The following is a 142,718-nucleotide window of genomic DNA, read 5'->3' as shown; positions in this document are numbered from 1 at the left end:
GTGTAACTCGCCAGTTCAGGTTCCTGATGGCAGATTGCTGGGCCCATTTGGGACCTTCAAACCAGCCTGACTTTGCGGTGGTGGCAGCTTTGGTCGGGGAGGCATCCTGCGCAATCTTAAATTGCAGAAGACAGCCGGCCCCTCCGGTCCCCAGGCTCCTGAACAGTCATGCTGACCCTTTCCCCACGTAAGCAAAAGTCAGCAGCCCAAGTTCCTGGTGGCATATTCCTCGAGGCGCTTGGGACTCTCAATCGAGCTCAACTCGGCTGTGGCAGCAGCTTGGGTCTGGGAGGCATCCTGCGCAATGTGGAATTTCAGAAGTCAGCCGGCCACTAAGGGCCCCAGGACCCTGAAAATCAAAGCCGCCCTTTACACAGGGAAGTGTAACTCACCAGCTCAGGTTCCTGATGGCAGATTGCTGGGCCCATTTGGGACCTTCAAACCAGCCAGACTTTGCGGTGGTGGCAGCTGGGGTCGGGGAGGCATCCTGCGCACTGCAGAATATGAAGAGCCAGCCGGCCACTAAGGGCCCCTGGGCCCTGAAAACCAAAGCCGCCCTTTACACAGGGAAGTGTAATTCACCAGCTCAGGTTCCTGATGGCAGATTGCTGGAGTTACGTGGGACTCCCCAACCAGCCTGACTTTACGGTGGGGGCAGCTTGGGTCTGGGAGGCATCCTGCGCAATCCTAAATTTCAGAAGGCAGCCGGTCCCTCTGGTCTCCAGGCTCCTGAACTGTCATGCTGACCCTTTCCCCAGGTAAGCAAAAGTCAGCTGCCCAAGTTCCTGGTGGCATATTCCTCGAGGCGCTTGGGACTCTCAATCGAGCTCAACTCAGCTGTGGCAGCAGCTTGGGTCTGGGAGGCATCCTGCGCAATGGAGAACTTCAGCAGGCAGACGGCCGGCCACTCCAGACCACAGGCCCCTGATCATTAGGGCTGACCCTTTCCCCACGTAAGCAAAAGTCAGCAGTCCAAATTCCTGGTGGCAGATTGCTCAAGGCGCTTGGGACTCTCAAATGAGCTTGACTCAGGTGAGGTGGCAGCTTGGGTCTGGGAGGCATCCTGCACAATGTGGAATTTCAGAAGTCAGCCGGCCACTAAGGGCCCCTGGGCCCTGAAAACCAAAGCCGCCCTTTACACAGGGAAGTGTAACTCACCAGCTCAGGTTCCTGATGGCAGATTGCTGGGCCCATTTGGGACCTTCAAACCAGCCTGACTTTGCGGTGCTGGCAGCTTTGGTCGGGGAGGCATCCTGCGCACTGCAGAATATGAAGAGCCAGCCGGCCACTAAGGGCCCCTGGGCACTGGAACCAAATGCCGCCCATTACACAGGGATGTGTAACTCACCAGCACAGGTTCCTGATGGCAGATTGCTGGAGTTACTTGGGACTCTCAAATCAGGCTGACTTTACGGTGGGGGCAGCTTGGGTCTGGGAGGCATCCTGCGCAATGTGGAATTTCAGAAGTCAGCTGGCCACTAAGGGCCCCTGGGCCGTGAAAACCAAAGCTGCCCTTTACACAGGGAAGTGTAACTCACCAGCTCAGGTTCTTGATGGCAGATTGCTGGAGGCACTGGGGACCCTCAAACCAGCTTGACTTTGCGGTCGTGGTAGATTTGGTCGGGGAGGCATCCTGCGCAATCCTAAATTTCAGAAGACAGCCGGCCCCTCCGGTCCCCAGGCTCCTGAACAATAATGCTCACCCTTTCCCCAGGTAAGCAAAAGTCAGCAGCCCAAGTTCCTGGTGGCATATTCCTCGAGGCGCTTGGGACTCTCAATCGAGCTCAACTCGGCTGTGGCAGCAGCTTGGGTCTGGGAGGCATCCTGCGCAATGTGGAATTTCAGAAGTCAGCCGGCCACTAAGGGCCCCTGGGCCCTGAAAAGCAAAGCCGCCCTTTACACAGGGAAGTGTAACTCACCAGCTCAGGTTCTTGATGGCAGATTGCTGGAGGCGCTGGGGACCCTCAAACCAGCCTCACTTTGCAGTGGTGGCAGCTTTGGTCGGGAAGGCATCCTGCGCAGTCTTAAATTTCAGAAGACAGCCGGCCCCTCTGGTCCCCAGGCTCCTGAACTGTCATGCTGACCCTTTCCCCAGGTAAGCAAAATCAGCAGCCCAAGTTCCTGGTGGCATATTCCTCGAGGCGCTTGGAACTCTCAATCGAGCTCAACTCGGCTGCGGCAGCAGCTTGGCTCTGGGCGGCATCCTGCGCAATGTGGAATTTCAGAAGTCAGCCGGCCACTAAGGGCCCCTGGGCCCTGAAAACCAAAGCCGCCCTTTACACAGGGAAGTGTAACTCACCAGCTCAGGTTCCTGATGGCAGATTGCTGGGCCCATTTGGGACCTTCAAACCAGCCTGACTTTGCGGTGGCGGCAGCTGGGTTCGGGGAGGCATCCTGCACACTGCAGAATATGAAGAGCCAGCCGGCCACTAAGGGCCCCTGGGCACTGGAACCAAATGCCGCCCATTACACAGGGAAGTGTAACTCACCAGCTCAGGTTCCTGATGGCAGATTGCTGGAGTTACTTGGGACTCTCAAACCAGCCTGACTTTGCGGTGGTGGCAGCTTTGGTCGGGGAGGCATCCTGCGCAATCCTAAATTTCAGAAGACAGCCAGCCCCTCCGGTCCCCAGGCTCCTGAACACTAATGCTGACCCTTTCCCCAGGTAAGCAAAAGTCAGCCGCCCAAGTTCCTGATGGCATATTCCTCGAGGCGCTTGGGACTCTCAATCGAGCTCAACTCGGCTGTGGCAGCAGCTTGGGTCTGGGAGGCATCCTGCGCAATGGAGAACTTCAGCAGTCAGACGGCCGGCCACTCCAGACCACAGGCCCCTGATCATTAGGGCTGACCCTTTCCCCACGTAAGCAAAAGTCAGCAGTCCAAGTTCCTGGTGGCAGATTGCTCAAGGCGCTTGGGACTCTCAAATGAGCTTGACTCAGGTGAGGTGGCAGCTTGGGTCTGGGAGGCATCCTGCATAATGTGGAATTTTAGAAGTCAGCTGGCCACTAAGGGCCCCTGGGCCCTGAAAACCAAAGCCGCCCTTTACACAGGGAAGTGTAACTCACCAGCTCAGGTTCCTGATGGCAGATTGCTGGGCCCATTTGGGACCTTCAAACCAGCCTGACTTTGCGGTGCTGGCAGCTGGGGTCGGGGAGGCATCCTGCGCACTGCAGAATATGAAGAGCCAGCCGGCCACTAAGGGCCCCTCGGCCCTGAAAACCAAAGCCGCCCATTACACAGGGAAGTGTAACTCACCAGCACAGGTTCCTGATGGCAGATTGCTGGAGTTACTTGGGACTCTCAAACCAGCCTGACTTTACAGTGGGGGAAGCTTGGGTCTGGGAGGCATCCTGCACAATCTTAAATTTCAGAAGACAGCCGGCCACTCTGGTCCCCAGGCTCCTGAACAGTAATGCTGACACTTCCCCCAGATAAGCAACACTCAGATGCCCAGGTTCCTTGTTGCAGATTGCTGGTGGTGCTTGGACTCTCAAACGAGCTCGACTCGGCTTAGGTGGCAGCTTACGTCTGGGAGGCATCCTGCGCAATGCGGAATTTCAGAAGGCACACAGACAGCCACTCCGGGCCACAGGCTCCTGAAAACTAATGATGACCCTTTCACCGGGAAAGCAAAAGTCAGCAGCCCAAGTTCCTGGTGGCATATTCCTCGAGGCGCTTGGGACTCTCAAACAAGCTCGACTCAGCTGAGGTGGCAGCTTGGATCCGGGAGGCATCCTGCGCACTGGAGAACTTCAGCAGGCAGACGGCCAGCCACTCCAGACCACAGGCCCCTGATCATTAGGGCTGACCCTTTCCCCACGTAAGCAAAAGTCAGCAGCCCAAGTTCCTGGTGGCAGATTGCTCAAGGCGCTTGGGACCCTCAAATGAGCTTGACTCAGGTGAGGTGGCAGCTTGGCTCTGGGAGGAATCCTGCGCCATGTGAAATTTCAGCAGGCAGCCGGCCCCTCCAGGCCGCAGGTTCCTGAAAACTAATGCTGCCCCTTACCCAGGTAAGAAAATCTGAGCCCCCCATGTTCCTAGTTGCAGATTGGTGGAGGCGCTTGGGATTCTCAAACGAGCTCGACTCGGCTGAGGTGGCAGCTTGGCTCTGAGAGGCAGCCTGCGCAATGCAGAATTTCAGCAGACAGCCTGTCACTAAGGGCCCCTGAGTCCTCAACACCAATGCTGCCCTTTACACAGGTAAGTGTAACTCACCAGCTCAGGTTCCTGATGGCAGATTGCTGGACACATTTGGGGGCCCTCAAAGCAGCCTGACTCTCCAGTGCTGGCAGCTTGGGTCTGGGAGGCATACTGCGCAATGCAGAATTTCAGCAGGCAGACGGCTGGCCACTCCGGGCCACAGGCTCCTGAACACTAGTGCTGTCCCTTTTCTCAGGTAAGCAAAACTCAGCCGCCCAGGTTCCTTGTTGCAGATAGCTGGTGGTACTTGGGACTCTCAAATGAGCTCGACTTGGCTGAGGTGGCAGCTTATATCTAGGAGGCATCCTGTGCAAGGCAGAATATCAGAAGGCACACAGACAGCCACTCCGGGCCACCGGCTCTCTAAAACTAATGCTGACCCTTTGCCCAGGTAAGCAAAACTCAGCCCCCCCAGGTTCCTTGTTGCAGATTGATGGAGCCGCTTGGGACTCTCAAACGAGCTCGTCTCAGGTGAGGTGGCAGCTTGGGTCTGGCAGGCATCCTGCGCAATGCGGAATTTCAGAAGGCACACAGACAGCCACTCCGGTCCCCAGGCTCCTGAACACTACTGCTGAGCCTTTCCTCAGGAAAGCAAAACTTAACAGGCCAAGTTCCTGGTGGCATATTGCTCGAGGCGCTTGGGTCTCTCAAACAAGCTCAACTCGGCTGAGGCGGCAGCTGGGGTCTGGGAGTCATCCTGCACAATGAGAAATTTCAGCAGACAGCCGGCCACTACGGGCCCCTGGGCACTGGACACAAGTGCCGCCCATTACACAGAGAAGTGTAACTCAGCTTTCCAGGTTCCTGATGGCAGATGGCAGGACACGTGCCGAGGCAAAAGCCCCTTGAGTTGCCACTGGTGCCAGCTTGGGTCTGGGAGGCACATTTGGCAATGCAGAATTTCAGCAGGCAGCCAGCCAGTCCAGGCGAGGCCTCCTGAACACAAATGCCAGCCCTTTCCCAGAAGAAGAAAACTCAGCATTCCAGGTTCCTGATGGCAGATTGCTGGAGCCATTTGGGACCTTCAAACCGGCCAGACTTTGCAGTGGGGGCAGCTTGCGTCCAGGAGGCATCCTGCACAATGCAGAATTTCAGCAGACAGCCGTCCACTAAGGGCCCCTGCGCCCTGGACACAAATGCCACCTATTACCCCAGGTAAGTGTAATTCACCAGCTCAGCTTCCTGATGGCAGATTGATGGGGCCATTTGGGACCTTCAAACCAGCCTGACTTTGCGGTGCTGGCAGCTGGGGTCTGGGAGGCATCCCGTGCAATGCAGAATTTCAGATGGCAGACAGCCGGCCCCTCTGGACCAGAGGCTCCTAAACACTGGTGCTGTCCCTTTTCCCAGGTAAGCAAAACTCAGCCGCCCAAGTTCCTGGTGGCATATTGTTCGAGGCGCTTGGGACTCTCAAAGAAGTTCAACTAGGCACAGGTGGCAGCTTGGGGCTGGGACGCATCCAGACCAATGCAGAATTGCAGGACACAGCAGGCCACTACGGGCCACTAAAGGCCCTGGACACCAATGCCACCCTTTCCACAGGTAAATATAACTCAGCAGCACAGTTTCCTGATGGCAGATTGCTGGAGCCACTTGGGACTCTCAAATCAGCCTGACTTTATGCTGGTGGCAGCTGGGGTCTGGGAGGCATCCTGCACAATGCAGAATTTCAGAAGGCAAACAGACAGCCACTCCGGGCCACGTGCTCCTGAAAATTAATGCTGACCCTTTCCCCAGGTAAGCAAAACTCAGCCCCCCAGGTTCCTTGTTGCAGATAGCTGGAGGTGCCTGGGACTCACAAACGAGCCAGACACGGCAGAGGCAGCAGCTTGGGTCTCTGAGGCATCCTGTGCAATGCAGAATTTCAGATGACCGACAGCCGGCCCCTCTGGACCAGAGGCTCCTAAACACTAGTGCTGTCCCTTTTCCCAGGTAAGCAAAACTCAGCAGCCCAAATTCCTACTTTCAGATTGCTGGAGGTGCTTCGGAGTCTCAAACGAGATCAACTAGGCACAGGTAGCAGCTTGGGGCTGGGAGGGATCATGAGCAATGCAGAATTTCAGCTGACAGGAGGTCACTATGGGCCACTAAGGGCCCTGGACACCAATGCTGCCCTTTACACAGGTAAGTGTAACTCACCAGCTCCAGTTCCTGATGGCAGATTAATGTGCCCATTTGGGACCCTCAAAGCAGCCTGACTCTGCGGTGGTGAGAGCTTGGGTCTGGGAGGCATCCTGTGCAATGTAGAATTTCAGCAGGCAGCCTGCCACTAAGGGCCCCTGGGCTCTGGACCGAAATGCTGCCCTTTACACACGTAAGTGTAACTCACCAGCTCAGATTCCTCATGGCAGGTGGCTGGAGCCACTTGGGACTCTCAAACCTGCCTGACTTTACAGAGGTGGCAGCTTGGGTCTTGGAGGCATCCTGCACAATGGGGAATTTCTGCAGGCAGCCGTCCCCTAAGGGCCCTTGGGCCTGAAGACCAAGGCTAGTCCTTTAACAAGGTAAGTGTAACTCAGTGGCCCAGGTTCCTGATGGCAGGTAGCAGGGGACACGTGCCGAGGACAAAGCAGCGGGAGTTTGAACTGGTGCCGGCTTGGGCCTGGCCTCGCACCGGCTCGCACCGGTGCGGCTCCGCCACTGCCACCCTTGGCTGGCCCAGCCGCGCCAAAACCCCATGCGCCCCGGCAGCTGCCCAGGCCGTGCCAGCAGCGCTCGTGAGCGGGAACATTCCGGGCCGGGAACGTTCCGGGCCGGGCTGCGGGCACGAGGAGCGCCCTCCAATGCAGCTGCACAGCCCCATTGCAGCCCTGCAAACGCTGCCGGAGCTGCGGCTTCCCGCAAGCCAACCCCGAAACCTACGCCGCAGGCGGGGCTCACCTCACTTCAACAAGGGCAAAGAAATGTGTTCTCCCCTCCAATTTCACCCCCTAGGAGAGCAGAAAAGAAGGGGCGCTCCCCAAATGAAAGCCTTCGACTGATGGGAAAGGGCGATTTCGACCTCCATTCAAACCCTTGAAAAGGAGGGACACCAGAGCTGCCCCCTCCATTTAAACCCGAGGGTGATGAAAATGGGGTGGCTGCCTTCAAATCAAACCCATAATACCACAAGAATACTTTTCCTATTCCCCTTAGAATAGAACGCAGGGATTCCCTGTCACCCCCGGGATACCCCTAACAGCCGGGAAAAGGCAGCTTTTCCTGCAATCAACACCCTTAAAACCACAAGTCAAGAGGGATCCCCTCAGGTCAAACGCAGACAATAAAAGAAGAACAGCTGCTTCCTTCTCCTTAATTCCTTTTGTCTTCACAAGCTCCATTTTTGTTCCTGGGGAACCGGGGAGGGACTGGCAAGATGAAATTGCAAAGGGGAAGGAGAAAATTCCCCGCTCCAAACCCACACGGGCTCACCTGTTCAGCTGCTGCTCCCCGGCACAAAGATTCGTCCCTCGGCACCTCCTTTAAGCGATGCTCCACGTATCCAAGCGCGGATCCAGGTGTCCCCCCGACCCTGTGAGAAGCTCTCGCAGTCCTTCCATGAGACAGCGCCGGGAGCGCCCCATAAACCCCTCCACTCAGCAGCTCCATGCAAAAGGGAGCTGAGGCAAAGCCTCCCCCTAAAACAGCCTCGCCCTGGCAGGAGCCGGCCCCTCATCATCCTCACACTCACACCTGGGCTGCTCCAAGCCCCCATCATCCTAACAGCTCATACCTGGGCTGCTCCGAGCCCCCATCATCCTCACACTCACACCTGGGCTGCTCCGAGCCCCCATCATCATTACAACTCACACCTGGGCTGCTCTGAGCCCCCATCATATATTTTTCACAATTATATTCGCATTTATATTTAGAATTTATATTACTGTATAATAAAAATTATATTATCTATTGCATCTCTTCATGTTACTTACATAGATTTCTCTTCATAGTTTGGTATTATATCTTTATATCTCTATATATTTATTATATATTTCTGTATGTCGATTTACATTTCTATAGTACTTATATTATTTAAAATAAAACCCCTGCCTCTAACGAAATGAAAAGCAAAGACACCCCTTTATTTAAAACACATTTAAAATTTTAAAAATAATTTTGTTTGTCAAAATTCTATTCACATCTATATTTGTAATTTTCATTTGTTATATTTATAGGTATTATATATATTGGAGTGAATACCTTTTTCTATAATAATAAATATATTCTTTTGACACAATAGATTTCTTTTACTTCTATTTATATTTATTAAATATTTATTGATATCGACATATATATATGTGCATTTCTAGTTTTATATTTTTTATGAAATCTCCAGCCCATACCCCAACAAAAGCCAAACAATCCCCAATTTATTTAAACTATATTTAAACATAAATCCTGTCACGGTTGCATTGCACAGCAGTGCCCCAAGCTAATCTGACACTTGTTCATCTCCTGGACCTGAATCTGAACCCGCTCACCCTGATCGCACCTGGCTGAACCATTTTCGTACCTTTTTCTGGCATGTCTTGTTTTTGTTTTTTTTTTGTCTTGAGTTTTTGTGGCCTTTATTGCCTCTCTTTCTTGCCTTGTTTCTTGGGGCTTTTACTCCCTTTTTCCTTGAATTTTTTCTGGCATTTCTTGGGGTTTTTTCTTCGTTTCTTCTTGCCCATTTTGGTGTTTTTTCTGGTTTTTCCTTGCCCCCCTTGGGGGTTTTTTTTCCTGTTTTTTTTTTTCCTGGGTTTTTCTTTGCCATTTTGGTTGTTTTTTTTTTTTTCCTGGATTTTTCTTCCCCGTCTTGGTTTTTTGCTCTGATTTTATGTCTTGCCCATCTTGGGTTTTTTCTCTGGTCTGTTTTCAGGGATTTTTCTTGCCCATCTTCGGTTCTTTTCTGTTTTTTTTTTTCTGGGTTTTCTTAGGGTTTTTTTCCGTTTTTTTTTTTTTCTGGGATTTTTCTCGCCCATCTTGGGGTTTTTTTCTGCGATTTTTTCTTGCCCATCTTGTTGTTGTTTGGGTTTTTTTGTTTGCTTGTTTTTGGTTTCGGGTTTTTTTTTCCTGTTTTTTTTTTTTTTTTCTGTGGTATTTCTGGGATTTTTCTTGCCCATCTTGGGGTTTTTTTTGGGGGGGGGGTGGTTTTCTCGCCCATCTCGAGGTTTTTTTTCTGTGGGTTTGTTTTTTGTTGGGTTTTTTTCTTTTCTTTTTCTTTTTTTTCCCCCTAGGTTTCTCCTTGCCCCTCCTGGTTTTTGTTTTTTTTTTTTTGTCTGTCTTCCTTCCTTCCTTCTTTCTTCCTTTCAGTTCTTTCCTTATTTTCTTTTTTTCTTTCTCTTCCTTTCTTTCTTTCTTTCCCTGTATTTCTAATCTTGGTTTTCCTTTCTAGCTTTAGAATAAAAAAGCAGCAGTAGTAACTTTCAGGCTACCTGGGAGTAAAAAAAACTCCAAAACGAAAATGATTGCAAGAAAACTATTTATTCCCTAGGAGCCTGAAATTTTCTACTGCTGCACATGACATAGAGCTTTTACTCCTTCTTATAGATAGTTGATATTTTATACTTTATACAGTGGCTCCTGCCGTCTGCACAGGCGCACTGCAGGCACAGCGCTGTGGTGTCGTTTGGTTCTGTTTAATGAAACTCGGCTGAATTCGGCTTGGTTTGGCTCTTGGTCTAAACTCGTTTCAGTTCGGCTCTTCGGCTGAACTCCCCACGGTTGGGCTAAACTCGGTCATATTCGGCACATTGTCTAAATGCGGCTCAAGTTGGCTACACTCGGCTATCAGTTCCCGTCGGCTATCATCGGCTCTTGGTGTAAACTCGGCTATTTCCAGCCACACTCGGCTCTTCAGTGAAGCTCGGCTGTTTTCAGCCACACTCGGCTCTTCGGAACAATTCGCACAGTCGCGCTTTACGACCGGCATTATGGCAGTGCTGCTTTACGGCACCGCTGCTTTACGGCAGTCTCTACGACAGTTCCGCTTTACGGCACCTTTTTACGACAGTCATGCTTTACGGCACCTTTTACGACAGTCGCGCTTTACGACACCTTTTACGACAGTCGCGCTTTACGGCAGTCGCGCTTTACGACACCTTTTACGACAGTCGCGCTTTACGGCAGTCTTTACGACAGTCGCGCTTTACGGCACTTTTTACGACAGTCGCGCTTTACGGCAGTCTTTACGACAGTCGCGCTTTACGACACCTTTTACGACAGTCGCGCTTTACGGCAGTCTTTACGACAGTCGCGCTTTACGGCACCTTTTACGACAGTCGCGCTTTACGGCAGTCTTTACGACAGTCCCGCTTTACGACACCTTTTACGACAGTCGCGCTTTACGGCACCTTTTACGTCAGTCGCGCTTTACGGCACCTTTTACGACAGTCGCGCTTTACGGCACCCTTTACGACAGTCGCGCTTTACGGCACCTTTTACGACAGTCGCGCTTTACGACACCTTTTACGACAGTCGCGCTTTACGGCGCCTTTTACGACAGTGGCGCTTTACGGCACCTTTTACGACAGTCGCGCTTTACGGCAGTCTTTACGACAGTCCCGCTTTACGGCACCTTTTACGACAGTCGCGCTTTACGGCAGTCTTTACGACACCTTTTACGACAGTCGCGCTTTACGACAGCTTTTACGACAGTCGCGCTTTACGGCACCTTTTACGACAGTCGCGCTTTACGGCAGTCTTTACGACAGTCGCGCTTTACTGCACCTTTTACGACAGTGGCGCTTTACGGCACCCTTTACGACAGTCGCGCTTTACTGCACCTTTTACGACAGTGGCGCTTTACGGCACCCTTTACGACAGTCGCGCTTTACGGCACACTTTACGACAGTGGCGCTTTACGGCACCTTTTACGACAGTTTTTTCTTGCCGATCTTGGCGCTTTTTCTGTTTTTTTCTTGCCAGTCTTGCGGGGTTATTTCCAGATTTCTTCTTGCCCTCTTGGGGTTTTTTTTCTTGGTTTTTTCTGGGTTTTTTCTTGCCCATCTTGGGATTTTTTTCCGGGTTTTTTTTCCCTGTTTTTTTTTTTTTTCCTGGTTTTTCTGGGGTTTTTTCTGGTCCATGTAGCATTTTTTGTCTGGGATTCTTCTTGCCCATCTTGGTGTTTTTTCTGGTTTTTCCTTGTCCCCCTTGGGGGTTTTCTTTCAGGTTTTTTTTTTTTCCTGGGTTTTTCTTTTCTGGATTTTTTCTTCCACATCTTGGTTTTTTGTTGTGATTTTTTTTCTTGCCCATCTTGGGATTTTTCGGGGGGGGGGGGGTTTCTCGCCCATCCCGAGGTTTTTTTCTGTGGGTTTTTTTTCTTTTCTTTTTCTTTTTTTTTTTTTTCCTTAGGTTTCTCCTTACCCTCCTGGTTTATGGGTTTTTTTGTCTGTCTTCGTTCCTTCCTTCCTTTCTTCCTGTCCTTCCTTCTTTCTTCCTTTCATTTCCTTTCCTTCGTTTCTTTTTTTTTTTTCTTTCTTTTTTTCTTTCCCTGCATTTCTAATCTTGGTTTTCCTTTCTAGCTTTAGAATAAAAAAGCAGCAGTAGTAACTTTCAGGCTACCTGGGAGTTAAAAAAAAACTCCAAAACGAAAATGATTTAAAGAAAACTATTCATTCCCTGGGAGCCTGATTTAAAGAAAACTATTCATTCCCTGGGAGCCTGAAATTTTCTACTGCTGCACATGACATAGAGCTTTTATTCCTTCTTATACATAGCTGATATTTTATACTTTATACAGCGGCTCCTGCCGTCTGCACAGGCGCACTGCATGCACAGCACTGCGGCGTCATTCGGTTCTGTTTAATGAAACTCGGCTGAATTCGGCTTGGTTCGGCTCTTGGTCTAAACTCGTTTCAGTTCGGCTCTTCGGCTAAACTCAGTTGTATTCGGCACGTTGTCTAAATGCAGCTCCAGTCAGCTACACTCGGCTATCGGTTCCAGTCGGCTATCATCGGCTCTTGGTGTAAACTCGGCTATTTTCGGCCGCACTGGGCTCTTCAGTTCAAGTAGGCTGTTTCCGCACTCGGCTCTTCGGGGAAACTCTGCTGTTTCCGGCCACACCCGGCTCTTCGGGGAAACTCGGCTGTTTCCGGCCACACTCGGCTCTTCGGAACAATTCGGCCCGGCTTGGCTCCCTCAGGGCGGGAAAGTGGATGCGAGAGGACCCCGGCACAGCGAGGCGTTTACCCAGATGCCTGTCACAAACCCGCCAAAATACGCTTGCCCACGGTGCCCCTGAGCCCACAGCATGTCTCGAGTACACATGAAACGCCACAGAAAAAACCGTCGGGGCTGCCATGAGGTCGGTATTCCGTGCAGGCAGTCCAGTTACACCCACCCAGTCCTCCGCTTCCCCGTCCTTTTCGCCGCCATCTTGAGAAGGTCAACCAAAAGTCCGCGACATCAGCCACGCGCCACTCCCAAGGTGGCGGCCTCTCGGTGCAGGGCTGCAGTACCGCACTCTGCCCACAAGGCAGCAGCACTGCCGCCCGCCCAAGCCGGGGGCGCAGCACGCCTCGGGGCTGCGGGCAGCGAAGGCGGCAAAAAAGAACAGGGGCGACCCCCGCCGAAAACTGCTCTGAAATAAATGCCCCAAAACAACCGGGAAGAGGAAAAAAAAACCGTCTGCCTCTAATCCAATAGGATAAAAGACAAAAAAAAATTTAAATATTTTTCAAATAAATTGATGTCTTTTTTTTTTTTTTTGTGTAGTGTTTTGTTTTAAGTATTTTTTCATATTAATATGACATTTCTATTTACGATGTATATTGATGTAAACTGTCCATTTATACATTTCTTTTTATAAATACATTTCTATTCCATATTGCATATATCCCTAAAACTTAAATAGATACTTACTATGTAAAAATATGTATAAAAATATACAAATAAATTTCTGTTACGATTTTTACTTCTGTAACACTTGGATGATTTAAAATAAAACCTTTACCTCCATCCAAATTAAAGCCAAAAAGAACCCCTTTTTTCTAAAGTGTATTTAAATATTTTTTTAAATTTTATTTTTCAGGTTCATATTCACATGTACATTTAAAATGTATACTTACGAATACTGTTATTTGTATTCTTCATTACATCTCTTCCTATTATTTGTGTTTCTTTGTATTTTGTGTTTATATATTTTATATCTTGTTTGTATATCTCAATATTTAGAAATATGAGAATAATATCTACATTCATATTATTTAAAATAAAAACCATGCCTCTAACACAATAAGAATAAAAAAACCCCAACCCTTTATTTTAAACAAAATTGAAATAGGTTTTATCCTAATGCTCAATTTTTCTATTCATATTTGTATATATAATGTATATTAATGTATATTGCTTACTTACACATTTATCTTTACCAATGTCAATTTAAAACTAAATTTCTATTCTTTATTAGATCTGATGCGAGTAGTTTTTAAAATTTTTTATATCTTTTTATTCATATTTTTTTATATTTGATTAAATATTTCTGCGTCAAGATTTTTACTTCTGGAATATTTACTACGGCAGCAGGCCATGCAGCAGGGCAGAACAGCTCCAGCACAAAGGTGTGCACACACCCGTGACACAGAACGTGACAAACAGGGGGACATGAAACACAACACATCATGCTTGTGGTGAGGGGATTGAGGTGGGAAGGGAAAAGGGACCCCAAAGACACACCAGGTAACAAGGCACACGAGACAACACCAGACAGACCAGAGCTGTTCTGCACTGCGTACCTGACTTCTGCCATCAAAAGTAGAGCCTCTCCCTTTAGCTGTCCTAAGAGGCCCTTGGAAAAGATTGCTTTTCCTACAGCCAATTTTTAAATCTGGTGCAAGAACTCCCACCCTGATACACTCCCATCTCCAGGCTGTGGCCCGCGACTTATCTTTTGGATGATCGGTGATGGGAATCCACGCTGCACCTGAAATGCGTCTGCCTCGGAAGGCTCTGTGATGGCCTGTGAGCCTCTCGGTCAGCTGCAATAAAGAAAACCAAAACCAAAGTGTGAGTCCAGAGTTATGTGGGCCAAATCCCTGCAAGTCAGCTACTTGCCCTTTCCTAAGTGTGCCTGGGTCCTTCAGGCTCCAGCTTCATCCTGATTCCAAGGCTGTGGCCTTCCTTAGGAGTGGCACCTGGGTTAGAGAAAGGCAAAGTTAAATGGCATTGTTGTGAGTGCAGTGGAGGACCTTGTGTGCTCTAAGACACGTCAATGCCTTTGCTAGGCTTCTGAACAGACTTGTGAGGGGGGGGCCCTCAAATACACAAATAAACACCCTTACTCACCCTGCTGCCTGCAAACCCCCTCCAAGAACTCCTAACTGGATACCTGAACACCCCCCCTCTCCCAGTCACCATCCTCAACTCACCTGAAGCCTCAATCTCAAACATCATCCTTGACACTGGGCAGATCCCTCTTGTGTCATGATGAAAAATTGTTGTGCTTGAGAGCTGAGCAATAACAACCACTTCTCCCCGCTGCCCACCTTGACTGCTAGCATCCAGATTGACTTCCTAAAAGAAAGACAAAGAACAGAGCTGTAACACAGTCACCATACACACTTCTGCTGCAGAGACAAATGGGGCCTCACCTGCTCGGGGCAATCCCCTCACCCGGGATGGGGGCCTCTGGCACAGATTTAATCCATCTCAATCTGAAAAAAAAGTTAGGACAAGAGTCAAACTGTTGCAGGACAACTGAAGAGCTCCAGATATGATGTGTCCATCTACAAATCCCATCTAGAGTCCAACTACACCCCACATTACAAATTCCAAGTCCCCGGGCCCTCTCCTATCGCACCAGGCTATGCGGCAGGGCAGAGCAGCCCCGGCACTAATGTGTGCAGACACCCGTGACACAGGACAGGCAGGACAGGACAGGACAGACAACGGGGACACAACAGGAACAGAAATCTCTTGGCAAGGAAAATGGCTCAAAGGACTGAGAGAATGCAAAAGGAGATGACCGAGCTGAGACCGATGGTGAGCTGATGAGGCTCAGAGAACCCTGGAGGAAGAATGCTAACTGAATGCAGTTATTGGAATAAATCAAAGATGGATGCCTAGGAATCCTACAGTCAAAACCCTCTACCTCACTTCGTAATATTACAAGTCCTAATCCACCATAATGGAACCAGGTGGTGCATAGCTGTCCGTAAAGCTCAGAAGAAGATCTGACAAGACACCTGACTGGATGCTTCCAAAGACAGAAGAGAGTCTGATGCCTGCCTGAGCTCCCGAGTCAAAAGTTCTGTGGCCCGGGTGCCAGGCCAAGGAATGCAGAGATCACAGATGCTAACAAGGATGCCAAGGTTTCTGACAGGCCCCCCTAAGATAAAGATATGGGATACACAAACAACACATAATGCACAATAGACAAGTGACACGAGACACACCGGGACTGCTCTGCCCTGCACACCTCAGCACTGTGATCAAAAGTGAGACGTGGCTTTTATGGGGCCTAAGGGGCCACTCCATTAAAACACTACCCCACCCCCAAAATTGGACTCAAAAACCCCTCCCAGTAATTCCCAAACCAGCACCATGCCTTCATCCCCACTGTGGGCCACAGCCCTCTACTTATCTCTCAGACATCTGCGGATGCCGGTCCCTGTCAGGTGCAAAGAAAGGCCACCTCGTCACCTGGGAAGGTCCTGCTGGCACCGGGCTGGTGTCTCTCAGACAGCTAGATTAAAGAGAACCAAACATCAGGGCCTGATCTTGGCACCGCATCGCCCAAAACCCCACCACTCTGCTACTCACCGCGCTCCTAAGAAGGCCCGGCACCTCCTAACCCTGACTCTGCCACACATGGAATGCATCTGCACCTGAAAGAAAGTTACAACATATGTCAAACACCACCAGGATAACTCACAAGCTGCAAACACCTTATGCCAACCTAGGAATAGCATCTAGAGCCCAAGTCCAGCCCACATGACAAATTCCCACTCCCTAGTGTTTGTCCTACTGCAGCAGGCCATGGGCAGGGCAGAACAGCTCCGGCACAAATGTGTGCACACACCCGTGAAACAGAACGTGACAAACAGGGGGACATGAAACACAACACATCATGCTTGTGGTGAGGGCCTCGAGGGGAGAAGGGAAAAGGGAGCCCAAAGACACACTAGGGAACACGGCACACCGGTCAACAGGATACAGACCGGAGCTGTTCTGCCCTGCCCGCCTGAAAGCTGCCATCAAAAGTAGAGCTTTTCCCTTTAGCTGTCCTAAGAGGCCCTTGGAGAAGATTGCTTTTCCCTCTGCTCATTTTTAAATCTGCCCCATGAACTCCCAACCTGCTACTCCGCCATCCCAAGGCCGTGGCCCCCGACTTATCTTTTGGATGATCGGTGATGGGAATCCACGTTGCACCTGAAATGAGTCTGCCTCGGAGGGCTCTGTGATGGCCTGTGAGCCTCTCGGTCAGCTGCAATAAAGAAAACCAAAACCAAAGTGTGAGTCCAGAGTTATGTGGGCCAAATCCCTGCAAGTCAGCTACTTGCCCTTTCCTGAGCATGCCTGGCTCCTTCAGGCTCCAGCTTCATCCTGACTCCAAGGCTGCGGCCTTTATTAAGGGTGGCACCTGGGTTAGAGAAAGGCAAAGTTAAATGGCATTGCTGTGAGTGCAGTGGAGGACCTTGTGTGCTCTAAGACATGGCAATGCCTCTGCTAGGCTTCTGAACAGCCTTGTCGGGGGGAGCCCTCAAATAAACACCCTTTCTCACCCTGCTGCCTGCAAACCCCCTCCCAAGAGCTCCTAACTGGATACCTGAACACCCTCCCTCTCCCAGTCACCATCCTCAACTCACCTGAAGCCTCAATCTCAAACATCATCCTTGACACTGGGCAGATCCCTCTTGTGACACGATGAAAAATTGTTGTGCTTGAGAGCTGAGCAATAACAACCACTTCTCCCTGCTGCCCACCTTGACTGCTGGCATCCAGATTGACTTCCTAAAAGAAAGACAAAGAACAGAGCTGTAACACAGTCACCATACACACTTCTGCTGCAGAGACAAATGGGGCCTCACCTGCTCGGGGCAATCCCCTCACCCGGGATGGGGGCCCCCTGGCACAGATTTAATCCATCTGAATCTGAAAAAAGAGTTAGGACAAGAGTCAAACTGTTGCAGGACAACTGAAGAGCTCCAGATATGATGTGTCCATCTACAAATCCCATCTAGAGTCCAACTACACCCCACATTACAAATTCCAAGTCCCCGGGCCCTCTCCTATCGCACCAGGCTATGCGGCAGGGCAGAGCAGCCCCGGCACTAATGTGTGCAGACACCCGTGACACAGGACAGGCAGGACAGGACAGGACAGACAACGGGGACACAACAGGAACAGAAATCTCTTGGCAAGGAAAATGGCTGCAAGGACTGAGAGAATGCAAAAGGAGATGACCGAGCTGAGACCGATGGTGAGCTGATGAGGCTCAGAGAACCCTGGAGGAAGAAGATGCTAACTGAATGCAGTTATTGGAATAAATCAAAGATGGATGCCTAGGAATCCTACAGTCAAAAACCTCTACCTAACCTCGTAATATTACAAGTCCTAATCCACCATAATGGAACCAGGTGGTGCATAGCTGTCCGTAAAGCTCAGAAGAAGATCTGACAAGACACCTGACTGGATGCTTCCAAAGACAGAAGAGAGTCTGATGCCTGCCTGAGCTCCCGAGTCAAAAGTTCTGTGGCCCGGGTGCCAGGCCAAGGAATGCAGAGATCACAGATGCTAACAAGGATGCCAAGGTTTCTGACAGGCCCCCCTAAGATAAAGATATGGGATGCACAAACAACACATAATGCACAATAGACAAGTGACACAAGACACACCGGGACTGCTCTGCCCTGCACACCTCAGCACTGTGATCAAAAGTGAGACGTGGCTTTTATGGGGCCTAAGGGGCCACTCCATTAAAACACTACCCCACCCCCCCCCCCCCAAAATTGGACTTAAAAACCCCTCCCAGTAATTCCCAAACCAGCACCATGTCTTCATCCCCACTGTGGGCCACAGCCCTCTACTTATCTCTCAGACATCTGGGGATGCCAGTCCCTGTCAGGCGCAAAGAAAGGCCACCTCGTCACCTGGGAAGGTCCTGCTGGCAGCGGGCTGGTGTCTCTCAGACAGCTAGATTAAAGAGAACCAAACATCAGGGCCTGATCTTGGCACCGCATCGCCCAAAACCCCACCACTCTGCTACTCACCGTGCTCCTAAGAAGGCCCGGCACCTCCTAACCCTGACCCTCTGCCACACATGGAATGCATCTGCACCTGAAAGAAAGTTACAACATATGTCAAACACCACCAGGATAACTCACAAGCTGCAAACACCTTATGCCAACCTAGGAATAGCATCTAGAGCCCAAGTACAGCCCACATGACAAATTCCCACTCCCTAGTGTTTGTCCTACTGCAGCAGGCCATGGGCAGGGCAGAACAGCTCCGGCACAAATGTGTGCACACACCCGTGAAACAGAACGTGACAAACAGGGGGACATGAAACACAACACATCATGCTTGTGGTGAGGGCCTCGAGGGGAGAAGGGAAAAGGGAGCCCAAAGACACACTAGGGAACACGGCACACCGGTCAACAGGACACAGACCGGAGCTGTTCTGCCCTGCCCGCCTGAAAGCTGCCATCAAAAGTAGAGCCTCTCCCTTTAGCTGTCCTAAGAGGCCCTTGGAGAAGATTGCTTTTCCCTCTGCTCATTTTTAAATCTGCCCCATGAACTCCCAACCTGCTATTCTGCCATCCCAAGGCCGTGGCCCCCGAGTTATCTTTTGGATGATCAGTGATGGGAATCCACGTTGCACCTGAAATGAGTCTGCCTCGGAAGGCTCTGTGATGGCCTGTGAGCCTCTCGGTCAGCTGCAATAAAGAAAACCAAAACCAAAGTGTGAGTCCAGAGTTATGTGGGCCAAATCCCTGCAAGTCAGCTACTTGCCCTTTCCTGAGCGTGCCTGGCTCCTTCAGGCTCCAGCTTCATCCTGATTCCAAGGCTGTGGCCTTTATTAAGGGTGGCACCTGGGTTAGAGAAAGGCAAAGTTAAAGGGCATTGCTGTGAGTGCAGTGGAGGACCTTGTGTGCTCTAAGACATGTCAATGCCTCTGCTAGGCTTCTGAACAGCCTTGTGAGGGGGGGGCCCCTCAAATAAACAAATAAACACCCTTTCTCACCCTGCTGCCTGCAAACCCCCTCCCAAGAACTCCTAACTGGATACCTGAACACCCCCCCTCTCCCAGTCACCATCCTCAACTCACCTGAAGCCTCAATCTCAAACATCATCCTTGACACTGGGCAGATCCCTCTTGTGACACGATGAAAAATTGTTGTGCTTGAGAGCTGAGCAATAACAACCACTTCTCCCCGCTGCCCACCTTGACTGCTGGCATCCAGATTGACTTCCTAAAAGAAAGACAAAGAACAGAGCTGTAACACAGTCACCATACACACTTCTGCTGCAGAGACAAATGGGGCCTCACCTGCTCGGGGCAATCCCCTCACCCGGGATGGGGGCCTCTGGCACAGATTTAATCCATCTCAATCTGAAAAAAAAGTTAGGACAAAAGTCAAACTGTTGCAGGATAACTGAAGAGCTCCAGATATGATGTGTCCATCTACAAATCCCATCTAGAGTCCAACTACACCCCACATTACAAATTCCAAGTCCCCGGGCCCTCTCCTATCGCACCAGGCTATGCGGCAGGGCAGAGCAGCCCCGGCACTAATGTGTGCAGACATCCGTGACACAGGACAGGCAGGACAGGACAGACAACGGGGACACAACAGGAACAGAAATCTCTTGGCAAGGAAAATGGCTGCAAGGACTGAGAGAATGCAAAAGGAGATGACCGAGCTGAGACCGATGGTGAGCTGATGAGGCTCAGAGAACCCTGGAGGAAGAAGATGCTAACTGAATGCAGTTATTGGAATAAATCAAAGATGGATGCCTAGGAATCCTACAGTCAAAAACCTCTACCTAACTTCGTAATATTACAAGTCCTAATCCACCATAATGGAACCAGGTGGTGCATAGCTGTCCGTACAGCTCAGAAGAAGACCTGACAAGACACCTGACTGGATGCTTCCAAAGACAGAAGAGAATCGGACGCCTGCCTGAGCTCCCGAGTCAAAAGTTCTGTGGCCCGGGTGCCAGGCCAAGGAATGCAGAGATCACAGATGCTAACAAGGATGCCAAGGTTTCTGACAGGCCCCCCTAAGATAAAGATATGGGATACACAAACAACACATAATGCACAATAGACAAGTGACACAAGACACACCGGGACTGCTCTGCCCTGCACACCTCAGCACTGTGATCAAAAGTGAGACGTGGCTTTTATGGGGCCTAAGGGGCCACTCCATTAAAACACTACCCCACCCCACCCCCGCCCGCAAAATTGGACTCAAAACCCCCTCCCAGGAATTCCCAAACCAGCACCCTGCTTTCATCCCCTCTGTGGGTCACAGCCCTCTACTTATCTCTCAGACATCTGGGGATGCCGGTCCCTGTCAGGTGCAAAGAAAGGCCACCTCGTCACCTGGGAAGGTCCTGCTGGCACCGGGCTGGTGTCTCTCAGACAGCTAGATTAAAGAGAACCAAACATCAGGGCCTGACCTTGGCACCACATCGCCCAAAACCCCACCACTCAGCTACTCACCGCGCTCCTAAGAAGGCCCGGCACCTCCTAACCCTGACCCTCTGCCACACATGGAATGCAATGCATCTGCGCCTGAAAGAATGTTAGAACATATGTCAAACACCACCAGGATAACTGAAAAGCATCAAACACCTTATGTCAATCTAGGAATAGCATCCAGAGCCCAAGTACCGCCCACATTACAAATTCCAACTCCCCATGGTTTCTCCTACTGCAGCATGCCATGCAGCAGGGCAGAAGAGCTCTGGCATAAACGTGTGCACACACCCGTGACACAGAACGTGACAAACAGGGGGGACAAGAAACACGACACATCATGCTTGTGGTGAGGGCCTCGAGGGAAGAAAGCAAAAGGGACCCCAAAGACACACTAGGGAACACGGCACACTGGACAACACGGCACACACCGGAGCTGTTCTGCACTGCCCGCCTGAAAGCTGCCATCAAAAGTAGAGCCTCTCCTCTCCTCCTAAGAGGCCCTTGGAGAAGATTGCTTTTCCTGCTGCCAATTTTCAAATCTGCCCCAAGAACTCCCAAACCCACTATTCTCTCATCTCCAGGCCGTGGCCCCCGACTTATCTTTTGGATGATCGGTGATGGGAATCCACGTTGCACCTGAAATGAGTCTGCCTCGGAGGGCCTCGTGATGGCCTGTGAGCCTCTCGGTCAGCTACAATAAAGAAAACCAAAACCAAAGTGTGAGTCCTGAGTTATGTGGGCCAAATCCCACCAAGGCAGCTACTTGCCCTTTCCTGAGTGTGCCTGGCTCCTTCAGGCTCCAGCTTCATCCTGATTCCAAGGCTGTGGCCTTCATTAGGGGTGGTACCTGTGTATGAGAAAGGCAAAGTTAAACGGCATTGCTGTGAGTGCAGTGGAGGACCTTGTGTGCTGTATGACATGGCAATGCCTCTGCTAGGCTTCTGAGAAGCCTTGTGTGGGGGAGGCCTCAAATAATATAAAGACCCTTTCTCACCCTGCTGCCTGCAAACCCCCTCCCAAGAACTCCTAAACTGGATACCTGATCACCCTCCCTCTCCCAATCACAATCCTCAACTCACCTGAAGCCTCAATCTCAAACATCATCTTGGACACTTGGCAGATCCCTCTTGTGACATGATCAATCTGCTGAAAAAAATGTCGTGCTTGATACAGCTTGGAATTTCAGGGAGTTGCACTCCTCAATTAAAAAAAAAAAAAACAAAAAAAACCAAAAAAAAAACCAAAATCCAAAACAAATCCCAAAAACAAACAAATAAAAAAAAAAAAGAAATAAACAAAAACCTAAAAAAACAATAAAACCCAAAACACCTAACTCCCCACAGAAACCAAAAAAACCACAGAAAACATCAAAAAATCCACAAACCCCACGAAAACCAACTAAAAACCCCAAAATGAAAACCAAAAATTCCACCAAAAGAAATCCAACCAAAAAAACAACCAGAGCAAAATTAAAAGTTACAAAAGCACCTTACCACTCCTAAACACAAAACCCAAAATCACAAACCTAAATACTCCCTGTATTCCATGCTGTTTTCTTCACAGAATCTTCCAAGCCTCTGCGCTTTAGATGCTCAGAAACACCTGCTGAAAACAAGCTGAGACGAGCTGAAAGAGCCTCTTCACTGAAATGATAGGAGAGCTCTTACCCCAGCACATCCCCGAGAGGGAATGAAGCCCCTCAGCCACGGCTGGGGTTAATATACCCCTGATTGTGCCCGCCTCTCGTTCCCATGGCACCCAGGAAAAGGGAGGGGGCCAATCCCACCAAGCCCTCAGAGCAGCTGCAGCTGTTTGGCTCCTCTGACTCACATTTAAGGGCAGTAGAGGGCTTGTTATAGAAGAAAACTCTTCAGAAAAGTAACCGTGTTTTCTTTTTTGCAACAACTACTTGGAGCAGAAGAACAGAAAACTGGCAAGATATAAAACTTTGTGGTAAGGTTACATAGCTGGATAAATTGGGTAATTGAGTAATTTGCTGTTACCTTACATAATTATTCTGTGTTTAACAAAAGCCATCTAATAAATTCACACCCAAAACTCCAGCAGCCCAGCTGGCCCTACCAAAGCTCTATGTTTATGCATACAGTAAACAAAACCAAAATCCCAGTAATACCTATCAGAAGTCTGTGAAAGAAATCTATTGAAATTGATCCTACCTCAAATACAAAACAACCGATGCAAAGTTAGCTTCACTCAAAAAACAATTTACACAGAGCTAATAACACCAAGAAATAAAACAACACACCATATACCAGCAAAGAATATAATAGTGAAGAAAAAAGAAACCACTTTTTTTTTTTTTTTAATTTAAACTAACTTATTTTATTAGCTAGAACAAAAGCTTTTGCCAGGACTGCAACAACAACTTCTTCTCCTTCTGAAATGTCCCTTCTCCTTCCTAAATTCCTTACAACTTCTGAGTTTCCATCCAAGCAAAAAGCAAAATTCGTGCACTTGTGCATTCGATGCTCCTGTCAGATTCTCTGTTTCTCTCCACATCTTCTTACACTTTCAGTCTTCACGCTGTCCTGCCGTGATGAGTTTGACGGAAGAATTGGTAAACGTTAGGAGAGGATTTCCCTGCCTCCCTCCCCAAAGCTGGCTTCCTTAGTGCATTTCACTCAATCCCAAGCCGGCAATGATGCACGCTCACCTCAAGGCTCACAGCTGCTCGGCTAAACTCGGCTGTAATCGGCTAAACTCGGCCACTGTCATCTGCATTCGGCCAGACTCGACCCTTCGGCACAGCTCGGCTCGCTTCGGCCGAACTCGGAGCCGCTCTCTGCGCTCGGCGCGGCTCGGCTCGCTTCGGCCGAACTCGGAGCCGCTCTCTGCGCTCGGCGCGGCCCGGCTCGCTTCAGCCGAACTCGGAGCCGCTCTCTGCGCTCAGGCCACCTCGGCTCGCTTCGGCCGAACTCGGTACGGCTCTGCAGTGATTTTAGCTCCCACCGAGCAGTCCCCAGTCACTTTGCACACCCCTGCATAAGTCGTCCTGGATGCCCACGGCCCCGTTCACAGGTCTAGTGCCTTTGCCATTTTCATTCAAATTGCCAGCCCCGCCGTCCACTTCCCAGCCCCACAGAGATTTCAGCCGCACCCCAAGAGGTGCCATCACAGGCGCAGGCAATATTCTAGCATCGACGGGGTTTTCAGGCGCGAGCTTGCCGCCCCCTTTCCCCACTCCACACATCCTGTTCTACTATTAGCGGCAATACCCAGCCCCTGCATCCATGTCACAGGCCTACAGTGACCTCGGCGCAAGAACAATACACTGCCTTTACCAGCCCTAAGGTTGCTGTCATGTGTTAAGCTGCAATGCCAGTCCCACAGTGATTAAGACCAGGCCCAGTGATTTCAGCTCTTGACCCACAAGCTTTATTTTACTGCCAGCTCTCTTCTTCCAGCTCCAGCTCTGTGTTTCTCCAGCTTCAAATGGCAGCATCTGGCTCTTGGCTCCAGCTGGGCAACAATTCAGCTCTGGCACGAGCCTCTGGAAGCCCACCCCACCATCCATATGCTAGCCCTGCAGTGATTTTAGCTCCCACCGAGCAGTCCCCAGTCACTTTGCACACCCCTGCATAAGTCGTCCTGGATGCCCACGGCCCCGTTCACAGGTCTAGTGCCTTTGCCATTTTCATTCAAATTGCCAGCCCCGCCGTCCACTTCCCAGCCCCACAGAGATTTCAGCCGCACCCCAAGAGGTGCCATCACAGGCGCAGGCAATATTCTAGCATCGACGGGGTTTTCAGGCGCGAGCTTGCCGCCCCCTTTCCCCACTCCACACATCCTGTTCTACTATTAGCGGCAATACCCAGCCCCTGCATCCATGTCACAGGCCTACAGTGACCTCGGCGCAAGAACAATACACTGCCTTTACCAGCCCTAAGGTTGCTGTCATGTGTTAAGCTGCAATGCCAGTCCCACAGTGATTAAGACCAGGCCCAGTGATTTCAGCTCTTGACCCACAAGCTTTATTTTACTGCCAGCTCTCTTCTTCCAGCTCCAGCTCTGTGTTTCTCCAGCTTCAAATGGCAGCATCTGGCTCTTGGCTCCAGCTGGGCAACAATTCAGCTCTGGCACGAGCCTCTGGAAGCCCACCCCACCATCCATATGCTAGCCCTGCAGTGATTTTAGCTCCCACCGAGCAGTCCCCAGTCACTTTGCACACCCCTGCATAAGTCGTCCTGGATGCCCACGGCCCCGTTCACAGGTCTAGTGCCTTTGCCATTTTCATTCAAATTGCCAGCCCCGCCGTCCACTTCCCAGCCCCACAGAGATTTCAGCCGCACCCCAAGAGGTGCCATCACAGGCGCAGGCAATATTCTAGCATCGACGGGGTTTTCAGGCGCGAGCTTGCCGCCCCCTTTCCCCACTCCACACATCCTGTTCTACTATTAGCGGCAATACCCAGCCCCTGCATCCATGTCACAGGCCTACAGTGACCTCGGCGCAAGAACAATACACTGCCTTTACCAGCCCTAAGGTTGCTGACATGTGTTAAGCTGCAATGCCAGTCCCACAGTGATTAAGACCAGGCCCAGTGATTTCAGCTCTTGACCCACAAGCTTTATTTTACTGCCAGCTCTCTTCTTCCAGCTCCAGCTCTGTGTTTCTCCAGCTTCAAATGGCAGCATCTGGCTCTTGGCTCCAGCTGGGCAACAATTCAGCTCTGGCACGAGCCTCTGGAAGCCCACCCCACCATCCATATGCTAGCCCTGCAGTGATTTTAGCTCCCACCGAGCAGTCCCCAGTCACTTTGCACACCCCTGCATAAGTCGTCCTGGATGCCCACGGCCCCGTTCACAGGTCTAGTGCCTTTGCCATTTTCATTCAAATTGCCAGCCCCGCCGTCCACTTCCCAGCCCCACAGAGATTTCAGCCGCACCCCAAGAGGTGCCATCACAGGCGCAGGCAATATTCTAGCATCGACGGGGTTTTCAGGCGCGAGCTTGCCGCCCCCTTTCCCCACTCCACACATCCTGTTCTACTATTAGCGGCAATACCCAGCCCCTGCATCCATGTCACAGGCCTACAGTGACCTCGGCGCAAGAACAATACACTGCCTTTACCAGCCCTAAGGTTGCTGACATGTGTTAAGCTGCAATGCCAGTCCCACAGTGATTAAGACCAGGCCCAGTGATTTCAGCTCTTGACCCACAAGCTTTATTTTACTGCCAGCTCTCTTCTTCCAGCTCCAGCTCTGTGTTTCTCCAGCTTCAAATGGCAGCATCTGGCTCTTGGCTCCAGCTGGGCAACAATTCAGCTCTGGCACGAGCCTCTGGAAGCCCACCCCACCATCCATATGCTAGCCCTGCAGTGATTTTAGCTCCCACCGAGCAGTCCCCAGTCACTTTGCACACCCCTGCATAAGTCGTCCTGGATGCCCACGGCCCCGTTCACAGGTCTAGTGCCTTTGCCATTTTCATTCAAATTGCCAGCCCCGCCGTCCACTTCCCAGCCCCACAGAGATTTCAGCCGCACCCCAAGAGGTGCCATCACAGGCGCAGGCAATATTCTAGCATCGACGGGGTTTTCAGGCGCGAGCTTGCCGCCCCCTTTCCCCACTCCACACATCCTGTTCTACTATTAGCGGCAATACCCAGCCCCTGCATCCATGTCACAGGCCTACAGTGACCTCGGCGCAAGAACAATACACTGCCTTTACCAGCCCTAAGGTTGCTGACATGTGTTAAGCTGCAATGCCAGTCCCACAGTGATTAAGACCAGGCCCAGTGATTTCAGCTCTTGACCCACAAGCTTTATTTTACTGCCAGCTCTCTTCTTCCAGCTCCAGCTCTGTGTTTCTCCAGCTTCAAATGGCAGCATCTGGCTCTTGGCTCCAGCTGGGCAACAATTCAGCTCTGGCACGAGCCTCTGGAAGCCCACCCCACCATCCATATGCTAGCCCTGCAGTGATTTTAGCTCCCACCGAGCAGTCCCCAGTCACTTTGCACACCCCTGCATAAGTCGTCCTGGATGCCCACGGCCCCGTTCACAGGTCTAGTGCCTTTGCCATTTTCATTCAAATTGCCAGCCCCGCCGTCCACTTCCCAGCCCCACAGAGATTTCAGCCGCACCCCAAGAGGTGCCATCACAGGCGCAGGCAATATTCTAGCATCGACGGGGTTTTCAGGCGCGAGCTTGCCGCCCCCTTTCCCCACTCCACACATCCTGTTCTACTATTAGCGGCAATACCCAGCCCCTGCATCCATGTCACAGGCCTACAGTGACCTCGGCGCAAGAACAATACACTGCCTTTACCAGCCCTAAGGTTGCTGTCATGTGTTAAGCTGCAATGCCAGTCCCACAGTGATTAAGACCAGGCCCAGTGATTTCAGCTCTTGACCCACAAGCTTTATTTTACTGCCAGCTCTCTTCTTCCAGCTCCAGCTCTGTGTTTCTCCAGCTTCAAATGGCAGCATCTGGCTCTTGGCTCCAGCTGGGCAACAATTCAGCTCTGGCACGAGCCTCTGGAAGCCCACCCCACCATCCATATGCTAGCCCTGCAGTGATTTTAGCTCCCACCGAGCAGTCCCCAGTCACTTTGCACACCCCTGCATAAGTCGTCCTGGATGCCCACGGCCCCGTTCACAGGTCTAGTGCCTTTGCCATTTTCATTCAAATTGCCAGCCCCGCCGTCCACTTCCCAGCCCCACAGAGATTTCAGCCGCACCCCAAGAGGTGCCATCACAGGCGCAGGCAATATTCTAGCATCGACGGGGTTTTCAGGCGCGAGCTTGCCGCCCCCTTTCCCCACTCCACACATCCTGTTCTACTATTAGCGGCAATACCCAGCCCCTGCATCCATGTCACAGGCCTACAGTGACCTCGGCGCAAGAACAATACACTGCCTTTACCAGCCCTAAGGTTGCTGTCATGTGTTAAGCTGCAATGCCAGTCCCACAGTGATTAAGACCAGGCCCAGTGATTTCAGCTCTTGACCCACAAGCTTTATTTTACTGCCAGCTCTCTTCTTCCAGCTCCAGCTCTGTGTTTCTCCAGCTTCAAATGGCAGCATCTGGCTCTTGGCTCCAGCTGGGCAACAATTCAGCTCTGGCACGAGCCTCTGGAAGCCCACCCCACCATCCATATGCTAGCCCTGCAGTGATTTTAGCTCCCACCGAGCAGTCCCCAGTCACTTTGCACACCCCTGCATAAGTCGTCCTGGATGCCCACGGCCCCGTTCACAGGTCTAGTGCCTTTGCCATTTTCATTCAAATTGCCAGCCCCGCCGTCCACTTCCCAGCCCCACAGAGATTTCAGCCGCACCCCAAGAGGTGCCATCACAGGCGCAGGCAATATTCTAGCATCGACGGGGTTTTCAGGCGCGAGCTTGCCGCCCCCTTTCCCCACTCCACACATCCTGTTCTACTATTAGCGGCAATACCCAGCCCCTGCATCCATGTCACAGGCCTACAGTGACCTCGGCGCAAGAACAATACACTGCCTTTACCAGCCCTAAGGTTGCTGTCATGTGTTAAGCTGCAATGCCAGTCCCACAGTGATTAAGACCAGGCCCAGTGATTTCAGCTCTTGACCCACAAGCTTTATTTTACTGCCAGCTCTCTTCTTCCAGCTCCAGCTCTGTGTTTCTCCAGCTTCAAATGGCAGCATCTGGCTCTTGGCTCCAGCTGGGCAACAATTCAGCTCTGGCACGAGCCTCTGGAAGCCCACCCCACCATCCATATGCTAGCCCTGCAGTGATTTTAGCTCCCACCGAGCAGTCCCCAGTCACTTTGCACACCCCTGCATAAGTCGTCCTGGATGCCCACGGCCCCGTTCACAGGTCTAGTGCCTTTGCCATTTTCATTCAAATTGCCAGCCCCGCCGTCCACTTCCCAGCCCCACAGAGATTTCAGCCGCACCCCAAGAGGTGCCATCACAGGCGCAGGCAATATTCTAGCATCGACGGGGTTTTCAGGCGCGAGCTTGCCGCCCCCTTTCCCCACTCCACACATCCTGTTCTACTATTAGCGGCAATACCCAGCCCCTGCATCCATGTCACAGGCCTACAGTGACCTCGGCGCAAGAACAATACACTGCCTTTACCAGCCCTAAGGTTGCTGTCATGTGTTAAGCTGCAATGCCAGTCCCACAGTGATTAAGACCAGGCCCAGTGATTTCAGCTCTTGACCCACAAGCTTTATTTTACTGCCAGCTCTCTTCTTCCAGCTCCAGCTCTGTGTTTCTCCAGCTTCAAATGGCAGCATCTGGCTCTTGGCTCCAGCTGGGCAACAATTCAGCTCTGGCACGAGCCTCTGGAAGCCCACCCCACCATCCATATGCTAGCCCTGCAGTGATTTTAGCTCCCACCGAGCAGTCCCCAGTCACTTTGCACACCCCTGCATAAGTCGTCCTGGATGCCCACGGCCCCGTTCACAGGTCTAGTGCCTTTGCCATTTTCATTCAAATTGCCAGCCCCGCCGTCCACTTCCCAGCCCCACAGAGATTTCAGCCGCACCCCAAGAGGTGCCATCACAGGCGCAGGCAATATTCTAGCATCGACGGGGTTTTCAGGCGCGAGCTTGCCGCCCCCTTTCCCCACTCCACACATCCTGTTCTACTATTAGCGGCAATACCCAGCCCCTGCATCCATGTCACAGGCCTACAGTGACCTCGGCGCAAGAACAATACACTGCCTTTACCAGCCCTAAGGTTGCTGACATGTGTTAAGCTGCAATGCCAGTCCCACAGTGATTAAGACCAGGCCCAGTGATTTCAGCTCTTGACCCACAAGCTTTATTTTACTGCCAGCTCTCTTCTTCCAGCTCCAGCTCTGTGTTTCTCCAGCTTCAAATGGCAGCATCTGGCTCTTGGCTCCAGCTGGGCAACAATTCAGCTCTGGCACGAGCCTCTGGAAGCCCACCCCACCATCCATATGCTAGCCCTGCAGTGATTTTAGCTCCCACCGAGCAGTCCCCAGTCACTTTGCACACCCCTGCATAAGTCGTCCTGGATGCCCACGGCCCCGTTCACAGGTCTAGTGCCTTTGCCATTTTCATTCAAATTGCCAGCCCCGCCGTCCACTTCCCAGCCCCACAGAGATTTCAGCCGCACCCCAAGAGGTGCCATCACAGGCGCAGGCAATATTCTAGCATCGACGGGGTTTTCAGGCGCGAGCTTGCCGCCCCCTTTCCCCACTCCACACATCCTGTTCTACTATTAGCGGCAATACCCAGCCCCTGCATCCATGTCACAGGCCTACAGTGACCTCGGCGCAAGAACAATACACTGCCTTTACCAGCCCTAAGGTTGCTGACATGTGTTAAGCTGCAATGCCAGTCCCACAGTGATTAAGACCAGGCCCAGTGATTTCAGCTCTTGACCCACAAGCTTTATTTTACTGCCAGCTCTCTTCTTCCAGCTCCAGCTCTGTGTTTCTCCAGCTTCAAATGGCAGCATCTGGCTCTTGGCTCCAGCTGGGCAACAATTCAGCTCTGGCACGAGCCTCTGGAAGCCCACCCCACCATCCATATGCTAGCCCTGCAGTGATTTTAGCTCCCACCGAGCAGTCCCCAGTCACTTTGCACACCCCTGCATAAGTCGTCCTGGATGCCCACGGCCCCGTTCACAGGTCTAGTGCCTTTGCCATTTTCATTCAAATTGCCAGCCCCGCCGTCCACTTCCCAGCCCCACAGAGATTTCAGCCGCACCCCAAGAGGTGCCATCACAGGCGCAGGCAATATTCTAGCATCGACGGGGTTTTCAGGCGCGAGCTTGCCGCCCCCTTTCCCCACTCCACACATCCTGTTCTACTATTAGCGGCAATACCCAGCCCCTGCATCCATGTCACAGGCCTACAGTGACCTCGGCGCAAGAACAATACACTGCCTTTACCAGCCCTAAGGTTGCTGTCATGTGTTAAGCTGCAATGCCAGTCCCACAGTGATTAAGACCAGGCCCAGTGATTTCAGCTCTTGACCCACAAGCTTTATTTTACTGCCAGCTCTCTTCTTCCAGCTCCAGCTCTGTGTTTCTCCAGCTTCAAATGGCAGCATCTGGCTCTTGGCTCCAGCTGGGCAACAATTCAGCTCTGGCACGAGCCTCTGGAAGCCCACCCCACCATCCATATGCTAGCCCTGCAGTGATTTTAGCTCCCACCGAGCAGTCCCCAGTCACTTTGCACACCCCTGCATAAGTCGTCCTGGATGCCCACGGCCCCGTTCACAGGTCTAGTGCCTTTGCCATTTTCATTCAAATTGCCAGCCCCGCCGTCCACTTCCCAGCCCCACAGAGATTTCAGCCGCACCCCAAGAGGTGCCATCACAGGCGCAGGCAATATTCTAGCATCGACGGGGTTTTCAGGCGCGAGCTTGCCGCCCCCTTTCCCCACTCCACACATCCTGTTCTACTATTAGCGGCAATACCCAGCCCCTGCATCCATGTCACAGGCCTACAGTGACCTCGGCGCAAGAACAATACACTGCCTTTACCAGCCCTAAGGTTGCTGTCATGTGTTAAGCTGCAATGCCAGTCCCACAGTGATTAAGACCAGGCCCAGTGATTTCAGCTCTTGACCCACAAGCTTTATTTTACTGCCAGCTCTCTTCTTCCAGCTCCAGCTCTGTGTTTCTCCAGCTTCAAATGGCAGCATCTGGCTCTTGGCTCCAGCTGGGCAACAATTCAGCTCTGGCACGAGCCTCTGGAAGCCCACCCCACCATCCATATGCTAGCCCTGCAGTGATTTTAGCTCCCACCGAGCAGTCCCCAGTCACTTTGCACACCCCTGCATAAGTCGTCCTGGATGCCCACGGCCCCGTTCACAGGTCTAGTGCCTTTGCCATTTTCATTCAAATTGCCAGCCCCGCCGTCCACTTCCCAGCCCCACAGAGATTTCAGCCGCACCCCAAGAGGTGCCATCACAGGCGCAGGCAATATTCTAGCATCGACGGGGTTTTCAGGCGCGAGCTTGCCGCCCCCTTTCCCCACTCCACACATCCTGTTCTACTATTAGCGGCAATACCCAGCCCCTGCATCCATGTCACAGGCCTACAGTGACCTCGGCGCAAGAACAATACACTGCCTTTACCAGCCCTAAGGTTGCTGACATGTGTTAAGCTGCAATGCCAGTCCCACAGTGATTAAGACCAGGCCCAGTGATTTCAGCTCTTGACCCACAAGCTTTATTTTACTGCCAGCTCTCTTCTTCCAGCTCCAGCTCTGTGTTTCTCCAGCTTCAAATGGCAGCATCTGGCTCTTGGCTCCAGCTGGGCAACAATTCAGCTCTGGCACGAGCCTCTGGAAGCCCACCCCACCATCCATATGCTAGCCCTGCAGTGATTTTAGCTCCCACCGAGCAGTCCCCAGTCACTTTGCACACCCCTGCATAAGTCGTCCTGGATGCCCACGGCCCCGTTCACAGGTCTAGTGCCTTTGCCATTTTCATTCAAATTGCCAGCCCCGCCGTCCACTTCCCAGCCCCACAGAGATTTCAGCCGCACCCCAAGAGGTGCCATCACAGGCGCAGGCAATATTCTAGCATCGACGGGGTTTTCAGGCGCGAGCTTGCCGCCCCCTTTCCCCACTCCACACATCCTGTTCTACTATTAGCGGCAATACCCAGCCCCTGCATCCATGTCACAGGCCTACAGTGACCTCGGCGCAAGAACAATACACTGCCTTTACCAGCCCTAAGGTTGCTGACATGTGTTAAGCTGCAATGCCAGTCCCACAGTGATTAAGACCAGGCCCAGTGATTTCAGCTCTTGACCCACAAGCTTTATTTTACTGCCAGCTCTCTTCTTCCAGCTCCAGCTCTGTGTTTCTCCAGCTTCAAATGGCAGCATCTGGCTCTTGGCTCCAGCTGGGCAACAATTCAGCTCTGGCACGAGCCTCTGGAAGCCCACCCCACCATCCATATGCTAGCCCTGCAGTGATTTTAGCTCCCACCGAGCAGTCCCCAGTCACTTTGCACACCCCTGCATAAGTCGTCCTGGATGCCCACGGCCCCGTTCACAGGTCTAGTGCCTTTGCCATTTTCATTCAAATTGCCAGCCCCGCCGTCCACTTCCCAGCCCCACAGAGATTTCAGCCGCACCCCAAGAGGTGCCATCACAGGCGCAGGCAATATTCTAGCATCGACGGGGTTTTCAGGCGCGAGCTTGCCGCCCCCTTTCCCCACTCCACACATCCTGTTCTACTATTAGCGGCAATACCCAGCCCCTGCATCCATGTCACAGGCCTACAGTGACCTCGGCGCAAGAACAATACACTGCCTTTACCAGCCCTAAGGTTGCTGTCATGTGTTAAGCTGCAATGCCAGTCCCACAGTGATTAAGACCAGGCCCAGTGATTTCAGCTCTTGACCCACAAGCTTTATTTTACTGCCAGCTCTCTTCTTCCAGCTCCAGCTCTGTGTTTCTCCAGCTTCAAATGGCAGCATCTGGCTCTTGGCTCCAGCTGGGCAACAATTCAGCTCTGGCACGAGCCTCTGGAAGCCCACCCCACCATCCATATGCTAGCCCTGCAGTGATTTTAGCTCCCACCGAGCAGTCCCCAGTCACTTTGCACACCCCTGCATAAGTCGTCCTGGATGCCCACGGCCCCGTTCACAGGTCTAGTGCCTTTGCCATTTTCATTCAAATTGCCAGCCCCGCCGTCCACTTCCCAGCCCCACAGAGATTTCAGCCGCACCCCAAGAGGTGCCATCACAGGCGCAGGCAATATTCTAGCATCGACGGGGTTTTCAGGCGCGAGCTTGCCGCCCCCTTTCCCCACTCCACACATCCTGTTCTACTATTAGCGGCAATACCCAGCCCCTGCATCCATGTCACAGGCCTACAGTGACCTCGGCGCAAGAACAATACACTGCCTTTACCAGCCCTAAGGTTGCTGTCATGTGTTAAGCTGCAATGCCAGTCCCACAGTGATTAAGACCAGGCCCAGTGATTTCAGCTCTTGACCCACAAGCTTTATTTTACTGCCAGCTCTCTTCTTCCAGCTCCAGCTCTGTGTTTCTCCAGCTTCAAATGGCAGCATCTGGCTCTTGGCTCCAGCTGGGCAACAATTCAGCTCTGGCACGAGCCTCTGGAAGCCCACCCCACCATCCATATGCTAGCCCTGCAGTGATTTTAGCTCCCACCGAGCAGTCCCCAGTCACTTTGCACACCCCTGCATAAGTCGTCCTGGATGCCCACGGCCCCGTTCACAGGTCTAGTGCCTTTGCCATTTTCATTCAAATTGCCAGCCCCGCCGTCCACTTCCCAGCCCCACAGAGATTTCAGCCGCACCCCAAGAGGTGCCATCACAGGCGCAGGCAATATTCTAGCATCGACGGGGTTTTCAGGCGCGAGCTTGCCGCCCCCTTTCCCCACTCCACACATCCTGTTCTACTATTAGCGGCAATACCCAGCCCCTGCATCCATGTCACAGGCCTACAGTGACCTCGGCGCAAGAACAATACACTGCCTTTACCAGCCCTAAGGTTGCTGTCATGTGTTAAGCTGCAATGCCAGTCCCACAGTGATTAAGACCAGGCCCAGTGATTTCAGCTCTTGACCCACAAGCTTTATTTTACTGCCAGCTCTCTTCTTCCAGCTCCAGCTCTGTGTTTCTCCAGCTTCAAATGGCAGCATCTGGCTCTTGGCTCCAGCTGGGCAACAATTCAGCTCTGGCACGAGCCTCTGGAAGCCCACCCCACCATCCATATGCTAGCCCTGCAGTGATTTTAGCTCCCACCGAGCAGTCCCCAGTCACTTTGCACACCCCTGCATAAGTCGTCCTGGATGCCCACGGCCCCGTTCACAGGTCTAGTGCCTTTGCCATTTTCATTCAAATTGCCAGCCCCGCCGTCCACTTCCCAGCCCCACAGAGATTTCAGCCGCACCCCAAGAGGTGCCATCACAGGCGCAGGCAATATTCTAGCATCGACGGGGTTTTCAGGCGCGAGCTTGCCGCCCCCTTTCCCCACTCCACACATCCTGTTCTACTATTAGCGGCAATACCCAGCCCCTGCATCCATGTCACAGGCCTACAGTGACCTCGGCGCAAGAACAATACACTGCCTTTACCAGCCCTAAGGTTGCTGTCATGTGTTAAGCTGCAATGCCAGTCCCACAGTGATTAAGACCAGGCCCAGTGATTTCAGCTCTTGACCCACAAGCTTTATTTTACTGCCAGCTCTCTTCTTCCAGCTCCAGCTCTGTGTTTCTCCAGCTTCAAATGGCAGCATCTGGCTCTTGGCTCCAGCTGGGCAACAATTCAGCTCTGGCACGAGCCTCTGGAAGCCCACCCCACCATCCATATGCTAGCCCTGCAGTGATTTTAGCTCCCACCGAGCAGTCCCCAGTCACTTTGCACACCCCTGCATAAGTCGTCCTGGATGCCCACGGCCCCGTTCACAGGTCCAGTGCCTTTGCCATTTTCATTCAAATTGCCAGCCCCGCCGTCCACTTCCCAGCCCCACAGAGATTTCAGCCGCACCCCAAGAGGTGCCATCACAGGCGCAGGCAATATTCTAGCATCGACGGGGTTTTCAGGCGCGAGCTTGCCGCCCCCTTTCCCCACTCCACACATCCTGTTCTACTATTAGCGGCAATACCCAGCCCCTGCATCCATGTCACAGGCCTACAGTGACCTCGGCGCAAGAACAATACACTGCCTTTACCAGCCCTAAGGTTGCTGTCATGTGTTAAGCTGCAATGCCAGTCCCACAGTGATTAAGACCAGGCCCAGTGATTTCAGCTCTTGACCCACAAGCTTTATTTTACTGCCAGCTCTCTTCTTCCAGCTCCAGCTCTGTGTTTCTCCAGCTTCAAATGGCAGCATCTGGCTCTTGGCTCCAGCTGGGCAACAATTCAGCTCTGGCACGAGCCTCTGGAAGCCCACCCCACCATCCATATGCTAGCCCTGCAGTGATTTTAGCTCCCACCGAGCAGTCCCCAGTCACTTTGCACACCCCTGCATAAGTCGTCCTGGATGCCCACGGCCCCGTTCACAGGTCCAGTGCCTTTGCCATTTTCATTCAAATTGCCAGCCCCGCCGTCCACTTCCCAGCCCCACAGAGATTTCAGCCGCACCCCAAGAGGTGCCATCACAGGCGCAGGCAATATTCTAGCATCGACGGGGTTTTCAGGCGCGAGCTTGCCGCCCCCTTTCCCCACTCCACACATCCTGTTCTACTATTAGCGGCAATACCCAGCCCCTGCATCCATGTCACAGGCCTACAGTGACCTCGGCGCAAGAACAATACACTGCCTTTACCAGCCCTAAGGTTGCTGTCATGTGTTAAGCTGCAATGCCAGTCCCACAGTGATTAAGACCAGGCCCAGTGATTTCAGCTCTTGACCCACAAGCTTTATTTTACTGCCAGCTCTCTTCTTCCAGCTCCAGCTCTGTGTTTCTCCAGCTTCAAATGGCAGCATCTGGCTCTTGGCTCCAGCTGGGCAACAATTCAGCTCTGGCACGAGCCTCTGGAAGCCCACCCCACCATCCATATGCTAGCCCTGCAGTGATTTTAGCTCCCACCGAGCAGTCCCCAGTCACTTTGCACACCCCTGCATAAGTCGTCCTGGATGCCCACGGCCCCGTTCACAGGTCTAGTGCCTTTGCCATTTTCATTCAAATTGCCAGCCCCGCCGTCCACTTCCCAGCCCCACAGAGATTTCAGCCGCACCCCAAGAGGTGCCATCACAGGCGCAGGCAATATTCTAGCATCGACGGGGTTTTCAGGCGCGAGCTTGCCGCCCCCTTTCCCCACTCCACACATCCTGTTCTACTATTAGCGGCAATACCCAGCCCCTGCATCCATGTCACAGGCCTACAGTGACCTCGGCGCAAGAACAATACACTGCCTTTACCAGCCCTAAGGTTGCTGTCATGTGTTAAGCTGCAATGCCAGTCCCACAGTGATTAAGACCAGGCCCAGTGATTTCAGCTCTTGACCCACAAGCTTTATTTTACTGCCAGCTCTCTTCTTCCAGCTCCAGCTCTGTGTTTCTCCAGCTTCAAATGGCAGCATCTGGCTCTTGGCTCCAGCTGGGCAACAATTCAGCTCTGGCACGAGCCTCTGGAAGCCCACCCCACCATCCATATGCTAGCCCTGCAGTGATTTTAGCTCCCACCGAGCAGTCCCCAGTCACTTTGCACACCCCTGCATAAGTCGTCCTGGATGCCCACGGCCCCGTTCACAGGTCTAGTGCCTTTGCCATTTTCATTCAAATTGCCAGCCCCGCCGTCCACTTCCCAGCCCCACAGAGATTTCAGCCGCACCCCAAGAGGTGCCATCACAGGCGCAGGCAATATTCTAGCATCGACGGGGTTTTCAGGCGCGAGCTTGCCGCCCCCTTTCCCCACTCCACACATCCTGTTCTACTATTAGCGGCAATACCCAGCCCCTGCATCCATGTCACAGGCCTACAGTGACCTCGGCGCAAGAACAATACACTGCCTTTACCAGCCCTAAGGTTGCTGTCATGTGTTAAGCTGCAATGCCAGTCCCACAGTGATTAAGACCAGGCCCAGTGATTTCAGCTCTTGACCCACAAGCTTTATTTTACTGCCAGCTCTCTTCTTCCAGCTCCAGCTCTGTGTTTCTCCAGCTTCAAATGGCAGCATCTGGCTCTTGGCTCCAGCTGGGCAACAATTCAGCTCTGGCACGAGCCTCTGGAAGCCCACCCCACCATCCATATGCTAGCCCTGCAGTGATTTTAGCTCCCACCGAGCAGTCCCCAGTCACTTTGCACACCCCTGCATAAGTCGTCCTGGATGCCCACGGCCCCGTTCACAGGTCTAGTGCCTTTGCCATTTTCATTCAAATTGCCAGCCCCGCCGTCCACTTCCCAGCCCCACAGAGATTTCAGCCGCACCCCAAGAGGTGCCATCACAGGCGCAGGCAATATTCTAGCATCGACGGGGTTTTCAGGCGCGAGCTTGCCGCCCCCTTTCCCCACTCCACACATCCTGTTCTACTATTAGCGGCAATACCCAGCCCCTGCATCCATGTCACAGGCCTACAGTGACCTCGGCGCAAGAACAATACACTGCCTTTACCAGCCCTAAGGTTGCTGTCATGTGTTAAGCTGCAATGCCAGTCCCACAGTGATTAAGACCAGGCCCAGTGATTTCAGCTCTTGACCCACAAGCTTTATTTTACTGCCAGCTCTCTTCTTCCAGCTCCAGCTCTGTGTTTCTCCAGCTTCAAATGGCAGCATCTGGCTCTTGGCTCCAGCTGGGCAACAATTCAGCTCTGGCACGAGCCTCTGGAAGCCCACCCCACCATCCATATGCTAGCCCTGCAGTGATTTTAGCTCCCACCGAGCAGTCCCCAGTCACTTTGCACACCCCTGCATAAGTCGTCCTGGATGCCCACGGCCCCGTTCACAGGTCCAGTGCCTTTGCCATTTTCATTCAAATTGCCAGCCCCGCCGTCCACTTCCCAGCCCCACAGAGATTTCAGCCGCACCCCAAGAGGTGCCATCACAGGCGCAGGCAATATTCTAGCATCGACGGGGTTTTCAGGCGCGAGCTTGCCGCCCCCTTTCCCCACTCCACACATCCTGTTCTACTATTAGCGGCAATACCCAGCCCCTGCATCCATGTCACAGGCCTACAGTGACCTCGGCGCAAGAACAATACACTGCCTTTACCAGCCCTAAGGTTGCTGTCATGTGTTAAGCTGCAATGCCAGTCCCACAGTGATTAAGACCAGGCCCAGTGATTTCAGCTCTTGACCCACAAGCTTTATTTTACTGCCAGCTCTCTTCTTCCAGCTCCAGCTCTGTGTTTCTCCAGCTTCAAATGGCAGCATCTGGCTCTTGGCTCCAGCTGGGCAACAATTCAGCTCTGGCACGAGCCTCTGGAAGCCCACCCCACCATCCATATGCTAGCCCTGCAGTGATTTTAGCTCCCACCGAGCAGTCCCCAGTCACTTTGCACACCCCTGCATAAGTCGTCCTGGATGCCCACGGCCCCGTTCACAGGTCTAGTGCCTTTGCCATTTTCATTCAAATTGCCAGCCCCGCCGTCCACTTCCCAGCCCCACAGAGATTTCAGCCGCACCCCAAGAGGTGCCATCACAGGCGCAGGCAATATTCTAGCATCGACGGGGTTTTCAGGCGCGAGCTTGCCGCCCCCTTTCCCCACTCCACACATCCTGTTCTACTATTAGCGGCAATACCCAGCCCCTGCATCCATGTCACAGGCCTACAGTGACCTCGGCGCAAGAACAATACACTGCCTTTACCAGCCCTAAGGTTGCTGTCATGTGTTAAGCTGCAATGCCAGTCCCACAGTGATTAAGACCAGGCCCAGTGATTTCAGCTCTTGACCCACAAGCTTTATTTTACTGCCAGCTCTCTTCTTCCAGCTCCAGCTCTGTGTTTCTCCAGCTTCAAATGGCAGCATCTGGCTCTTGGCTCCAGCTGGGCAACAATTCAGCTCTGGCACGAGCCTCTGGAAGCCCACCCCACCATCCATATGCTAGCCCTGCAGTGATTTTAGCTCCCACCGAGCAGTCCCCAGTCACTTTGCACACCCCTGCATAAGTCGTCCTGGATGCCCACGGCCCCGTTCACAGGTCCAGTGCCTTTGCCATTTTCATTCAAATTGCCAGCCCCGCCGTCCACTTCCCAGCCCCACAGAGATTTCAGCCGCACCCCAAGAGGTGCCATCACAGGCGCAGGCAATATTCTAGCATCGACGGGGTTTTCAGGCGCGAGCTTGCCGCCCCCTTTCCCCACTCCACACATCCTGTTCTACTATTAGCGGCAATACCCAGCCCCTGCATCCATGTCACAGGCCTACAGTGACCTCGGCGCAAGAACAATACACTGCCTTTACCAGCCCTAAGGTTGCTGTCATGTGTTAAGCTGCAATGCCAGTCCCACAGTGATTAAGACCAGGCCCAGTGATTTCAGCTCTTGACCCACAAGCTTTATTTTACTGCCAGCTCTCTTCTTCCAGCTCCAGCTCTGTGTTTCTCCAGCTTCAAATGGCAGCATCTGGCTCTTGGCTCCAGCTGGGCAACAATTCAGCTCTGGCACGAGCCTCTGGAAGCCCACCCCACCATCCATATGCTAGCCCTGCAGTGATTTTAGCTCCCACCGAGCAGTCCCCAGTCACTTTGCACACCCCTGCATAAGTCGTCCTGGATGCCCACGGCCCCGTTCACAGGTCTAGTGCCTTTGCCATTTTCATTCAAATTGCCAGCCCCGCCGTCCACTTCCCAGCCCCACAGAGATTTCAGCCGCACCCCAAGAGGTGCCATCACAGGCGCAGGCAATATTCTAGCATCGACGGGGTTTTCAGGCGCGAGCTTGCCGCCCCCTTTCCCCACTCCACACATCCTGTTCTACTATTAGCGGCAATACCCAGCCCCTGCATCCATGTCACAGGCCTACAGTGACCTCGGCGCAAGAACAATACACTGCCTTTACCAGCCCTAAGGTTGCTGACATGTGTTAAGCTGCAATGCCAGTCCCACAGTGATTAAGACCAGGCCCAGTGATTTCAGCTCTTGACCCACAAGCTTTATTTTACTGCCAGCTCTCTTCTTCCAGCTCCAGCTCTGTGTTTCTCCAGCTTCAAATGGCAGCATCTGGCTCTTGGCTCCAGCTGGGCAACAATTCAGCTCTGGCACGAGCCTCTGGAAGCCCACCCCACCATCCATATGCTAGCCCTGCAGTGATTTTAGCTCCCACCGAGCAGTCCCCAGTCACTTTGCACACCCCTGCATAAGTCGTCCTGGATGCCCACGGCCCCGTTCACAGGTCTAGTGCCTTTGCCATTTTCATTCAAATTGCCAGCCCCGCCGTCCACTTCCCAGCCCCACAGAGATTTCAGCCGCACCCCAAGAGGTGCCATCACAGGCGCAGGCAATATTCTAGCATCGACGGGGTTTTCAGGCGCGAGCTTGCCGCCCCCTTTCCCCACTCCACACATCCTGTTCTACTATTAGCGGCAATACCCAGCCCCTGCATCCATGTCACAGGCCTACAGTGACCTCGGCGCAAGAACAATACACTGCCTTTACCAGCCCTAAGGTTGCTGACATGTGTTAAGCTGCAATGCCAGTCCCACAGTGATTAAGACCAGGCCCAGTGATTTCAGCTCTTGACCCACAAGCTTTATTTTACTGCCAGCTCTCTTCTTCCAGCTCCAGCTCTGTGTTTCTCCAGCTTCAAATGGCAGCATCTGGCTCTTGGCTCCAGCTGGGCAACAATTCAGCTCTGGCACGAGCCTCTGGAAGCCCACCCCACCATCCATATGCTAGCCCTGCAGTGATTTTAGCTCCCACCGAGCAGTCCCCAGTCACTTTGCACACCCCTGCATAAGTCGTCCTGGATGCCCACGGCCCCGTTCACAGGTCTAGTGCCTTTGCCATTTTCATTCAAATTGCCAGCCCCGCCGTCCACTTCCCAGCCCCACAGAGATTTCAGCCGCACCCCAAGAGGTGCCATCACAGGCGCAGGCAATATTCTAGCATCGACGGGGTTTTCAGGCGCGAGCTTGCCGCCCCCTTTCCCCACTCCACACATCCTGTTCTACTATTAGCGGCAATACCCAGCCCCTGCATCCATGTCACAGGCCTACAGTGACCTCGGCGCAAGAACAATACACTGCCTTTACCAGCCCTAAGGTTGCTGTCATGTGTTAAGCTGCAATGCCAGTCCCACAGTGATTAAGACCAGGCCCAGTGATTTCAGCTCTTGACCCACAAGCTTTATTTTACTGCCAGCTCTCTTCTTCCAGCTCCAGCTCTGTGTTTCTCCAGCTTCAAATGGCAGCATCTGGCTCTTGGCTCCAGCTGGGCAACAATTCAGCTCTGGCACGAGCCTCTGGAAGCCCACCCCACCATCCATATGCTAGCCCTGCAGTGATTTTAGCTCCCACCGAGCAGTCCCCAGTCACTTTGCACACCCCTGCATAAGTCGTCCTGGATGCCCACGGCCCCGTTCACAGGTCTAGTGCCTTTGCCATTTTCATTCAAATTGCCAGCCCCGCCGTCCACTTCCCAGCCCCACAGAGATTTCAGCCGCACCCCAAGAGGTGCCATCACAGGCGCAGGCAATATTCTAGCATCGACGGGGTTTTCAGGCGCGAGCTTGCCACCCCCTTTCCCCACTCCACACATCCTGTTCTACTATTAGCGGCAATACCCAGCCCCTGCATCCATGTCACAGGCCTACAGTGACCTCGGCGCAAGAACAATACACTGCCTTTACCAGCCCTAAGGTTGCTGTCATGTGTTAAGCTGCAATGCCAGTCCCACAGTGATTAAGACCAGGCCCAGTGATTTCAGCTCTTGACCCACAAGCTTTATTTTACTGCCAGCTCTCTTCTTCCAGCTCCAGCTCTGTGTTTCTCCAGCTTCAAATGGCAGCATCTGGCTCTTGGCTCCAGCTGGGCAACAATTCAGCTCTGGCACGAGCCTCTGGAAGCCCACCCCACCATCCATATGCTAGCCCTGCAGTGATTTTAGCTCCCACCGAGCAGTCCCCAGTCACTTTGCACACCCCTGCATAAGTCGTCCTGGATGCCCACGGCCCCGTTCACAGGTCTAGTGCCTTTGCCATTTTCATTCAAATTGCCAGCCCCGCCGTCCACTTCCCAGCCCCACAGAGATTTCAGCCGCACCCCAAGAGGTGCCATCACAGGCGCAGGCAATATTCTAGCATCGACGGGGTTTTCAGGCGCGAGCTTGCCGCCCCCTTTCCCCACTCCACACATCCTGTTCTACTATTAGCGGCAATACCCAGCCCCTGCATCCATGTCACAGGCCTACAGTGACCTCGGCGCAAGAACAATACACTGCCTTTACCAGCCCTAAGGTTGCTGTCATGTGTTAAGCTGCAATGCCAGTCCCACAGTGATTAAGACCAGGCCCAGTGATTTCAGCTCTTGACCCACAAGCTTTATTTTACTGCCAGCTCTCTTCTTCCAGCTCCAGCTCTGTGTTTCTCCAGCTTCAAATGGCAGCATCTGGCTCTTGGCTCCAGCTGGGCAACAATTCAGCTCTGGCACGAGCCTCTGGAAGCCCACCCCACCATCCATATGCTAGCCCTGCAGTGATTTTAGCTCCCACCGAGCAGTCCCCAGTCACTTTGCACACCCCTGCATAAGTCGTCCTGGATGCCCACGGCCCCGTTCACAGGTCTAGTGCCTTTGCCATTTTCATTCAAATTGCCAGCCCCGCCGTCCACTTCCCAGCCCCACAGAGATTTCAGCCGCACCCCAAGAGGTGCCATCACAGGCGCAGGCAATATTCTAGCATCGACGGGGTTTTCAGGCGCGAGCTTGCCGCCCCCTTTCCCCACTCCACACATCCTGTTCTACTATTAGCGGCAATACCCAGCCCCTGCATCCATGTCACAGGCCTACAGTGACCTCGGCGCAAGAACAATACACTGCCTTTACCAGCCCTAAGGTTGCTGACATGTGTTAAGCTGCAATGCCAGTCCCACAGTGATTAAGACCAGGCCCAGTGATTTCAGCTCTTGACCCACAAGCTTTATTTTACTGCCAGCTCTCTTCTTCCAGCTCCAGCTCTGTGTTTCTCCAGCTTCAAATGGCAGCATCTGGCTCTTGGCTCCAGCTGGGCAACAATTCAGCTCTGGCACGAGCCTCTGGAAGCCCACCCCACCATCCATATGCTAGCCCTGCAGTGATTTTAGCTCCCACCGAGCAGTCCCCAGTCACTTTGCACACCCCTGCATAAGTCGTCCTGGATGCCCACGGCCCCGTTCACAGGTCTAGTGCCTTTGCCATTTTCATTCAAATTGCCAGCCCCGCCGTCCACTTCCCAGCCCCACAGAGATTTCAGCCGCACCCCAAGAGGTGCCATCACAGGCGCAGGCAATATTCTAGCATCGACGGGGTTTTCAGGCGCGAGCTTGCCGCCCCCTTTCCCCACTCCACACATCCTGTTCTACTATTAGCGGCAATACCCAGCCCCTGCATCCATGTCACAGGCCTACAGTGACCTCGGCGCAAGAACAATACACTGCCTTTACCAGCCCTAAGGTTGCTGACATGTGTTAAGCTGCAATGCCAGTCCCACAGTGATTAAGACCAGGCCCAGTGATTTCAGCTCTTGACCCACAAGCTTTATTTTACTGCCAGCTCTCTTCTTCCAGCTCCAGCTCTGTGTTTCTCCAGCTTCAAATGGCAGCATCTGGCTCTTGGCTCCAGCTGGGCAACAATTCAGCTCTGGCACGAGCCTCTGGAAGCCCACCCCACCATCCATATGCTAGCCCTGCAGTGATTTTAGCTCCCACCGAGCAGTCCCCAGTCACTTTGCACACCCCTGCATAAGTCGTCCTGGATGCCCACGGCCCCGTTCACAGGTCTAGTGCCTTTGCCATTTTCATTCAAATTGCCAGCCCCGCCGTCCACTTCCCAGCCCCACAGAGATTTCAGCCGCACCCCAAGAGGTGCCATCACAGGCGCAGGCAATATTCTAGCATCGACGGGGTTTTCAGGCGCGAGCTTGCCGCCCCCTTTCCCCACTCCACACATCCTGTTCTACTATTAGCGGCAATACCCAGCCCCTGCATCCATGTCACAGGCCTACAGTGACCTCGGCGCAAGAACAATACACTGCCTTTACCAGCCCTAAGGTTGCTGACATGTGTTAAGCTGCAATGCCAGTCCCACAGTGATTAAGACCAGGCCCAGTGATTTCAGCTCTTGACCCACAAGCTTTATTTTACTGCCAGCTCTCTTCTTCCAGCTCCAGCTCTGTGTTTCTCCAGCTTCAAATGGCAGCATCTGGCTCTTGGCTCCAGCTGGGCAACAATTCAGCTCTGGCACGAGCCTCTGGAAGCCCACCCCACCATCCATATGCTAGCCCTGCAGTGATTTTAGCTCCCACCGAGCAGTCCCCAGTCACTTTGCACACCCCTGCATAAGTCGTCCTGGATGCCCACGGCCCCGTTCACAGGTCTAGTGCCTTTGCCATTTTCATTCAAATTGCCAGCCCCGCCGTCCACTTCCCAGCCCCACAGAGATTTCAGCCGCACCCCAAGAGGTGCCATCACAGGCGCAGGCAATATTCTAGCATCGACGGGGTTTTCAGGCGCGAGCTTGCCGCCCCCTTTCCCCACTCCACACATCCTGTTCTACTATTAGCGGCAATACCCAGCCCCTGCATCCATGTCACAGGCCTACAGTGACCTCGGCGCAAGAACAATACACTGCCTTTACCAGCCCTAAGGTTGCTGTCATGTGTTAAGCTGCAATGCCAGTCCCACAGTGATTAAGACCAGGCCCAGTGATTTCAGCTCTTGACCCACAAGCTTTATTTTACTGCCAGCTCTCTTCTTCCAGCTCCAGCTCTGTGTTTCTCCAGCTTCAAATGGCAGCATCTGGCTCTTGGCTCCAGCTGGGCAACAATTCAGCTCTGGCACGAGCCTCTGGAAGCCCACCCCACCATCCATATGCTAGCCCTGCAGTGATTTTAGCTCCCACCGAGCAGTCCCCAGTCACTTTGCACACCCCTGCATAAGTCGTCCTGGATGCCCACGGCCCCGTTCACAGGTCTAGTGCCTTTGCCATTTTCATTCAAATTGCCAGCCCCGCCGTCCACTTCCCAGCCCCACAGAGATTTCAGCCGCACCCCAAGAGGTGCCATCACAGGCGCAGGCAATATTCTAGCATCGACGGGGTTTTCAGGCGCGAGCTTGCCGCCCCCTTTCCCCACTCCACACATCCTGTTCTACTATTAGCGGCAATACCCAGCCCCTGCATCCATGTCACAGGCCTACAGTGACCTCGGCGCAAGAACAATACACTGCCTTTACCAGCCCTAAGGTTGCTGTCATGTGTTAAGCTGCAATGCCAGTCCCACAGTGATTAAGACCAGGCCCAGTGATTTCAGCTCTTGACCCACAAGCTTTATTTTACTGCCAGCTCTCTTCTTCCAGCTCCAGCTCTGTGTTTCTCCAGCTTCAAATGGCAGCATCTGGCTCTTGGCTCCAGCTGGGCAACAATTCAGCTCTGGCACGAGCCTCTGGAAGCCCACCCCACCATCCATATGCTAGCCCTGCAGTGATTTTAGCTCCCACCGAGCAGTCCCCAGTCACTTTGCACACCCCTGCATAAGTCGTCCTGGATGCCCACGGCCCCGTTCACAGGTCTAGTGCCTTTGCCATTTTCATTCAAATTGCCAGCCCCGCCGTCCACTTCCCAGCCCCACAGAGATTTCAGCCGCACCCCAAGAGGTGCCATCACAGGCGCAGGCAATATTCTAGCATCGACGGGGTTTTCAGGCGCGAGCTTGCCGCCCCCTTTCCCCACTCCACACATCCTGTTCTACTATTAGCGGCAATACCCAGCCCCTGCATCCATGTCACAGGCCTACAGTGACCTCGGCGCAAGAACAATACACTGCCTTTACCAGCCCTAAGGTTGCTGTCATGTGTTAAGCTGCAATGCCAGTCCCACAGTGATTAAGACCAGGCCCAGTGATTTCAGCTCTTGACCCACAAGCTTTATTTTACTGCCAGCTCTCTTCTTCCAGCTCCAGCTCTGTGTTTCTCCAGCTTCAAATGGCAGCATCTGGCTCTTGGCTCCAGCTGGGCAACAATTCAGCTCTGGCACGAGCCTCTGGAAGCCCACCCCACCATCCATATGCTAGCCCTGCAGTGATTTTAGCTCCCACCGAGCAGTCCCCAGTCACTTTGCACACCCCTGCATAAGTCGTCCTGGATGCCCACGGCCCCGTTCACAGGTCTAGTGCCTTTGCCATTTTCATTCAAATTGCCAGCCCCGCCGTCCACTTCCCAGCCCCACAGAGATTTCAGCCGCACCCCAAGAGGTGCCATCACAGGCGCAGGCAATATTCTAGCATCGACGGGGTTTTCAGGCGCGAGCTTGCCGCCCCCTTTCCCCACTCCACACATCCTGTTCTACTATTAGCGGCAATACCCAGCCCCTGCATCCATGTCACAGGCCTACAGTGACCTCGGCGCAAGAACAATACACTGCCTTTACCAGCCCTAAGGTTGCTGTCATGTGTTAAGCTGCAATGCCAGTCCCACAGTGATTAAGACCAGGCCCAGTGATTTCAGCTCTTGACCCACAAGCTTTATTTTACTGCCAGCTCTCTTCTTCCAGCTCCAGCTCTGTGTTTCTCCAGCTTCAAATGGCAGCATCTGGCTCTTGGCTCCAGCTGGGCAACAATTCAGCTCTGGCACGAGCCTCTGGAAGCCCACCCCACCATCCATATGCTAGCCCTGCAGTGATTTTAGCTCCCACCGAGCAGTCCCCAGTCACTTTGCACACCCCTGCATAAGTCGTCCTGGATGCCCACGGCCCCGTTCACAGGTCTAGTGCCTTTGCCATTTTCATTCAAATTGCCAGCCCCGCCATCCACTTCCCAGCCCCACAGAGATTTCAGCCGCACCCCAAGAGGTGCCATCACAGGCGCAGGCAATATTCTAGCATCGACGGGGTTTTCAGGCGCGAGCTTGCCGCCCCCTTTCCCCACTCCACACATCCTGTTCTACTATTAGCGGCAATACCCAGCCCCTGCATCCATGTCACAGGCCTACAGTGACCTCGGCGCAAGAACAATACACTGCCTTTACCAGCCCTAAGGTTGCTGACATGTGTTAAGCTGCAATGCCAGTCCCACAGTGATTAAGACCAGGCCCAGTGATTTCAGCTCTTGACCCACAAGCTTTATTTTACTGCCAGCTCTCTTCTTCCAGCTCCAGCTCTGTGTTTCTCCAGCTTCAAATGGCAGCATCTGGCTCTTGGCTCCAGCTGGGCAACAATTCAGCTCTGGCACGAGCCTCTGGAAGCCCACCCCACCATCCATATGCTAGCCCTGCAGTGATTTTAGCTCCCACCGAGCAGTCCCCAGTCACTTTGCACACCCCTGCATAAGTCGTCCTGGATGCCCACGGCCCCGTTCACAGGTCTAGTGCCTTTGCCATTTTCATTCAAATTGCCAGCCCCGCCGTCCACTTCCCAGCCCCACAGAGATTTCAGCCGCACCCCAAGAGGTGCCATCACAGGCGCAGGCAATATTCTAGCATCGACGGGGTTTTCAGGCGCGAGCTTGCCGCCCCCTTTCCCCACTCCACACATCCTGTTCTACTATTAGCGGCAATACCCAGCCCCTGCATCCATGTCACAGGCCTACAGTGACCTCGGCGCAAGAACAATACACTGCCTTTACCAGCCCTAAGGTTGCTGACATGTGTTAAGCTGCAATGCCAGTCCCACAGTGATTAAGACCAGGCCCAGTGATTTCAGCTCTTGACCCACAAGCTTTATTTTACTGCCAGCTCTCTTCTTCCAGCTCCAGCTCTGTGTTTCTCCAGCTTCAAATGGCAGCATCTGGCTCTTGGCTCCAGCTGGGCAACAATTCAGCTCTGGCACGAGCCTCTGGAAGCCCACCCCACCATCCATATGCTAGCCCTGCAGTGATTTTAGCTCCCACCGAGCAGTCCCCAGTCACTTTGCACACCCCTGCATAAGTCGTCCTGGATGCCCACGGCCCCGTTCACAGGTCTAGTGCCTTTGCCATTTTCATTCAAATTGCCAGCCCCGCCGTCCACTTCCCAGCCCCACAGAGATTTCAGCCGCACCCCAAGAGGTGCCATCACAGGCGCAGGCAATATTCTAGCATCGACGGGGTTTTCAGGCGCGAGCTTGCCGCCCCCTTTCCCCACTCCACACATCCTGTTCTACTATTAGCGGCAATACCCAGCCCCTGCATCCATGTCACAGGCCTACAGTGACCTCGGCGCAAGAACAATACACTGCCTTTACCAGCCCTAAGGTTGCTGTCATGTGTTAAGCTGCAATGCCAGTCCCACAGTGATTAAGACCAGGCCCAGTGATTTCAGCTCTTGACCCACAAGCTTTATTTTACTGCCAGCTCTCTTCTTCCAGCTCCAGCTCTGTGTTTCTCCAGCTTCAAATGGCAGCATCTGGCTCTTGGCTCCAGCTGGGCAACAATTCAGCTCTGGCACGAGCCTCTGGAAGCCCACCCCACCATCCATATGCTAGCCCTGCAGTGATTTTAGCTCCCACCGAGCAGTCCCCAGTCACTTTGCACACCCCTGCATAAGTCGTCCTGGATGCCCACGGCCCCGTTCACAGGTCTAGTGCCTTTGCCATTTTCATTCAAATTGCCAGCCCCGCCGTCCACTTCCCAGCCCCACAGAGATTTCAGCCGCACCCCAAGAGGTGCCATCACAGGCGCAGGCAATATTCTAGCATCGACGGGGTTTTCAGGCGCGAGCTTGCCGCCCCCTTTCCCCACTCCACACATCCTGTTCTACTATTAGCGGCAATACCCAGCCCCTGCATCCATGTCACAGGCCTACAGTGACCTCGGCGCAAGAACAATACACTGCCTTTACCAGCCCTAAGGTTGCTGACATGTGTTAAGCTGCAATGCCAGTCCCACAGTGATTAAGACCAGGCCCAGTGATTTCAGCTCTTGACCCACAAGCTTTATTTTACTGCCAGCTCTCTTCTTCCAGCTCCAGCTCTGTGTTTCTCCAGCTTCAAATGGCAGCATCTGGCTCTTGGCTCCAGCTGGGCAACAATTCAGCTCTGGCACGAGCCTCTGGAAGCCCACCCCACCATCCATATGCTAGCCCTGCAGTGATTTTAGCTCCCACCGAGCAGTCCCCAGTCACTTTGCACACCCCTGCATAAGTCGTCCTGGATGCCCACGGCCCCGTTCACAGGTCTAGTGCCTTTGCCATTTTCATTCAAATTGCCAGCCCCGCCGTCCACTTCCCAGCCCCACAGAGATTTCAGCCGCACCCCAAGAGGTGCCATCACAGGCGCAGGCAATATTCTAGCATCGACGGGGTTTTCAGGCGCGAGCTTGCCGCCCCCTTTCCCCACTCCACACATCCTGTTCTACTATTAGCGGCAATACCCAGCCCCTGCATCCATGTCACAGGCCTACAGTGACCTCGGCGCAAGAACAATACACTGCCTTTACCAGCCCTAAGGTTGCTGTCATGTGTTAAGCTGCAATGCCAGTCCCACAGTGATTAAGACCAGGCCCAGTGATTTCAGCTCTTGACCCACAAGCTTTATTTTACTGCCAGCTCTCTTCTTCCAGCTCCAGCTCTGTGTTTCTCCAGCTTCAAATGGCAGCATCTGGCTCTTGGCTCCAGCTGGGCAACAATTCAGCTCTGGCACGAGCCTCTGGAAGCCCACCCCACCATCCATATGCTAGCCCTGCAGTGATTTTAGCTCCCACCGAGCAGTCCCCAGTCACTTTGCACACCCCTGCATAAGTCGTCCTGGATGCCCACGGCCCCGTTCACAGGTCCAGTGCCTTTGCCATTTTCATTCAAATTGCCAGCCCCGCCGTCCACTTCCCAGCCCCACAGAGATTTCAGCCGCACCCCAAGAGGTGCCATCACAGGCGCAGGCAATATTCTAGCATCGACGGGGTTTTCAGGCGCGAGCTTGCCGCCCCCTTTCCCCACTCCACACATCCTGTTCTACTATTAGCGGCAATACCCAGCCCCTGCATCCATGTCACAGGCCTACAGTGACCTCGGCGCAAGAACAATACACTGCCTTTACCAGCCCTAAGGTTGCTGTCATGTGTTAAGCTGCAATGCCAGTCCCACAGTGATTAAGACCAGGCCCAGTGATTTCAGCTCTTGACCCACAAGCTTTATTTTACTGCCAGCTCTCTTCTTCCAGCTCCAGCTCTGTGTTTCTCCAGCTTCAAATGGCAGCATCTGGCTCTTGGCTCCAGCTGGGCAACAATTCAGCTCTGGCACGAGCCTCTGGAAGCCCACCCCACCATCCATATGCTAGCCCTGCAGTGATTTTAGCTCCCACCGAGCAGTCCCCAGTCACTTTGCACACCCCTGCATAAGTCGTCCTGGATGCCCACGGCCCCGTTCACAGGTCCAGTGCCTTTGCCATTTTCATTCAAATTGCCAGCCCCGCCGTCCACTTCCCAGCCCCACAGAGATTTCAGCCGCACCCCAAGAGGTGCCATCACAGGCGCAGGCAATATTCTAGCATCGACGGGGTTTTCAGGCGCGAGCTTGCCGCCCCCTTTCCCCACTCCACACATCCTGTTCTACTATTAGCGGCAATACCCAGCCCCTGCATCCATGTCACAGGCCTACAGTGACCTCGGCGCAAGAACAATACACTGCCTTTACCAGCCCTAAGGTTGCTGTCATGTGTTAAGCTGCAATGCCAGTCCCACAGTGATTAAGACCAGGCCCAGTGATTTCAGCTCTTGACCCACAAGCTTTATTTTACTGCCAGCTCTCTTCTTCCAGCTCCAGCTCTGTGTTTCTCCAGCTTCAAATGGCAGCATCTGGCTCTTGGCTCCAGCTGGGCAACAATTCAGCTCTGGCACGAGCCTCTGGAAGCCCACCCCACCATCCATATGCTAGCCCTGCAGTGATTTTAGCTCCCACCGAGCAGTCCCCAGTCACTTTGCACACCCCTGCATAAGTCGTCCTGGATGCCCACGGCCCCGTTCACAGGTCTAGTGCCTTTGCCATTTTCATTCAAATTGCCAGCCCCGCCGTCCACTTCCCAGCCCCACAGAGATTTCAGCCGCACCCCAAGAGGTGCCATCACAGGCGCAGGCAATATTCTAGCATCGACGGGGTTTTCAGGCGCGAGCTTGCCGCCCCCTTTCCCCACTCCACACATCCTGTTCTACTATTAGCGGCAATACCCAGCCCCTGCATCCATGTCACAGGCCTACAGTGACCTCGGCGCAAGAACAATACACTGCCTTTACCAGCCCTAAGGTTGCTGTCATGTGTTAAGCTGCAATGCCAGTCCCACAGTGATTAAGACCAGGCCCAGTGATTTCAGCTCTTGACCCACAAGCTTTATTTTACTGCCAGCTCTCTTCTTCCAGCTCCAGCTCTGTGTTTCTCCAGCTTCAAATGGCAGCATCTGGCTCTTGGCTCCAGCTGGGCAACAATTCAGCTCTGGCACGAGCCTCTGGAAGCCCACCCCACCATCCATATGCTAGCCCTGCAGTGATTTTAGCTCCCACCGAGCAGTCCCCAGTCACTTTGCACACCCCTGCATAAGTCGTCCTGGATGCCCACGGCCCCGTTCACAGGTCTAGTGCCTTTGCCATTTTCATTCAAATTGCCAGCCCCGCCGTCCACTTCCCAGCCCCACAGAGATTTCAGCCGCACCCCAAGAGGTGCCATCACAGGCGCAGGCAATATTCTAGCATCGACGGGGTTTTCAGGCGCGAGCTTGCCGCCCCCTTTCCCCACTCCACACATCCTGTTCTACTATTAGCGGCAATACCCAGCCCCTGCATCCATGTCACAGGCCTACAGTGACCTCGGCGCAAGAACAATACACTGCCTTTACCAGCCCTAAGGTTGCTGTCATGTGTTAAGCTGCAATGCCAGTCCCACAGTGATTAAGACCAGGCCCAGTGATTTCAGCTCTTGACCCACAAGCTTTATTTTACTGCCAGCTCTCTTCTTCCAGCTCCAGCTCTGTGTTTCTCCAGCTTCAAATGGCAGCATCTGGCTCTTGGCTCCAGCTGGGCAACAATTCAGCTCTGGCACGAGCCTCTGGAAGCCCACCCCACCATCCATATGCTAGCCCTGCAGTGATTTTAGCTCCCACCGAGCAGTCCCCAGTCACTTTGCACACCCCTGCATAAGTCGTCCTGGATGCCCACGGCCCCGTTCACAGGTCTAGTGCCTTTGCCATTTTCATTCAAATTGCCAGCCCCGCCGTCCACTTCCCAGCCCCACAGAGATTTCAGCCGCACCCCAAGAGGTGCCATCACAGGCGCAGGCAATATTCTAGCATCGACGGGGTTTTCAGGCGCGAGCTTGCCGCCCCCTTTCCCCACTCCACACATCCTGTTCTACTATTAGCGGCAATACCCAGCCCCTGCATCCATGTCACAGGCCTACAGTGACCTCGGCGCAAGAACAATACACTGCCTTTACCAGCCCTAAGGTTGCTGTCATGTGTTAAGCTGCAATGCCAGTCCCACAGTGATTAAGACCAGGCCCAGTGATTTCAGCTCTTGACCCACAAGCTTTATTTTACTGCCAGCTCTCTTCTTCCAGCTCCAGCTCTGTGTTTCTCCAGCTTCAAATGGCAGCATCTGGCTCTTGGCTCCAGCTGGGCAACAATTCAGCTCTGGCACGAGCCTCTGGAAGCCCACCCCACCATCCATATGCTAGCCCTGCAGTGATTTTAGCTCCCACCGAGCAGTCCCCAGTCACTTTGCACACCCCTGCATAAGTCGTCCTGGATGCCCACGGCCCCGTTCACAGGTCCAGTGCCTTTGCCATTTTCATTCAAATTGCCAGCCCCGCCGTCCACTTCCCAGCCCCACAGAGATTTCAGCCGCACCCCAAGAGGTGCCATCACAGGCGCAGGCAATATTCTAGCATCGACGGGGTTTTCAGGCGCGAGCTTGCCGCCCCCTTTCCCCACTCCACACATCCTGTTCTACTATTAGCGGCAATACCCAGCCCCTGCATCCATGTCACAGGCCTACAGTGACCTCGGCGCAAGAACAATACACTGCCTTTACCAGCCCTAAGGTTGCTGTCATGTGTTAAGCTGCAATGCCAGTCCCACAGTGATTAAGACCAGGCCCAGTGATTTCAGCTCTTGACCCACAAGCTTTATTTTACTGCCAGCTCTCTTCTTCCAGCTCCAGCTCTGTGTTTCTCCAGCTTCAAATGGCAGCATCTGGCTCTTGGCTCCAGCTGGGCAACAATTCAGCTCTGGCACGAGCCTCTGGAAGCCCACCCCACCATCCATATGCTAGCCCTGCAGTGATTTTAGCTCCCACCGAGCAGTCCCCAGTCACTTTGCACACCCCTGCATAAGTCGTCCTGGATGCCCACGGCCCCGTTCACAGGTCTAGTGCCTTTGCCATTTTCATTCAAATTGCCAGCCCCGCCGTCCACTTCCCAGCCCCACAGAGATTTCAGCCGCACCCCAAGAGGTGCCATCACAGGCGCAGGCAATATTCTAGCATCGACGGGGTTTTCAGGCGCGAGCTTGCCGCCCCCTTTCCCCACTCCACACATCCTGTTCTACTATTAGCGGCAATACCCAGCCCCTGCATCCATGTCACAGGCCTACAGTGACCTCGGCGCAAGAACAATACACTGCCTTTACCAGCCCTAAGGTTGCTGACATGTGTTAAGCTGCAATGCCAGTCCCACAGTGATTAAGACCAGGCCCAGTGATTTCAGCTCTTGACCCACAAGCTTTATTTTACTGCCAGCTCTCTTCTTCCAGCTCCAGCTCTGTGTTTCTCCAGCTTCAAATGGCAGCATCTGGCTCTTGGCTCCAGCTGGGCAACAATTCAGCTCTGGCACGAGCCTCTGGAAGCCCACCCCACCATCCATATGCTAGCCCTGCAGTGATTTTAGCTCCCACCGAGCAGTCCCCAGTCACTTTGCACACCCCTGCATAAGTCGTCCTGGATGCCCACGGCCCCGTTCACAGGTCTAGTGCCTTTGCCATTTTCATTCAAATTGCCAGCCCCGCCGTCCACTTCCCAGCCCCACAGAGATTTCAGCCGCACCCCAAGAGGTGCCATCACAGGCGCAGGCAATATTCTAGCATCGACGGGGTTTTCAGGCGCGAGCTTGCCGCCCCCTTTCCCCACTCCACACATCCTGTTCTACTATTAGCGGCAATACCCAGCCCCTGCATCCATGTCACAGGCCTACAGTGACCTCGGCGCAAGAACAATACACTGCCTTTACCAGCCCTAAGGTTGCTGTCATGTGTTAAGCTGCAATGCCAGTCCCACAGTGATTAAGACCAGGCCCAGTGATTTCAGCTCTTGACCCACAAGCTTTATTTTACTGCCAGCTCTCTTCTTCCAGCTCCAGCTCTGTGTTTCTCCAGCTTCAAATGGCAGCATCTGGCTCTTGGCTCCAGCTGGGCAACAATTCAGCTCTGGCACGAGCCTCTGGAAGCCCACCCCACCATCCATATGCTAGCCCTGCAGTGATTTTAGCTCCCACCGAGCAGTCCCCAGTCACTTTGCACACCCCTGCATAAGTCGTCCTGGATGCCCACGGCCCCGTTCACAGGTCTAGTGCCTTTGCCATTTTCATTCAAATTGCCAGCCCCGCCGTCCACTTCCCAGCCCCACAGAGATTTCAGCCGCACCCCAAGAGGTGCCATCACAGGCGCAGGCAATATTCTAGCATCGACGGGGTTTTCAGGCGCGAGCTTGCCGCCCCCTTTCCCCACTCCACACATCCTGTTCTACTATTAGCGGCAATACCCAGCCCCTGCATCCATGTCACAGGCCTACAGTGACCTCGGCGCAAGAACAATACACTGCCTTTACCAGCCCTAAGGTTGCTGTCATGTGTTAAGCTGCAATGCCAGTCCCACAGTGATTAAGACCAGGCCCAGTGATTTCAGCTCTTGACCCACAAGCTTTATTTTACTGCCAGCTCTCTTCTTCCAGCTCCAGCTCTGTGTTTCTCCAGCTTCAAATGGCAGCATCTGGCTCTTGGCTCCAGCTGGGCAACAATTCAGCTCTGGCACGAGCCTCTGGAAGCCCACCCCACCATCCATATGCTAGCCCTGCAGTGATTTTAGCTCCCACCGAGCAGTCCCCAGTCACTTTGCACACCCCTGCATAAGTCGTCCTGGATGCCCACGGCCCCGTTCACAGGTCCAGTGCCTTTGCCATTTTCATTCAAATTGCCAGCCCCGCCGTCCACTTCCCAGCCCCACAGAGATTTCAGCCGCACCCCAAGAGGTGCCATCACAGGCGCAGGCAATATTCTAGCATCGACGGGGTTTTCAGGCGCGAGCTTGCCGCCCCCTTTCCCCACTCCACACATCCTGTTCTACTATTAGCGGCAATACCCAGCCCCTGCATCCATGTCACAGGCCTACAGTGACCTCGGCGCAAGAACAATACACTGCCTTTACCAGCCCTAAGGTTGCTGTCATGTGTTAAGCTGCAATGCCAGTCCCACAGTGATTAAGACCAGGCCCAGTGATTTCAGCTCTTGACCCACAAGCTTTATTTTACTGCCAGCTCTCTTCTTCCAGCTCCAGCTCTGTGTTTCTCCAGCTTCAAATGGCAGCATCTGGCTCTTGGCTCCAGCTGGGCAACAATTCAGCTCTGGCACGAGCCTCTGGAAGCCCACCCCACCATCCATATGCTAGCCCTGCAGTGATTTTAGCTCCCACCGAGCAGTCCCCAGTCACTTTGCACACCCCTGCATAAGTCGTCCTGGATGCCCACGGCCCCGTTCACAGGTCCAGTGCCTTTGCCATTTTCATTCAAATTGCCAGCCCCGCCGTCCACTTCCCAGCCCCACAGAGATTTCAGCCGCACCCCAAGAGGTGCCATCACAGGCGCAGGCAATATTCTAGCATCGACGGGGTTTTCAGGCGCGAGCTTGCCGCCCCCTTTCCCCACTCCACACATCCTGTTCTACTATTAGCGGCAATACCCAGCCCCTGCATCCATGTCACAGGCCTACAGTGACCTCGGCGCAAGAACAATACACTGCCTTTACCAGCCCTAAGGTTGCTGTCATGTGTTAAGCTGCAATGCCAGTCCCACAGTGATTAAGACCAGGCCCAGTGATTTCAGCTCTTGACCCACAAGCTTTATTTTACTGCCAGCTCTCTTCTTCCAGCTCCAGCTCTGTGTTTCTCCAGCTTCAAATGGCAGCATCTGGCTCTTGGCTCCAGCTGGGCAACAATTCAGCTCTGGCACGAGCCTCTGGAAGCCCACCCCACCATCCATATGCTAGCCCTGCAGTGATTTTAGCTCCCACCGAGCAGTCCCCAGTCACTTTGCACACCCCTGCATAAGTCGTCCTGGATGCCCACGGCCCCGTTCACAGGTCTAGTGCCTTTGCCATTTTCATTCAAATTGCCAGCCCCGCCGTCCACTTCCCAGCCCCACAGAGATTTCAGCCGCACCCCAAGAGGTGCCATCACAGGCGCAGGCAATATTCTAGCATCGACGGGGTTTTCAGGCGCGAGCTTGCCGCCCCCTTTCCCCACTCCACACATCCTGTTCTACTATTAGCGGCAATACCCAGCCCCTGCATCCATGTCACAGGCCTACAGTGACCTCGGCGCAAGAACAATACACTGCCTTTACCAGCCCTAAGGTTGCTGTCATGTGTTAAGCTGCAATGCCAGTCCCACAGTGATTAAGACCAGGCCCAGTGATTTCAGCTCTTGACCCACAAGCTTTATTTTACTGCCAGCTCTCTTCTTCCAGCTCCAGCTCTGTGTTTCTCCAGCTTCAAATGGCAGCATCTGGCTCTTGGCTCCAGCTGGGCAACAATTCAGCTCTGGCACGAGCCTCTGGAAGCCCACCCCACCATCCATATGCTAGCCCTGCAGTGATTTTAGCTCCCACCGAGCAGTCCCCAGTCACTTTGCACACCCCTGCATAAGTCGTCCTGGATGCCCACGGCCCCATTCACAGGTCTAGTGCCTTTGCCATTTTCATTCAAATTGCCAGCCCCGCCGTCCACTTCCCAGCCCCACAGAGATTTCAGCCGCACCCCAAGAGGTGCCATCACAGGCGCAGGCAATATTCTAGCATCGACGGGGTTTTCAGGCGCGAGCTTGCCGCCCCCTTTCCCCACTCCACACATCCTGTTCTACTATTAGCGGCAATACCCAGCCCCTGCATCCATGTCACAGGCCTACAGTGACCTCGGCGCAAGAACAATACACTGCCTTTACCAGCCCTAAGGTTGCTGTCATGTGTTAAGCTGCAATGCCAGTCCCACAGTGATTAAGACCAGGCCCAGTGATTTCAGCTCTTGACCCACAAGCTTTATTTTACTGCCAGCTCTCTTCTTCCAGCTCCAGCTCTGTGTTTCTCCAGCTTCAAATGGCAGCATCTGGCTCTTGGCTCCAGCTGGGCAACAATTCAGCTCTGGCACGAGCCTCTGGAAGCCCACCCCACCATCCATATGCTAGCCCTGCAGTGATTTTAGCTCCCACCGAGCAGTCCCCAGTCACTTTGCACACCCCTGCATAAGTCGTCCTGGATGCCCACGGCCCCGTTCACAGGTCTAGTGCCTTTGCCATTTTCATTCAAATTGCCAGCCCCGCCGTCCACTTCCCAGCCCCACAGAGATTTCAGCCGCACCCCAAGAGGTGCCATCACAGGCGCAGGCAATATTCTAGCATCGACGGGGTTTTCAGGCGCGAGCTTGCCGCCCCCTTTCCCCACTCCACACATCCTGTTCTACTATTAGCGGCAATACCCAGCCCCTGCATCCATGTCACAGGCCTACAGTGACCTCGGCGCAAGAACAATACACTGCCTTTACCAGCCCTAAGGTTGCTGTCATGTGTTAAGCTGCAATGCCAGTCCCACAGTGATTAAGACCAGGCCCAGTGATTTCAGCTCTTGACCCACAAGCTTTATTTTACTGCCAGCTCTCTTCTTCCAGCTCCAGCTCTGTGTTTCTCCAGCTTCAAATGGCAGCATCTGGCTCTTGGCTCCAGCTGGGCAACAATTCAGCTCTGGCACGAGCCTCTGGAAGCCCACCCCACCATCCATATGCTAGCCCTGCAGTGATTTTAGCTCCCACCGAGCAGTCCCCAGTCACTTTGCACACCCCTGCATAAGTCGTCCTGGATGCCCACGGCCCCGTTCACAGGTCCAGTGCCTTTGCCATTTTCATTCAAATTGCCAGCCCCGCCGTCCACTTCCCAGCCCCACAGAGATTTCAGCCGCACCCCAAGAGGTGCCATCACAGGCGCAGGCAATATTCTAGCATCGACGGGGTTTTCAGGCGCGAGCTTGCCGCCCCCTTTCCCCACTCCACACATCCTGTTCTACTATTAGCGGCAATACCCAGCCCCTGCATCCATGTCACAGGCCTACAGTGACCTCGGCGCAAGAACAATACACTGCCTTTACCAGCCCTAAGGTTGCTGTCATGTGTTAAGCTGCAATGCCAGTCCCACAGTGATTAAGACCAGGCCCAGTGATTTCAGCTCTTGACCCACAAGCTTTATTTTACTGCCAGCTCTCTTCTTCCAGCTCCAGCTCTGTGTTTCTCCAGCTTCAAATGGCAGCATCTGGCTCTTGGCTCCAGCTGGGCAACAATTCAGCTCTGGCACGAGCCTCTGGAAGCCCACCCCACCATCCATATGCTAGCCCTGCAGTGATTTTAGCTCCCACCGAGCAGTCCCCAGTCACTTTGCACACCCCTGCATAAGTCGTCCTGGATGCCCACGGCCCCGTTCACAGGTCTAGTGCCTTTGCCATTTTCATTCAAATTGCCAGCCCCGCCGTCCACTTCCCAGCCCCACAGAGATTTCAGCCGCACCCCAAGAGGTGCCATCACAGGCGCAGGCAATATTCTAGCATCGACGGGGTTTTCAGGCGCGAGCTTGCCGCCCCCTTTCCCCACTCCACACATCCTGTTCTACTATTAGCGGCAATACCCAGCCCCTGCATCCATGTCACAGGCCTACAGTGACCTCGGCGCAAGAACAATACACTGCCTTTACCAGCCCTAAGGTTGCTGACATGTGTTAAGCTGCAATGCCAGTCCCACAGTGATTAAGACCAGGCCCAGTGATTTCAGCTCTTGACCCACAAGCTTTATTTTACTGCCAGCTCTCTTCTTCCAGCTCCAGCTCTGTGTTTCTCCAGCTTCAAATGGCAGCATCTGGCTCTTGGCTCCAGCTGGGCAACAATTCAGCTCTGGCACGAGCCTCTGGAAGCCCACCCCACCATCCATATGCTAGCCCTGCAGTGATTTTAGCTCCCACCGAGCAGTCCCCAGTCACTTTGCACACCCCTGCATAAGTCGTCCTGGATGCCCACGGCCCCGTTCACAGGTCTAGTGCCTTTGCCATTTTCATTCAAATTGCCAGCCCCGCCGTCCACTTCCCAGCCCCACAGAGATTTCAGCCGCACCCCAAGAGGTGCCATCACAGGCGCAGGCAATATTCTAGCATCGACGGGGTTTTCAGGCGCGAGCTTGCCGCCCCCTTTCCCCACTCCACACATCCTGTTCTACTATTAGCGGCAATACCCAGCCCCTGCATCCATGTCACAGGCCTACAGTGACCTCGGCGCAAGAACAATACACTGCCTTTACCAGCCCTAAGGTTGCTGTCATGTGTTAAGCTGCAATGCCAGTCCCACAGTGATTAAGACCAGGCCCAGTGATTTCAGCTCTTGACCCACAAGCTTTATTTTACTGCCAGCTCTCTTCTTCCAGCTCCAGCTCTGTGTTTCTCCAGCTTCAAATGGCAGCATCTGGCTCTTGGCTCCAGCTGGGCAACAATTCAGCTCTGGCACGAGCCTCTGGAAGCCCACCCCACCATCCATATGCTAGCCCTGCAGTGATTTTAGCTCCCACCGAGCAGTCCCCAGTCACTTTGCACACCCCTGCATAAGTCGTCCTGGATGCCCACGGCCCCGTTCACAGGTCTAGTGCCTTTGCCATTTTCATTCAAATTGCCAGCCCCGCCGTCCACTTCCCAGCCCCACAGAGATTTCAGCCGCACCCCAAGAGGTGCCATCACAGGCGCAGGCAATATTCTAGCATCGACGGGGTTTTCAGGCGCGAGCTTGCCGCCCCCTTTCCCCACTCCACACATCCTGTTCTACTATTAGCGGCAATACCCAGCCCCTGCATCCATGTCACAGGCCTACAGTGACCTCGGCGCAAGAACAATACACTGCCTTTACCAGCCCTAAGGTTGCTGACATGTGTTAAGCTGCAATGCCAGTCCCACAGTGATTAAGACCAGGCCCAGTGATTTCAGCTCTTGACCCACAAGCTTTATTTTACTGCCAGCTCTCTTCTTCCAGCTCCAGCTCTGTGTTTCTCCAGCTTCAAATGGCAGCATCTGGCTCTTGGCTCCAGCTGGGCAACAATTCAGCTCTGGCACGAGCCTCTGGAAGCCCACCCCACCATCCATATGCTAGCCCTGCAGTGATTTTAGCTCCCACCGAGCAGTCCCCAGTCACTTTGCACACCCCTGCATAAGTCGTCCTGGATGCCCACGGCCCCGTTCACAGGTCTAGTGCCTTTGCCATTTTCATTCAAATTGCCAGCCCCGCCGTCCACTTCCCAGCCCCACAGAGATTTCAGCCGCACCCCAAGAGGTGCCATCACAGGCGCAGGCAATATTCTAGCATCGACGGGGTTTTCAGGCGCGAGCTTGCCGCCCCCTTTCCCCACTCCACACATCCTGTTCTACTATTAGCGGCAATACCCAGCCCCTGCATCCATGTCACAGGCCTACAGTGACCTCGGCGCAAGAACAATACACTGCCTTTACCAGCCCTAAGGTTGCTGTCATGTGTTAAGCTGCAATGCCAGTCCCACAGTGATTAAGACCAGGCCCAGTGATTTCAGCTCTTGACCCACAAGCTTTATTTTACTGCCAGCTCTCTTCTTCCAGCTCCAGCTCTGTGTTTCTCCAGCTTCAAATGGCAGCATCTGGCTCTTGGCTCCAGCTGGGCAACAATTCAGCTCTGGCACGAGCCTCTGGAAGCCCACCCCACCATCCATATGCTAGCCCTGCAGTGATTTTAGCTCCCACCGAGCAGTCCCCAGTCACTTTGCACACCCCTGCATAAGTCGTCCTGGATGCCCACGGCCCCGTTCACAGGTCCAGTGCCTTTGCCATTTTCATTCAAATTGCCAGCCCCGCCGTCCACTTCCCAGCCCCACAGAGATTTCAGCCGCACCCCAAGAGGTGCCATCACAGGCGCAGGCAATATTCTAGCATCGACGGGGTTTTCAGGCGCGAGCTTGCCGCCCCCTTTCCCCACTCCACACATCCTGTTCTACTATTAGCGGCAATACCCAGCCCCTGCATCCATGTCACAGGCCTACAGTGACCTCGGCGCAAGAACAATACACTGCCTTTACCAGCCCTAAGGTTGCTGTCATGTGTTAAGCTGCAATGCCAGTCCCACAGTGATTAAGACCAGGCCCAGTGATTTCAGCTCTTGACCCACAAGCTTTATTTTACTGCCAGCTCTCTTCTTCCAGCTCCAGCTCTGTGTTTCTCCAGCTTCAAATGGCAGCATCTGGCTCTTGGCTCCAGCTGGGCAACAATTCAGCTCTGGCACGAGCCTCTGGAAGCCCACCCCACCATCCATATGCTAGCCCTGCAGTGATTTTAGCTCCCACCGAGCAGTCCCCAGTCACTTTGCACACCCCTGCATAAGTCGTCCTGGATGCCCACGGCCCCGTTCACAGGTCCAGTGCCTTTGCCATTTTCATTCAAATTGCCAGCCCCGCCGTCCACTTCCCAGCCCCACAGAGATTTCAGCCGCACCCCAAGAGGTGCCATCACAGGCGCAGGCAATATTCTAGCATCGACGGGGTTTTCAGGCGCGAGCTTGCCGCCCCCTTTCCCCACTCCACACATCCTGTTCTACTATTAGCGGCAATACCCAGCCCCTGCATCCATGTCACAGGCCTACAGTGACCTCGGCGCAAGAACAATACACTGCCTTTACCAGCCCTAAGGTTGCTGTCATGTGTTAAGCTGCAATGCCAGTCCCACAGTGATTAAGACCAGGCCCAGTGATTTCAGCTCTTGACCCACAAGCTTTATTTTACTGCCAGCTCTCTTCTTCCAGCTCCAGCTCTGTGTTTCTCCAGCTTCAAATGGCAGCATCTGGCTCTTGGCTCCAGCTGGGCAACAATTCAGCTCTGGCACGAGCCTCTGGAAGCCCACCCCACCATCCATATGCTAGCCCTGCAGTGATTTTAGCTCCCACCGAGCAGTCCCCAGTCACTTTGCACACCCCTGCATAAGTCGTCCTGGATGCCCACGGCCCCGTTCACAGGTCTAGTGCCTTTGCCATTTTCATTCAAATTGCCAGCCCCGCCGTCCACTTCCCAGCCCCACAGAGATTTCAGCCGCACCCCAAGAGGTGCCATCACAGGCGCAGGCAATATTCTAGCATCGACGGGGTTTTCAGGCGCGAGCTTGCCGCCCCCTTTCCCCACTCCACACATCCTGTTCTACTATTAGCGGCAATACCCAGCCCCTGCATCCATGTCACAGGCCTACAGTGACCTCGGCGCAAGAACAATACACTGCCTTTACCAGCCCTAAGGTTGCTGTCATGTGTTAAGCTGCAATGCCAGTCCCACAGTGATTAAGACCAGGCCCAGTGATTTCAGCTCTTGACCCACAAGCTTTATTTTACTGCCAGCTCTCTTCTTCCAGCTCCAGCTCTGTGTTTCTCCAGCTTCAAATGGCAGCATCTGGCTCTTGGCTCCAGCTGGGCAACAATTCAGCTCTGGCACGAGCCTCTGGAAGCCCACCCCACCATCCATATGCTAGCCCTGCAGTGATTTTAGCTCCCACCGAGCAGTCCCCAGTCACTTTGCACACCCCTGCATAAGTCGTCCTGGATGCCCACGGCCCCGTTCACAGGTCTAGTGCCTTTGCCATTTTCATTCAAATTGCCAGCCCCGCCGTCCACTTCCCAGCCCCACAGAGATTTCAGCCGCACCCCAAGAGGTGCCATCACAGGCGCAGGCAATATTCTAGCATCGACGGGGTTTTCAGGCGCGAGCTTGCCGCCCCCTTTCCCCACTCCACACATCCTGTTCTACTATTAGCGGCAATACCCAGCCCCTGCATCCATGTCACAGGCCTACAGTGACCTCGGCGCAAGAACAATACACTGCCTTTACCAGCCCTAAGGTTGCTGTCATGTGTTAAGCTGCAATGCCAGTCCCACAGTGATTAAGACCAGGCCCAGTGATTTCAGCTCTTGACCCACAAGCTTTATTTTACTGCCAGCTCTCTTCTTCCAGCTCCAGCTCTGTGTTTCTCCAGCTTCAAATGGCAGCATCTGGCTCTTGGCTCCAGCTGGGCAACAATTCAGCTCTGGCACGAGCCTCTGGAAGCCCACCCCACCATCCATATGCTAGCCCTGCAGTGATTTTAGCTCCCACCGAGCAGTCCCCAGTCACTTTGCACACCCCTGCATAAGTCGTCCTGGATGCCCACGGCCCCGTTCACAGGTCTAGTGCCTTTGCCATTTTCATTCAAATTGCCAGCCCCGCCGTCCACTTCCCAGCCCCACAGAGATTTCAGCCGCACCCCAAGAGGTGCCATCACAGGCGCAGGCAATATTCTAGCATCGACGGGGTTTTCAGGCGCGAGCTTGCCGCCCCCTTTCCCCACTCCACACATCCTGTTCTACTATTAGCGGCAATACCCAGCCCCTGCATCCATGTCACAGGCCTACAGTGACCTCGGCGCAAGAACAATACACTGCCTTTACCAGCCCTAAGGTTGCTGTCATGTGTTAAGCTGCAATGCCAGTCCCACAGTGATTAAGACCAGGCCCAGTGATTTCAGCTCTTGACCCACAAGCTTTATTTTACTGCCAGCTCTCTTCTTCCAGCTCCAGCTCTGTGTTTCTCCAGCTTCAAATGGCAGCATCTGGCTCTTGGCTCCAGCTGGGCAACAATTCAGCTCTGGCACGAGCCTCTGGAAGCCCACCCCACCATCCATATGCTAGCCCTGCAGTGATTTTAGCTCCCACCGAGCAGTCCCCAGTCACTTTGCACACCCCTGCATAAGTCGTCCTGGATGCCCACGGCCCCGTTCACAGGTCCAGTGCCTTTGCCATTTTCATTCAAATTGCCAGCCCCGCCGTCCACTTCCCAGCCCCACAGAGATTTCAGCCGCACCCCAAGAGGTGCCATCACAGGCGCAGGCAATATTCTAGCATCGACGGGGTTTTCAGGCGCGAGCTTGCCGCCCCCTTTCCCCACTCCACACATCCTGTTCTACTATTAGCGGCAATACCCAGCCCCTGCATCCATGTCACAGGCCTACAGTGACCTCGGCGCAAGAACAATACACTGCCTTTACCAGCCCTAAGGTTGCTGTCATGTGTTAAGCTGCAATGCCAGTCCCACAGTGATTAAGACCAGGCCCAGTGATTTCAGCTCTTGACCCACAAGCTTTATTTTACTGCCAGCTCTCTTCTTCCAGCTCCAGCTCTGTGTTTCTCCAGCTTCAAATGGCAGCATCTGGCTCTTGGCTCCAGCTGGGCAACAATTCAGCTCTGGCACGAGCCTCTGGAAGCCCACCCCACCATCCATATGCTAGCCCTGCAGTGATTTTAGCTCCCACCGAGCAGTCCCCAGTCACTTTGCACACCCCTGCATAAGTCGTCCTGGATGCCCACGGCCCCGTTCACAGGTCTAGTGCCTTTGCCATTTTCATTCAAATTGCCAGCCCCGCCGTCCACTTCCCAGCCCCACAGAGATTTCAGCCGCACCCCAAGAGGTGCCATCACAGGCGCAGGCAATATTCTAGCATCGACGGGGTTTTCAGGCGCGAGCTTGCCGCCCCCTTTCCCCACTCCACACATCCTGTTCTACTATTAGCGGCAATACCCAGCCCCTGCATCCATGTCACAGGCCTACAGTGACCTCGGCGCAAGAACAATACACTGCCTTTACCAGCCCTAAGGTTGCTGACATGTGTTAAGCTGCAATGCCAGTCCCACAGTGATTAAGACCAGGCCCAGTGATTTCAGCTCTTGACCCACAAGCTTTATTTTACTGCCAGCTCTCTTCTTCCAGCTCCAGCTCTGTGTTTCTCCAGCTTCAAATGGCAGCATCTGGCTCTTGGCTCCAGCTGGGCAACAATTCAGCTCTGGCACGAGCCTCTGGAAGCCCACCCCACCATCCATATGCTAGCCCTGCAGTGATTTTAGCTCCCACCGAGCAGTCCCCAGTCACTTTGCACACCCCTGCATAAGTCGTCCTGGATGCCCACGGCCCCGTTCACAGGTCTAGTGCCTTTGCCATTTTCATTCAAATTGCCAGCCCCGCCGTCCACTTCCCAGCCCCACAGAGATTTCAGCCGCACCCCAAGAGGTGCCATCACAGGCGCAGGCAATATTCTAGCATCGACGGGGTTTTCAGGCGCGAGCTTGCCGCCCCCTTTCCCCACTCCACACATCCTGTTCTACTATTAGCGGCAATACCCAGCCCCTGCATCCATGTCACAGGCCTACAGTGACCTCGGCGCAAGAACAATACACTGCCTTTACCAGCCCTAAGGTTGCTGTCATGTGTTAAGCTGCAATGCCAGTCCCACAGTGATTAAGACCAGGCCCAGTGATTTCAGCTCTTGACCCACAAGCTTTATTTTACTGCCAGCTCTCTTCTTCCAGCTCCAGCTCTGTGTTTCTCCAGCTTCAAATGGCAGCATCTGGCTCTTGGCTCCAGCTGGGCAACAATTCAGCTCTGGCACGAGCCTCTGGAAGCCCACCCCACCATCCATATGCTAGCCCTGCAGTGATTTTAGCTCCCACCGAGCAGTCCCCAGTCACTTTGCACACCCCTGCATAAGTCGTCCTGGATGCCCACGGCCCCGTTCACAGGTCTAGTGCCTTTGCCATTTTCATTCAAATTGCCAGCCCCGCCGTCCACTTCCCAGCCCCACAGAGATTTCAGCCGCACCCCAAGAGGTGCCATCACAGGCGCAGGCAATATTCTAGCATCGACGGGGTTTTCAGGCGCGAGCTTGCCGCCCCCTTTCCCCACTCCACACATCCTGTTCTACTATTAGCGGCAATACCCAGCCCCTGCATCCATGTCACAGGCCTACAGTGACCTCGGCGCAAGAACAATACACTGCCTTTACCAGCCCTAAGGTTGCTGTCATGTGTTAAGCTGCAATGCCAGTCCCACAGTGATTAAGACCAGGCCCAGTGATTTCAGCTCTTGACCCACAAGCTTTATTTTACTGCCAGCTCTCTTCTTCCAGCTCCAGCTCTGTGTTTCTCCAGCTTCAAATGGCAGCATCTGGCTCTTGGCTCCAGCTGGGCAACAATTCAGCTCTGGCACGAGCCTCTGGAAGCCCACCCCACCATCCATATGCTAGCCCTGCAGTGATTTTAGCTCCCACCGAGCAGTCCCCAGTCACTTTGCACACCCCTGCATAAGTCGTCCTGGATGCCCACGGCCCCGTTCACAGGTCCAGTGCCCTTGCCATTTTCATTCAAATTGCCAGCCCCGCCGTCCACTTCCCAGCCCCACAGAGATTTCAGCCGCACCCCAAGAGGTGCCATCACAGGCGCAGGCAATATTCTAGCATCGACGGGGTTTTCAGGCGCGAGCTTGCCGCCCCCTTTCCCCACTCCACACATCCTGTTCTACTATTAGCGGCAATACCCAGCCCCTGCATCCATGTCACAGGCCTACAGTGACCTCGGCGCAAGAACAATACACTGCCTTTACCAGCCCTAAGGTTGCTGTCATGTGTTAAGCTGCAATGCCAGTCCCACAGTGATTAAGACCAGGCCCAGTGATTTCAGCTCTTGACCCACAAGCTTTATTTTACTGCCAGCTCTCTTCTTCCAGCTCCAGCTCTGTGTTTCTCCAGCTTCAAATGGCAGCATCTGGCTCTTGGCTCCAGCTGGGCAACAATTCAGCTCTGGCACGAGCCTCTGGAAGCCCACCCCACCATCCATATGCTAGCCCTGCAGTGATTTTAGCTCCCACCGAGCAGTCCCCAGTCACTTTGCACACCCCTGCATAAGTCGTCCTGGATGCCCACGGCCCCGTTCACAGGTCCAGTGCCTTTGCCATTTTCATTCAAATTGCCAGCCCCGCCGTCCACTTCCCAGCCCCACAGAGATTTCAGCCGCACCCCAAGAGGTGCCATCACAGGCGCAGGCAATATTCTAGCATCGACGGGGTTTTCAGGCGCGAGCTTGCCGCCCCCTTTCCCCACTCCACACATCCTGTTCTACTATTAGCGGCAATACCCAGCCCCTGCATCCATGTCACAGGCCTACAGTGACCTCGGCGCAAGAACAATACACTGCCTTTACCAGCCCTAAGGTTGCTGTCATGTGTTAAGCTGCAATGCCAGTCCCACAGTGATTAAGACCAGGCCCAGTGATTTCAGCTCTTGACCCACAAGCTTTATTTTACTGCCAGCTCTCTTCTTCCAGCTCCAGCTCTGTGTTTCTCCAGCTTCAAATGGCAGCATCTGGCTCTTGGCTCCAGCTGGGCAACAATTCAGCTCTGGCACGAGCCTCTGGAAGCCCACCCCACCATCCATATGCTAGCCCTGCAGTGATTTTAGCTCCCACCGAGCAGTCCCCAGTCACTTTGCACACCCCTGCATAAGTCGTCCTGGATGCCCACGGCCCCGTTCACAGGTCCAGTGCCTTTGCCATTTTCATTCAAATTGCCAGCCCCGCCGTCCACTTCCCAGCCCCACAGAGATTTCAGCCGCACCCCAAGAGGTGCCATCACAGGCGCAGGCAATATTCTAGCATCGACGGGGTTTTCAGGCGCGAGCTTGCCGCCCCCTTTCCCCACTCCACACATCCTGTTCTACTATTAGCGGCAATACCCAGCCCCTGCATCCATGTCACAGGCCTACAGTGACCTCGGCGCAAGAACAATACACTGCCTTTACCAGCCCTAAGGTTGCTGTCATGTGTTAAGCTGCAATGCCAGTCCCACAGTGATTAAGACCAGGCCCAGTGATTTCAGCTCTTGACCCACAAGCTTTATTTTACTGCCAGCTCTCTTCTTCCAGCTCCAGCTCTGTGTTTCTCCAGCTTCAAATGGCAGCATCTGGCTCTTGGCTCCAGCTGGGCAACAATTCAGCTCTGGCACGAGCCTCTGGAAGCCCACCCCACCATCCATATGCTAGCCCTGCAGTGATTTTAGCTCCCACCGAGCAGTCCCCAGTCACTTTGCACACCCCTGCATAAGTCGTCCTGGATGCCCACGGCCCCGTTCACAGGTCTAGTGCCTTTGCCATTTTCATTCAAATTGCCAGCCCCGCCGTCCACTTCCCAGCCCCACAGAGATTTCAGCCGCACCCCAAGAGGTGCCATCACAGGCGCAGGCAATATTCTAGCATCGACGGGGTTTTCAGGCGCGAGCTTGCCGCCCCCTTTCCCCACTCCACACATCCTGTTCTACTATTAGCGGCAATACCCAGCCCCTGCATCCATGTCACAGGCCTACAGTGACCTCGGCGCAAGAACAATACACTGCCTTTACCAGCCCTAAGGTTGCTGTCATGTGTTAAGCTGCAATGCCAGTCCCACAGTGATTAAGACCAGGCCCAGTGATTTCAGCTCTTGACCCACAAGCTTTATTTTACTGCCAGCTCTCTTCTTCCAGCTCCAGCTCTGTGTTTCTCCAGCTTCAAATGGCAGCATCTGGCTCTTGGCTCCAGCTGGGCAACAATTCAGCTCTGGCACGAGCCTCTGGAAGCCCACCCCACCATCCATATGCTAGCCCTGCAGTGATTTTAGCTCCCACCGAGCAGTCCCCAGTCACTTTGCACACCCCTGCATAAGTCGTCCTGGATGCCCACGGCCCCGTTCACAGGTCTAGTGCCTTTGCCATTTTCATTCAAATTGCCAGCCCCGCCGTCCACTTCCCAGCCCCACAGAGATTTCAGCCGCACCCCAAGAGGTGCCATCACAGGCGCAGGCAATATTCTAGCATCGACGGGGTTTTCAGGCGCGAGCTTGCCGCCCCCTTTCCCCACTCCACACATCCTGTTCTACTATTAGCGGCAATACCCAGCCCCTGCATCCATGTCACAGGCCTACAGTGACCTCGGCGCAAGAACAATACACTGCCTTTACCAGCCCTAAGGTTGCTGTCATGTGTTAAGCTGCAATGCCAGTCCCACAGTGATTAAGACCAGGCCCAGTGATTTCAGCTCTTGACCCACAAGCTTTATTTTACTGCCAGCTCTCTTCTTCCAGCTCCAGCTCTGTGTTTCTCCAGCTTCAAATGGCAGCATCTGGCTCTTGGCTCCAGCTGGGCAACAATTCAGCTCTGGCACGAGCCTCTGGAAGCCCACCCCACCATCCATATGCTAGCCCTGCAGTGATTTTAGCTCCCACCGAGCAGTCCCCAGTCACTTTGCACACCCCTGCATAAGTCGTCCTGGATGCCCACGGCCCCGTTCACAGGTCCAGTGCCTTTGCCATTTTCATTCAAATTGCCAGCCCCGCCGTCCACTTCCCAGCCCCACAGAGATTTCAGCCGCACCCCAAGAGGTGCCATCACAGGCGCAGGCAATATTCTAGCATCGACGGGGTTTTCAGGCGCGAGCTTGCCGCCCCCTTTCCCCACTCCACACATCCTGTTCTACTATTAGCGGCAATACCCAGCCCCTGCATCCATGTCACAGGCCTACAGTGACCTCGGCGCAAGAACAATACACTGCCTTTACCAGCCCTAAGGTTGCTGACATGTGTTAAGCTGCAATGCCAGTCCCACAGTGATTAAGACCAGGCCCAGTGATTTCAGCTCTTGACCCACAAGCTTTATTTTACTGCCAGCTCTCTTCTTCCAGCTCCAGCTCTGTGTTTCTCCAGCTTCAAATGGCAGCATCTGGCTCTTGGCTCCAGCTGGGCAACAATTCAGCTCTGGCACGAGCCTCTGGAAGCCCACCCCACCATCCATATGCTAGCCCTGCAGTGATTTTAGCTCCCACCGAGCAGTCCCCAGTCACTTTGCACACCCCTGCATAAGTCGTCCTGGATGCCCACGGCCCCGTTCACAGGTCTAGTGCCTTTGCCATTTTCATTCAAATTGCCAGCCCCGCCGTCCACTTCCCAGCCCCACAGAGATTTCAGCCGCACCCCAAGAGGTGCCATCACAGGCGCAGGCAATATTCTAGCATCGACGGGGTTTTCAGGCGCGAGCTTGCCGCCCCCTTTCCCCACTCCACACATCCTGTTCTACTATTAGCGGCAATACCCAGCCCCTGCATCCATGTCACAGGCCTACAGTGACCTCGGCGCAAGAACAATACACTGCCTTTACCAGCCCTAAGGTTGCTGACATGTGTTAAGCTGCAATGCCAGTCCCACAGTGATTAAGACCAGGCCCAGTGATTTCAGCTCTTGACCCACAAGCTTTATTTTACTGCCAGCTCTCTTCTTCCAGCTCCAGCTCTGTGTTTCTCCAGCTTCAAATGGCAGCATCTGGCTCTTGGCTCCAGCTGGGCAACAATTCAGCTCTGGCACGAGCCTCTGGAAGCCCACCCCACCATCCATATGCTAGCCCTGCAGTGATTTTAGCTCCCACCGAGCAGTCCCCAGTCACTTTGCACACCCCTGCATAAGTCGTCCTGGATGCCCACGGCCCCGTTCACAGGTCTAGTGCCTTTGCCATTTTCATTCAAATTGCCAGCCCCGCCGTCCACTTCCCAGCCCCACAGAGATTTCAGCCGCACCCCAAGAGGTGCCATCACAGGCGCAGGCAATATTCTAGCATCGACGGGGTTTTCAGGCGCGAGCTTGCCGCCCCCTTTCCCCACTCCACACATCCTGTTCTACTATTAGCGGCAATACCCAGCCCCTGCATCCATGTCACAGGCCTACAGTGACCTCGGCGCAAGAACAATACACTGCCTTTACCAGCCCTAAGGTTGCTGTCATGTGTTAAGCTGCAATGCCAGTCCCACAGTGATTAAGACCAGGCCCAGTGATTTCAGCTCTTGACCCACAAGCTTTATTTTACTGCCAGCTCTCTTCTTCCAGCTCCAGCTCTGTGTTTCTCCAGCTTCAAATGGCAGCATCTGGCTCTTGGCTCCAGCTGGGCAACAATTCAGCTCTGGCACGAGCCTCTGGAAGCCCACCCCACCATCCATATGCTAGCCCTGCAGTGATTTTAGCTCCCACCGAGCAGTCCCCAGTCACTTTGCACACCCCTGCATAAGTCGTCCTGGATGCCCACGGCCCCGTTCACAGGTCTAGTGCCTTTGCCATTTTCATTCAAATTGCCAGCCCCGCCGTCCACTTCCCAGCCCCACAGAGATTTCAGCCGCACCCCAAGAGGTGCCATCACAGGCGCAGGCAATATTCTAGCATCGACGGGGTTTTCAGGCGCGAGCTTGCCGCCCCCTTTCCCCACTCCACACATCCTGTTCTACTATTAGCGGCAATACCCAGCCCCTGCATCCATGTCACAGGCCTACAGTGACCTCGGCGCAAGAACAATACACTGCCTTTACCAGCCCTAAGGTTGCTGTCATGTGTTAAGCTGCAATGCCAGTCCCACAGTGATTAAGACCAGGCCCAGTGATTTCAGCTCTTGACCCACAAGCTTTATTTTACTGCCAGCTCTCTTCTTCCAGCTCCAGCTCTGTGTTTCTCCAGCTTCAAATGGCAGCATCTGGCTCTTGGCTCCAGCTGGGCAACAATTCAGCTCTGGCACGAGCCTCTGGAAGCCCACCCCACCATCCATATGCTAGCCCTGCAGTGATTTTAGCTCCCACCGAGCAGTCCCCAGTCACTTTGCACACCCCTGCATAAGTCGTCCTGGATGCCCACGGCCCCGTTCACAGGTCTAGTGCCTTTGCCATTTTCGTTCAAATTGCCAGCCCCGCCGTCCACTTCCCAGCCCCACAGAGATTTCAGCCGCACCCCAAGAGGTGCCATCACAGGCGCAGGCAATATTCTAGCATCGACGGGGTTTTCAGGCGCGAGCTTGCCGCCCCCTTTCCCCACTCCACACATCCTGTTCTACTATTAGCGGCAATACCCAGCCCCTGCATCCATGTCACAGGCCTACAGTGACCTCGGCGCAAGAACAATACACTGCCTTTACCAGCCCTAAGGTTGCTGTCATGTGTTAAGCTGCAATGCCAGTCCCACAGTGATTAAGACCAGGCCCAGTGATTTCAGCTCTTGACCCACAAGCTTTATTTTACTGCCAGCTCTCTTCTTCCAGCTCCAGCTCTGTGTTTCTCCAGCTTCAAATGGCAGCATCTGGCTCTTGGCTCCAGCTGGGCAACAATTCAGCTCTGGCACGAGCCTCTGGAAGCCCACCCCACCATCCATATGCTAGCCCTGCAGTGATTTTAGCTCCCACCGAGCAGTCCCCAGTCACTTTGCACACCCCTGCATAAGTCGTCCTGGATGCCCACGGCCCCGTTCACAGGTCTAGTGCCTTTGCCATTTTCATTCAAATTGCCAGCCCCGCCGTCCACTTCCCAGCCCCACAGAGATTTCAGCCGCACCCCAAGAGGTGCCATCACAGGCGCAGGCAATATTCTAGCATCGACGGGGTTTTCAGGCGCGAGCTTGCCGCCCCCTTTCCCCACTCCACACATCCTGTTCTACTATTAGCGGCAATACCCAGCCCCTGCATCCATGTCACAGGCCTACAGTGACCTCGGCGCAAGAACAATACACTGCCTTTACCAGCCCTAAGGTTGCTGACATGTGTTAAGCTGCAATGCCAGTCCCACAGTGATTAAGACCAGGCCCAGTGATTTCAGCTCTTGACCCACAAGCTTTATTTTACTGCCAGCTCTCTTCTTCCAGCTCCAGCTCTGTGTTTCTCCAGCTTCAAATGGCAGCATCTGGCTCTTGGCTCCAGCTGGGCAACAATTCAGCTCTGGCACGAGCCTCTGGAAGCCCACCCCACCATCCATATGCTAGCCCTGCAGTGATTTTAGCTCCCACCGAGCAGTCCCCAGTCACTTTGCACACCCCTGCATAAGTCGTCCTGGATGCCCACGGCCCCGTTCACAGGTCTAGTGCCTTTGCCATTTTCATTCAAATTGCCAGCCCTGCCGTCCACTTCCCAGCCCCACAGAGATTTCAGCCGCACCCCAAGAGGTGCCATCACAGGCGCAGGCAATATTCTAGCATCGACGGGGTTTTCAGGCGCGAGCTTGCCGCCCCCTTTCCCCACTCCACACATCCTGTTCTACTATTAGCGGCAATACCCAGCCCCTGCATCCATGTCACAGGCCTACAGTGACCTCGGCGCAAGAACAATACACTGCCTTTACCAGCCCTAAGGTTGCTGTCATGTGTTAAGCTGCAATGCCAGTCCCACAGTGATTAAGACCAGGCCCAGTGATTTCAGCTCTTGACCCACAAGCTTTATTTTACTGCCAGCTCTCTTCTTCCAGCTCCAGCTCTGTGTTTCTCCAGCTTCAAATGGCAGCATCTGGCTCTTGGCTCCAGCTGGGCAACAATTCAGCTCTGGCACGAGCCTCTGGAAGCCCACCCCACCATCCATATGCTAGCCCTGCAGTGATTTTAGCTCCCACCGAGCAGTCCCCAGTCACTTTGCACACCCCTGCATAAGTCGTCCTGGATGCCCACGGCCCCGTTCACAGGTCTAGTGCCTTTGCCATTTTCATTCAAATTGCCAGCCCCGCCGTCCACTTCCCAGCCCCACAGAGATTTCAGCCGCACCCCAAGAGGTGCCATCACAGGCGCAGGCAATATTCTAGCATCGACGGGGTTTTCAGGCGCGAGCTTGCCGCCCCCTTTCCCCACTCCACACATCCTGTTCTACTATTAGCGGCAATACCCAGCCCCTGCATCCATGTCACAGGCCTACAGTGACCTCGGCGCAAGAACAATACACTGCCTTTACCAGCCCTAAGGTTGCTGTCATGTGTTAAGCTGCAATGCCAGTCCCACAGTGATTAAGACCAGGCCCAGTGATTTCAGCTCTTGACCCACAAGCTTTATTTTACTGCCAGCTCTCTTCTTCCAGCTCCAGCTCTGTGTTTCTCCAGCTTCAAATGGCAGCATCTGGCTCTTGGCTCCAGCTGGGCAACAATTCAGCTCTGGCACGAGCCTCTGGAAGCCCACCCCACCATCCATATGCTAGCCCTGCAGTGATTTTAGCTCCCACCGAGCAGTCCCCAGTCACTTTGCACACCCCTGCATAAGTCGTCCTGGATGCCCACGGCCCCGTTCACAGGTCTAGTGCCTTTGCCATTTTCATTCAAATTGCCAGCCCCGCCGTCCACTTCCCAGCCCCACAGAGATTTCAGCCGCACCCCAAGAGGTGCCATCACAGGCGCAGGCAATATTCTAGCATCGACGGGGTTTTCAGGCGCGAGCTTGCCGCCCCCTTTCCCCACTCCACACATCCTGTTCTACTATTAGCGGCAATACCCAGCCCCTGCATCCATGTCACAGGCCTACAGTGACCTCGGCGCAAGAACAATACACTGCCTTTACCAGCCCTAAGGTTGCTGTCATGTGTTAAGCTGCAATGCCAGTCCCACAGTGATTAAGACCAGGCCCAGTGATTTCAGCTCTTGACCCACAAGCTTTATTTTACTGCCAGCTCTCTTCTTCCAGCTCCAGCTCTGTGTTTCTCCAGCTTCAAATGGCAGCATCTGGCTCTTGGCTCCAGCTGGGCAACAATTCAGCTCTGGCACGAGCCTCTGGAAGCCCACCCCACCATCCATATGCTAGCCCTGCAGTGATTTTAGCTCCCACCGAGCAGTCCCCAGTCACTTTGCACACCCCTGCATAAGTCGTCCTGGATGCCCACGGCCCCGTTCACAGGTCTAGTGCCTTTGCCATTTTCATTCAAATTGCCAGCCCCGCCGTCCACTTCCCAGCCCCACAGAGATTTCAGCCGCACCCCAAGAGGTGCCATCACAGGCGCAGGCAATATTCTAGCATCGACGGGGTTTTCAGGCGCGAGCTTGCCGCCCCCTTTCCCCACTCCACACATCCTGTTCTACTATTAGCGGCAATACCCAGCCCCTGCATCCATGTCACAGGCCTACAGTGACCTCGGCGCAAGAACAATACACTGCCTTTACCAGCCCTAAGGTTGCTGTCATGTGTTAAGCTGCAATGCCAGTCCCACAGTGATTAAGACCAGGCCCAGTGATTTCAGCTCTTGACCCACAAGCTTTATTTTACTGCCAGCTCTCTTCTTCCAGCTCCAGCTCTGTGTTTCTCCAGCTTCAAATGGCAGCATCTGGCTCTTGGCTCCAGCTGGGCAACAATTCAGCTCTGGCACGAGCCTCTGGAAGCCCACCCCACCATCCATATGCTAGCCCTGCAGTGATTTTAGCTCCCACCGAGCAGTCCCCAGTCACTTTGCACACCCCTGCATAAGTCGTCCTGGATGCCCACGGCCCCGTTCACAGGTCTAGTGCCTTTGCCATTTTCATTCAAATTGCCAGCCCCGCCGTCCACTTCCCAGCCCCACAGAGATTTCAGCCGCACCCCAAGAGGTGCCATCACAGGCGCAGGCAATATTCTAGCATCGACGGGGTTTTCAGGCGCGAGCTTGCCGCCCCCTTTCCCCACTCCACACATCCTGTTCTACTATTAGCGGCAATACCCAGCCCCTGCATCCATGTCACAGGCCTACAGTGACCTCGGCGCAAGAACAATACACTGCCTTTACCAGCCCTAAGGTTGCTGTCATGTGTTAAGCTGCAATGCCAGTCCCACAGTGATTAAGACCAGGCCCAGTGATTTCAGCTCTTGACCCACAAGCTTTATTTTACTGCCAGCTCTCTTCTTCCAGCTCCAGCTCTGTGTTTCTCCAGCTTCAAATGGCAGCATCTGGCTCTTGGCTCCAGCTGGGCAACAATTCAGCTCTGGCACGAGCCTCTGGAAGCCCACCCCACCATCCATATGCTAGCCCTGCAGTGATTTTAGCTCCCACCGAGCAGTCCCCAGTCACTTTGCACACCCCTGCATAAGTCGTCCTGGATGCCCACGGCCCCGTTCACAGGTCTAGTGCCTTTGCCATTTTCATTCAAATTGCCAGCCCCGCCGTCCACTTCCCAGCCCCACAGAGATTTCAGCCGCACCCCAAGAGGTGCCATCACAGGCGCAGGCAATATTCTAGCATCGACGGGGTTTTCAGGCGCGAGCTTGCCGCCCCCTTTCCCCACTCCACACATCCTGTTCTACTATTAGCGGCAATACCCAGCCCCTGCATCCATGTCACAGGCCTACAGTGACCTCGGCGCAAGAACAATACACTGCCTTTACCAGCCCTAAGGTTGCTGACATGTGTTAAGCTGCAATGCCAGTCCCACAGTGATTAAGACCAGGCCCAGTGATTTCAGCTCTTGACCCACAAGCTTTATTTTACTGCCAGCTCTCTTCTTCCAGCTCCAGCTCTGTGTTTCTCCAGCTTCAAATGGCAGCATCTGGCTCTTGGCTCCAGCTGGGCAACAATTCAGCTCTGGCACGAGCCTCTGGAAGCCCACCCCACCATCCATATGCTAGCCCTGCAGTGATTTTAGCTCCCACCGAGCAGTCCCCAGTCACTTTGCACACCCCTGCATAAGTCGTCCTGGATGCCCACGGCCCCGTTCACAGGTCTAGTGCCTTTGCCATTTTCATTCAAATTGCCAGCCCCGCCGTCCACTTCCCAGCCCCACAGAGATTTCAGCCGCACCCCAAGAGGTGCCATCACAGGCGCAGGCAATATTCTAGCATCGACGGGGTTTTCAGGCGCGAGCTTGCCGCCCCCTTTCCCCACTCCACACATCCTGTTCTACTATTAGCGGCAATACCCAGCCCCTGCATCCATGTCACAGGCCTACAGTGACCTCGGCGCAAGAACAATACACTGCCTTTACCAGCCCTAAGGTTGCTGTCATGTGTTAAGCTGCAATGCCAGTCCCACAGTGATTAAGACCAGGCCCAGTGATTTCAGCTCTTGACCCACAAGCTTTATTTTACTGCCAGCTCTCTTCTTCCAGCTCCAGCTCTGTGTTTCTCCAGCTTCAAATGGCAGCATCTGGCTCTTGGCTCCAGCTGGGCAACAATTCAGCTCTGGCACGAGCCTCTGGAAGCCCACCCCACCATCCATATGCTAGCCCTGCAGTGATTTTAGCTCCCACCGAGCAGTCCCCAGTCACTTTGCACACCCCTGCATAAGTCGTCCTGGATGCCCACGGCCCCGTTCACAGGTCTAGTGCCTTTGCCATTTTCATTCAAATTGCCAGCCCCGCCGTCCACTTCCCAGCCCCACAGAGATTTCAGCCGCACCCCAAGAGGTGCCATCACAGGCGCAGGCAATATTCTAGCATCGACGGGGTTTTCAGGCGCGAGCTTGCCGCCCCCTTTCCCCACTCCACACATCCTGTTCTACTATTAGCGGCAATACCCAGCCCCTGCATCCATGTCACAGGCCTACAGTGACCTCGGCGCAAGAACAATACACTGCCTTTACCAGCCCTAAGGTTGCTGTCATGTGTTAAGCTGCAATGCCAGTCCCACAGTGATTAAGACCAGGCCCAGTGATTTCAGCTCTTGACCCACAAGCTTTATTTTACTGCCAGCTCTCTTCTTCCAGCTCCAGCTCTGTGTTTCTCCAGCTTCAAATGGCAGCATCTGGCTCTTGGCTCCAGCTGGGCAACAATTCAGCTCTGGCACGAGCCTCTGGAAGCCCACCCCACCATCCATATGCTAGCCCTGCAGTGATTTTAGCTCCCACCGAGCAGTCCCCAGTCACTTTGCACACCCCTGCATAAGTCGTCCTGGATGCCCACGGCCCCGTTCACAGGTCTAGTGCCTTTGCCATTTTCATTCAAATTGCCAGCCCCGCCGTCCACTTCCCAGCCCCACAGAGATTTCAGCCGCACCCCAAGAGGTGCCATCACAGGCGCAGGCAATATTCTAGCATCGACGGGGTTTTCAGGCGCGAGCTTGCCGCCCCCTTTCCCCACTCCACACATCCTGTTCTACTATTAGCGGCAATACCCAGCCCCTGCATCCATGTCACAGGCCTACAGTGACCTCGGCGCAAGAACAATACACTGCCTTTACCAGCCCTAAGGTTGCTGACATGTGTTAAGCTGCAATGCCAGTCCCACAGTGATTAAGACCAGGCCGTGATTTCAGCTCTTGACCCACAAGCTTTATTTTACTGCCAGCTCTCTTCTTCCAGCTCCAGCTCTGTGTTTCTCCAGCTTCAAATGGCAGCATCTGGCTCTTGGCTCCAGCTGGGCAACAATTCAGCTCTGGCACGAGCCTCTGGAAGCCCACCCCACCATCCATATGCTAGCCCTGCAGTGATTTTAGCTCCCACCGAGCAGTCCCCAGTCACTTTGCACACCCCTGCATAAGTCGTCCTGGATGCCCACGGCCCCGTTCACAGGTCTAGTGCCTTTGCCATTTTCATTCAAATTGCCAGCCCCGCCGTCCACTTCCCAGCCCCACAGAGATTTCAGCCGCACCCCAAGAGGTGCCATCACAGGCGCAGGCAATATTCTAGCATCGACGGGGTTTTCAGGCGCGAGCTTGCCGCCCCCTTTCCCCACTCCACACATCCTGTTCTACTATTAGCGGCAATACCCAGCCCCTGCATCCATGTCACAGGCCTACAGTGACCTCGGCGCAAGAACAATACACTGCCTTTACCAGCCCTAAGGTTGCTGACATGTGTTAAGCTGCAATGCCAGTCCCACAGTGATTAAGACCAGGCCCAGTGATTTCAGCTCTTGACCCACAAGCTTTATTTTACTGCCAGCTCTCTTCTTCCAGCTCCAGCTCTGTGTTTCTCCAGCTTCAAATGGCAGCATCTGGCTCTTGGCTCCAGCTGGGCAACAATTCAGCTCTGGCACGAGCCTCTGGAAGCCCACCCCACCATCCATATGCTAGCCCTGCAGTGATTTTAGCTCCCACCGAGCAGTCCCCAGTCACTTTGCACACCCCTGCATAAGTCGTCCTGGATGCCCACGGCCCCGTTCACAGGTCTAGTGCCTTTGCCATTTTCATTCAAATTGCCAGCCCCGCCGTCCACTTCCCAGCCCCACAGAGATTTCAGCCGCACCCCAAGAGGTGCCATCACAGGCGCAGGCAATATTCTAGCATCGACGGGGTTTTCAGGCGCGAGCTTGCCGCCCCCTTTCCCCACTCCACACATCCTGTTCTACTATTAGCGGCAATACCCAGCCCCTGCATCCATGTCACAGGCCTACAGTGACCTCGGCGCAAGAACAATACACTGCCTTTACCAGCCCTAAGGTTGCTGTCATGTGTTAAGCTGCAATGCCAGTCCCACAGTGATTAAGACCAGGCCCAGTGATTTCAGCTCTTGACCCACAAGCTTTATTTTACTGCCAGCTCTCTTCTTCCAGCTCCAGCTCTGTGTTTCTCCAGCTTCAAATGGCAGCATCTGGCTCTTGGCTCCAGCTGGGCAACAATTCAGCTCTGGCACGAGCCTCTGGAAGCCCACCCCACCATCCATATGCTAGCCCTGCAGTGATTTTAGCTCCCACCGAGCAGTCCCCAGTCACTTTGCACACCCCTGCATAAGTCGTCCTGGATGCCCACGGCCCCGTTCACAGGTCTAGTGCCTTTGCCATTTTCATTCAAATTGCCAGCCCCGCCGTCCACTTCCCAGCCCCACAGAGATTTCAGCCGCACCCCAAGAGGTGCCATCACAGGCGCAGGCAATATTCTAGCATCGACGGGGTTTTCAGGCGCGAGCTTGCCGCCCCCTTTCCCCACTCCACACATCCTGTTCTACTATTAGCGGCAATACCCAGCCCCTGCATCCATGTCACAGGCCTACAGTGACCTCGGCGCAAGAACAATACACTGCCTTTACCAGCCCTAAGGTTGCTGACATGTGTTAAGCTGCAATGCCAGTCCCACAGTGATTAAGACCAGGCCCAGTGATTTCAGCTCTTGACCCACAAGCTTTATTTTACTGCCAGCTCTCTTCTTCCAGCTCCAGCTCTGTGTTTCTCCAGCTTCAAATGGCAGCATCTGGCTCTTGGCTCCAGCTGGGCAACAATTCAGCTCTGGCACGAGCCTCTGGAAGCCCACCCCACCATCCATATGCTAGCCCTGCAGTGATTTTAGCTCCCACCGAGCAGTCCCCAGTCACTTTGCACACCCCTGCATAAGTCGTCCTGGATGCCCACGGCCCCGTTCACAGGTCTAGTGCCTTTGCCATTTTCATTCAAATTGCCAGCCCCGCCGTCCACTTCCCAGCCCCACAGAGATTTCAGCCGCACCCCAAGAGGTGCCATCACAGGCGCAGGCAATATTCTAGCATCGACGGGGTTTTCAGGCGCGAGCTTGCCGCCCCCTTTCCCCACTCCACACATCCTGTTCTACTATTAGCGGCAATACCCAGCCCCTGCATCCATGTCACAGGCCTACAGTGACCTCGGCGCAAGAACAATACACTGCCTTTACCAGCCCTAAGGTTGCTGTCATGTGTTAAGCTGCAATGCCAGTCCCACAGTGATTAAGACCAGGCCCAGTGATTTCAGCTCTTGACCCACAAGCTTTATTTTACTGCCAGCTCTCTTCTTCCAGCTCCAGCTCTGTGTTTCTCCAGCTTCAAATGGCAGCATCTGGCTCTTGGCTCCAGCTGGGCAACAATTCAGCTCTGGCACGAGCCTCTGGAAGCCCACCCCACCATCCATATGCTAGCCCTGCAGTGATTTTAGCTCCCACCGAGCAGTCCCCAGTCACTTTGCACACCCCTGCATAAGTCGTCCTGGATGCCCACGGCCCCGTTCACAGGTCTAGTGCCTTTGCCATTTTCATTCAAATTGCCAGCCCCGCCGTCCACTTCCCAGCCCCACAGAGATTTCAGCCGCACCCCAAGAGGTGCCATCACAGGCGCAGGCAATATTCTAGCATCGACGGGGTTTTCAGGCGCGAGCTTGCCGCCCCCTTTCCCCACTCCACACATCCTGTTCTACTATTAGCGGCAATACCCAGCCCCTGCATCCATGTCACAGGCCTACAGTGACCTCGGCGCAAGAACAATACACTGCCTTTACCAGCCCTAAGGTTGCTGACATGTGTTAAGCTGCAATGCCAGTCCCACAGTGATTAAGACCAGGCCCAGTGATTTCAGCTCTTGACCCACAAGCTTTATTTTACTGCCAGCTCTCTTCTTCCAGCTCCAGCTCTGTGTTTCTCCAGCTTCAAATGGCAGCATCTGGCTCTTGGCTCCAGCTGGGCAACAATTCAGCTCTGGCACGAGCCTCTGGAAGCCCACCCCACCATCCATATGCTAGCCCTGCAGTGATTTTAGCTCCCACCGAGCAGTCCCCAGTCACTTTGCACACCCCTGCATAAGTCGTCCTGGATGCCCACGGCCCCGTTCACAGGTCTAGTGCCTTTGCCATTTTCATTCAAATTGCCAGCCCCGCCGTCCACTTCCCAGCCCCACAGAGATTTCAGCCGCACCCCAAGAGGTGCCATCACAGGCGCAGGCAATATTCTAGCATCGACGGGGTTTTCAGGCGCGAGCTTGCCGCCCCCTTTCCCCACTCCACACATCCTGTTCTACTATTAGCGGCAATACCCAGCCCCTGCATCCATGTCACAGGCCTACAGTGACCTCGGCGCAAGAACAATACACTGCCTTTACCAGTCCTAAGGTTGCTGTCATGTGTTAAGCTGCAATGCCAGTCCCACAGTGATTAAGACCAGGCCCAGTGATTTCAGCTCTTGACCCACAAGCTTTATTTTACTGCCAGCTCTCTTCTTCCAGCTCTGTGTCCCATTCCGCGTTTAGTCCTGAGATCCACAGTGAGTATCCCTTGTAGCAGTGACTGTTTCTGCAGCACTGCAGTCCCCACCCCGTCCCCAGTGATTTCAACTCCAGTCCCACAAGCTTTATTTAACTGCCAGCTCTTCTCTTGCACTTCCTGCTCAACATCTTCACAGTAGTGCCACACGATACTACTTGTGCTTCTCAGGACAGGATCTTTGTTTTAGCTCTAGTTCTTGAGCTCAGATCACAGCCCTCACAGCAATTTCAATTCCAACCATGCAGTTCACCTCCCCACTCCACAATCCCTATCCCAGGCCCACAGAGGTTTTACATCAAACCCTACCATATTTCTGTCTCCTCCAGCTCTGCTGCCTCAGCTCCAGCTCCTCAGCTTCCTACTGGCTGCAGTTAAAAGCTGCTCATGCTTCTCACTGCACCTTGGGGCTGTTGATAAGGCCACAAATCAGTTACTGCCATCATTACAATTTCAGTATCTCTAGAAGCTGTCCCATCCACCCACCCAGCCCTAAGTGGCAACCCTAAGTGGCATCCCAACTCTGGGGACACTGGAAGCCTGAAGCTCAACATCCATCCTCCCCCTCACCCTGGCTCTCAGCCCAGCACCTGCACAAAGGCCCCCTCACCTCCCCTCAGGCAGCTCCGGGGGCTGGGAACAGCCACTGGACTCCTGCCCCCCCATCCCAAAAGGCACTCTTGGGCTGGTTCTTGAGCCCTAGAACCCTCTGAGTCCCCACACCCTCAGCCCCTCGTTGGTACCATAGGGCAGGGGCTGGGAACCCCCAGGCATAACCTGCAGGCCCTGTGCTGCAGCTCCATGCCTTCCTCCCAATGCATTTATCTAGCCTCAGCATTTCCACCCCTCCACATTGTTTTGGGCCTGACTCATGCCAAAATCATTATTCCACACCCTGGGGTTTCATGTCCCCACTGCTCTCACAACTGGTGTTTCAGCCCCAGTCCCACAACCCTTACCGAATTAACATGAGATATCTAGTAAAGAAAACAAATCAAACCAAAAAATGTATTAAAACGGGCAACAATAAAATAACACAATTAAGAAAAAAAACATTACAAGTAAAAAGAAAATAAAGTAATAAAAATACAAAAAGCAAGCTTTATTCCTCGTATTCTGAACATTTCTTTAAATCCAGAAACCGCGAAGCAGCTACTTCCCAGCCCCCAGTGACAGCAGACGGTGCCCCTCCCCCCCCACCGCGCCACTCCAGGCCCCACACCAGCCGCCGGCTACCCGAGCCACGCAGGGCGCGGCAGAAAGAACTGGACACGGCCGGCCCCAGATACGGCCGCAGGCATCGCGTCCGTGCTCACCAGCGCTCCCCGGATCAGCTGCCGCGGGGGTCCCGTCCTGCCGCAGCGCCGCTCCTCGGACCGCGCATCCGCAGCTCCCGCCTCTCCCAGCTTCACCGCCGAACTGACGGCGCTGCCTCTCCAACGCCCGCTATTTATGGCCCACGGGCGGACAGCCAGCCAATCACAACCCGAGCAGCGCCTGCCGGCTCCACCAATCCCAGCCCGCCAATTCCCGCCGCGCTCGGATCCGCGACTCCCCGCGGTCCCCTCAAGCGCTGCTCCCGCCGCCGCCATTGCTGTGGCCGCGTCCGCCCGCTCCCCGCCGCCTGCCCGCTTCCCTGGACCAGAACCTGATCCCGACCAGGACCTGAACTGGAAGCTACCGGCCGCCCTTCCCGTCCGCAACAGCGCCTGCCGAGGCAGCGGCAGCGGGGACGCTGCTCCGCCGGCTCCCAAAGCGGCGGTGGCGGGAGCGGCGCCTCAGACGTACGGGCGAGCGGGGCCAGTCTGAGGCGGCGAGCCGCGACTGAGGGGGCTGAGATTGGCGGGACCGCTTCCCGTTTGAAAGGGCGGCTGTGATTGGACAGGGCGGACGGAGAAAGGCGGGCCGTGATTGGCAGGTTTAGGAGCCGTCAGGCTGAGGCCGGTGGGAGCGTAGGGCGGAGCTCGCAGGCGGCGGCGGCGGCGGCGGCGGCGGCGGCTCAGACGTACGGGCGAGCGGGGCCAGTCTGAGGCGGCGAGCCGCGACTGAGGGGGCTGAGATTGGCGGGACCGCTTCCCGTTTGAAAGGGCGGCTGTGATTAGACAGGGCGGACGGAGAAAGGCGGGCCGTGATTGGCAGGCTTAGGAGCCGTCAGGCTGAGGCCGGTGGGAGCGTAGGGCGGAGCTCGCAGGCGGCGGCGGCGGCGGCGGCGGCGGCGGCGGCTCAGACGTACGGGCGAGCGGGGCCAGTCTGAGGCGGCGAGCCGCGACTGAGGGGGCTGAGATTGGCGGGACCGCTTCCCGTTTGAAAGGGCGGCTGTGATTGGACAGGGCGGACGGAGAAAGGCGGGCCGTGATTGGCAGGGTTAGGAGCCGTCAGGCTGAGGCCGGAGGGAGCGTAGGGCGGAGCTCGCAGGCGGCGGCGGCGGCGGCGGCGGCGGCGGCGGCGGCGGCTCAGACGTACGGGCGAGCGGGGCCAGTCTGAGGCGGCGAGCCGCGACTGAGGGGGCTGAGATTGGCGGGACCGCTTCCCGTTTGAAAGGGCGGCTGTGATTGGACAGGGCGGACGGAGAAAGGTGGGCCGTGATTGGCAGGGTTAGGAGCCGTCAGGCTGAGGCCGGTGGGAGCGTAGGGCGGAGCTCGCAGGCGGCGGCGGCGGCGGCGGCGGCGGCGGCGGCGGCGGCTCAGACGTACGGGCGAGCGGGGCCAGTCTGAGGCGGCGAGCCGCGACTGAGGGGGCTGAGATTGGCGGGACCGCTTCCCGTTTGAAAGGGCGGCTGTGATTGGACAGGGCGGACGGAGAAAGGCGGGCCGTGATTGGCAGGGTTAGGAGCCGTCAGGCTGAGGCCGGTGGGAGCGTAGGGCGGAGCTCGCAGGCGGCGGCGGCGGCGGCGGCGGCGGCGGCGGCGGCTCAGACGTACGGGCGAGCGGGGCCAGTCTGAGGCGGCGAGCCGCGACTGAGGGGGCTGAGATTGGCGGGACCGCTTCCCGTTTGAAAGGGCGGCTGTGATTGGACAGGGCGGACGGAGAAAGGCGGGCCGTGATTGGCAGGGTTAGGAGCCGTCAGGCTGAGGCCGGTGGGAGCGTAGGGCGGAGCTCGCAGGCGGCGGCGGCGGCGGCGGCTCAGACGTACGGGCGAGCGGGGCCAGTCTGAGGCGGCGAGCCGCGACTGAGGGGGCTGAGATTGGCGGGACCGCTTCCCGTTTGAAAGGGCGGCTGTGATTGGACAGGGCGGACGGAGAAAGGCGGGCCGTGATTGGCAGGCTTAGGAGCCGTCAGGCTGAGGCCGGTGGGAGCGTAGGGCGGAGCTCGCAGGCGGCGGCGGCGGCGGCGGCGGCGGCGGCGGCGGCTCAGACGTACGGGCGAGCGGGGCCAGTCTGAGGCGGCGAGCCGCGACTGAGGGGGCTGAGATTGGCGGGACCGCTTCCCGTTTGAAAGGGCGGCTGTGATTGGACAGGGCGGACGGAGAAAGGCGGGCCGTGATTGGCAGGCTTAGGAGCCGTCAGGCTGAGGCCGGTGGGAGCGTAGGGCGGAGCTCGCAGGCGGCGGCGGCGGCGGCTCAGACGTACGGGCGAGCGGGGCCAGTCTGAGGCGGCGAGCCGCGACTGAGGGGGCTGAGATTGGCGGGACCGCTTCCCGTTTGAAAGGGCGGCTGTGATTGGACAGGGCGGACGGAGAAAGGCGGGCCGTGATTGGCAGGGTTAGGAGCCGTCAGGCTGAGGCCGGTGGGAGCGTAGGGCGGAGCTCGCAGGCGGCGGCGGCGGCGGCGGCGGCGGCTCAGACGTACGGGCGAGCGGGGCCAGTCTGAGGCGGCGAGCCGCGACTGAGGGGGCTGAGATTGGCGGGACCGCTTCCCGTTTGAAAGGGCGGCTGTGATTGGACAGGGCGGACGGAGAAAGGCGGGCCGTGATTGGCAGGGTTAGGAGCCGTCAGGCTGAGGCCGGTGGGAGCGTAGGGCGGAGCTCGCAGGCGGCGGCGGCGGCGGCGGCGGCGGCGGCGGCGGCTCAGACGTACGGGCGAGCGGGGCCAGTCTGAGGCGGCGAGCCGCGACTGAGGGGGCTGAGATTGGCGGGACCGCTTCCCGTTTGAAAGGGCGGCTGTGATTGGACAGGGCGGACGGAGAAAGGCGGGCCGTGATTGGCAGGCTTAGAAACCGTCAGGCTGAGGCCGGTGGGAGCGTAGGGCGGAGCTCGCAGGCGGCGGCGGCGGCGGCGGCGGCGGCCGCGCTCGCCAAACCCCCGTCCCCTTCTCCGGCCTTCTCTCGTGCCCAGGTCCCGGCGAAAAGACTCCCGCAGAGCCCCTACCGGAGAGCCCCATCGGCACTCGGGGCAGGAGGCGGAGAGGAGTGTAGCCCGGGAGGGGTTCCGTGTCGTCTTTGCGACAGCAGGGCGGACTAGGGAGCGGCGGCGATTTGGTGAGGAGAGGGCTCGGGAGAGGGGAGGGCGTGCAGCGCCCGCTGCGGGCTCTGGGTGCCTCTTCTACCGCAGTGCTTCCGCTTCTGCGGGGACTTGGCCTGCCCCGACTGGCCGAGATCAGCACCCTGGCCAAATTTAAGTGCCCGCGTCCCCCTGCCCGCCCTCCGCCTGCTGCGGGCCCGCTGCTCACCCTCGTCGTCGGATGTTATAGATGATAAAACAATATTGGCTTTCACATTCATAGATTAGCTTTTTGCATTACAAGTATTTTGATATGGTAAAACTTATACTTACTTTTAACTGCTTTGTATAGTGTAATATGCCAGTTTATGTATGCACTGTATATTTCATATGAATTGTAGCCTGATAAATATATCGTAGGCTTTAGCAAAATGTTGAAATAGAAACTAAAGTACTTCTATGTAACTAACTCAGAAAATGGTGTAAAGCAATTATTCTGTTTCTTATAACTGCAGACTGCCCCTACCAAGTGATAATAGTGACAAAAAGAGCTTAAGCATCCAGGAAGCATTTATCGACTCTTATCGGTATTATCAGGGAGTGTGAAGCAACAGGATAAAACTACAGGAAGAAATAAAATGTGTAGACCTCATTTACAGAACGTTCTGCAGACAAGTCAGAGGTTAAAACCAAACAAGAGAGTTCCTGGAACATCAAAAAGTCAAAGGAATGTTTGAATAATGTGTAAGTTAATGAATATGCATGTAACCTCAGCAATGTAACAGTATATAGTGAACATGTTTTTAAGCTACCTCTGTGCTCTTTGGCTGTGTGCTAAAAGCATCCCAGTGCTGGATTATTTTGTCCTTTTATCCTTTAATAAACTTTTAAAAATTTTAAAGAATGAACTCTGTTTATCACATCAGTGAAGCTTAAGCTGATCTGCATCCAGGTGTTTTGGGACCTGCTGGGGCAGGCCATCGAGGTAAGTGTGGGGCTACTGCAGTGGAGGCCAAGTATTTCAACACAATAGCATAATCAGCAACGTTAATTAATTTTGTGTTCTTCATGCAAGCCTCAGCCTTAAGAACTCTACCAGCCTCTAATAATACGCATAGTGTTACTAGTATTAATATTTAGGTAAGGATTGTTAGTGTTAACACTGGTACTAAGTATGTTAGCTGGTATTTACTGTGAAGCTCTGCTCTCCCACAGTATGACAAGGTCCTGAAGCTGTCCTCAGGTGCACAGTTAGGTGAGCACTGCTGTCCTTACCACGATCCCCCGATGGAGCCATGCTCCAGAGACGGGCAGCAATGAATCTGCAGATGCGTTCCCAAGGTGACAGAGCTTGCCCTCCTTCCCATCTGCAGTCAGGGGATGTGAAGGCAACCATTGCTGTCCTCGGCTTCATCATCTCCAGTGCAGCCAAGCACAGTATAGACAATGAGTCTCTGTCAAGTGAGCTGCAGCAGCTGGGACTGCCCAAAGGCAGGGGAAGCCCTCAGGGTGGCACCATCAGCCAGACCTGCTGGGATGTTGCTTAGTTCCCAGCCCTGCCTTCTTCACACCCAGATGGAGGGCAGGCTGCCTGCTGTGCTGTCCTCCATCACCTCCCTTCTGTACCATCAGTCCCTGGGGGCTCCTCAGGTGCTTTGGTGAGGTTTGGCAGCTGCAGGTCTGGTGTGAGCAGAGGGATTCTTCTCTTGTCTCCCCTCATAAGCAAAGCATGCCAGCCAGCTGTGCTGTTTTACATGTCACTGACCCACAAAATTGCAGGAGACTGAGGACTCGTAACAGGTGCAAGACAGGTTCAAAAGGAACTTGGGACAAAACCTCTGCCTTTGTCAGTCCAAAGGGACAGCAGAGCTCACATCTGCTCACAATAATCCTCTGGAGAGCGGAGCAATGTTTGTATGGAAAGATGACTGGGGGTAAAATCAGTGGAAACCGAGTTACATTTGTATCCTAACAGGAGCTATAATGGGACAGAAATTTTAGGGTAAAATACAGGTGCTGTTCCCAGGATGGAGCTGGGTTGGCATGTTCCACAATGATTCCCCATACAACCATAAGGACCTGCTAACGGGGGTGGAGTGGAATGGGGCACCACAACCAGGCTCTGCCAAAATCTTTGCAGGGGCAGCAACTCCATGGTACTTTGAAGCTTATTAACTGCCTAACAAGGGCTATTTGGCATATGTAGGAACACTTTCCAACCTAGCATCTGAAGACCAATTTAGAGGAGGCGCCTCTAAGTCGAAAGCCAGCCAGACCTTATGTTCTTAGCACCATTCATTTAGAAGAAATCCTGTTACATTTGCAAATTTAAGAGGTGACACCCCCATTCAGACCATGGCTCCTGGGTGCCAACAATAGCTCTTTTCAACAGCAAGGAAATCTGCATGCCCTAGTGTCTCAAGGTCACTTCACCTGAGAGTCCAGAGACCCTAATCCAGCCAGAGTCCTAGCTCCCAGAAAACTACTGCTATAAGAAATCCTTCAAAGTGTGCAATTCTAGGAGTGGAAATCCTACAGGAAACACGAGGCTTCAGGCTCCAAATGGGATCTCTTTTCCACACAGTGGAAAACTCAGCAAGCCCTTCTGGCAAGACCAGTTCACAGGAGGCCTAGCTGGGTATGATAACAAGTAGACAGAGAGACATGGGAAATGGGGAATCTAGGCCCAAAGGAATGAGGAAGAGTTGATGGTATAGTTTAACCAGTAGATCGCTTGGCTTACAGAATTTCATGAAACATTAAGTACAAAAAAAGTCAAACAAGTATCAGACCTGCCTATTTTCTCACCATTGCATAAGAAAATCCTAAAAGCAGTATAAAGTCACTGCCTAAAACTGATCATAGGATGTAACAAAAAAACAATTTAGGTCATTTGCTAAACTCCAGCAGCCAAGCTGGCCCTACCAAATGTGTATGTTTATATATACAGCAAACAAAACCAAAATCCAAGTAATACCTACCAGAACTCTATTAAAGAAACCTATTGTAATTAATCCTACCTCAAATACAAACCAACCCATCCAGAAAGTTAGCTTCACTCCAAAAACAATTTACACAGAGTTAATAATACCAAGAAATAAAACAACACACCATATACCACCAATGAATATAATAGTGAAGAAAAAAACCCCACATTTTTTTCTTTTTTTTAATTTAAACTAACTTCCTTTATTAGCTAGAACAAAAGATTATGCCAGGACTGTAACAACAACTTCTTCTCCTTCTGAAATGTCCCTTCTCATTCCCAAATTCCTTACAACTTCTGAGTTTAAATCCAAGCAAAATTTGTGCACTTGTGCATTCGATGCTCCCGTCAGATTCTCTGTTTCCCTCCACATCTTCTTACAATTTCAGTCTTCACGCTGTCCTGCCGTCATGAGTTTGACAGAAGAATTGGCACATGTTAACAGAGGATTTCCCTCCCTCCCTCCCTCTGGTTTCCTTAGCACATATCAGTCAATCCCAAACCTGCAATGATGCACGCTCACCCCAAGGCTCACAGCAAGCATGCAGCAGCTCAGGCTTACTCGGCTCCAGGGCTCTGTGCCTCAGATAGCTGAGGAAACTTCTGATGAGCCTCTGTTCCAATAAATTGGAATGCAAACTCAGCTCCATCTCAGGGTCTTGGCGGGAGGCAGGAGAACATCTGGCTGAGCTGCAAAAAATCCTTTCTTGGGCGGCTGCACTCTGCTGGAAAGGGGAAGCACATGCTAGTGAACAGCCGCTCAGAAACAATTCTTTTCTAATGTTACCTGCTCTACTTGACTGCTCACTAACACAAGTCTAATTTTATCATTGCAGGGAGAATTCTCTGGGAAAATGTCTGATGAGCAGCATCAAAGGCCTTGCTCCCTGCCACACAGCCTGCAACACCCTTGGGACAGCAGAACAGTAAAATCACCAAACTCTCCTTTCCATGGGGAAGGGTAGAAGATTACTGTGGGAGGCATATAATGCTCCTATAAATGCACAGCCATTTGCTTTCAGAAGCCCAGAGTTAAGGATCTTCTCTAGGAAGCCAGACATGACATGATATTTCTAAGATTTTCTTCCTTATTGAAGGAAATTTATGTATATACACACTCTTATAAACGTATGTATGTTTTTGGGTTTTTTTTTCTTCTGAAGTTCCCAAGCTCCCAACTTTCTTCTGAAGTTCTGAAGAATGATTTCCCATCTTGAGTAATTTAGAAGAAATGGCCCCTGTGACTCTGGACAGAAGGGCTACCTGCATTTTTGATCATGACAGCTTTTGGGTTTACCCTGGAAGGAGGAGCAGCCAGAGCTGAGGCTCTGCAGAGGCTGACCCCGGCCAGCCCCTTCCTCACTTATCTGTGTGACAATGACTTCCAGGCAGAAGGATGCAAAGCAGGTTTTTGTCTTTTCTCTTGAATGCCAACAGGTAAAATATTTAGGCTTTGAAATAACTAATTACCCTCTCTTTGAACTATCCCAAGGACACTTTTAAAGAAAAGACAGAAGATTGCTGGTACATCCATATGGGATAAGGAGGAAAGCAGCAAGGATCCGAGGCCAGCGGCGTGGCCGGGCAGTGTCACGTCCCTGCCACCCTGTGACAAGGCACACAGCTGCAGAGCCCCAGAGCCTGCAGGCCCTGCAGCTGCCACACGGATGGACCTGGTTCCCTCCCCGGGTGCCCAGAGGGAAACCTGAGGGCAGGCGTCCACCCCGAGGGTGCACCCGGAGCCCCGGGCAGGGATGGAGTCACCGGCTGCTCTCTGGGGACGAGACCCTCCCTGCAGGTGACACTGCCTTGTCCTCTCCCTCCCTGGGGGACAGGGACCTCCAGGGTCTATGACCAGCCTCCTTCTGTCAGCATCCAGGTGCTGTGTTAGAGCCAGAGGGGTCAAGGCTTTCCAGAACCATAGGACCCTTTAGGCTGGAAAAGCCTTCTAAGGTCATCGAGCCCAGCTGCTGCCCCAGCACTGCCAAGCCCCCACCCAAATCAGGTCCCTAAACACCACATCTTGCCATGCTTTAAATGTCTCCAGCAATGGGGACTGCCCTGGGCAGCCCGCTCCTACGCCTGACCACCCTTTCAGTGAACAAATTGGTCCTCAAAGCCAATCTAAGCCTTCCCTGCTGCAACTTGAGGCCATTTCCTTTTGTCACGTCACTTCTTACCGGAGAGATCTCGGCACTTAAACCTTACCTGCCCCTTCCCTAGGAGGTCTCTGGCTTGCCTGGATGAGAGGAGAAACACTCCCACCACAGGAACGGCAGCTCAGCAGGTCCCACACCAGGGCAGGGGAGCAACTGTCCTCACCAGAGCTCCCGTGTCAGCTGTCAGAGATCGGCTCTGCTCAGTGCTTCAGAATTGGCTGTTTGGAGGAAGGGGGAAAAACAGGTTAGCCAAGATTTTTATCCAGACTTATCTGATGTCTTTGCCTGCTTTGCCTCTTCCTGACTTCCTCCTGCTAAGAAAACAGCTGCCTTTGGACTTCTAGGGGGAACTGTCACGTAATGCTCGAAAAGAAACTACAGAAATGTGTCTCATTTTTAAAGACTCAGCAGAGAAGACAGATAACTGCAGCTTCTCCATCCCCACTGCCTGCAGAGCTGCCAGGCACCAGGCCAGCTCTGCTGCTGCTTCAAGTTGTTCCCAACTCTGCTGCAAGAACTGAAGGCTGCTTTGGCGTGCCATTGCTCCGCTTCTCCCAAAAAAGATCTTTCAGTGCTGTTACCCCTCCACGGGAAGGGCTTTTCTGTCTCACACACTCGGTGACACGAGGCTGCGCGAAGCTGCAGCAGCCTCTGCTCCGGGTGGGAAGGGCTTTCTTCCTCCTCTGGCACCTGGCTGGCACAGGTTGCTCACAGATGCTGGGGCTGCCCCATCCCTGGAAGCGTTCGAGGCCCATTGGTGCTCTGGGATCAGGCTCAGAGCAACCTGGTCCATGGAACCATGTCCCTGCCCACGGCAGCAGGCTTGGAATCAGGTGATCTTCAGAGCCCCTTCCAACCTGAATTATTCCATGATTCTATGAACTCAAAAAACTCGGGGAAGAAATCTGTAAAGGTCACTAAATACATAAAAGCATATCCCCATCAGCATAATTTTGAATGAAAAGTATATCTACAAACAGGGAGAAATATTCTATGTATTTGCTGTTGCTACCTTTCAGGCTACCTTTCAGTAATTTTAGCTATCGCTTCACGTTTTTAAATATTCTCTTTTGAAATAATAAGCAGTGTTCAAATTTTAGCATTTTTACACTATTGCAGAAGCAAAAATCGCTGACAGTCAGGCCGTGTCATTCTTTATGGAGCAGAGCCATCGTGACAGAATTTTTACAGGACGTCACTCCACAGAGAGCACCAAATTCCATATCAGTTGGCAGTTCTGTTCCTCCACATCAGAAAGCTAAACTAGGACAAGACAGCCTCGGGCTTCATGAAGGGCAAGGCAATAAGAGACGCGCCTTAATAATATCATTACAATTTCCACAGATCTGTCACCTGATCTGTGACAGCACAGCACCCTGGCCGAGAGGAAGGTGAGCCTGCCCAGGACAGGGGTGGAACTAGGTCGTTTTCAGGATCTCTTCCACCCCAAACCATTCTGTGGTGTGATGAAACAGGAGAGTTGTAAGGGAGAAGAAGGATGAATTCCTTTGGAAGGATAATTGTTTGCCTCTCTAGTAGCAGGCTTTGCTGGCAGGATTGTTTTGCTCTTGCACTGACTGACCTTGGCTGAAGGTGCTTCACCCTGCAGAGAGCGCTAACAGCCTGCTGCACACGCTGTTCTTGGGCAGACTGCACGGAGCTCGAGGGCAAAGAGCCCCCAGCAGTTCCGTGACAGGAGCAGATGCCCCTCCCCATGTTTGGAAATATCCATTAGGGATTTTTCCAGGGGACGGCAACAGCAGACCGGTGTGTACTGCAAGGGCAGACTCTGCAGGCTGCCTGAAACCTGGCTGGGCTCCAATCAAAGCACCTCTTGGGTCTGCTTCTCCCGCTCCTGGTATTGAGCCTAGCTGGCACCCCAGCGCACGGTTACTGGAATACAGAATAAATCAGTGCTGCAGTGAACTGCACTACAAGCTCTGCAGCTCTCGCTGTGTGTGCAGGGCTTAAAACACACCTGGTGCATTTGAAACAGATGAAAATTATGGCTCCCCCTGAATAAACATGATTTCTCTCCTAGATATCATTTTGAAAAATAATACTTCAAGGGGTGATCAGAATGGGAGCACAGACAAACGCAAAGAATAAAAACTACAGCGTTTGATGCTTTATCAAAAGGTGTGTCTGCCCTACCGTGTCGGGAAGCTGGACTGCTGGACCCAACTTTGCAGCACATTCTTGTCATTGCTTCTGAGCCACCTTCCGCAGCTGCTCTCGTGGCATTTGCCGTGCCATTTGCAAATCACAATACGAGCGAACCTGGAAGACAAAGCACAAGATAAATTTACAGCTGGACAGTCAAATCTTTTTCTCCAAAATGCAATCAATGTACAGCTTTCCCCTTAAGCTGAAGTACAGGCCAAATTCATAGAATCATTTGGGTCAGAAAAGCCCTTCAGGCAGTGAAAACGAGCATTTAGGTGTGGTGTGAAGCTTGGGGAGCCCTGAAGAGGCCGTAAAAGTCAACTGATATTCTTTGGAAATTACAAATAAAAAATGGGAGGAATGAATTTACAATGAATCCAGTGCGGAAATGCCACAAGGGACAGCTTGTAGGGGAGATGCCTGAAAGCCAAAGCTGTGCTTCAGTGGCATCTGAGGTGGCAATATTGCAGAGTACCTGTACACAAGTTTCTTTTCACTGTGAGCAGCGGCTCAGAAGACCTGGCTGTAAAAAACACAGGTTACTGTCCCCAAGCACATGCCAGTGGTCTGGAAAAGGGTGACACTGGTTGACATGACTGTTGTGTTTGCTAAAGGGGAGAGCTCCTCAGTCCTCCTCACTTCACTGATGCTCCCAGTTGTGGTGCAGGTGAATGGCACCACTGGGCTGTGCTTCACCTCCCTGGGTATATTCTGTGCAGGGAACTGCAATGCCATTGCAACTTTTCTGCTCTCGCATCATTCTTCCAGAAAAAAACAGTACCTTGAAGGGGAAAGTGCCCTGTCCCTGTCCCACTTCCTTTGTCACTTGTGGTAACCCGCAGCACATTCCCTGCACATGTTATCTGAATGTTAACTCTGTTCACAAGTGCTGTGAATAAACCCAAATCCAACTGAGAAAGTTCCTCTTTGCTCACATTTCAATACAAGGCTGGAACTATCACCTTGCAAAGAACTTTCCTCTACCAGTGCTAGATGCAAAACTAAAAAGCCAACCTAGGAATGCCTGCCACACTCCAGCACACAAAGCTGCTGCTGTTTCTGCTGCTTTTAATGGCTTAGGCTGAGGGCTTTTCTGTTCTTCCTTTGCTCTGCTAATGGGAAGGACTTCGAGACCTCTTTGAACTAGCTACAGATAGGGAAGATTGAGTAAACAAGTATTCTTCAGCCCATTTCTCTTAAGAGTTTGTCCTGACAGATATCTTCTCCCTCCTGAGGGTTAGATTATAGCTTGTTTTTCCCTTTTTTCCCCCTTTAGCCCCTGAAGCATTTCGCACCCTGCTGGGCAAATGCCCAGAAGTAATCAGACTGCCTGAACACGGGAAACGCAGACAAAAGAAAAGGCTGGAAGTTACTGTTCTTCTCCCAGCTGGCACTGCCAACTCCTGAGGGCTCAGCCACGACAGCCCACGTTTCTGAGAGTACCTGTACGCTCTGGGTGTGTGCAGCCCTTGGGTCCTGCGGCAGCCTGGAGCTGCAGGCTCACATATCCACCCCGAGCTCCTGGAACCTCCAGGACAAAGCCACCTCTCCCTGCTGCTCCCGTGTTGCTCTGCCTGTGGAGCAGGGAGGGAAGGCACACAGGTTAGCACAGTGGCAGTGCACGAGCTGCCGGGCGTCACCCATCTGACCTGCATCAAAGAGAAAATCTTAATTTTCAAAACTTCCCATCATGCCACACAAAACACTGAAGCCTTCCAAATTTGGAAGGGATAGCCTGGCATGATGGCCCCCCAGGTCATATCTTACATAAAGAGTTCTTTTTCTCCTGCACAAGGCTCTATATCCTACTTTGACTGATATACAAATATCTATAGAAACTACAGATATTCAATAAGCGATCTTAAATCATAACAGCCAGGCCTCTGTATGGCCGTGCTTAACTCCTGCTGAGCTCAGGCCATCTCCCCATTCCTCAGGCATCAGAAAGCACTGAAACTCCCGTGTTTTCCTGGGGGCTGCCTGCTTGCAGCTGCCCTCCTCTCACCAATGGGGCCACCTGCCAGGCTCCCCAGTGCACAGGGCACAGCAGCCTCCAAGGGGAGTATTCGTCTGTTTGAGAGGTGATTAAAAGCCTGGGGGAAAAAAAAGCTCAGCGATACTGTGGCTCTGAAGGTGCAAGAATCATTACCCTGGAGATGTGCAGGTCACCTGGTTCATGCTGGGCACGCTCTCTGCTCGCTTCACCTGAGCGTTCAGCTGGAGAGATCCATTTCCACGCGCTGGGCTGGGTCCATCTCCGTCCCTGCTGTGAGAAGGTGTTCGGGGGGATGCCACTGCCTGCTCAGCAGAGGCTCCACACACTCTGCCAGCAGCAGGGGCAGCCTTTGAGGCCACACCAGCCTGGCGGAGAGTCACTGAGCCATTCTGACAGCGTTAATAGCGCCACTGATGAATCCTCAACCTGAACCCCAACTTTCACCAGAGCAGTTCTTCCCCAATTTGCTGCTAACAGCTGTACACTGCAGCTCCTCTGCTGTTTTCCAGCTACAGATGCGTGCCAGCACAGGAATATCAGTGTATTTTTTTCCCCCACATCTGTCTGATAACGTTGGCTGTAACGCTGGCATTGTCACGACTATTAAGTCATCCATGCTAAAATGAAATAAACCCCCCACTCTGAAGCACTAAATTCTCTACCAAAGCAAGTGTCTTACTACTGTCTGCTTGGCCATACTGGGCAGCTTATTTTCATTCGGACAAATGAAATGAGCTTTTCCAGTACAAAACCCCTCTCCAGCAGCACAGGACGTACCACGACTACCTCGGCCAAGAGAAGCGCCACCGCCAATGCCCGTCAGCGGCCCCCCAGAACCCGCCCGCCCGCGGCGTCGCTGAGCCCACAGCCCGTGGGCTCGGCACTGCGTACCTCACGGACAATCCCGCCGCTGCGGCCTCGGGGTGCCCAACAGCCGGTCCGGGGCACGGGCCGCGCGGCTCCTTTCTCCCGCCCTTGGCGCCGCCATCTCGGGACGCTCGAGCGCGTCCCGGCCGAGCCGCTGCCAAGGTCGCGATCGCGCCTGCGCCGCGGCAGAGACGCGTCATGGCCGCCGCCCCTCGGCTGCCTGTGCGGGGGGGGCTGCGCTGCTGCCGCGCTCTGGGGCGGGCGGGGAAGGCGGGCAGAAGACCAGCTGCGATGGCCTCAAAAATCCTCTAAAATAAATGCCAAACAACTGCCTCTTACCCTACAAGAACCAAAGAAGCCCCCTTCCTTTAAAACCATCTTGAAATATATTTTATATTTCTATTTTTTATATTTACATTCACATGCATATTTATACCGGACATTGATGTGTTAAGTAATTGATATAGTACATTACGTCTATTCCTATTATTGATATTTATTTATCTGTTGTGTTTTCATATATATCTTTATATATTGATTGCATATTTCTATACTTAGATTTATATTTCTATACCAGTTCCATTATTCCAAATAAAAACCCCATCAGTAAACAAATGAACATAAAAAAGCCCTTTCTTTTAAGCGACATTGAAATAGTATAATTTATACTTTGTATAATTATATTCAGATTTATATCTATTGTCTCTTTTGACGCAATAATGATAATATATAATACAAATAAAATTCCAGAAGTTTATTTAAATGCTTATTTAAATTCCTTGTCATATCTACTCCTACAACAAATTTTTTCCTCTGTTTTTAAATTTTACATATCTAGATGTATTTATGACATATTACTATACTTAGATTACCACCTTTATACTGTTTGTATTTGTAATTTTTAAAATCAAAACCCTGCCTATTGGCAAATAAAAAACCCGCTTTATTTAACTGTTTTTAAAAATATATATATATTTATAATTTTGATATGTATGTTTATCATTTGTTAAATATTATAACATATTGATGTACTGTATTTAGAAATACTTTATACATATTTCCTATAATATGTTATAATACTTTATATACAGTATTACTTGCATTATGTATTATATCAATTTTTATTTTTCCATATTTATGAATATTTTCTATTTCTAGATATGTCTGTATATATTTGTCATACATTTCTATATTTATTTTTTGATTGGGGTTTCTATTTCTAATATCTATTTTTACACATCTATAAACATATATAATATCCTGTATTAAAATTATATCTTATTGTAATATATAATGATATATGTTACATGGATTTTTATTAACATATTCGATTTGATTTACATTTTAGGATTTTTATTCTCACTTCAATACATATATTTGTTTTGTTTAATTAGCGTTACACTTAAATTTTACATTTAAAATCCAATTCCTAAATAAAATGACAAACAGCATCGAATTCCCACCAATATCTTCCAAAAACATCAAGATACCTCCAACAGCCAAGCAACTGCCAGCGAAAAAACCACACAACGCTCTTTTCGATAGCAATTCTCATCAGGTCAGAAAAATGGAACAAAAATAAAAGGAAACCCTATTGAAACACACACAGCAAATCACAGAAACTACTGAAAAAAATGAAACCAGCCTAATAAACTCCAAACAGTGCCACTGATCCTGAATGTTACTAAAAAAAAATAAACAAAATTCTACCTCTACACTAACTCAAAGAATAAACAATCCTGTGTAAAAATAACTTTAAAAACCGAACTAATTAACGAAATGGGAAAAAAAAAAATCTCAACCCCTAAAAACTAAGAAAACAACTACCCAAATAAATACTTAAAAAGACCCACCATGTAAATACCCATATTCCCAAAACTAAATCTGAAAAACAACAACCAAATACATCAAAGGACACACACACAAAAAAAAGCCCCAAAACCAAATAAACCTAAATTTACAACAAAAAAATTATTCCCAACTGAATAAACCCATAGTGCCTCAAGCTATCAAAATAAAAATACCACCTAGAAACAAACACAAAGACTAAAGACAAACGTAACCATAAACAATGTTCCCCAAATTACCCGTAACCATAAAACATACACAACAATCAAACAAACCAAAGAAATAAAAGCTCTGGAAAACGATAAACTCACATGCAATTATCGAGATTAAAAACCCGCTGCTATGAACGACACGACCCTACCTCAAGCCCCCCAAAACAAACACTACACACTCACGCTAATAAAAGCCACCGCAACAGAATTAAAATCCGAACCGCTGCTTCACGCTACAACCCGTAAAAACATTGCGCGCCCTTCTAAACATAATACCCCGGAAAAAAAATATATATCCGACTACAAAACCCAATCCGAAACGAACCTTTATCATCCCTACCGGCACCGAGAACCGTACCACTGAGGAAGAACACCGTATCCCTTAGCGTACACCCGCTGCAAACCGAACCCAGCGATGCAATCAACGCCTCCAAAGCGCCTCCGAGCCACGGCACCGCCGAACTTGGAGCGGCCGAACCCCGCGCTCGCTGCCGGCCCCGGACGGAGCGCGGCTCCCGGCAGGAAAGCGGCTCCTGCGGCGGCCGCTCCGGCGCGCGGGGCCGGCGCCGTCCCGGGGAGCCCCGCCCGCTGCCCCTGCCCGGCGGGGCCGGCACCGGGCCCGGGGCTACCGGCGGCGCCCGAGCCCCGCGCCCGGAGCGGACGGAGCGGCCGGCACCGCCCGGGCCGGCGCAGCAGCGCCCGCGCCGCCTCTGCCGCCCTTGGCCGGCCCGGCCCGGCTCCGCTCGGCTCCGCACGGCTCGCACCGGCGCGGCTCCGCCACTGCCGCCCTTGGCCGGCCCGGCCGCACCGAATCCCCCGTGCGCCCCGGCAGCTGCCTGGGCCGTGCCAGCAGCGCTCCCGAGCGGGAACGTTCCGGGCCGGGCCGCGGGCACGGGGAGCGCCCTCCAATGCAGCGGCACAGCCCCACTGCAGCCCTGCAAACGCTCCCGGAGCTGCGGCTTCCCCCAACCCAACCCCGAAACTTACGCCGCAGGCGGGCTCACCTCACTTCAACAAGGGCAAAGAAATGTGTTCTCCCCTCCAATTTCACCCCCTAGGAGAGCAGAAAAGAAGGGGCGCTCCCCAAATGAAAGCGCCCCTTTCGGCTTTTCCGGCTCTTCGGCGGAACTCGGCCCGGTTGGGCTAAAGTCGGTCATATTCGGCTCTTTGTCTAAATGCGGCCAATGTCGGCTACACTCGGCTACCGGTTACACTCGGCTATCATCGGCTCTTCGTCTCAAGTCGGCCGTGTTCGGCTACACTCGGCTCTTCGGCTCAACTCGGCTATTTTCGGCTGCACTCGGCTCTTCGGGTAAACTCGGCTGTTGTCGGCTGCACTCGGCTCTTCAGTGAAACTCGGCTGTTTTCGCCCACACTCGGCTCTTCGGCTCTTCGGAACAATTCGGCCCGGCTCGGCTCCCTCAGGGCGGGAAGGCGGCCGTGAGAGGACCCCGGCACAGCGAGGCGTTTACCCAGGTGCCTGTCACAAACCCGCCGAAATACGCCCGCCCGCGGCACCGCTGAGACCACAGCATGTGTCGGGTACACTTGAAACGCCACAGAAAATACCGCCGGGGCCGCGCCGGGGTCGGTATTCCATGCAGGCAGTCCAGATGACACCCACCCCGGTCCTCCACTTCCCCGCCCTTTTCGCCGCCCTGTTGAGAAGGTCAATTAAAACTCCGCGACATCCGCGACGCGCCACTCCCAAGGTGGCGGCCTCTCGGTGCACGGCTGCAGTACCGCGCTCTGCCCACAAGGCGGCAGCACTGCCGCCCGCCCCAGCCGGGGGCGCAGCACGCCTCGGGGCTGCGGGCAGCGAAGGCGGCAAAAAAGAACAGGGGCGACCCCCGCCGAAAACTGCTCTGAAATAAATGCCCCAAAACAACCGGGAAGAGGAAAAAAAACTTCTGCCTCTAATCTAATAGGATAAAACAAAACCCCAACAATTTCTTCAAAAAAAAAATTAAATATTTTAAAAAATATTTTTTTATATTAATATTCACATTTCTATTTACTAATGTATATTGATGTACACTGTCCATTTATACATTTGTTTTTATGAATACATTTTTATTCCATATTGCATATATCCCTAAAACTTAAATTTATTTTTATACATATTTTTACATAGTAAGTATATATTTCTGTTAGGATTTTTACTTCTGTAACACTCACAGTACTCAAAATAAAACCCCTGCCTCTACCCCATACATGGCAAATAAAACCCCCTTTCATTTCAACTGTATTTAAATTTTTTAAAAAAATATTTTTCAAATTTATATTTAAAATGTTTACTGATGTATGATCGATTTTGCATTTATATTTAGCGATTTATTTATAAATTTATATTCTATGTTACATGTGTTCCTATTACTTATATTTTTATATACTTTTACTCATATCTTTATATATTTATTATATCTTTCTGTGTTAGGATTTTTACATCTGTAACACTTACATTATTTAAAATAAAACCCCTGTCTCTACCCACATTAAAGCCAAAAAGAACCTCAGTCTTCTCAACTGTATTTAAATATTTTTTTAAATTCTATTTTCCAGGTTCATATTCACTTTTACATTTAAAATGTATACTAATGTATACTCTTATTTGTATTCTCCATTACATCTCTTCCTATTATTTATATTTACTTACATTTTGTGTTTTTTTATATATATATATTTATATCTCGATTTTATATCTCAATATTTAGAAATATATAACAATAATATCTACATTCATATTATTTAAAAGAAAAACCCTGCCTCTAACCCAATAATAAAAAAGACCCCAACCCTTTCTTCTAAAAAATATTTAAATAGCTTTTATCCTTATGTCTGATTTTTATATTCCTATTTGTATTTATAATAACGTATATTAATGTCTATTGCTTACTTATACATTTATCTTTACCAATGTCAAGTTATGAATAAATTTACATTCCATATTACATCTGATGCGAGTAGTTATTTATATATTTTTATACATATTTTTATACATTGATTAAATATTTCTGCGTCAAGATTTTTACTTCTCTAACACTTATAATATTCAAAATAAAACCCCTGCCTCTACTTAAATAAAAGCCAAAACATTCCCTTTCTTTTAAACTATATTTACATATTTTTATATTTATATTCCCGTATAATGTTATTTATATTCTATACTACAACTCTTCATATTACTTACATATATTTATATATAAATTTATATTCATGTTTTAGCAATTTCTCTCTATATATTGATATATTTATATATATCAATATATATATTTATATATTTCTATCTTAAGATCCACATTTCTATATTGCTTATATTATTTAAAATAAAACTCCTGCCTCTAACCAAATAAAAACCAAGGACACCCCTTTATTTGAACCAGATTTAAAATTTAGGAAGTAAATTTATTTTTCAAAATTATAATGATATTTATATGGATATTTTTATTTATTTTATTCATAGATATTATATATATTAGAGAGAATAATTTCTAATATAATCATAGATGTATATTTTCTGTATTATATATATTTTTTACTTATTTATTTAAATTAAATATGTATAGATATTTGTATTTCTATATATATTTGTATATCTGAATTTATATTTTATTTCTATCATTTATTTAAAAACCCCAGCCTATAACCTGAAAAGAGAACCCAATTTACTTTAACTCTATTTAAATATTTTTATATTTACAATCTATATTTATTTATCTTTGTGTATATATATATATATATAATAGACTATCATTTACCTATATGATAATATGTTCCAATTATATACCATATATTATAGTTTTATGTATGTATCTGTTATCTATATTTATGTTTACCACTCTAATGTTAGATTTATTTTTAAATTTATATTTATTTCTATTTTTATCTCTATATTTAACCATGTAAGTTCATTAACCCGACACACCAGAACCACAACAATACTGTACCTTTGTCAGCACCGGCACGCAGCACACGCCCATCCCATCGCAGCACATCAAAACAAAACCTATTTCTATTACTAACGGAACAAATATCCCACAATGTCATTGAACCCTAATAAAAACTCAAATAAACTTAACTGTAAATAAATTTTAAATCCCACTATAAAGTAGCCCAAAACCTCCACACATTCTCATCATAAACTTCCTCCTAAACCAGTATCTCAAAAACCCCAAAAAATTCAAATACACCTTGAAAATGACACAACTGCTAATAAAAACAAACACCCAATAAAAATTAAATCAAACCAACTCACTAGACTCAAAACTGTACAACTGACCCTAAACATTACTAAAAAAAGTCCCTAAAGCTCTACCTTTATGCTCATGCACAAATAATAACCTATAATCTATAAAAGTTATTTGAAAAAATTAAAACAAAAAATAAAACTGTCGACGGAAGGGAACCAGGACATCAATTTGATCATCACAGGCTCAATTTTATTGATCAGTACGGCGGGTTAAATACAGTTAATAATGAGCTTCATACATATTGCAAAAGTTGAGCTCAGGATTGGTCAGTTATATATCAGCATCTACGCCTACTTCTACATTCCTATGGTTCTACTTTTGATACTTTCTACATATTCTTAGGATATATTCAGGACTAATCTCTACTCCCTATCCTCATGTTGCAGCAAGGTCACTGCTGACTTTTCCTTTCAGCTTGCTGACTGCTGACTTTTCTCCTTCAGCTTAACCAGCGGCATTATGTCAGTATGGCCTTTCTCAGCTAACCAATTATTAATAATACTCTCCACATAAAACCCACGAAAATAAAAAACCTAAACCATTAAAATACTAAAAAATATCACTACCCAAATTAAAAAACGTATTGCCTACAAAAACCCACCATATAAATGCCCCTGTCCCAAAAAATAAAAATTAAAAAAACTATCGAACCAGAAAGAAATCAGAACTTAGGAACACCAAAACCATAGCGTTCAAGAAGTCACACCACATCCCTTATCATACACCAACTACACACAACAGAAAACAATACAAGGAATTCTTAAAAACCACCTTAAGACCACTACATTGAAAAACATTTCAAAAATTAAAAACTGCATTTAACAAAAGCCATCTAATAAATTCACACCCAAAACTCCAGCAGCCCAGCTGGCCCTACCAAAGCTCTATGTTTATACATACAGTAGACAAAACCAAAATCCCAGTAATACCCATCAGAAATCTATGAAAGAACCCTATTGAAATTAATCCTGCCTCAAATACAAACCAACCCATCCAGAAAGTCAGCTTCACTCAAAAAACAATTTACACCGAGTTAATAATACCAAGAAATAAAACAACACACCATATACCACCAATGCATATCATAGTGAAGGAAAAAAAAAACACTACATTTTTTCCTTTTTGTTTTTTAAACTAACTTCTTTTATTAGCTAGAACAAAAGATTTTGCCAGGACTGTAACAACAACAACTTCTTTTTCTTCTTCTCCTTCTAAAATGTCCCTTCTCACTCCCAAATTCCTCTCAACTCCTGAGTTTACATCCAAGCAAAAAGCAAAATTCGTGCACTCGTGCGTTCGCTGCTCCTGTCAGATTCTCTCTTTCCCTCCACATCTTCTTACACTTTCAGTCCTCACGCTGTCCCGCCGTGATGAGTCTGACAGAAGAACTGGCACATGTTAACAGAGCATTTCCCTCCCTCCCTCTGCTTTCCTCAGCGCATTTCAATCCATCCCAGGCCTGCAGTGATGCACGCTCACCCCAAAGCTCACAGCAAGCATGCAGCAGCTCAGGCTCACTCGGCTCCAGGGCCCAGAGCCTGCAGGCCCTGCAGCTGCCACACGGATGGACCTGGTTCCCTCCCCGGGTGCCCAGAGGGAAACCTGAGGGCAGGCGTCCACCCCGAGGGGGCACCCGCAGCCCCGGGCAGGCATGGAGTCGCCGGCTGCTCTCTGGGGACGACACCCTCCCTGCAGGCCACACTGCCTCGTCCTCTCCCTCCCTGGGGGACAGGCACCTCCAGGGTCTGTGACCAGCCCCCTTCCGTCAGCATCCAGGGGCTCTGTCAGAGCCAGAGGGCTCAATTCGTGGTGAGTACCGATGGCACACAAATGGCAGCCCGAGGAAATCGTGTTCTGGGCTCTAAGTGGTTGGGACAGGGTCTGATTTTTTGTTTTGTATCTGTATGATGATTAGTACAACAGGGCTCTGATGGATGACATGGCAACACAGAATTAAAAACTCCTTGACAGGATTACATCGACTTCTAGGAAAAGACAAAAGCTTAGGGCCCTTCTGAAATCTATTTTTAATCCAAAGCACGGGGATTGTCAGCATGCTGCACCTTCCAGCTTTTTAAAGCAGCTTACCTCTGAAGACCAGGAAACATTGATTTCTACAGAAACAATGGGCAACCCCCAGGCTAATCTCAGCACTACTGTTTAATAGGGGACCTGCCAGCGTGCCAGTCCAGCTTCAAGTGTGCTTTACTTCAGTCTAACATCCCCACAAAATTCTTCTCACATCTTCCAACCCTGAAATCTTATTTTCCCCTAAAGCTTCTCTTCATTAGCAATTTCCAAGTAACACGGTATTTTTACAACATTCAAAAATGTCATGCTGGACTGCGCTAGAGAGTAATCTGCAAATATAAGCTGAGCAAAGTTTGAATTGACTTGTCCAGAGAAAAAAACTACAAGTGAACACCTACACCTGCCTACAAAGAGCTAACAAGCCCCTGGCAGCTGCCAGCATCAAAGCACAGCGGATGTTTCTAATACAGGGTAAGGATAACAACATCACCTTCTGTTCTCTCCAGCTTCTTTTCCCTGAAGTCATATTTTGCTTCTTATGATTTTTTAGCCTCCGTATCTTCTTGGACAGCACCGAGCCCGAGGACAAGGATACGAGAGTCTTTCCCTGCCGGACGGAGAGAACCAGGAAAACAGTTAAAATAAGAACAGGGCAGTTTGAAATTCATACTTGCAACGAGAAGCAGCGCCTAACCAACAGAACAAAAGTAAACAAAGCATGGTACCTCCCTGGGGACAGAAGACTTATAAACTCTCCAGGATTTACAAATCTAGCGATCAACCCCTTCAGGACAGCAGCCAAGTGTCCCATGGGGTGGTGCTGCACCAAAGAACCATCTGAGAGGTTCCAAAGAGTGAAATGCACAATATTTTGCAAAGACAAAAAATCTTGCAAAATAACAAAAATACAATAGATGTAAACTACAGGGCAAGAGTACAAGTGTTCACTTTAAGGGCTGGAATCATCCAGGTGAGCACCTGATAACTGGATCCTCACCAGAGTTTGAACCCTTCAGGACACAGAAGGGTTTTCCCCAGGAATTTCACAGACTGAGTTTTGATAGAAGCACGCTCGCCGGATCCTCAGAAACGTCGCCCATTCTCCAGGCGTCTGGAGAGAACTGCAAATGGCTCTCACGTAGTTGGAGCTGGTTCTGTAAGGTCTCAGGGTGAATTTCACCAGATGCAACCAAATTGGGCAACTCACAGTGGGACAGAAGGAACCCAAAGCTTGGGTAAGCAGAGCTGCAGCAAATACTGAGGAAACAAACGTAACAGCATAAAAAATAATAAACCATCCTTTTTTTTCTCTTGCTTTTGTTTTTTTTCTTATTCAGATCAGCATAGCAATTAAAGAGAAGGTGAAAAACTCACCATTACTGAACATTTCATCATCTGTAAGCTGAGCATCCTTAGCATAGAGGACTCCAAAGTTAAAATTCACCGATCCCTGGGAAATAAAACCAAATATCGTATGGTAAACAATCAAACAGCAGACATAAAAATTTGTTTCCTCTAAGGACTTTCAGTTATGGATGCATCTTTTCATTACACATGAGAACATACACTTTATACCATCACCTAATACATAATAATTTACCTTTAAATTTTGATAGTATAGCATGAATTTTTAACTTAAATTGGTGATCTATTATTATTCAGTTGGTGCCTAAAGTTATTTCTGCTGTCACGTTCAAAAAAACATGAATTTTTTTTACTGGAATGAGCAATTGATTTCAAAGTCATCACAAGCCCACCAAAACACAAAGCTGGGTTCACTGGACGGGTCTGTGAGCTAGAAATAGTTGGGCTTCTACTTCCCTCTTGTTCTTCCAGAACCAATAAATCCTGTCAACAAAACCAGGATCTTTAACCCACTGCTGTGAAAGATTCTACAAGGATGATGGTTTGATTTGTGTTTAGAAGTTTTGATTTGAAATGGCCAGTCCAATGGATAAAGACAGTTTAAGTAGTATTACATTACCATTATTATTATTATTATTTCTATTTTTATTTTTACTATTACTACTACTATTATTATCACCTGCTACTGGAAGAAACAAACCAGTAGTACCTATACTTAATTACTTTTATTTCCAGAAAATAATAAAGGAAAAGAACCAAACCAACAAAAGTCACTTCCTACCTTTTATATCAAGGGATGAAAAATTTCTCTTGGGCTCTTCTCCCATTTATCAAGACTCATAGCACTGAAAGGCAAACAAAACAGTGCTTTACAGAAGGCCAAGTGCACGTTTCAAGGCTGAACCGCCAACTGATTGCAGTGACAGCACTTACAACATGAATCGTTCCCAGAGCCTCTGTTCAATGGAATGTTCTGTGGAACTGCCGTTTCTTTCCCAAAATACTAACTTCCAACACTTCCTAAACGTATTTTGTATTTTAAAACCATAGAAGTTAGTGAGATTCTATGTGGAGGTCATGTTTATTTCCTTCTAAAGCACAGAGCCCTGTTCCATCACCCTTCCCTTCGGCTCTACACTGGATCATGGTGAGCATTTGAGGAGTGCTCAATAACCAATTCTATTTCTCTCTTTTTCTAGTTCTCTCTATTCTTAAATAATGCAAGACAAGTCAAATGAAAAATGACAAGTTCAGCATCAAAGTCACACTTTTTCCCTTTGTCTGGTCAAGAACAGGCTCTAAATCCACTTATTGCTGCCTTCAACGATTCAGACTTGCAAAACCATTTTTACATGTTTTACAGGTTTATCATAAAACCCACAGAACGCAAGCTCTGGATTACAGGAAAAGGTAATTCACAGGCAAATATCTAAAGGGATCACTTACTTGTAAATACATACCTTGATAGAGATCGCACTGAGAACGTTCCTGTGGGACTCTAAGGGAGACAGATTTTGTGAGTACCCTGTAAACAAGAAAAGCTAGAATATATATTACAGGACATCCCCACTTTTCCCACATATTCAAATAGGATTTTTAATAAAAACAATTCAGTTTAAAAAGAAGGAAGAAAACCAAGGTAATTTTACTCAGCTATATTTACTCCCGATTTAGAGAAAAAAAAGAGTCCCGGGTGCTGCAAAGAAAAAAAAAGTGAACCATAAACGCCTACGGTAGAATTTTAAAACAAGTGCTCGGATAAAAGAATCTTATGGAACGTGAAGTAGAAAAAAAGTGAAACCACTCTCAGACCTGCCTATTTTCTCACCATTGTACAAGAAAATCCTAAAAGCAGTATAAAGTCACTGCCTAAAACCGGTCATGGGATGTAACCAAGAACAATTTAGGCATTTGCTAATCTAGACAGAAACCTTTTCTGGATGCAAGTGTCAAATCACAAGTTTTGTCTTTCAGAAGCTCGACAATGCTGGAAAGCATTTTCCCTGGGGCTCGGGAGGGCAGGGGCGGAACGGGGGGTGACTTTGCAGCTCGCACCTGCGCCATCCGAAGCATACAGCCCGCCCGCTCCCTGCACTGGGCATTCTCCCGGCCATCTCTGGCTTTACCGCTCAGCGCTGCTCCATCCGTTGTCACGGCACAAAGAGCCACGAGCACTAACGCAGGCAGCAGCCCCGTCATGCCGGCGATACCGCAGCGCTCCCTGCTCGCAGCGCCCAACACGCGGCGGAGCCGCCTCCGCCCGCAGCACCGGCAGCAGCCCGAGGGAGACGGCTGCAGCTCGGGGACTCCTCCGGCGCCTCCGCCAGCCTGAGGGCAGCCGCCCCACCGGGACCGCGGGAGCGCCCGGCGCCGCTCGCCCGGGGCGGCTCCTGCAGCTCCCGGCCCGCGGCAGCAAAGCACCGCCTCGCCCCCCGCCCCCGGCACCGCTGAGGGAGGCCGAGGAACCGGGCGCACGCTCATTCCGCGCTGCTCAGCTCCGTGCGGGCGGCCAGACGGAGGCTGCGCCCCTCCAGCGTCGCCGTCCCGCGCGGGAGAGGCGCCGGCAGCTGCCCGCGCACAGCCCCGCGCGACCGCCTGGCACGCCAGCCACTCATGTGCCGCGTCGGCCGTTGCGTCACACGCCGCGCCGGCAGCACGGCCTGCCGGGAGTTGTAGTCTCGGGCTGACAGCCACGGCTCCGTCCCCCGCCACCGGGAGCTGCAGTCCCACCCGGGCATCAAACGGGTCCTTCGCCCCCGGGCGGGGAAGGACCTGAGGCAGCACCGCTCCTCCCGGATGTCCTTCCTTTTTCACTCCAACTCTTTTTGCTTTTTTTCACTCTGCTTTTCACCCGCTTTTTCACTCTCACTCTTCCTTTTTCACTCTCACCCTTTTCCTTTGCTTCTTTCCTTCTTGGTCTCCTGCCTTCCTTCTTGCTCTCCTTCCTTCGATCTTCCTGTTTTTTCTTTTCCTTTCCTTTCAATTCCATTTTCTTTTTTTCCTTTTCTTTCTTTCCTTGCCTGCATTTCTAATCTTGATTTTCCTTTCTAGCTTTAGAATAAAAAGCAGCAGTAGTAACTTTCAGGCTACCTGGGAGTAAAAAAAACTCCAAGACGATAATGATTTAAAGAAAACTATTTATTCCCTGGGAGCCTGAAATTTTCTACTGCTGCACGTGACGTAGAGCTTTTATTCCTTCTTATATATAGTAGATATTTTATATTTTCTTTATACAGCGCCCCTTGCCCTGTGCGCCGGCGCACTGCAGGCAGAGTGCTGCGGCGTCGCTCGGTTCTGTTTAATTAAACTCAGCTGAATTCGGCTTGGTTCGGCTCTTGGTCTAAACTCGTTTCAGTTCGGCTTTTCGTCTACATTCGGCTTTTTCGGCTCTTCGGCTGAACTCGGCATGGTTCGGCTCAAGTCGGTCATATTCGGCACATTGTCTAAATGCGGCCAATGTCGGCTACACTCGGCTATCGGTTACAGTCGGCTATCATCGTCTCTTGGTGCAAACTCGGCTGTTTTTGGCTGCACTCGGCTATTTTCGGCTATCCTGAGCTCCTCGGTTAAACTCGGCTACTTTCAGCCACACTCGGCTCTTCGGAACAATTCGGCCTGGCTCGGCTCGCTGAGGGCCAGAGAGCGGCCGTGAGAGGACCCCGGCACAGCGAGGCATTTACCCAGATTCCTGTCAGTAACCCGACAAAATCCGCCCGCCCGCGGCACCGCTGAGACCACAGCATGTGTCGGGTACACTTGAAACGCCACAGAAAATGCCACCGGGGCCGCACCTGCGTCGGTATTCCATGCAGGCAGTCCAGATGACACACCGGGGTCTTCCACCTCTCCCGCCCTTTCCGCCGCCGTTTTGAGAAGGTCAAAGAAAAGTCCGCGACATCCGCGACTCGCCACTCCCCAGATGGCGGCCTGGCGGCTGCCTGTCCGCGCAGAGCTGCAGTACCGCGCTCTGCCCACAAGGCGGCAGCACTGCCGCCCGTCCCAGCCGGGGGCGCAGCACGCCTCGGGGCTGCGGGCAGGGAAGGTGGCAAAAAAGAACAGGGGCGACCCCCGCCGAAAACTGCTCTGAAATAAATGCCAAAAACCTGCCTCTTACCTGACAGGAACCAAACAAGCCCCCTTGATTTAAAGCCATGTTTAAATAAATTTTATATTTCTATTTTTCATATTTAAAATCACACGCATATTTATAGTGGACAATGATGTAGCACGTAATTTATATAATATATTCTGTCTATTCCTATTATTTATATTTATTTCTCGTTTGTGTTTTTATAAATATCTTTATATATTGATTCTATATTTCTATTTTTAAAATTACGTTTCTATAACACTTTTATTATTTAAAATAAAAATCCCATTCTAACTACATCAATGCAAAAAACCCTATTCTTTTAAACTATATTGAAAAATTTTTACATTTATAGCTTGCATGACTATCTTCACACTTATATCATTATTAATATAATGCATCAATATAAACTATAAATGTAAAATATGTATCCTGTTCAAATAATAGAGATAAATTATTTTTAAAGTATGCATCATATCTACTGCTACAACTTATTTTTCTTATGTTTTTAATTTTTATATTAATCTTTAGCAATTTATGATATATTTCTATACTTAGATTTCTATCTTTATATTATTTGTATTTATAATTTTTATACAAAAAATCTTCTATTGCAAAATAAAAAAAAATCCTTTATTTTAAACTACTTTAAAAATATTTTTATATTTATATTTATCATATATATATCACATAATTTTGGATTTTATGACCATGGCGAAACTTTTACAGCATCTTCTTTGCTGGAATCAGATGGGGTACACCTCTCCGTTAAGGGCAAAAGGATTTTAGCTCATGAACTGGCAGACCTCATTGAGCGAGCTTTAAACTAAGCTCGAAGGGGGAATGGGAACCAGCTGAGCTAATTGGAAGCAGGCCCAAGAATTGTAAACGTAAGATAGGGGTGAACTCAGTTGCCCAGATGAAGTGCATGTATACAAATGCACAAAGTTTGGGCAACAAACAAGAAGAGCTGGAGGCCATGGTACAACTGCAAAGCTATGATGTAGTTGCCATCACGGAAACGTGGTGGGATGACTCATATAACTGGAGTACTACATTGGCTGGATACAGACTCTTCAGGAGAGATAGAAAAGGAAGAAGAGGAGGTGGCGTAGCTCTTTATGTTAAGTAAACCTTCGATGCCATTGAAATTGAAACAAAGGAAGAAGGTGTCGAATGTTTATGGATAAGAATTAAGGGGAAGGCCAACTACGCCGACATCACATTGGGAGTCTGTTATCGTCGACCTGATCAAGAAGAAGAAGTCGACGATCTATTCTATAAGCAGTTGTGCAACGTTTCAAGAGCATCAACCCTTGTTCTTGTTGGTGACTTTAATCTACCAGATATCTGCTGGGAATTTAACACAGCAGTCAAGAGGCAATCAAGAAAATTCTTAGAAACTATGGAAGATAACTTTTTGTTACAGCTGGTAGATGAACCCACCAGGGAAGGGACTACATTAGATTTGTTATTTACAAACAGGGATGGGCTGGTGGGGGATGTGATGGTTGGAGGTCGTCTAGGGCAGAGTGATCATGAAATAATAGAGTTTTCAATACTTGGCGATATTAGGAGGAGCACGAGTAAAACTCGTACATTGGACTTCCGGAGGGCAGACTTTGGCCTGTTTAAGAGATTAATTCAGAGTGTCCCTTGGGAAGCCGCCCTTAAAAATAAAGGAGTTCAGGAAGGGTGGGCTTACTTCAAGGCAGAGATCTTGAAGGCGCAGGAACAAACCATTCCTGTATCCCGAAAGATCAGTCAACGGGCCAAACGTCCAGCCTGGCTGGGTAAGGAGATCTTGGAAGAGCTTAGGAATAAAAAGAGGACGTATCAGAGTTGGAAAAAGGGTCAGGTCTCCAAGGATGTATTCAAGAGGGCTGCTAGAGTATGCAGGAAAAAAATTAGGGAGGCCAAAGCCCAGTTTGAACTCAGGATAGCGACCGCTGTTAAGGACAACAAAAAATGTTTTTATAAATATATTAATAGTAGGAAAAAAGGTAGGACCAGGCTTTGTTCCTTAATGGACACAGGTGGGAATTTAGTATTTACAGACGAGGAGAAGGCAGAAGTGTTCAATGCCTATTTTACCTCGGTTTTTAAAGAGAAGATGACTTGCCCTCAAGACTCCCGTCCGTCTGGACTGGTAGATGGTTTTAGGGAACAGAATGGTCCCCACATTATCCAAGAAGAGGCAGTTATAGAACTACTGAAATGCTTGGACATTCACAAATCTATGGGACCAGACGGGATCCACCCCAGGGTGATGAGAGAGTTGGCAAATGAGATTGCAAAGCCACTCTCTATCATTTACCAACAGTCATGGATTACTGGTGAGGTTCCGGATGACTGGAAGATGGCCAATGTGATACCCATTCACAAAAAGGGCGCAAAGGATGATCCTGGCAATTATAGACCAGTCAGTCTAACATCTATACCTGGCAAAATAATGGAACAGTTCATATTACGTGCCATCATGCAAAATTTGCAGGATGGCCAGGGTATCAGACCCAGCCAGCACGGATTTAGGAGGGGTAGGTCATGTCTAACTAACCTGATCACTTTTTATGACCAGGTAACCCAGCTAGTGGATGCAGGGAAGGCTGTAGATGTTGTTTTTCTGGATTTCAGCAAGGCCTTCGACACTGTATCCCATAGCATACTCCTACACAAGCTAGCTGGCTGTGGTCTGGATAGGAATACCCTTTGCTGGGTTAGGAACTGGCTGGATGGCCGGGCCCAGAGAGTGCTGGTGAATGGTGTCACATCTAGCTGGCAACCAGTCACCAGTGGTGTCCCTCAGGGGTCTGTGTTGGGACCAGCTTTGTTCAATATTTTTATTGATGATATGGATGAGGGCTTAGAGTCTTTTATTAGTAGTTTCGCTGACGATACCAAATTGGGAATGAGTGTAGATCAATTAGAGGGGTGTAGGGTTCTTCAGAGAGACTTGGAAAGGCTGGACGTATGGACAGAATCAAACGGGATGAGCTTCAATAAGTCCAAGTGCCGAGTATTGCACTTCGGCCATAATAATCCCCTGTACCGATACAAGCTGGGGATGGAGTGGCTGGATAGTGCCCAGGTGGAAAGGGACCTGGGGGTGCTGGTTGACAGTCGATTGAATATGAGCCAGCAGTGTGCCCAGGTAGCCAAGAGGGCCAATGCCATCCTGGCCAGTATCAGAAATGGAGTGGCCAGCAGGAACAGAGAGGTCATTCTTCCCCTGTACTCGGCACTGGTGAGGCCTCACTTAGAGTATTGCATCCAGTTCTGGGCCCCTCACTTTAGGAGGGACGTCGAGTTACTTGAGAGTGTCCAGAGGAGAGCAACGAAACTAATAAAGGGCTTGGAACACAAGCCATATGAAGAGCGACTGAGGGAGCTGGGGTTGTTCAGCCTGGAGAAAAGGAGACTAAGGGGTGACCTCATCACTCTCTACAACTTCCTGAAGGGTGGCTGTAGTGAGCTGGGGGTCGGCCTCTTTCTCCGGGCGACAACGGATAGAACAAGAGGACACAGTCTCAAGTTGCGTCAAGGTAGATGTAAGTTAGAAGTAAGAAGGAAATACTTCACAGAAAGAGTGGTCAGAAACTGGAATCATTTACCCAGTGAGGTGGTGGAGGCATCATCCCTTGAAGAATTTAAAAAAAGACTGGATGTGGCACTTGCTGCCATGATCTAGTTGAACAGTTAGAACATCGGCTGGACTAGATGATCTTATAGGTCTCTTCCAGTCTTGAAAATTCTGTGATTCTGTGATTCTGTGATATCTATAATTGGTTTTATATTACATCATATTGATGTAATATACTTATATCTATTTTATATCTATTTCCTATAATATATTAAGTAAGATATATACAGTTTTACATGTATTATGTATTGTATCAATTGATATTTACAATTATTTGATCATTTTTTATATATCTGCATATATTTGCAATACATTGCTACATTTATTTTTCTGTTTGGCTTGTGTCTATGTTTATAGTCTCTATTTATATATCTATAAACATACACAATACTCTATTAAAAATAGAATATCTTATTGTAATATATAATGACTTCTGTTACATGTTGAATTTTTAAAATAGACCGCAAATATAAAAGTGGCTTATTCCTATTTCTACACATCTATTTTTTTTTGTTTAAATATAGTTATAGTTATAATTGTACATTTAAAATCCAATTCCTAAATAAAATGAAAAAAAACCAGCATCAAATTCCCACCAATATGTTCCAAAAACATCAAGATACCTCCAACAGCCAAACAACTGCCAGCAAAAAAACCACACAACGCTCTTTTCGATAACAATTCTCATCAGGCAGCCCTCCTTGGAGAAGGCAGCCGGGTCTGGTGGCACCATTCTTCCCAACTGGTGCAATCAGACCCTCTACTCTTCACCAATTCACCTGGGTATTCACCCATGTCACCGTTTCATTTGCAATAAAGCTCGACAAGGCTCTACAACATCGAACACAATATCACTTCAACCACATTTGTACGTGGAGCTCCTTACATCGCTCACCTTCGTGGAATGGTGTTTTGTTACAAAGACCGAGGGAAATTTTTTTAAATATCCTTCGTCATCAATTTATTAGGGTATCAGAACCCATGCTTGTAACCCTAAATGTATTGAGTGCATATAAAATACTGACTGCTTCACTGTATGACATTTTATTAAGCGGTACCATCCACCTCAGCAAGGATTGAACATTTATTATAAACTTCAATTCACCTTCTTCATAAATGAGTAGGAAAAATCTTCACATATGCTGGGACCTTCACTTTTCAGATTAATGTCCCAGAGCTGTATTTCAACTAATTACTGAATAATACTCATAAGTGCTGGCACCAAATGCCTGACGTTACCAGAATGGGCATAGAAATCTGCAGTTTCCTTAGCATTCCATTCTTTCAAGTCTTACAGATGACAGCCCAACTCATGTAATGCTAGCAAAGGTAACTCTGCAAATCATGAGTTCATTTCAGCTAGTAAGGCACATCCTTTCCTCTGCAGAAGTTAGTTTTACGTACTGCAACAATAAACTAAACTCATGGCATTTCAACATACTGCACTCTTTGCCAACACATTGTTTACTGAGGTAATTACAAAACGAACATGTATCTGTAGGACATACAATTCCAATACATGTATAAGAATTTATTGTACCACCATTTATAGAAAGCATTTCAATCCAAAATGGTCAGAACTATCTTAAATATCTGGGTAAGAATTCAGAAACATTAGTGAAGATATCCCACAGACTCCAGCTTTCTATGTCTTCAAGTGTAAGTTCTGGTAGATATCCACATTTAAATGAAATGGACAATACCAGCAGAGATGCATACCTCTTTTGTCTTTATTTATAAAGAAGTGACAACACTAGAAAACACACTGATAACCGGTGCTTTGAACAGTGAAGGTGGGATCTAAAAAAAGTCTGATTAAACTAAACAACCTTAGGTCTTTATCAAGTTGCATATCTGCCAGGAATGCTGAAATGCAAGAGTTCACACCTGCAATATTCCATAATGGAACAGCCACATGATATCAAATATAATCTCAGATTTCCAAACTGGTACATAAAAAAAGCCATCACCAAGTATTAAAAGACCACTGCAAGTTCTTATTGCTTTTTGAGTTAAATAATAGTCTTCATATAAGCCTAAATCCAAACAATCTCTATGGTATCTTGCTTATCCTCCGGTTCATTCATTAACAATGGAAGCAATCAGTTATATGATGCAGCAAAAGAGGCATTTAAGAACACCTTAACAAAACCTATTTAAGTACACGGGCATCCCCACCCTCCCCCTGAAACCCCCTATAACCACTTAGTGCCAGTACAGGAGCAAAACTCGGTAAGACAAAGCCAGAAGTCTGACTACAGTAAGAAGAAAACACAAAGGGAGATAGAGCTTCCTTAAATATTCAGAATCTGATGTCTTCCAAAACAAAGTACAACATCCTCATAATTTAAAAAGGGAAGTTGCTTTCTACGTATCTAATCCGCACACATGCTGAGTAGTTCTCAAGTCTACTGAGCTCCACTGTGCAGCAGTTGATTTTGAATTCAACAATGCTTCAAAAACTACAGTAATATTCAATACGCATTTTACTAAGGTGAGGAATAAAACAAATGCATGTTGATGTTGTTCTTGCCAGTTCAGCATTTCTGCAGCAATTCTGTTTGTTTCTTGCAGTATGAAAGTTCTACCAGCATCAGTCTTCAGAGTCATCTTCAGAAGCTGTTGGAACAACACAGTGTAATCAGAAGCCTTGACAAAAATGTGTGAAAAATTAAAGCACTTTAGGATGAATAGAAGAAATAAGTGATTTTATAATATTAAATAGCAGACTGCAATACCCACCCAAACCTTGAGTAATCACATAACTTAATTCTTAAATGCATCTCATGTCCTAAAAATGCAGCATTTTCAAATCAAAACTCAACAGAACATACAATATGCTGTGTCCTCCTACTCTCCTTCCTCAAAATAAGAGGGAGAAAACTTAATTAAGCCAGAGATTCAACTTTTATGTAGTGCTTAGCATGGCTAATTCCAGCAGTAGTCAGAGGAGGATATACTCAATCCATGACAGCAGCACCCAACCTAAGTTAAAATTAAGTTAAAAATTTGGATACTAAAATACCTAGAATGATCCAGCAGTGTAAACAGACTCTTACATTTTATATATATATATATATATCTTAATGCAACCTGGGCCTACTTGGAAGAAGCTCCTCTCTCCACTCCAGTCCTTTCAGCATATGCAAGATGAACACAACGCCCGCATATGCACAGGATTTGTCGTTGCAAGGTGAGTCAAAAGACAAATATACACTTGTCAACTATGGTAGAAAAGCCCATGCACACATCTACATTAGGTTTGTAACATGTTAGCCTCTCTGTAACAGGAATTTAATGTATCCTCTTAAGCCAGGTCTGCAGACAAGAAAGTATTTATAGTGGAGTAACATGTTCCATCCCTGAACACAGAAAGAAGAAAAGTCTGACTCCTTGCTTCTTCAGTTTTTAGAAGAGAAATGTAACTGAAGCGCATCAATAATAAATCTAGAACTCAGTATTCCTCACCTGCAAGTTAAAGGCTGAATCAAATACAGATTGAACTAAGGAGTTAAATGACACTCATTAATTTTTCCTCTAGTAAGGATGCACATAACTTAGGAATGAATTCATAACTCAAGTCTACTTTTGACCGCTCTGAATGCAGAAATAATCACCTTGAACCAGAACTCCCTCTTTCACACACACACACACACACACACACACTCCCTTTCTTTATAGTATTCCAAATGCATCCTGTGTACTGAAAACCCACATGAAGTTGACAGACACATGCACACTACGAAAAAAAGGGTAGACCAACTACCCTTCTACTGCCTATTCAACATGCTCAGAAATAGATCCAGAGTACATTTACCAGAAATTCAGATGTATCAGCATATAGTGTTGAATTTAAACACATTAAAAAAAAAAGCCATTAGATGAAAAGTAGGCTAATCCTTTGGTTTGCCAAAATTGGCAACCTTCTGACTTCATTCAAGAGGTCTGACAGATCTGATCAAGGAACCCACACAACCAAAAAGTGCGTATGAATGGAAAAAAACAAAGGGGGGAAGAGGGCAAGAAAAAGAAGAAAACTGGCAATACAAGTGTCTAATTTAAATACAGTAATTCAATTCAATTAGTAAAATTCAATTCTAAATGTTTCTTTCATACTATTTTCCTACTTTCTCTTGTAAAAGGCAGCAACCTGAAGGTCACCATTTATCCTGTAATTATGAATTACCAGAACTACAATAACCAAACTCTAACTACTAAGGAATTTTATTATCGATTCCAGATAACACTACTGTGGTCTAAACAACTCAGTGCTGTTGGGAAGTTAATAATGGAGAATTAAATTGGCTCCTCCTCAGAAAAATTCTACTGATGATGGAAAAAGCACTGCTGAGTAAGGTTTTCAGTAATCATGTTCAGTATTATGAATCTTGGCAAGGAGGATTGTACTCATTAGCTTTGAGTTGATCTAGTGGGAGGGGAGGAAAAGAGGGGAAGCACCTACTTTCAATATCTTCCATATGTGCCTGAAGAGTTCTTGCAAGGTTAATAAACTAGAAACAAGGCAGAGAGAAAGTAGTTTAAAAGTTGCAAAGTTATCTGCAGAAATTTGCAACAAGTTAGCAAATTTTTCTTCACTTTTTACATCCCAAAGCTTCATGACAGATCTTGGTTACCTAACCCATTTGCCCAACTTCCAAAAAACAATGTGAAATTTAACATAAATCCCCACACACTAGGCTTCAAATTGCTATTACACAGTTATTTCAGCTGCAAAATGTTCGTGGTAGCAACTTGTGACATCATCTTCATGTTCTACAGTCTGTAGAACACATCGATTTTGAAAGCATCAAACATAAACAAGTGTCAGTTCAATGAAAACCATTCCTAGAAACTCTGATGCAGAAAAACAATCACAGTAAGGACTTGCATTAGTTAAATCCATTTCATATAATTCACAACTAATATGACAAAACAGATCCCTCTAAATGAATGTGGTTCAGGAAAAATTCATAAATACACTTAAGTTCTTGTTTATAATTAAAATCTTAAGAGCATGATTACTATTGGGCACAGTGGTGGTTTGATGTAAGAAATACATGGTATCAAAATCCAAAGCCAAAATTCCTACGATTAAAAAGTCTCAGCCAAGTGGTTTTCGTCACTGCCAATCTGCATCACTGCTTCAGTTAAAAGCCCAGATACTGAGACACAGCAGATAAGAGTTTCCACAGCTTACTCATATGCTTGATATAAAATATTAGCATTGATGCTCTCACTAGTTTAAAATGCAGTGTCACACACAGAAGTATGTAATGCCTCCTCTGATGGGAAACCAGTGAAAACATATTCTGCAATACACTCAAGCTAACAATCTGTGCTGGATGCTGACTACAATTATATCATGTGTCTTTTATATCTCTACACTTGCAGCACAGAAACTGGAGCATGGAATACAAGCTCTATGTTGGATCTGTAGAGGAAAGAGGAGCATGCTCTAATAAATTAAAAGATTAGATAGAGCACAGTCCTGCCTCTTCCAAATATCTACTACCTGCTAGCAGTCAACCATTCCCATATGCACAGGAAAAGGTTAATACTGTCACTCCTTTGTAAGAAAAAAGCACTAAAAATAACTGGCTTTTCAGGAGCTCAGTTGACTAAGAGCACTGATTAATTATCTAGTATCAAATAAACATGTAGCAAACTGGATTTATGAGTGAATCACTGTGTAGAAAGAACTCTGTATGCTGATCTCTTACTGGTTAAAGGTGTACTTAACATGTCCCTAAGCTGGACCTTTCAAGCAACGAGAATGCAGTCAAACGCACCTAATAAAGGGTTTGGACTAATGCCAGAGAACTCACACTACAGCTATAGGCTGTTGCAGAATGTTAATATTCAAGTACACATTTAGATGTGCTCTGGCCGACAAGCACTAGTCTAGTGCGCTAGACAAGCACAAGTTCTAGTCCTTTGCAATACAGACTTGCATAATGAGAAAAATTAAACAAATCAGGTAGTCCAGCATTCTTAACTGCATGTTTGGCACAGAGAGAGGTTTTGCATAAATTCACAATAATCACGACAACATGTATGCTAACTGTATGCTCTGTGCTAAATGTGTGCTAACTAATGAATTACCAACAACTTTGACAGAAACTATTCTGTAGCAGAGTACCTGCAATTATGTAGTACCTTCAGCTTCCAATCAAACAGCACACTGACAAGCACAGCCCATTTTAAACCTAAATTTGTTTTAAAAGTGTGTTTCTTGGGTATCTAGCTCCTAGGTCACTTAACGTAACAATCTGCTTCCAAATTCTCTGTATGAGTAATTCCTGCCAGAAAATCACTGCATACTTACTCTGACACGTGTGCTGGCCTCATTTGCAGTTCCTAACAAATCAGAAAAGCGCTGCTCGCATAAGTGTAACAACACTACAAGGTAGAGACCAGAGCTGATAAATTCATAGTCTGCCTTAAAGGAGATCAAAAGAAACATTCAGAATGTCAGTAATACATCTGCCTATATTATTCAAGTAGAACAACAATTAGATTTTTAATGAAATCATTACAGAGTTATCTCTAGTTGTTTGAAAGAATCAGGAAAATGTAATACAAAAAAATTTAAGTTGCTGAAAAGCTATTTATACCTCTGGTCCTTCCCATCCACCCCAAATCTAACATGTTATCCTTGAAGATAAATAGAGTTCTACAAATTAGATCTGTCAGCCTGATTAGTTCAGAGGAAAGAATGTGCGAATCAGAGTATTATATCACTTGGGGAAATCAAACCAGGATTGCTGGTTTCTTCTCTGTGGTCTCAAGGCTTTACAGAAAGCCAAAATAAAGGAATATATTTTAAGAGTGTTATGATGTTATAAATATTTGAGAAATTCCTTTACCTGCTAAGATAAAAGAAAAATTTTAAAAATGCTACTGCTGAACAGAAAATTTAGTCAATTCTTTAGGAAAAAAATTCACAGTTCTTATTTCTATTAAAGTGCAGTGACAGCAACCAATAAGCACTAGCACTAAAACAAGATGTCTTGAGAAAAACTTTTCAGAGACTTCCTCGATTGATAGGAATTCGAGTACTAGGGTAAGAACTTACTTTAAATAATAAAAAAATTAGAGGTTCATGTTTTGCCCCAAAATTGATGTCACTTGGCACGGATTCTTACAACTTGGTATTTTCTTTAAATATCTGAGGTAAGCTAATAGCATTAATCTTCATATATTGTCAGATTACAACCCAGAGAATAGCGAAAACCCCTCTGAATAGAGTTCATTAAAAACACCAGCTTTGTGTTATTTACTCTTTTTTAAATACTACACAATCCAATGGGTCAAAGATATTCTATTTTAAATAACAAAAGTTATACCAGGGGCCTTTGATTATTTTTAAGTTAGGAAATTATTTGAAGGAGCAGTTAGAAACTGCTAGAACAGAGGTTAGTTTCTACCACTCTAATGAAATAAAAGAAATTTGTAATTGTATGTTTAAAACAACTGCTAAACTGTGTTCAAAAACAGCTAAAAGTGACAACAATGCCTGACTATGAAATTCAATATAATCATGCTAGAATTCACACTGCACCTATGTGGCACAGACAGTGGATTACAAAGCTAGATGACAGACATGCAACTAAGGAAAGAGATATGTTACACTTACTGAAAGCTCAGCTGTAGGAAGCATAGCAGGAAGGTAGTGGTAGTTGGAATATTGAGGAGAAAAATCTGTTCCACATTAACATTACTTTATACGCATAACAGCCCTTCTGAAATGGAGATGCATTTGGCTTCTCTAAAGAGTGCCCTCCCAGCACTAAAGCAACACTTACCAAATAAGGTAAAATATACTAACTTGTTCATTTGCATGTGCCCTATAAAGTTCATGAATGTCAAAGTCTTCCAGATTGAGATGCAACTTCTCTTTGCACAATTCACAAGTTGTCACTGCTTCCAAAGAAGAACCTGGTGGGGTGGTGGGCAAGGGGAAAACTCAGTGTCAAGTTTCAACAGTCTATAACATACAACACACTCATATAAACATTAAAAACTCTACGTAATTTTTGACTTTATTTTGCAGAGCAAGGCTAGAAGAAAAGCAAGCCTCTCATAGGAATGTAGTGACATCTGCTACTGTCAGAATTTAAACGCTGTAGAATGTTTATTCTCTATCCAGCTGCACCTATTTTGCCTCACATTCACACTGGGAATTAATATGCTTCTTCCTGCAAGTATGGCATAAAATCGCTTCTTGGGCTTTCTGAATTTTACTGTGTAATTCAAATACACACAAAAGTAAGAATAAATACACCACAACAAAGTTATTGTTAAGTAACATTTTGTCTTAAGTACCAGTTTTAAAAAAGACTCCTCCATAAGCAACAAGATGAACAAAGCAAGTTGATAGCGGACTTATGTCTTCATATATAGCTAAATAATTCAAATTATTTTTCTTCTACAAGCTGAGGCTTCTAAAACATCCCTTTACTGATCTCTGGTGCTGAGCAAAAAGGTCAGATACTAGCACCTTCCTTTGGTATAAAGTATTTCATGTATTCTATCAAGCCACCTACTTTTAAGAATACTGCAGGTAACAGTTACAAATCAGTCAATCAATCTGTTACAAAAATATTTCTACAGCATGCAATATCTGAAATGTTTCTTAAAGAATTATATATGCACTTTTAGTAATTTTTGAACAAGCATTTTTAAAGTGCCTTGAATGGGAGTTAGTATCTTTAAGAAAAAATTAACATACTTTAGTTACAATTCAAAATAATTTCTGGATTTTCAAATTTCTATCACTGCTAACAGTTAGCTCAGCTATAGAAGTCTTGGAAAAAAGCACAATCATTTCCATAAGGAAGGGTGGGGAACAAATGCCACTCAAAGTGGTACCACTGAAGTGGCAGAGTAATTCTAAAGCTACACTTCTGCAACGTTATCTTTTGTTCAATATCTTAGTAGACAACCCCAAAAAATGCAGTTCCCTAAACAAAAAATACAGTTCTTGCAACTACTCACATGAGAAGCTGCACAGAACACAAAAAGCCTGGAAGTGCCATACTACTTTTTGTAGCAGCAGCAGTTTGTCCCCACTGCTCGCTTTTCAACTAAATACCCCAGTAGGTGCAATTCTTCCAATAAGCCTCCCAGTATAACTGGAAGTCTACCTTGGTTTAGAGTTTGCTTTACCTGAATTTATCTTCGACTGCAGCCATTTTTTCATGCACTCCTGGTGAACATACTGCAGACTTCCAGTGCATTTGCATGGCTCTATTAAAAGGTTGTCAGAACTTGAAGAGGACATCTGACAAATTCTGCACATGTCACCCTCTTCATCTTCAGAATCTTCTAAAAGCAGGCTGAATAGGATGCAATACCAACAAATGCTGTGACATTTCACGTAGGACTTTTTGAAGAAGGACTTTTTCAGAATTCCACTTATCAAACTGTTCTCAAATGCATGAGAATTAAAACAAACTTCTTCAAAGACAAAAGTGAGAATACAACTGAGTTGCCACCTCCTCTACAAGAAAGTTTTCTTTTAAAATCATGATTGCAGAAAGCCCTCTCAGATTAGAACAGGTACATTTTACTGTTCCAAAAGAACATACTAACTTACCTTTCCTTTATTTTCTGGAGTCTTTCTGGATCTCTTGAAGGTGGTATTTTAGACTTGCCACTTTCTTGTCCATCAGACTGATTCCAGCCAGAGGGAATAATATCTACAGTTATCATAAGATTGTCAGACAGACTGCTTCCTAATGTTGGAGGCACTGCAAAGCGAAAGAGAGAAGCAGGCAGAATTCCTGAACCTCTTCCACTGGAGGCTGAATCTGGTGGGGAGGCAGTAGCTGTAGAAATAACAGATACTGCAGGCGTTGGTCTGCTCACAGAAGACCGAGGAGGGCTATCCGATGCTTCAAGAGAGGTGCCCTCACCTGACTCTCTCCTTCTAAAGACATGTTGTGATCTAGCAGTTGAATCAGGGGTAGAGATCCTTGCAGATTCATCTCTTCCTTCTCTTCTTCTTCTGGAAAAGAGAGGTGTACATCTGTTCCTCAAAGAGGACGACAACCAGGATCCTGTGCTCCTACTTTCAGTGTCTGGTCTGTAACTTTCCCCATCAGAGTCAGAGCTGCGATTCTGTGAAACTCCTGATAAACCCCACCTTCGTCCAAGAAAACTGAACCCCTGAGAAGTTTCAGATGACTGAAGTCCTGGAACCCCCGGAGTTGCAGCTCCATTACTACTTGACAGAGCAGTAGCTTGAACTCTTGGGACCGCTGTTGACTCTTCAGGGCCTAACGATCTTGTATGCAACGGGTCTTGGCTAGACCTTCGAGAGAAAAATGTGGATGACATACTAGATGCTAAACGAGACAGCAGCTGTCTGGTTGTGCGCCTCCCTTCACTGTCAGCTGCAGACTCATTCAATGACCTCTGAGAAGATAAAATCCTTTCGGAACCACTTGAGGAAGGGGTTTCATCTCTAATGGCACTAAGAGAAAATGCTGGCTGCACACTCCTCTGGGGAGATTCCAATTCATTTCTCCTTTGTCTTAAAGAATAGCTGGATCTTGAAGAGCTCACGTTAGAGTCTCTGTTGAAAAAAGATGGCTGATGATCAGAAGGCAACTGGCGGTTCATGGGTGCATTCAGCCTCAAAGTGCTTAAGGAGTTTTCTTTTGGTCTTGCTCCCTCTGCGTATGAAGAGGCAGGCCTGTCTTGAAGATCTGTTGCAGAAAAGCAAAGGAAAATACTATGATGATGCGCACATACACATCAGGAAACATTCAAGGTTAGGTTCAACAGGGCTCTAGGCAACCTGTCCTAAATGAAGATGTCCATGCTCACTGCAGGGGGATTGGACTAGGGGACTTTAAAGGTCCCTTCCAACCCATACCATTCTATCATTCTAACAAGAACATCTTCTGTAAATGCTGCCTGAGTATCTCAACACACTGAGAAGAACTCCACTGTAGATGAACCATAGTTCACATGAAGCAGCTGAGGTGGCTAGAGCCCTTCCTCAAATAGCTGCACTGGGTGGTTGTGGGCGGGAAAAGGGGGAAGAAGAAACAAGCATGGACAGATGAAGGTAGGAAACAGAAGCTCTCTATGTAGTCTCAATTTTAAAACTTTCATCTTTGCAGTTTTAGTGACTTTCTTTTAATGGGTTCTGCATTGCAATCACAACTTACTGCTCAAGATGAGCTTTATTTATCTGGCAGATTCCAGCTAATGAAACATCTGCACAGATGCCAATCATCTACCAGATGCTTTTGATTACACATCAGGGAACACAGCTGGGAGTTTTTTAATAGCACTTAATAGGACTACTGCTAGAAATGCAGCATAGACAGTACAAAGCAAGGCTGCTCCCCAGTCCACTTCTCCCATAAGGCTCTACCAGGTAGAGTAGCTGAACTGTCCACTTACTAAAAAGTGCTACGAGTATAATGACATTAAAATATACTCTTCTGCCAAGGCAAGGCTCCAGGACAAATGCTGAAAGTAGATTTTAGCTTTTCTGCTTATCTTCTATACTTAGAAACATGGAATTTTCTTTAACTTCTGCATTACAAAATACAACTAATGCATCTGCAAAAGGTTGCAGATCAAAACTAATGGTGAGCTTCCCCTGACACAGCTCTAGAACATCACAGCACTCTGAACAGAAAGTGAAAACTACACTGCTGAAGTCCTTACTAGTCCTAGCAGTTGCCACGAGACAAACCTCTCATGTCAAGTGTGTGTTTATTCATTTTTATTCTCAGTGTCCTAACAGTTTTCCCTAATAACCATTTGAGAACCCAAACAAAAAGAGATAATATGCACCTTTAAGAAAAAAGTTCCCTAGGTCAAATCAACATTATTTCTCTTCACATACCTAAATACAAAGAGATTTTAAGACAAATAAGAAATGAGCTTTACTGAGTAATCACAGAGTTACAGTGGCAATCATCAACACCACAATGCATCTACAAGCTAGACCATACATATATCCTTCAATGGTTTGGTCAACGCATGGGAAGTGGCCAACCAATTTTATTTAAAAGGATACTTTAACATCTATTTTGTGTTTGTGTTTTGAATAAAATGTTAGAAAAACATGCCCAGCGAAGTTTTGGATGCTCCATCCCTGGAAGTGTTCAAGACCACATTGGATGAGGCTTTAAGCAATCTGGGATAGTGGAAAGTGTCCCTGCCCATGGCAGGAGGTGGAACAAAAGGTGCCTTCCAAACTAAATCATTCTGTGATCCTATGAACATGTTAAGGTACTAAAAGCCCTACAAACTGTAGGTTTATGAGCTTTCAGTTACACGAAACATACATGTTGAAGGTGAAAAGTCACTGTTTCCATAGCTAGGATCCAGCAGGTTATTAACGGACAGATCTGTTCTTCTTTCTAACGGTGTTCGCTCTCTAACCAGATCACTTCCAAGGGAGCCAAGCATTACTGATGAAGATCTAGGAATCCTACTGCATCTCCAGGAGGAATCTAGACAGAAAAAGTAAATAAATCCCCTGTTTTTGTAATCATCTAAAAGTCCATTAAAACTGGCACTTATACAGACATTTTTGCTATTCATATCAAGGGCAAGTTTAACATTGCCACTAGGCTGACCAAGGACCCAGCTGCCAACATAAAGCTAAGTGCACTCTGCTGATGCAGGCACTTACTTCATCTTGCAGAAAGTTGGCTCTGAAAGCTAAAAAGTAGTAATACTTTTGTGAAGAGTCAGACCCATTAACACTATTACAAGATACAAGAGGAAGAGAAGTAGCATCTTGCTTCCTAATGGTAGCTAATTTTTAAAAAGGTTTCACATTATAGCAAAACAGCAGCTTAAGACTTAGCAAATACTGCCATTCCACTTGACATTACTTAAATGAAATTTCATTTCTCATAAAAACAGCTGATGAAGCTTAAATGCAGTTTAGACACAACTTCAAGAACAATGACTAGCACTCTCCTTGTTCATATTACAGAGTAAAACACTTCAGCGTAAAAATGGGTCTTGGTTTTTGTTAGCAGCTCCAACAACTGCATAGCAAGCTGTATATACATCAGCTGGGGACAAAACTCTAGCTCCAAAAGAGTCTTCAACAGCTCTGAAAAATTCACCTTGATATCACTTCATTGCTAACTTAGAAAAAGAAATTTAAGCACTCATTGGTCGACAGTGTGACAACCAACCAACATAGAAATGTAAAGATAAACAGTCCTACACAATGAGAAATGTTCATGGTTGTCGTTTTATTAACAGAGTAAGAAAGTATCAATAATACTGAGGTTTGAGCAAGAATTTAATAATTTTTATTTGGATATCTATGCAATTCCATAAGGTTTATTAAAAAAAAAAATAATCCATACTCACAAGGGTAATCTGAATTAATTTAATGATCTTTATCAAAATGGTTTAGAAATACTTTTAGCATAGGGTTTTGGCTGTTACTTCCTAAGCTTTAGACTTCTGCTGGCATATTGCATAAATTCTGTCTATCCAAGTTTCATGAACTTACCCACAGCTTCAATGAAAATCTCAGGTTTTCCTGAAAGAGCTCCTAGAGAATGAGTTCAGGCCCTGCTAAAAAAGGAACACTTTCTTCCCCAACCCCTAACGACAGTGCTCTAACAAGCCATGATGCAGTGCTTGAACATATTGCTAAGCATGGTAAAGATTTCCTTTCTGCTGTCCCTGGCACACATTGATGTATCAACAGTATCTGACTCATGAAATAAGAGCAGCTGCACTCATTCTTTTCTTGACATCCTAACCAATGAAGGTATGTTTGAGCTATGAAGTTCAGCCTGACCACAAATGGAATAGGTACAGGTAATAATTCTGAAATGGTTTGAGTACAACTGGACTTTCAAAAGACCATGTAAACATCATACTCGGAACTTTGAACACTGTTATCATTGTGAACATACTTTTCAGACAGGCATAAATTTTCATTCATTAAGAAAGATAAAGGCATAATACTTGAAGCAAGTCTTTTAAAACTTGGTAAAACCTCATCTTACTACTCAGACAATTTTGACGTAACTCAGCTCAAGGAATCAACCGCTCACCTGAAAAGGCAGCCAAGCCATTACTTCTTGCAGAAGAGGTAGATGTACAAGATAGTTTAGGTCTCTTTGAATCACTATCTTGCTGCTGGCTATGCAATCTTGGACATGCTCCCATGTCCCACGCTCCCTGAGTTCTCTCAGACTCACCATAAGATCCAGATGTGAAATGAGAGGAAGATGTAGACTGAAATAACATTAAAAAATAAATTACATAGTACATCAGATGCACTTATACACTTGTACATAACGTAAAACTCACAAACATTGTAAAGAATAGCTTCAGATACAAAACCTTTTCTTTAAAAATAAAGTAGGAATTATGCTTGTGCTCTTGATTAGTATTTCTAGGTTTACTCAATACAGTCCTACCAACAAAACTCAGTTTCTGTAACATTCAACATTTTATTTCCTTTCCAGATAGATGTGGCTTACAACAAAAAATTGTTGCAAAAAGGGGGAAAAATTATATTCCTGGCCTATAAGATGCTATAAACACAATCAAATATAGCTTCACGGATCCCCAAGGGAACATATCTTGCTGTCCAGAAATGGCCAAAACTTACTTTTTATCAACCTAAAATATAATTAGCGAAGGAGTGAGCTTCAGGAAAATTGTTTGAAACAAGTATATTTTGATTACAACAAGCTCAAGCACAACTGAAGGACTTCAGAGTAAAGAACATGTATAAAGCAACTTTTGCAGTGTACAGCACCGAAATAAAACAGTCTTCAAAAATTAGCACTATATACATTTCTATAGCACCTAGAAAAAAAAGCTTGGAATAGCCTACAAAGCTGTTTATCTGGTTACTTACAGGTAAGGCATTCATCTTCTATTTTAAATACTTCAGGTTTATTTTTTTTCATATAAAAAAGAAAAAATTAAGCTCAATCAAAAAGCTGAATTGAGCTGTTTGTCTTTCCAGAAACTATCCACAACCAAGATCCTTTAAAGATCAACCAAATTAGAGTACATAATATCTGTGGTTTATTTCTACTTAGTTATGGTTTTTACTAAGTTTAAGCCACAACTTCTTACTCTTTCACACTAAGAAGACTTTCAAGTATTTCCCTCATCTCACCATAAAAAAACAGGGAAACAAATCAACATTCAGAAACCAAGTACAAAGCCGGAATACTTTCCCTTACTAATCTTCTATTTAACATATCACTTTTATTTTAGTAATTTACTACTTGATATGTGGAATTTTCAGAGTATCTTCTGCAAGGTTCACTTGCATTAGAATTTACTTCAAGAGAATAATCAACTTTAATCGGGGAAACAATGGTTTTTACCTTGAAAACCATAGCACTAATTTAACTAGATATGTAGACCACTTAGAAGCACAGATTCCATTTGCATTTAAACTACAGGTAGACATCTACCATGACCTCCCCTGAAGACCAACACATGCACACTAGTTCCTCCCTCCCCGCCCTCCAATATCTCAGTGTCTTCACCTTTGACTCACCTAAGAAAACCAACACCTCTTTAATGATGTGAGCCCAAACATCTTTCCCTTTGAAAGCGAGTAGAATTTTTATTTCACTATCGTCCCGCCAAACTTGTTCACAGTTTTCTGCTTTTCTTATCTTAATATTTCTACCGTGCTTTAAAGTATTCTTCTGTCACTCTACAATGCATAAGCATGCCACAAGCAAACTACTTTATTCTTGGGAGTAACCACGGCACATTGCAGAACCCAGTTAAGACAAACTCTCAGGGCCTGAGTCTTGAATCTCAAGTAACCATTCTTTTGCTTGTAAGTAAGAACAATCAGACTATGAACTACACCTCGCAAGTAAATGTCCTAAAGTAGGTCTCCAAACCCATGCACTTTGTGTTAACTCACAAAGCTAGCACCACCCAAGAAACACACTCCCACCCCGGGAAATACCTGAGGGAGCAAGTGTAAGTAATATGAACTTTGCCATTCACAGGTCTATAACTTGTCTGTGATTCTAATCACCCCCTCCTTTTTTCTTTTTAAATGGACTTTTACAAAGCTACTGACTTTAAATGTATTTCTTAACTCTTAGTAAAACTAATATACATCACTATTTTCACCCTCTGAATGTTTTTAAACACTGCTATCTTCTAGTTTTTGCTCCAACTTGAATTAGTAAGATCTACTTATCTAAAAACATTACAGAGAGCCCCTGCAGGCAGCTTTTCAGATTGGGAAGACTGAAGTAAAACTCTGGGGTTTCAATCTTTTTTCCCAATTATCACACATTAACAGTTCTCACCAATCTGCCTCTGCTTCCCAAAAATCTTCCAGAATGAGGGTGATCAAGTGTCCCTGAGTAGCGCGTTGGAGACGACGCTGTAAGCTTCCAAGGAGTTTCACGGGTGTCCCTCTCTCCAATTCTCCAGTCTCTACTGGAACTATTCAATACACCGGATTCCTGAAGAACAACGTGATTATCATATGCATCTTGTAACTTAAAAATAACTCAGTATCTGGTCTGAGTATTGAAAATACAGGGAAGTGGATGCAGTAACAAATCTGGGAACATTTATTAAGAAACTTTGAGGGACAGCCAAGAAATGAAACAGGCTTAGAGAGAACCACTGGCAAAAGGGAAGTTTTGTTATTCCATTTTTTTAAGTACTTTATAGCAGCTCCTTCATCTGTCCTCTGTTTTGAACTAGGACAATAAAAAGTCAAAATGTAAGGCTTCTGAGGCATTGGGCCTGACTTAGGTACTGCAGCAACTGAGCAGAATTAAGGGCCTGATTTTCAAGTGTTATGCAAAAAACCCCACAGGTGTAGAAAGGGTCTCTATGACAAAAAAAGCACCTCTATGGCCACTAAAACAAGCTGAATTTCAATGAATAGGTTATAACTGAGGAAAGAGACTGCAATTTCATTTGCTCTATAGAATAATAATGGAGATTACAAAAATTAATAGAAATAACAGAAATGCAATAATTTTATTAACACTAAGCAGCATTTTTGAGTGATTATTTGTCCATTCTCCTTCTATGAACTATGAGTACTACAAACACAGTAGTTGCTGTCACCATTTCTTAAAAGCAACAATGAAGCATTCAAAGCCAAACCAAAACAATACAAAAATCTCAGCTTGTTTTCTTCCTTCATTTCAGCTTCAGATTATTTAAAATCCCTTGTCAGAATTTAACAATTAAAGCTCTACATAAGGTATTCTGGCTATGGTGTGTGTTTTCAGCAGCTGAAAAATGTTATCAGGAAAACATTCACAACAATTTTATTAACTGCTCTTGACCCTATGCCTCCACTGCAAAAAAAAAAAAAAATAAACTTATAATTCACTTGTCATAAAACGTTTACTATGTTGAATCATAAAGGATATGATTTTCTTTCTCATACCATGACACTAATTCGATTTTTTTATTTTAAAGTTACCTGGCAACAACACTATATCCCATACATCTGATTAGTTTACAATTAACCTCTTCGTTATGCCGCCTCAGATAAGCAGGGGTTAGTACCCAGATTGATCTCAAAAGTGCATGACGTACAATTCCATATGTACATGAAAAAAAAAACAACAAAACAACAAACCCATCCAATAGAAACCCTTCATATTTGCTAGCCCTAATCAAAACCAAATATAAATTTGACTGATCTGTCCCAGAAGTTTTTGAGTTAACTTATAATCAAGTGTTCTCTCTATAGAAATTCTGTATCAAAAATCCAAGTCCTCCTTATACCTAAAGAATTACTGATAGTTCAAGTTTTTCTTCTAAATGACAGATGTTTAATTATTTGTAACTGAACTAGATCTTAAATATTTTATGGTAGATTTCTTAATGGATTAACAAAGTGAAAATGCCTGTCCTTTGTATTCCTATCTAACTGGACTTAAACTTTCTTGCTCTGTAATCTTAACCTGCCAGCAATAAGGCAATTTGTTCCTTCCAGCTCTGTAAATACCAAAGGTTAGTCAAGAGAGGGAGCTTCCTACAGTTTTATCACTAAGCACCAGTGTTGTGTAATGAGTTCTCAGACTACCTTCTACAAACTGGGAGTGGAAAAAAGGGATACAACATAATCTTTTATACAAATATTTTCCCTGCTGTTTTAACTGGCAAGTGTTATGAGATCATTCCTCAGCTCAGAATCACTTTGCTCAACAGGAAATAGTCAAAAGAATACACAGTGCAGTGAACACACTGCAATTCATGTAATAAATGAAATAATTAAAGATATGTTGTGTCAAAATCTTTTAACAGCACCAGTTCAGCTGAAGACTTGTGATCAATGGCTTTCAGTATACGTATACTGTGTGGACTGTGTCCACATATCTCGACAAAAGAGTAAGATTGCTCAATTTGCTTTTGCTGAGCAGCCAGACAGCAAAAAACATGCAGGACTCCAAAATACAAAAATTACTGACAACTGCTTCCCCTTGTACATTCAGCCTATATATTCTAGCCTATATAACAACAAGCACATGCATGCTGAAGGTAACAAAAATGTAACGCACACAGAATTAATTGTGCTAAAAATAATGTTCTACTACTTGTAAAACTGTTTCTCAAAAAGGCATTATATAATACAATGTCCCAGATAGCTTGCCAGCAGGGACCAAACTCCTAACCATTTTTTAAAAATATGAACATTTAATCACAGAGTTAAGTTTCTGCAATTTCAAAGACCAAAATGGGCTTACATTTCTGGGCCCAAAATTGAGGTGAGAACTGCTGACAGGAGCACAAAAAAAGTACTAAGATAACTGAGTGAAACTGCTATCTGTTGCTTCCAAGTATCAAAAATAATTTCTACAGTAGTTTTATCTCTGCTTCCCATAATAACCTCTAAAACTGCAAGTACCTGCACAGCATGAATACTTCCTCTTGAGAACAGCTACCCTTCCCCACAAAAGTAGTTTGGTTAGTATAAAATGCTGCTTGTGAAATGGCAAAAGGCCTTTTTTAAGTCCCATGCAGTGCACAGAAAGCCCAGCTGTACTAACAAACTGACATGACAGGCTCATGCGAGTCTCTGTTGGTTTTGCGCAGTGTGGCTTTTGGTAGCTGCCAAAAACCTTGGGGGCCAGAGAGGTGGCTTCTGTAATTAGCTGCTGAAAGCTTCAAGTATGCTCGGCAGAGCAAATCCCTGATGGCTCTGAAGATGGATGGGCTGCTGGTCAAGGCTAGGCCAATTAGAGATGGTAGTAACACCTCTTGTGATGACAGATTTCAGAAATCAAAACAAAAGAAGGGATGCAGTTTTAATTTCAGCCACAACAGATTAGAAGGTGAGAACATGTGAGGGAAAACAACACAGTGACACCAAGGTCAGTGGAGAAGGAGGGGGAGGGGGTGCACCAGAACCAAGATTCCTCTGCAGGCTGTGGCGAAGACCATGGTAAAGCAGGTTGTCCTCCTGCAGCCCATGGGTCCACTGCGAATGCAGAGATCTGCTCGCAGCCCATGGGGGAGGTGCTCACACTGGAGCAGGTGAATTCCTGGAGATGGCTGTGATTCAGTGGCAGACCGGATGGAGATAGAGGGCCCCTGCTCCCAGGCTGCAGCAGCCTGTCTTTGGAGGCCTTCATCCTGTGGAAGAGTGAGCCACGCCACAGCAGTTTTGGGAGGACTGCTGCTCATGAGAATGGACCCATGATGGAGAAGTTCAGAGAGAACTGTCTCCCATGGGAAGCACCCCTCGGCCTCACAGGGGAAGGACTCTGGACCATGAGCCAAGTGGAAGAAAACCTCGGGTGAGGAACTGACCAAAATCCCATGCCCTGTCTCCATGCACTGTCACTGGGAAGGAGGGAGGGGCTGGGAGAAGCAAAGGTGGTTTTCAGGGATTATTTTACTTCTTATTATCCTCCTCTGATGTTGTTAGTAATAAACTAACTTTGTACCTTTAAGTTAAGGCTGTTTTGCCCTTGGAGTGTTTTGTCACAGTCCTTATCTCAACTCATGAACCCTTCATTAAGCTTTTCCCTCCTCTACCCAGCTGTAGCAGGGGAGAGTGAGTGAGCAGCTGTTGTGGGTGCCTGGCATTTGACCAGTGTCAAACCACAACAGAGTCTAAAGCTCATCTTCTTACCTTTTCAAAATATAAACACAGGAGGTGCTGCAGAACAGTATAGCCTTGTTAACTGACAACATACTGTACTTTTTGCATCACCAACACATCAGGTGTAATGCCCTACACGCATCAAAGCTCAAACAAAACCCTCACGTCTCCCTCAAAAAAACTCCATTTACCCAGATTTAGGATGGCAGTGGTTCATAAGAAAATAGATCCATATTATCAGAATGCCCTCTCATTCATTAAACAGCTGATTTCTAAAGGTGCAGCTACAAACAAGAGAAGGTAAAAGCAGAAAATCTAGAACTACCAGTTCACTGATTACTGTCACTGGCCTGGTTAGTAAATTCTTGCATTTTAGAAATTTTTTTGTCTAAGTTCTGGGGCTTTTCTTGGTTAAAAAAGACACTTGTAAAATTATTTATACTTTAAAAAAGGAAAAAAAAAATACATTACCTGGTATCCAGATTCTAATCTCCATGAAGATTCTCTTGTACTATATGCACCAGATAAACTGTTTCCAGTTCTAGATCCTACAGGAGAGCTGGAAGGTTGAAGAGATATCCTGCGAGGAATTCTTGAGGGTTTTGACTCCATCCTTTGTATCCTGTACAAGGACATACTGATCATTTTTTTCTCATGGAAGCAGGGAACTCATGCAAAATAGGCACAGGTCATTCTGGGTGTAACATAAATATGACTCACACATACAAATATTTACACAGTGCTTTGGTCTGACTGCATCAGCAAAATGGGGAAACAAGTTCTTATCCTAGTTTTTGTAACCTCTTCTTTACATCTCCTCCCATCCCTCATTAGAAAACTACAGTGCCTTTTATGATTTGGTTATGATATATTCTTGCAATTTTAAGTGTAAGAGGTACTCCTTTAAGAACCACACAGCACTCATATTAATGCAAAATGAGTCAGGAACAGATTACTCAGATTTCTCAAATTAATATATTACATTTTTGCTAATGAACTGCATCTCAACACTTGCAGAAATTATATTCAGATTTATTCCTCAGGGTTGAAATTATGGAACTTCACCCTCCTGTGAAAAAACACATCTGCATCTATCGGCCTTCAACTTCTACAAAGACAGCTCCCAGGGAAACTAACATAGGCAAAGGAGCACAGGTTATCTCACAAGTGTATTCATAAACTGACTTCTCACTTGCTGAGTGTTTATGTGCCTTTTGCTCTTTCTAGGCATTTCAAAAGAAATGCTGGTGCCTTTTCCATATGAGATGTGCTCCTATACTCATCCCCGCCCTTGAAACGGGATCTGACTTAATGTTTACCTAAAACTCAGGACAGCTAGTTTCTTCTTTCTCAGGACAGTAGAGACAGAAGCAGACCACAAACGTTAGCTCTTAAAAAAATTTAAGGAAACTGCAGTATCCTCAATGGTGTGGTACATGAAAAATAGCATGACACATAACAAACAGATGGCAGAGAATCCCAGTGATACAGGGTGATTTGCCAAAGTGGTACAGTCTATTTAACCACTTCTAATTCTGGCCTACCCTTTTGAGAACAGGAGTAAACTATATTGATTAAAAAAAAACCCCTATCCATCAACAAAGCACTCTTTTTTCCCACAATTCAGTCATGCCCATCAGTATCACATTCTGCAAAAAGCTGCTACATCAATCCTGACACACTTCATGTCTGGCTGCAGTTTCAAGGTCAGTCCACATATTCAGGACTTTTAATCTTTGCTCAAGTCACGCTGAATTAAATATTCTACCTGGTAAAAGCCAATTAGTTTGTACAGAACTCCATCGACCTAACAGTATGGACAGCTGAGGTTAGTTTCCTTAACCACTGCTCTCATGCATGCTTATTTGTTACCTAGCTATACAAGAGCAGCCAAAACGCTTAATATTGCAAGTAGGACTCTAAAGTATACCAGGTTTAAGTGACTGTTTACCTTTGTCTACCAAAGAACTACTGGCCCATATTACAGAGGACATCTGCTTCTAGACCACCCTTCCAACAGCAATAACCTGTTTGTGTTTGCCAAAGCCATCACCAGGTAAACAAGATCTGGTTAAGAATCTAAAATGCTCACTTGCCCAATTTTGCATCAATACACTGAAATAATTAATTAAATTAATTTCCCAGATTACATTTAAAACCTTTGGTAAACATTCAGCAATTTATGCAATTCTCAAGTTGTAAGCACATCTGTATCAATAAGAATGTTCTAAGCAGTAGTCCAGAGTTCAAAAAAAACCAGTTAATTGTGGAAGTTTAAAAGAAATTGATTACAAGCCTAATTATCTAAACTACAGCACTTCAAGTGGATCATAATTCAGTAAAACATAACAATCATATTTATTTTCAAACTGTAATGATAGTTAATTTATCCTTCAGAGTAATGTGCCGTGATGTGCTCTACAAGTTTAGTACTAGTATGAAGCTGCAATGAGTGTAAAAAAGTAACTATCAACGCTGCAAACTATAAAACTAAAATATCACAATAATATAGACTAGTGTAGGCTAGACAGGACAGCCGTATGTCTTGATGAGATCTGACAGTCAAAGCAATGTTCGTCTGTGTTTTAACCTGATATAAAATACAACAAACAAACACACAAAATAATGGATCCAAGTCTGCACTATTAAGTACTCAACAAAGAGTGCTGGCATTATCTCCTCTATTATGGATCATTCTGTTTCTGAATTACTTTGTTTCAGATAGGTGTGGAACCAGATGAATTAAATAGCATAGATAAAAGTCAGACATGGACACACATGGAAAATGCAAAGGTTCTAGAAAGAATGGAAGTTCTCATTAGTAGGAATTAATATCCAGATGAGTCAGCGGAGTAGACAGAAGCGTAAGACAACTTCAAAGACTAAATTATAAATCATCTAATACTAATAAAATTGCTTATGCACCATCCACAGAACAGATTAAGAGCATTCAAACAGAACAGGATGGGGTGGAAGACTGGACACCAGAGCCAACTACCTGCTAAAGATGAAATGGAGTCCAAAATTAGCAAATTCCTTCTACAGATGTACATAAATAGGCACAAGACTAATTTTCTCCTTCAATGGTAGCCCCAAGAGGACAGACAATGTTACTCATCAGCCTAATCTTGTAAATTAGCACAGGTCGTGATTTCAATCCAAGTATGTCAGGATAATACTACCTGTAGAGTATTCCTTTCTACAAGTAAAGAAATCTTGCAGAAACTATACCCAAAAAAAGGTGTTTAAACCAACTTAAGGCAGCACAATAGGAAAGGCAAAATTTAATGCGCCAGTTTATGTATACAAATTGTGATTCATTTCCTGCATACTACCTTAATTTTTTTCTGCAGTCTTTGCTTCAGCCAGCAAACAAGAAGGATCTGCTATATAAAGATCAATCAGAGTAACATAAGAATAAGCATTTTACATCCGCCATGTCTGATGCAGAAGTGAAAAGATGCTGAATATGATAGGCCTTATGATCTAGGCAAAGAACTTCAGGTCAAGGAAATCAGACTTTACCTTTCCCTTTCAATAAAGATGTTGTTGAGATGAGTAATTTTCAAAAATCTGCTGCCCAAGAGCTCTTCAATTTCTGGGCAACCATTATAAAATTTATTTGCAATCCAACTAGCAGAAATCATAGAATAATTTGAACTGGAAAGGATATTTCAAGGCCATCTAGTCCAACCACCCTGCAATAAGCAGGGACATCTTCAATGAGATCACATGGCTCAGAGTCCCATCCCACCTGACCTTCCATGTTTCCAGGAACAGACGACCCACCACCTCTCAGGGCAATCTGTGCCCATGGTTCACTATGCTCATCATACAAAATGCCTTCCTTTAATTCACTCCTTGTCCTATCACAACAGGCTGTACTAAATGTCTGTCCCCATCTTTCTTACAGACCATTTTTAAGTACTGAAAGGCTGCAATGAGGTTTCCCCAGAGGCTTCTCTTCTCCTGGCAAAACAACCCAAATTATTTCAGCCTTTCCTCACAGTCTTACCCAGAGGAACAGAGATGCAGCTGAAGTCAACGGAGCCATGATGTCCATTTACTAGACAGACAAAATTAGATCTAGGCACCTCACCTCTAGTGATCAACACTAGTAAGATGTCTTTTGGGTCTTGGAACTTTCTCCCCAGAGTTCTCCAAATACCATTTTAGGCACTGTAGCTTGAAAGCCTGAGATGCAACTATCTTCATAGGTGGTTTGAATACAAACAAAACACATACAAGGCTTATGCTGAATCATAGCAACACAATGAGGTGGTTATAAATAATGTGAGCATGCTAAGCTATCACAGAGCACAGGACAGAGCAATACAATGCTCTCATGCTAAAAAAACAACCACACTATTAAAACCACAATAATACTTGTCTGCAAGGGGAATATTGAGCTTGTATACAATATTTCAGAATGAGAATGGTTTCATTTTATGGTATCATTATCTTAAGGGTTTTCCTGAAGAAAAACACTCAAAACCTCAAACATTTTGTTTACACACATAGGAATTCAACAAACCCCAAGTGGTAATTAACATGCTGTAGCAAGTTCTGTAATGACAAAGTAGATACCTCAATTTATGCAGAAGGTAGTGAGACCAAAAAATACTTAAATGTCTTCTCTGAGGAAACAATAACAATTATCATGGAACCAGAAACTGGGTTGTAGTCTGAACTGATTAAAAAGCCTGTTGTTGCCAAAAAGCAAAGGTATACCTTACTCAAATATCACACCTGATGTGCCCTTCATTGAGAACTCTCATCACATCAACCAGTAAAAATGCACTTCTGGCTTCTCTATCATTTTAACACTACTCACACTCATACCCAACAATAGAAAAATGAGAACATGTACAGCAGAATGAGCAGCACTCTTCTTATCAAAACAACATATTTCACCAGCTTATGCCATGTTACACTACTCAGCAATCAAAACCTCATGAAAAAAATTGAAACAATTCTAGGTCCTCCTGAAATAAGGGACATATGCAATACCTCTCAAAACTTGGTCAGAAATCAAGTTCTGAAATAAAACTTGTTAGTCATACCTGAGAAACACATGGCCAACTTGAAAAAGGAGGTGGAGCTGCACAGCCTATTTTGAGCACACAGATCAAATGTCCTGCCTTCTTTGATCTGTCATCCCTCCAACAGCCTTGTAAAAGACGAACTAGACTTAACACAGCCACCGATGATAAAAGATCCAAGCAGTCTTTGAGGGAAAGCAATGCAATCTCAAAAGACAAAACCAGTTACTATCCTTAACTGTCCATTTTTATAGCCCTTCACAAAAAGGGATTGACAAAACACAGAGAGCAAATATTTCTCTTCTGCCTTGACCCTCTCTATCAATAAAAGAGGAGCAATTTCAGGTAATCGCGTCTAAGAGTAAGTGAAGTGTTTGCCAGCTTCCATGATTACTACCAGTTTTAAGCAATCTTGTACCCTCCATCAGAGGGAAGCATAAGCTTCACTGCCTGCTCCTAAATTCATTCTTCTAGCTTGGAACTATGCACTGACACTTCTACCTAAGACTCGAGCTCTCATATCTACATGTTTTTGTGTGGTTTAAAATAAAACTATTCGTAAGATTTCCTCCCGAGCAACCTCGGGAGAAAACATGCTCACGTGTCTTCCTCGGAGCTTACAATCACGTTTTAATGACAAACGAGACAGAGCTCACGAGTCTTTCTCTCAGACTCTGCAATTCCTCGTTACGGCTATTTTCTCAACCTTCAATGTAGTGAAATTGACAAATAACTCGGGAGCCTCTCAGGAACCTCTCAGGAGCAAGAACATTTACAAATGTCGATGGCTGCCCACGCTGCCGCGGCTGGTGCCCTAAGGCTGGGCTGTTCTCGCAGCCAGCAGGTGCTCTGCAGAGCCGCCGAGGGCATCTCACCTCCGCCGCCAGGCCCCGGGAAGCGGCTCGCACGGCTCGGGCCCGGCCGGGCCCCGCGGCCGCACCCGGTCCCGCTAGTCCGGCAGCATCTGGCCCCAACGGCTGGGCGGAGGCCGCGAGGTGGACGGAGAGGAACAAGCTCGCCACGAGAGCGGGCGCGGAGCCGAGCGGCCGTTGGCGGCGACGGCGGAGAGAAGGGCGGATGGGCCGGCCCCGGCACGGCACAAAATGGTGTCCCCGGCCCTGGCGTGAGGCCGCCAGGGCGCGCGGGGCCCCGCAGCAGGCGCGGCCCGAGCCGCAGGCGGGCCCACCGCGGGCGGTCCGTACTCACCGTCACGGCCGGGCCGCCGCGCAGGCCAGGCCGGGCCGGGCCGAGCCGCCCGCTCGCGGCACTCCCGCAACACAATGGCGGCGGCGCGAGACCGCCCGACTGCCCGGCGCGGCCACTCCCAGCTCCCGCGAGAACTGCTGCCGCGCGGGCCGGCCCCGCGGAAGGGGCGCGACGGGGGCGGAGGCCTGAGCGGAGCCTGAGGGCTGTGGGCGGGGCGGAGCCGGATAACCCTCCAGGAGCGGCAGGATTCGCTTCAGTACATCAAGCAGCGTTTCCCGAGGCGTCCGAGGCGTCCTCCGCCTTCAGCCTGAAAACTGCATCACGCTCTTTGAGTTTTCTGTCTCTGTCACATTCTCTTCCTTGCCTGAACCCTGTAAATTAATTCCCCCGTCTCTCGTCACCGGGTACACCCGGCTGTCCGTGAAGGACGCGGCGGGATGGGGATGTTGGGCAGAGCCCCCTGAATAGAATTGCAAAGCAACAGAATTGCCGTTTATTTAAATTGCATTGAGGCCTCAGTTATGTCCTCTTGAAAGTAAGACGTTGGCAGCCATTTTTACTTGAGGGGAAGATGTTGCGTGATGTTGGAAATCAGGAGATAATCTTCCCAAATTCTTAAAATGCTAAGTCTTCGCATAATCACAGCATTTAGATTAGCAATCCTAAACAAATTACGATTTCCAGTGTCCCTGACCACTACAGAACGTGGCAGAGACTTCACAGTGTGTTTCTGAGCCAGGCCCTGAAGAAGGCAGGTTATGTTATTACTAACGAGTCTAGACTTGTATCACAACTGTCATGACCTTCAGTGATCCAATCTCCATCTGTCATCAGTCTGCAGCGGGCCTTTCCTGAATCCCAGTATGTGGGATTAAGTGGTGAATAAGTGTCATAGATCATGCTTTGCAAGTAAAATAAAGGAGTGTGCAACAGTAGCAGGCTGGCTATTCTTTAAGGGAGGGTAAAAGGAAGAAAAAGAAAAGAAAAAAGAAAATTTTAAACGGGAAGAAAAACACAATCAAGATACCCTGGCATGGGGCTACAAGACATACAAATTCAGTGTGTCCATGCCTAATAGGTATGACAGATCTGAGACCTGTGTAAGACCAGCCTGGCTGGTTACAAACTAGACAGTGGCGCCTAAGTTGTACACCATCCAATTGCTATGTTTAGCAACATCCCTGATTCTCTTTCCATTCATGCTTTCAAATATGTTTGGATTGTATTGCATTTTATTCACTTCTTCACACAGAGAAATAATGGGCAAAGTACCATTTAATTGGAGACAAAGATGAAGAGCTCAGAAGAGCTGTATAATTGAGCTGGGAAGAGAGGAACAATGGAACAAAAATTGATAGGGAGAGAAAGGCTGTTGGGTTCTTTTGCTGATGGGCATGTTGCTTTTCACCATCATGCCAAGAGCAATGCTTATTGGACTTGGGAAAATCTTGTTTATAGCACCCAGAAGCAGGCCTACTGCCCCAGACAATAGCATTTATTTGGCATAACTCTCTCCGGGGGAAGAAGACAGCTAGAATGGGTTCAGGAATGATTCCAGCAGTAGCAGCTACTCTTTTTCCTGGCTAGCAAACAAGAGCGCTTACAGAAAGAGCACTTGGATCTATAATAAATCCAATGCTTAAAGACGTCATTCTGTGTTTCAGTAATGCACAAATCAAGTGTTATTCACAGATCTAGTGAAGTGTCTGTGTGAATGAGGAGGATGAAGCGTATGGCCTTCCCTGCAGCCAGGATAGATCACAGCCACCACTAATCAAGGGCATTATGCTTGTCCTTTTAGAAGCTAGTTCGAAGGTAAGTGTGGAAAGCCCCATCCAATACAAAACTTCAAGAGGTCTTCAACTCAGGATTTACTGGGAATGCTAAGATGTTATACCATTCATTGCATTAGCCCTGTCCAATGCAATGCACAAATTGTATTTCTGGAGGGTTGATGAAATAACCTTTTAGAAACAATCTATGAACTCTGTGAGCCATTTGCTAGCTCACAGAAAAAAAGAAATTGGACTGTCACCTGAGTTCATGAACTTGCTTTTTTTGTTTGTTTGTTTTAATCAGCATAATGGATCAAAGGTCTAGCCTGTAACAACTAGTTTAATTACAAATATACAAAATCAGGAAATGTTAAGACATAGTGTTCAATACTACCACATAGTACAAAGACTTCTCTACATTCTGAATCATTGCTAAAATAGGACCATCTTACAAACATGCATATAGTTTCGGTTTCCTCTCAGGGAAAATATCTAATATTGGGCATTAGTAGCTGAAGTCACAAATCCTGTGTAACTGTGCTCGTA

General features: G+C 49.4%; 3 protein-coding genes and 1 long non-coding RNA gene across 21 annotated transcripts; 1 reads left to right on the top strand and 3 right to left on the bottom strand.

The window, feature by feature from the left end:
* Positions 1–83,533: 83,533 nt before the first annotated feature.
* Positions 83,534–86,431, top strand: LOC131085944 (spidroin-1-like). The gene is made up of 12 exons (XM_058028524.1): positions 83,534–83,865; positions 83,967–84,086; positions 84,188–84,310; positions 84,412–84,540; positions 84,642–84,770; positions 84,872–84,997; positions 85,099–85,209; positions 85,311–85,436; positions 85,538–85,645; positions 85,747–85,863; positions 85,965–86,090; positions 86,263–86,431. Exons 1-12 carry the CDS (start codon positions 83,534–83,536, stop codon positions 86,429–86,431), a joined length of 1,716 nt encoding a protein of 571 aa, XP_057884507.1.
* A 2,737-nt stretch (positions 86,432–89,168) lies between these two features.
* Positions 89,169–99,903, bottom strand: LOC131085493 (uncharacterized). Of its 13 annotated transcripts, none has more exons than XM_058027752.1 (8): positions 99,016–99,208; positions 96,655–96,938; positions 95,917–96,033; positions 95,211–95,341; positions 93,756–93,881; positions 91,651–91,819; positions 90,005–90,167; positions 89,169–89,844 (listed from the first exon to the last, which is right to left on the bottom strand). In XM_058027752.1, the coding sequence occupies exons 1-5, from the start codon at positions 99,022–99,024 to the stop codon at positions 93,865–93,867; spliced, it is 558 nt and encodes a 185-aa protein (XP_057883735.1). In that variant the 5' UTR covers positions 99,025–99,208; the 3' UTR covers positions 89,169–89,844; positions 90,005–90,167; positions 91,651–91,819; positions 93,756–93,864. The 13 variants fall into 13 exon arrangements, 7 of the variants coding, with proteins under 7 accessions (XP_057883735.1, XP_057883729.1, XP_057883728.1 ...); XM_058027746.1 differs by having other exon boundaries at positions 89,966–90,167; positions 95,937–96,033; positions 99,016–99,203; XM_058027745.1 differs by having other exon boundaries at positions 95,937–96,033; positions 99,016–99,203.
* A 3,245-nt stretch (positions 99,904–103,148) lies between these two features.
* Positions 103,149–108,385, bottom strand: LOC131085912 (uncharacterized). Of its 3 annotated transcripts, none has more exons than XR_009114691.1 (5): positions 107,783–108,385; positions 107,118–107,181; positions 106,346–106,421; positions 105,462–106,228; positions 103,149–104,316 (listed from the first exon to the last, which is right to left on the bottom strand). It is a non-coding gene; the product is annotated as an uncharacterized LOC131085912 (long non-coding RNA). The 3 variants fall into 3 exon arrangements; XR_009114689.1 differs by having other exon boundaries at positions 107,797–108,385; XR_009114690.1 differs by lacking the exon at positions 107,783–108,385 and adding an exon at positions 107,270–107,361.
* Positions 108,386–115,778: 7,393 nt separating this feature from the next.
* MARCHF7 (membrane associated ring-CH-type finger 7) lies at positions 115,779–140,485 on the bottom strand. 4 transcript variants are annotated; one of them, XM_058027779.1, is made up of 11 exons: positions 140,398–140,485; positions 134,621–134,771; positions 130,377–130,535; positions 128,127–128,310; positions 126,381–126,548; positions 123,665–124,778; positions 123,235–123,404; positions 121,895–122,004; positions 120,392–120,505; positions 118,529–118,577; positions 115,779–116,685 (listed from the first exon to the last, which is right to left on the bottom strand). In XM_058027779.1, the coding sequence occupies exons 2-11, from the start codon at positions 134,759–134,761 to the stop codon at positions 116,660–116,662; spliced, it is 2,235 nt and encodes a 744-aa protein (XP_057883762.1). In that variant the 5' UTR covers positions 134,762–134,771; positions 140,398–140,485; the 3' UTR covers positions 115,779–116,659. The 4 variants fall into 4 exon arrangements, 3 of the variants coding, with proteins under 3 accessions (XP_057883762.1, XP_057883761.1, XP_057883760.1); XM_058027778.1 differs by lacking the exon at positions 118,529–118,577 and having other exon boundaries at positions 123,665–123,818; positions 123,984–124,778; XR_009114657.1 differs by having other exon boundaries at positions 116,605–116,685; positions 117,160–118,577.
* Positions 140,486–142,718: the final 2,233 nt, after the last annotated feature.

The sequence above is a fragment of the Melospiza georgiana genome, chromosome 7 (assembly GCF_028018845.1).
Source record: "Melospiza georgiana isolate bMelGeo1 chromosome 7, bMelGeo1.pri, whole genome shotgun sequence".
Lineage (NCBI taxonomy): Eukaryota > Metazoa > Chordata > Aves > Passeriformes > Passerellidae > Melospiza > Melospiza georgiana.
This window is presented reverse-complemented; position numbering and strand designations above follow the sequence as displayed.

What these genes read in the sequence shown, in the direction of transcription:
- LOC131085944 (XM_058028524.1), top strand. Translation starts at nt 83,534, where the DNA reads ATGGCCCACGGGCGGACAGCCAGCCAATCACAACCCGAGCAGCGCCTG. An exon ending in GCGGGAGCGGCGCCTCAGAC is followed by an intron (nt 83,866 to 83,966) that starts GTACGGGCGAGC and finishes GTGATTGGACAG; the next exon opens with GGCGGACGGAGAAAGGCGGG. An exon ending in GCGGCGGCGGCGGCTCAGAC is followed by an intron (nt 85,437 to 85,537) that starts GTACGGGCGAGC and finishes GTGATTGGACAG; the next exon opens with GGCGGACGGAGAAAGGCGGG.
- MARCHF7 (XM_058027777.1), bottom strand. Translation starts at nt 134,761, where the DNA reads ATGGAGTCAAAACCCTCAAGAATTCCTCGCAGGATATCTCTTCAACCT. An exon ending in GCAGTCGAAGATAAATTCAG is followed by an intron (nt 122,005 to 123,234) that starts GTAAAGCAAACT and finishes CCACCCCACCAG; the next exon opens with GTTCTTCTTTGGAAGCAGTG. An exon ending in GGGCACATGCAAATGAACAA is followed by an intron (nt 120,506 to 121,894) that starts GTTAGTATATTT and finishes ATCTCCTTTAAG; the next exon opens with GCAGACTATGAATTTATCAG.
- LOC131085493 (XM_058027746.1), bottom strand. An exon ending in GCGTGCCCAGCATGAACCAG is followed by an intron (nt 95,342 to 95,936) that starts GTGACCTGCACA and finishes CCTGCTCCACAG; the next exon opens with GCAGAGCAACACGGGAGCAG. An exon ending in CACACACCCAGAGCGTACAG is followed by an intron (nt 93,882 to 95,210) that starts GTACTCTCAGAA and finishes TTTGTCTTCCAG; the next exon opens with GTTCGCTCGTATTGTGATTT.